General features: G+C 41.9%; 4 protein-coding genes across 8 annotated transcripts; 3 read left to right on the top strand and 1 right to left on the bottom strand.

Annotated features, from left to right (window-relative positions):
• Positions 1 to 7,170: 7,170 nt before the first annotated feature.
• sra1 (steroid receptor RNA activator 1) lies at positions 7,171 to 14,585 on the top strand. The gene is made up of 6 exons (XM_004076646.4): positions 7,171 to 7,315; positions 10,746 to 10,859; positions 10,938 to 11,066; positions 11,134 to 11,288; positions 13,557 to 13,665; positions 13,732 to 14,585. The coding sequence occupies exons 1-6, from the start codon at positions 7,291 to 7,293 to the stop codon at positions 13,944 to 13,946; spliced, it is 747 nt and encodes a 248-aa protein (XP_004076694.1). The 5' UTR covers positions 7,171 to 7,290; the 3' UTR covers positions 13,947 to 14,585.
• A 5,068-nt stretch (positions 14,586 to 19,653) lies between these two features.
• Positions 19,654 to 52,809, top strand: camk2a (calcium/calmodulin dependent protein kinase II alpha). The gene is made up of 18 exons (XM_011483824.3): positions 19,654 to 19,937; positions 21,195 to 21,289; positions 23,417 to 23,476; positions 32,826 to 32,880; positions 33,427 to 33,492; positions 33,592 to 33,664; positions 34,722 to 34,824; positions 35,410 to 35,493; positions 35,573 to 35,667; positions 37,040 to 37,162; positions 37,239 to 37,322; positions 46,358 to 46,400; positions 48,217 to 48,257; positions 49,431 to 49,479; positions 49,607 to 49,682; positions 49,803 to 49,897; positions 49,981 to 50,209; positions 50,376 to 52,809. Exons 1-18 carry the CDS (start codon positions 19,876 to 19,878, stop codon positions 50,377 to 50,379), a joined length of 1,437 nt encoding a protein of 478 aa, XP_011482126.1. The 5' UTR covers positions 19,654 to 19,875; the 3' UTR covers positions 50,380 to 52,809.
• Positions 52,810 to 58,175: 5,366 nt separating this feature from the next.
• Positions 58,176 to 81,435, bottom strand: LOC101156673 (arf-GAP with Rho-GAP domain, ANK repeat and PH domain-containing protein 1). 2 transcript variants are annotated; one of them, XM_011483822.3, is made up of 26 exons: positions 81,134 to 81,435; positions 77,753 to 77,835; positions 77,620 to 77,669; positions 73,643 to 74,074; positions 72,259 to 72,357; positions 72,006 to 72,135; positions 71,837 to 71,932; positions 70,170 to 70,274; positions 69,933 to 69,993; positions 69,738 to 69,858; positions 67,742 to 68,006; positions 67,449 to 67,648; positions 66,386 to 66,468; positions 66,127 to 66,309; positions 64,423 to 64,491; positions 64,247 to 64,346; positions 63,567 to 63,623; positions 63,101 to 63,227; positions 62,814 to 62,913; positions 62,537 to 62,738; positions 62,413 to 62,458; positions 62,146 to 62,330; positions 61,292 to 61,513; positions 61,033 to 61,138; positions 59,925 to 60,066; positions 58,176 to 58,725 (listed from the first exon to the last, which is right to left on the bottom strand). In XM_011483822.3, the coding sequence occupies exons 2-26, from the start codon at positions 77,833 to 77,835 to the stop codon at positions 58,666 to 58,668; spliced, it is 3,324 nt and encodes a 1,107-aa protein (XP_011482124.1). In that variant the 5' UTR covers positions 81,134 to 81,435; the 3' UTR covers positions 58,176 to 58,665. The 2 variants fall into 2 exon arrangements, with proteins under 2 accessions (XP_011482124.1, XP_011482125.1); XM_011483823.3 differs by having other exon boundaries at positions 61,304 to 61,513; positions 81,134 to 81,432.
• A 4,433-nt stretch (positions 81,436 to 85,868) lies between these two features.
• On the top strand, positions 85,869 to 109,969 carry LOC101156428 (platelet-derived growth factor receptor beta). Of its 4 annotated transcripts, XM_023962667.1 has the most exons (29): positions 85,869 to 86,113; positions 86,317 to 86,431; positions 89,269 to 89,338; positions 91,363 to 91,473; positions 91,573 to 91,670; positions 91,747 to 91,942; positions 92,016 to 92,276; positions 92,345 to 92,472; positions 92,692 to 92,773; positions 93,439 to 93,513; positions 93,599 to 93,782; positions 93,854 to 93,969; positions 94,053 to 94,164; positions 94,239 to 94,341; positions 94,418 to 94,526; positions 96,187 to 96,281; positions 96,621 to 96,753; positions 98,102 to 98,206; positions 98,281 to 98,382; positions 99,330 to 99,435; positions 103,129 to 103,220; positions 103,449 to 103,564; positions 103,637 to 103,759; positions 103,836 to 103,947; positions 104,018 to 104,117; positions 106,504 to 106,609; positions 106,713 to 106,809; positions 109,221 to 109,356; positions 109,631 to 109,951. In XM_023962667.1, exons 4-29 carry the CDS (start codon positions 91,416 to 91,418, stop codon positions 109,761 to 109,763), a joined length of 3,078 nt encoding a protein of 1,025 aa, XP_023818435.1. In that variant the 5' UTR covers positions 85,869 to 86,113; positions 86,317 to 86,431; positions 89,269 to 89,338; positions 91,363 to 91,415; the 3' UTR covers positions 109,764 to 109,951. The 4 variants fall into 4 exon arrangements, with proteins under 4 accessions (XP_023818435.1, XP_023818434.1, XP_023818437.1 ...); XM_023962666.1 differs by having other exon boundaries at positions 85,869 to 86,431; positions 109,631 to 109,969; XM_023962668.1 differs by lacking the exons at positions 85,869 to 86,113; positions 86,317 to 86,431 and adding an exon at positions 86,468 to 86,725.
• The last annotated feature ends 1,626 nt before the right edge of the window (positions 109,970 to 111,595 follow it).

Raw genomic sequence — 111,595 nt, 5'->3', positions numbered from 1 at the left:
AAGCTGAAATTGTTGAAAAAATGGCTGAACTTTTGAAAATTTGAAGATGTTGCTAAAATGGCCAAAAGTGCTAGCATTGGAATCAGCATCATCAACTGACTCCAAAAAACACATTGTTTGAGAGTATCATATTGGTCAAAGCTACATGTTCTAAGTTGATAGAAAATCCAGTCTTTTCAAAATGGCAGCTTTTCTATTGATTTTATCTCCATAGCAACCATTTTATGTTTGGGTCGCCTGGAGATGAGGAACAAATCAACGTCGGTTTCAGATGAATCGGAAAAAGTAAACTTTTGGACGTCCTTAGCAACGAACTTTGTTTGCTAACCACGCCCACATTCCTTATATGTCCAGATCCAGTGAATTTCAATATGTTCAGTTCCAGCCATGGATGAAGTTTATTGCAATATTTTCTTCAGATTTTGTCAAAAAATGCCCACCAAACAGTAGGTAGTGTTGCCATCCCATAATAATTTCAAAACGTATGTTGAAGTCCAAAGCCTTGTGAGCATTTCAATGTTTGAACGGTGCCTCTAGCTGAAAGCATGTTAAAGTTATAATGCTTGAAAGCAACAAAGGTTTTCAAGGATTCTCCATGTATTTAAATGAAGCAAAAATCTTGGAAAATCCTGGAAAATCTTGGAATATCTTGAAAAGTTCAAAGATTTGAAAGACTAAAAGTCGTAGCTGAATGGAATAAGCTGAAAGGGTTGAACATTGTAATAGTAGAATGGTAAAAATAGGTGAAAGTTTGAAGAAGTTTAAAATTGCCTCACATTTTGGCACAAAATGGCCGCCAAACTGTAGGTGGTGTTGCCATCCCATAATAATTTTGAGCCTTATGTTGAAGTCCAAAGCCTTGTGAATATTTCAATATTTGAACGGTGTCTCTAGCCAAAAGAATGTTAAAGTTACAATTGTTTAAAAAAGCAAAGGTGTGGTCAATGGAGCAAAATAATTGGAAAATCCGGGAATATCCGGGAATATCTGGAAAAGTCCAAGGATTTGAAGAACAAAATGTCATAGCTAGAATAAGATGAAAGAGCTGAACATTTCCATAGTCGAACGGTTAAAATAGGTGAAAAATTGTAGAAGGAGTTTAACTGTGAACTTCTGCACGAAAAATTCTCCATGTATTTCAATGGAGCAAAAATTCCCGGAAAACCGGGAATATCTTAAAAAGTAAAAGGATTTGAAAAACCAAAAGTCATAGCACAAATAAGCAGAAAGAGATGAACATTTTAAAAGTTGAATGGTTACAATCGGTTAAAAATTGTAGAAGGAGTTAAGCGGCGAAAAACGGCGGAAGATAGGCGTAAAGAATAACTAGAAGGAGCTGCATTTCCAGAAGAAAATGCAGGGTTGAATGCTGTACTGCTGAATGAAAGCTGAATTAGCTGAAGAAATGGCTGAACTGTACTGGAAGAACCATGAAAAGTTAAAGGTGCAAAAGTCCTAGCAGGAATAAGCTGAAAAAGTTGAACATTGTAATAGTAGAATGGCTGAAATAGGTCAAAATTTGTAGGACTTAAGCATGAAAGCTGAAATTGTTGAAGAAATGGCTGAATTGTTGAAAATTTGAAGATGTTGCTAAAATGGCTAAAAGTACTAGCATTGGAATCAGCATCATCAACTGACTCCAAAAAACACGTTGTTTGAGAGTATTATATTGGTAAAAGCTACATGTTCTAAGTTGATAGAAAATCCACTCTTTTCAAAATGGCGGCTTTTCTATTGATTTTATCTCCATAGCAACCATTTTATGTTTGGGTCGCCTGGAGATGAGGAACAAATCAACGTCGGTTTCAGATGAATCGGAAAAAGTAAACTTTTGGACGTCCTTAGCAACGAGCTTTGTTTGCTAACCACGCCCACATTCCTTATATGTCCAGATCCAGTGAATTTCAATATGTTCAGGTACAGCCATGGATGAAGTTTATTGCAACATTTGCTTCAGATTTTGTCAAAAAATGCCCACCAAACAGTAGGTTGTGTTGCCATCCCATAATAATTTCAAAACGTATGTTGAAGTCCAAAGCCTTGTGAGCATTTCAATGTTTGAACGGTGCCTCTAGCTGAAAGCTTATTAAAGTTATAATGCTTGAAAGCAACAAAGGTTTTCAAGGATTCTCCATGTATTTAAATGAAGCAAAAATCTTGGAAAATCCTGGAAAATCTTGGAATATCTTGAAAAGTTCAAAGATTATAAAGACTAAAAGTCGTAGCTGAAAGGAATAAGCTGAAAGGGTTGAACATTGTAATAGTAGAAGGATTAAAATACGTGAAAGTTTGAAGAAGTTTAAAATTGCCTCACATTTTGGCACAAAATGGCCGCCAAACTGTAGGTGGTGTTGCCATCCCATAATAATTTTGAACCTTATGTTGAAGTCCAAAACCTTGTGAACATTTCAATATTTGAACGGTGTCTCTAGCCAAAAGAATGTTAAAGTTACAATTGTTTAAAGAAGCAAAGGTGTGGCCAATGGAGCAAAAACATTGGAAAATCTGGGAATATCCGGGAATATCTGGAAAAGTTCAAAGATTTCAAGGACCAAAAGTCATAGCTGAAAGGAATAAGATGAAAGGGTTGAACATTGTAATAGTAGAATGGTAAAAATAGGTGAAAGTTTGAAGAAGTTTAAAATTGCCTCACATTTTGGCACAAAATGGCCGCCAAACTGTAGGTGGTGTTGCCATCCCATAATAATTTTGAGCCTTATGTTGAAGTCCAAAACCTTGTGAACATTTCAATATTTGAACGGTGTCTCTAGCCAAAAGAATGTTAAAGTTACAATTGTTTAAAGAAGCAAAGGTGTGGCCAATGGAGCAAAAAGATTGGAAAATCTGGGAATATCCGGGAATATCTGGAAAAGTTCAAAGATTTGAAGGACCAAAATGTCATAGCTAGAATAAGATGAAAGAGCTGAACATTTTCATAGTCGAACGGTTAAAATAGGTGAAAAATTGTAGAAGGAGTTTAACTGTGAACTTCTGCACGAAAAATTCTCCATGTATTTCAATGGAGCAAAAATTCCCGGAAAACCTGGAATATCTTAAAAAGTAAAAGGATTTGAAAAACCAAAAGTCATAGCACAAATAAGCAGAAAGAGCTGAACATTTTAAAAGTTGAATGGTTACAATCGGTTAAAAATTGTAGAAGGAGTTAAGCGGCGAAAAACGGCGGAAGATAGGCGTAAAGAATAATAAATAAAGAGAAACAGGAAAACAAAGGGTTGAATGCTTTACAGCATTCAACCAATAAACTAGAAGGAGCTGCATTTCCAAAAGAAAATGCAGGGTTGAATGCTGTATTGCTGAATGAAAGCAGAAATATGATGAAAAAGCTGAACATTGTAAGAGTAGAATGTCTAAAATAGGTCAAACATTGTAGAAGGAGTTAAGCATGAAAGCTAAAAAATTGTTGAAAAAATGGCTGAAATGTCCTGGAAAATCCTGGAATATTTTGAAAAATTAAAGGACCAAAAGTCAAAGGTGAACATTGTAAAAGTAAAATGACCAAAACAGGTCAAAATTTGTAGACGGAGTTAAGCATGAAAGCTGAAATTGTTGAAAAAATGGATGTACTGTTGAAAATTTGAAGATGATGCAAAAATGGCTAAAAGTGCTAGCATCAGCATCATCAACTGACTCAAAAAACCACATTGTTTAAGAGTATCATATTGGTAAAAGCTACATGTTCTAAGTTGACAGAAAATCCACTTTTTTCAAAATGGCGGCTTTCGTATTGATTTTATCTCCATAGCAACCATTTTATGTTTCGGTCGCCTGGGGATGTCAAAAAATGCCCACCAAACAGTAGGTTGTGTTGCCATCCCATAATACTTTCAAAATGTATGTTGAAGTCCAAAGCCTTGTGAGCATTTCAATGTTTGAACGGTGCCTCTAGCTGAAAGCTTGTTAAAGTTATAATGCTTGAAAGCAACAAAGGTTTTCAAGGATTCTCCATGTATTTAAATGAAGCAAAAATCTTGGAAAATCCTGGAAAATCTTGGAATATCTTGAAAAGTTCAAAGATTTGAAAGACTAAAAGTCGTAGCTGAAAGGAATAAGCTGAAAGGGTTGAACATTGTAATAGTAGAAGGATTAAAATACGTGAAAGTTTGAAGAAGTTTAAAATTGCTTCACATTTTGGCACAAAATGGCCGCCAAACTGTAGGCGGTGTTGCCATCCCATAATAATTTTGAACCTTATGTTGAAGTCCAAAACCTTGTGAACATTTCAATATTTGAACGGTGTCTCTAGCCAAAAGAATGTTAAAGTTACAATTGTTTAAAGAAGCAAAGGTGTGGCCAATGGAGCAAAAACATTGGAAAATCTGGGAATATCCGGGAATATCTGGAAAAGTTCAAAGATTTGAAGGACCAAAATGTCATAGCTAGAATAAGATGAAAGAGCTGAACATTTCCATAGTCGAACGGTTAAAATAGGTGAAAAATTGTAGAAGGAGTTTAACTGTGAACTTCTGCACGAAAAATTCTCCATGTATTTCAATGGAGCAAAAATTCCCGGAAAACCTGGAATATCTTAAAAAGTAAAAGGATTTGAAAAACCAAAAGTCATAGCACAAATAAGCAGAAAGAGCTGAACATTTTAAAAGTTGAATGGTTAAAATCGGTTAGAAATTGTAGAACGAGTTAAGCGGCGAAAAACGGCGGAAGATAGGCGTAAAGAATAAATAAAGAGAAACAGGAAAACAAAGGGTTGAATGCTTTATAGCATTCAACCAATAAAGAGAAACAGGAAAACAAAGGGTTGAATGCTTTACAGCATTCAACCAACTAGGCACACTCAATAAATATAAATTTACAAACAGATACATCAAACTTAGAATAATTAGTCATGACACTGACTGAAAAAATACATATACATACGTATACCCACTAGGCAAAAGATTAGATACCTGATTGTAGTGGGTCAAAAAGTATTTAGTTAGCTACCAATTTTGCAAGTTCTCCCACTTAAAAAGATGAGAGAGGCCTGTGATTTCCATAATAGTTATACCTCAACTACAAGAGACAACATGAGAAAAAAAATATCCAGAAAATCGCATTGTCTGATTTTTAAGTGCTTAAGTACTTGTTCACCTAAAAACAAGCCAGGTTTCTGGCTCTCACAGACCTGTAACTTCGTCTGTAAGAGGATCCTCTGTCCTCCACTCGTTACCTGTATTAATGGCACCTGTTTGAACTGGTTATCTGTAGAAAATACGCTTGTCCACAACCTCAAACAATCACACTCCAAACAGGTAAGCAGCTTGATGAAAAAAAAAAAAATTATTAGGAAATGGACGACATGCAAGACCTCTGATAATCTCCCTCCATCTGGGGCTCCCCACGAGATCTCACCCCGTGGGCTCAGAATGACCACAAGAACAGTGAGCAAAAATTCCAGAACCACACGGGGGACATAGTGAATGACCTGTAGAGAGCTGGGACCAAAGTAACAAAGGCTACCATCTGTAACACACTACACTGCCAGGGACTCAGATCCTACAGTGCCAGACGTGTCCCCCTGCAAAAGCCAGTACATGTGCAGGCCCGTCTAAAGTTTGCTAGAGAGCATTTGGATGATCCAGAAGAGGGTCAAGGAGGGAGAATGTCCTATGGTATTAGTTATCTAATAGACATCATGTGTCCGTTGGGAAGGGAACTACCCAAATGGCTTGCTGCTTTTAAACTAACAACGTGCAAAGCATGATGGGACCGCAACGCGATCAGTTGTTGAAAAGTCGTTTGAAAGATCTCTAAACAGCAATATCCATTAGACCTCAATGAATTGATGTATATCAGATGCATAATGCATATCAGTAGCTCTAAGCATTGAAATAGCAGTTGGTCTAAATATCTAATAGCTGTGTTCATGGCTAGTGGGTACATCCACATACACTTGAAAATAAAGCAACTGTTACTCTTAATCATGAATAGTAAAATACACTGTAGATAAAAACAGTGTAGCTAAATACACAGCAAAAAAGAAACTAATATCAAATGAACAGGAAAGAGGGCTGCATGATGGAGCAGTGGTTAGCCTCAAACAGGAGGTCCCTGGTGTGAATCCTGGGACGAGCAAACTTTCTGTGTGATGTTAGCATGCTCTCCTTGTGCATCTGTGGGTTTTCTCTGGGCAGTCTGGCTTTCTCCCACAGTCCAAAAGCATGCTGTGTGTGTGTAACAGACTGGTGACCCGACCAGAGTGTACCCTGCCTTCACCTAACAGTAGCTGGAACAGACTCCAGCAACTCCACAACTCCAAAAGGCGTATACACTATATTACCAAAAGAATTCACTCAGGTGCCTTGACTCACATATGAACTAAAGTGCCATCCCATTCCTAACCCATAGAGTTCAGTATGATGTTGGTCCACCTTTTGCAGCCATTACATCTTCAACTATTCTGGGAAGGCTGTCCAAAAGGTTGAAGAGTGTGTTTGTAGGAATGTGTCTGTAGTCACCTATCCAAATCTGCAGAACTTATACTTAAACCAGAGTATACTTAAAGACCTAAACTCTAATCAAAATTGTGCTTCTGGCGTTTTTAAGATGTTCTTGAGGAACTTTTCTCATGATTGAGAATTGTAGTTCATTTGTCACCTACTCTTTCTGTTTGTTTGTTTTTTGTATCACTAAAGAAGCTGCAAAGAGCAACACAATCAATATGCTTACGTTACTAGTGCACACGAACGTTTCACTGAAGACACTTCTGTTTCCGGACATTTAACCGGAACTAGCGCGGTAGCAAAGATGGAAAGCAAACACGGAAGTCCAGATGTCATTCTTCCAAAATAAAAGATACTTTCATTCAAAGATGTGCGATTCTCAGATGGAGCTGCAGCTCTATTGTGACTTTTCCTATTAGAACATTACACTTTTTGATCCTGCAGGACTATAATCGTCTATAGGCAATAAATATACGTTTTCTCTGTTATTCTTCTAGTTTCCTCTGAGGGAGAGGGTAGTAGTAATTTTTCCAGATGGCTACACTGCATTTTAAAACATCAATCTCTTCTACAATCACAAAACCGCATCCTTGTTTATCTGTCTGGTCTTAGGGAACAAGACCACGCGGAGATGCTCTAAGGCTTAAATTTTCAAGATTTTACATGCTAAAAGTCGGAAGAAGCTCTTTTATTTTGATAGTCTGGCCGGAAATGTTCGCCCCGTGGCAGTTATTCTTTGACCGGACACAAACACATCAGCCCAGCCGGTCTTTACCCAGAGTTACCGATCCAAAACGACACCTTATTCGGAATTTAGCCATTCTGACGCAACATGGAGGACACTTACGTTAAACCCGGTGAGTTAACCCGGGTTAACCGGCGGTAAATGTTCTCTGTTCGTCTTTGATGTGACTAAACACTGTAAGCTCCGCCTACAGACCGAAGCAGACACGTCAGAGCTTTATTCGACTTTATCCAGGGACACGGCACCATTATCAAACAATGACGTCAGAGGAAGACAGAACCAGGTCACAGTGTGAAAAACTCTGATCTCAGAGTTTCTGTTGAAAAAGCGCCTTTAGATTTGCAGCCTTTAGATTAAACAAACATGCCAAGAACAACAAGGAACCACAAATGAAAGTGTTTGTATTTAGGGGTGCAAATCCAAACCCACAACCCCAGTCTGTTTTTTTCAGTGATTCATTTTTACCTGTGGAGGGGCATCTGCTCTTCATCTCGGCAACAGTAAATTCCAGAATCAATGGGGTTTTCCTCTAGAACAGCATTTTCCAGGTTTTGTCTGGACGCTAACTAAGGAAACCTTTAAGGAAAGAGTGGTAGAGTGGCTAACCACTGATCCAGGTCTCCTTTCACACCTGTGCAAAAGGGCAAGACTCAGAACATCTTTGTACATTGTGTAGATAAACAATGGATGTACACATGTGTGTGAATGTGTTTTTATGTCATTCAACCATCTTCAGAATACTTTTCAGGGTATTCTGAGTTGCTGGAGCCAACCCAGCTGCTGTTGGGGTTCACCCTGAACAAGTTGCTTGTCTGTTTTAGGGCTACAGAATCACACACACACACATTTACAGCTAGAGACAATGTAGAATAATCAATTAACCTATGAAGCGTGTTTTTTGACTGTTTGAGGAAGCCGGAGCACATGGAGAAAGCCACACATGCACGAGGGGAACATGCAAACTCCACACTGGAAAGACCCAGCTGGGAATTGAACCAGAGCCGTAACCACTGCCCCAATGTGCAACCGTGTGTTTGAAGGTGTATCCAAAAATGTGTGTGTGATAGAGGACTTACTTATTCCATTGTTCCAAATACACACATCAAATTAAATATGAGGATACTAAAATGAAATTAAAAGTAACAATAACCATAAAAACACTATCGATTGTCAAATTAACTAAGAACAGAATAAAAAATGAGGAAAAGTAGTTGACTGTTTATTGTCCCCCCTTTTTGCTCTCAGTCGAAAGACTTCCTGAAACTTTCTGTAGATCAGGGGGCCCCAAATTCAGGCCTGGAGGGCCGGCCTCCTGCTGGTTTTCCAGAAATCCTGCCTTTTCTGCTGCTGATTTCCTGGATCAGGTGTGTTCAGCCAATAAGGAGCTTCAATGGCAGGTTGGTTGGGAAACACGCTGGACGTCGGCCCTGGAGGCCGGGATTTGGGGACCCCTGCTGTAGAGCAGAGGGTCAACGCTGTCACTGAAGTCACTCTTTTGGTCAGCCAAGACTCTGTGTAGGGGGGTGACCGGTGTCCAGTCTGTGAAAATGTGTGTCTGTGTGTGTAAAAAGGTATATTTGTACGTGTGTATGGTGATGTATGTGAAAGTGTGTGAATAAGACTGTGTCTACAAACCTCATAAAGAAGGTGGAAAAACCCCATTTACAGAGTTCCCTCACTATATCGCGATTCACCTTTTGCAGTCTTGCTGTTTCACAGATGTACTTCAGCGTAATTTTGCAGGCTTTCTTTGCTTTTCTTTACCTTGCACTGTGTTCTGCATTCTGATTGGCTGTTGATCTTGTCAAGCTATCAGCTCCGGTCGTGTCTGCGGTACAGAATTCAGCTTTCCACATTCACATAAATCTTTGATCACCATCAGATCTTTGTTTTTCATTCTATACTATCGACTCATTTGTCAATGAAGGTTTGAACTTTGAGAGTTTAAACAAGAGAGTTAAGTGTGAAAATGTTCATGTCTGTCTGAGAAACGTGTAGAAAGTATGTAGTGAGGATTTTACAGCCTTCAAACGTCTGTAATCCTACCCCAGAAATGTCACCTATGGTTTATTACTTTCAGAACGCAACCCCCACAATTAGCAAGGGAACACTTTTCACCATAATCTGAAAAATCTCTTTTCCAACCACTGCCCTCAGGAAACACGGTACTGCATGTTTTCCATGTTGCTCTTCTTAAGCACACCCGATTGAGCTCATCATCGAGCTCTGCAGAAACCTGATCATTTCCGTTAATGATGGCAGGGATCAAAGACTGGTGTGTTTCAGCTGGGGAGGGATGAAAAAATCCAGGACAGTGTTCCCTGAGGACCATGGTTGGGAAACACTGCTCTAACTGTCAGAAATCAGAGCTCTGCCTCCCCCTCTGGTCACCGCGGGAGCCGTCTCATTCATTCATTCAATCAACCACAGCATACTTAAGCACTGCACTGAGTCCCAGTGCAAAGTAATGCTTGTGTCATCCTGCCTTACTTACCAAGCGTCATATCTGGACCTGACCTTCTGTCTTCTGACTCTGACTATGAGTCTATTTGCCTGACGCCTGCCCCGACTCTTGTCTGGATCCTGACTACCCCGTCTCTCGCCTGATGATCTCATGCCCGCCTGCCTGACCCTGATTTAGCTTTGTGGACTCTTAGCTGAGCTAATAAACCTGCTGCATTGTAATTTCACTCCGCATCTTTATTGGTAGCAAAAGTAAAAACATTTTCTTCAGTAAATGCCTCACTGAGCCTCCTAACGGTTACATCACCTCATGGTAACGAGACGAGACAAAACAAGTCCATGACTTACAAACCTTTGCCTCATAGACACAACATGACCAGTGCTGTCATGTAATTCATTTATTTGTGTGATTAATTAATTATGACTTGTAATTAATTAGTCAATTTTTAACCACAATTATGTTTAACCTAATAATTTCTGTGAACTGACTTATTCTGAGGTATTTTCTTTTAAATTCATGGCATTGTGTCACAGTAAAATATATATTAAAAAAATGGCTTTATGAAGTTTTTCTAACGTAACAGACTTTAAACCTTTACTTTTACACCACCAAGGGGGGATTTTTCAACAATTAAGAAAAAATAAAACAAGAACAAATGAAAAACACATGAAAACAGCAGTAACAATTCTCTGAGCAATCCAAAAAATGCTGACCACAAATTTCTGATCAATAAATATATATGTTGATTAATATATGTTGACACACTTTATTCCACAGTTTATCGTCCCATACGATCAGCTCTCTATGCTCCCCATTCATTTATGATAAGGAACAGCTCGTCTGCAGCTCACCGGTCCCCCCAGGAGATGGGTTAAAGTGCAGAGAAGAATTTCCCCATTGTGGGATAAATAAAGTATCTATTATTATTATTATTTATGTATTGTAATCTATGGATATAAACCAGGCCCCACATTCAGCTCCAGCTACTGAAAGCTGATTTCAAAACAGCATTTTCTTATTGACTCCCATTTCAAATGTTTTGGTCCATGTTTCAAATTGAGCTGTCTCTGCTTTACAGGGAACCAGGAGCGTGGCTGGAACGACCCCCCCCAGTTCTCATACGCCCTTCAGATGGCCCGTGGGCCACCAAAGAACCACCTGAACAAGAGGGTAGCTGCTCCTGTGGATTCAGGTAGGCAGCTGCTGACACACCTGAGAGCAGCCAGGTTGCCTCTGAGCATCAAACTTCAACTCTCTGATTGGTCTGCAGGGGCTGGAGTCCTTCCCACAACCCCTCCCTCTGCTGATCCTTTAGGGCCACCGCCATGTGGTATAGCCCAGCCCCCAAGCAGCTTAGCTCCGCCTCCTCGTAGTATCGCACCACCCCCTTTATCATCAGGTAAGGAGTTAAGAAATCAGCACATAGTTGTTTTGTTAAGTCTTGATAGTTTTAATAACCTTCACAGTTGGATTCCCACCTGCCGGAGTGGCCACGCCTCTTCCTCAACATGAACCAATGAACCCTCAGAGAGACACTGGTGTCAGCCAATCAGAGCCCAACCTGGAGCTGGTGATGTCTGTACTGAACCGAGCGCTGCAGGCCTGCAGAGTATCTGTGACAGTGAGTCGTTAATACCTCCCCATTTAAATAGCTAGAAATAAGCTTGTAATGATAGATAAAATACAAACAAACATGGAAGTCACCTTTTTACTTTCTATATCTGCTTTGCTGAAGTCTGTCTTGGATATGACCTGGCTAGATTGGAGCGCTGGTTTTGGATTACACTATCTCATTCCAGTTGCAAATTAAAAAATCAACCATTTGCAACCTTCCCTTAATCCCCATTCCGCCCAAATTCTTATCCTTTCTCGCATTGATTATTGTAAGTCCCTCTATTACGGGATACCACTGAAATTTCTACATAAAGTCAAACGGGTCAAGATCGCTGCGGTGCATGTTTTCACTGATGCCCCGGTCTTAAATGATCTGCTCTGGTTCTCAGTAGTGATGCACGATAATGACTTTTTACAACCGATACCCGATATTTTCCTGCCTCTTGAAGCCGATACCGATACTCAACCGATATTTTTTACTTTACTTTTTACTTACTAAAATATTAGTAAGGACAAAGTAACAGCGAATGGCTCTTATGCATTCATCAAATTTGCAGAACTAGTTTTACCTGCAAATAAATTGAAAAACAAATTGTACAAACCCTTTATTAGCCTTTTCAGTCTGTCTTACATCTGTGAACAGAGAAAGTGCATTTCAAAGGTTAGAACAACTTTTACTTAAAAAGCAATGTAACAAGTACATTTTTCAATACAAATAATACCCGATATAATGAAATGCAAAAAAAATGATTAAATCTTAAAGTGCAAAAATTATTGCTTTGTTTGAAACAGAATTGCAAAATAATAACAATAAGGTTTTTCTCTCATGTGCAAAATAAATGGTTGCTCATAGAAATAAACTTTTCAAAAACATAGGCATTCAAGACATTTTGTTTTCTTATCGGAATTATCGGCATGACATCATACCGTCATTATCGGCCGGTACATATCGGCCGATAATTACCGGTATCCGATATTATCGTGCAACCCTAGCTCTCAGTCTCCTTCAGAACTAAGTTCAAAATCTTTTTGATGCTTTTCCTAACCTCTGTCTACTTTCCTTAACAGTTCCTAGCAGAGGTTAAACCATGGTCTGGGTGAATGCTCAATTCTGATTGGCTGCAGGCTGTCCATTAAAAAGTGATAATGGACAAGTAAAAAAAGAGTTTCAGGTCATATAGCCTAAATGATTAACGTTAATGCACTGGCCATAAACACACAAACTTGGATCATAGGTGAACAGATGTTATTCCACAATTGATCCCAAACACCAAGACAGTAGAAAATAAATCTGTCCTTCAAATGTTTCTATGATGGAGATGACAGGATAGTTATCAAGTTTGACCAGCAGCAGCAAAGTTTACTTTAATTTTAAATAATTCGTTCGTCGTGTTTCTGTCTTGCAGACCTTCTTGCTTGATATAGAGTAAATACATATTTATAAATAACTTTACTATAAAAATAATGAAAGGAATCATTTGTTTGTTAATCAGAGTTAATGGTGGATATGTCTTATATTAAAGTGATCTAGGAAACTATTGTGAACTTTGTATTTTCGAAACTTAAAGTCCCAATAGTGGCAGGTGAGCTGCAGACACAGCGCGCCCGGTAACCATTTGGTGGTTTTAACAAAGGTTTGCATCGTCATCTGAGGTGACCTTTCCCTCTGAAGTGATGCTTCGGATCACTTAACATGACGTCTAGCATGTAGGCCACTTTCCTCCACTGGTTTCTCGTCATACATCGGCAGCAGCAGAGCGAGTCCGGCTCTGGCTCTGTAGCCGTTACCATGACAACGTGTCACACCACGTATCAAATAGTTTCTTGTGAAAAACAATTTAAACCCCAAAAAATTAAAAGATCAACGTACTAATGTTTGGTTTAAAATTCATGTCTTTCATAAGGGACCATGGTATAAGCGGGATAATGCCCTTTGAGGTGTCCATTATCAGAATAAATGGACGATGCTTCATCTATTATCTTTGATAACAGACGCATTAGATCTCTTCCCTTCTATAAATCTAAACTTATAACTCTGTTATCTTGTCCAGTGTCCTTGAGTGTCCTTAGAGGCACTTTAGAACACGCAGACAGGTATTCTGCTGTTCTACTGTCAGAGATAGAGGATAAAATCATGACTCAGCAGGTGAGTCTTCAGTCGTCTTGGTGACATGTTGTGTGGACAGAATCCCCAATGCTGAGCTCAGGGTCCTCATCATGCTGACTCCACCCAGCTCTGCAGGTGTGTTTCTGACTCTGACTCACCTGTCTGTAGGATTATGTCTGTAATGAGGTGGAGAAGAGACTCCGCCTACTGGAAGACAGCTGGAGGTCAGGGAAGCTCAGTTTCCCTGTGAAGAGGCGCATGGAGGTCTTGGCACGGGGTAAGGTGTCCCACTGCATGTGTCTGTCCTACTGTCTCCCTGTCTGACCTCCTGTCTGTCTCTCAGAGTTGCAGACGGGGAACTGGAGTTCAGCAGATGAGGTTCATCGCTCTCTGATGGTCGATCACGTGACTGAGGTCAGCCAATGGATGGTTGGTGTCAAACGACTCATTGCTGAGGTCCAGAATCTTAGTCCTGAACTTCTTGAAACACTAAAGAACCCAACAGGACCAGACCAGGACTCTGGAGAACCAGCACCAGATCCATCTCCTCTCTCCTGACTTTCCTTCAGCAAACAATGACTTTGAGTTCAAACCCAAATCTGCAACCTGGTCTTAGGGAGATTCTGGTGCACTACAGTTTACTCTGGAGATCAGATTGTTGACACGAAGATGCCTTAGTTCTGTTTTGACTGAAGCTCTCTCTCTGGGCTCTGCCCTCCAGACTCTGGGGTCCTCCCCCCACATTCTGTTCTCCTTCCTACAGAGTCTGGCGTACACCTCTTTCCACATTCTAGTTTCCTCCTTCCAGGCTCCAGACTCCTCCCTCCAGAGTCCAGGCTCCCCCCACCAGAAATCTGTAACTGGGCCTGAGGAACCCTGGATGACAGCTGCTGTCCAGATCAGAGCTCACATTCGGATGTTGAGCTTTGCGGACTTTACAGCCTAAGGAATCCTTCATTAAGGTTCTGGATTCCAGAGCCTTAGTTGTGGAATGAATGACTGTTCTTAAAATAGAAGAACTATGGTAGTTTAAAACTGCTGAGGGGTTCATCATCTGAATGTTTGGCTGTTTCCATACTTGTGTTCAATAAAACAAACTGAAGCAGAACAACATGCTGTCTGACAACTCTGGGACCATCCTGGGACCTGCTGTACTGTACAGGCTGCTGGTTCCTGAAACTTCAGTTTCATTTCTTATTGTGGTGGTGGTGCGTCTGTGTATACACTTCAATTGAGAGTTTTGGATGATGTTTCTTCAGCTTGGCAATAATAAACCTGTTAGCTCAGAAGCAAAGTTACAGTTGTTCAGGAGGAATGCAGGTCCTCTCCATCTCATCCTTCTGGAGGTTGTGCCGATTGAAACATCAAAAGTAAATTTGTCTCAAATTCCTCACAGGCAGCATCTCCGTCCACATCTTCTGTACTGAAGGGAATCGTTCTTTTTGGATTCTCTAATGGATTAAGAACTGGGTTTCTGGGAGAGCAGTCTGCTTATCTTCACAAAGAGCTGGCTGAGCCGTCATGTATCGGATAAACTCGTTATCCTAACGTGGATCTAGTTCCTCATCCTCAGGATGTTCTAAAACTTCTCCAAAAAGCCTTCAGCTGGTCCTAAATGCTGCAGCCAGATTTTAAGGGAAGCCAGTTATTAAAATAATTGTTAATTTTGTGGACCGAGCACTAAATTTTGCATGGATGTACCGTAGGATCCTCTCTCTCAGAAAAGCATGTTAGCCACGAGAAAAATTCAAGATTTTAAAATATGTATAATGTTTATATAATATGAATAATGAAAGTATTCTGTAAGACTGCATTTTGTGCTTGGACAGCCCACATTGAATATTTTTGTAACAACTGAGTGTATGGCATCCATCTTTACAAATGGCCGCCATTTAGACTTTTCTTCATGGATATCATGCTTTTCTGAAAGAGGAGATTTTAAGGTACATCCCTGCCAAATTTGGGGCTTGTATCACAAACTGCACGGCTTGTCTGAAACATCAACCTAGTTAGTTGAAATGAAAAGTGGTAAAAGAAAAGTTTCTTTCCCTATTTTAGCTTCTCTTTGTTGCTGTCTGTAATATGAAGGATGCGTTTCTAAACATATAAAGCTTAAAATAGAAATGCTCCATCTTATTTATTTCTCTGGCTCCTCCCACAGTCCATAACACATGTTTCATAGGTTAACTGTCGACATTGAACCGACCCCAGGATGTGAATGTGAGTGAGGGGTTTGTCTTTGTGACCCTGTGATGGACTGGAGAAACCAACAGGTTGGACTCCTCCTTTGCCCATCAGCAGCTTGGTTGGCTCTAGCGACAGTTTTTGACTAGACCATCTATGATGAGGAGTTATTAACAAAGAGAATCCAAACAGCACCAGGCAAGCCCCCACCCTTTATTCCAGAATGAAACAAAATGTAGAAAGTACCAAATGTTTCAATTCCATCAAAGCCCATTGGAGGCTGCTCTGACCTTCAGCAGGGAGCGAATGTGTTGACTTTTATATTTCAAAAAGTCAACATTTAAAGTTACAGGAAATCTTTGGGTTCTGAAACTATTTTGATGGGGTTGAGATAAGTTTTTAAGATCTTAAAAATGTACTTTTTTAGGCTCATGATTTTTGATTGGCGGGTGAGTTGACGCAACAAAGGTTAAAAATGTACTTTGTCCTGGCCAATATGTTCCTGATACGAATGAATAAATTCTAATCAATTTACCCGTCCCCACTTCAGGCTTCCTTTTGACAGTCCAGTGAGTGGCATCATCTGTGTGGTGTCTATAGCAGCATCTTGATGCAGACTGACACTATAGTAAAGATATGTAGACATAAAAGAAAGAAAACAAGAACACACACAAAAATGGTACAGAAAGCATACGGTTCACAGCAACAAAGAAGCTACGACATCTCCATAAGAATATCAGAGCCCCAATCCACAGAGCTATGAAAAACCATTACATGAGCACACCAACCAACAGTAAAATCAGACAAGTATTTTACTGTACCCTCAGGAAAAGGAAAATAAATGCAAAGTATACTACAGTGTTAGTCTTGTCCAAAAGGTTACTTTGAAGAAACATAAAGAAATGTTTAACACAAGAAAAAAAGAGCAGAAGATGAAATCAAGAAACCTGAAACAACACCATAAACTGAGATAAAGAGTTAAACATGCTATCACTCAGTTGGAACGCAGCTCTTTAGGGGCAGTGGACAGACAACAGCTAATAGTGACTCACTCGTTAATGGTGGGCTTGAAACCCTACTTAAGGGAAATGCAGGCCAAACAAGTAAATATTAACAACTTCATTCTACATTTGTCTGAGAAAAAAAACACATTACTATAAAATAAGTTGTTTTATAAGATTGCAAACTTACGTTATAATTTTCCCAAGTATCCTAAATTTGCTGTAAAAAAAACAAATTTAAAATTTCCCCTTAAGAACTTCAAAACATCATGTTGAAATGTATAATAGTCTGTAATAAATTTTTAGACAACAAAAACATTTAATTTCTCATACAAACCAATATATATAAAGCATTAAATGAAAAAGAAACATACTGATTTTGCATTTGTTGGTTCAGATACTATTTTTGCCAAGTATGAAGGTCAACTCAAACACTAGTGTGAACCAAACATGCTAACCCTGGTTTCCTTAGAGTGAGAAAATAAACTGTCCGAAGTCTAAAGCTGCGTTTGCACCAAACATGATTTGCACCTAAACATCCAGTTTAGGTCAATGTAAGCAGGGTAAACTATGGACAGGTTGCCAGTCTGTCACAGGGCCACAAACAAACATCTAGAAACAACTGAGGGTCATCAATCAACCTATGAACATGATTTTGGACTGTGGGAGGAAGCTGGAGTCCCCAAAGAAAGCCCACACATGCCTGGAGAGAACATGTAAACTCCACACAGAAAGAACCCAACTGGGATTTGAACCAGGGTCTTCTTGCTGTGAGGCAATAACAACTGCACCACCACACAGCCCAGAAAATACAAACCCATTATCTCATCTACAAATTCTAAACTTTCTAGTACACCCTTTAAAGTATCTCATATTATATTAACTTTAAAATATCTTATGCAATCATATTGAAATTCACTGATTTTCTCCTGTCAGCCAGATGCAATAATAGTTTTTAAAAAAAGGATTTTATTATCCCATACACTCTTCGTCAGAAGTCAGAGCTCTGTCTCCCCCTCTTGTCATCGGCGGGAACCATCTCCAGAGTTCTAAACAAACTACGTCTTCCAGCAACCCCAGCACACAGTTTCTGATTGCCACACACCTGATGCTCATGTGCAATAATTCGCAGTTTACTTAACCTGCTATGTTTTGTCTTTGACTCTGTTTGTCTGCCGTCTGCCTCGAATCTCGCCTGGATCCTGACTGCCATCGTTTCAATTCAATTCAATTCAATTCAATTCAATTCAATTCAATTCAATTCAATTCAATTGTTTATTTCAAATCAAAACAAAAATTACATAAAATAAAATAAGTCAATACAAGACTTTGAAAATTTGATTTGAAAGGGGATTGGAAAAAGCTTATGCTTATAGGAATCCAATCCCCCACTCAACACCATCCTCTCTGATGCTCCCATGCTCGTTATTGACCTCTGCCTGCCTGTACCTGATGTAGCTTTTTGGACTTTTAGCTAAACTAATAAACTTGCTGCATTTGGATCCAGCCGTCTGCAAGTTTTTGGCACAAAATACTTCACCGAACATGGATCTAGCAAGAGGAGTTCCTAGCCCAACAAACCCTGCAAGGTTTGATTCTTTGTTGCTGGAGTAACAAAGTGAGGGACTCACCACAAACCTGCAGCGGGAACTGGCATGCCACGACAAGGCTTTATCCTTGGATGAACTAATCACCCTTACCATTAAACTTGATAACCTACTGAGGACCTGGCGGCCTCGCAACTCAGCCCCAGTGAACGTCATGTCGGTCTCACCGTTTTTCCCAGGGCTCTCTGGTTCTGATCACGAGCCCATGCGACTCCAGGGAATAGAGCAAGAAGTTTCTAGGAGAACCTCTGTCTCTACAAAGGCCAGCCAGGACACGTCTGCGACACCTGCCCCAATCGGCACCCACGGCACTCTGCAGAACCGGTAGGTGAACCCATGCTCATGTTACTGTTGCAATAAATCCATATTTTCAACAGGACTCCTGGTGGCCTACTTTTTGTCTGAAGTCAAAGACCGTTGTATGTGGAACGTTTCCTTGCCCTGATCCCTTATCCATTTGCAAGGAGACGTGTAGCACGCCGTCAAAGTACTTGCGCTCAAGTGACTGAAATGTAACCAACAGATTTCTGTCGATTTCAAAACCAAGTTTTTTCAGAATAAAAGATCATTCAAATGTAGTCATTTTTCCTCCCCTGGCCAAACCTTACAGCTCAAGTGATCCAAGGTGGAGCTTAGGGAATATATCCATCCATCCTAGACATTCCAGTGCCAGCTGAGAGACTTGGTCTCTCCGTCGTGTCCTGGAATCCGGTTAGTTTTCAAAATAAAAGATCTTTTAAAATAAAATGTCGAAACTTAAAAAAAAAAAAAAAGAACCAGGCATAATTGATTATTCCTCTCTGCCAATTGATCCACGGACTGGTACCGGTCCACGGCCCGGTGGTTGGAGACCACTGCTTTAAACTACAGAGTGCTTCTGACCAGTTCTAATTGACCTGTTAAAAATCTCTCACGTACCTTAAATATTTAATAACTGAAATACGTCTTGTTCTAACTCTGAAAGACCTCATAACTCTAAGATATCAGCTGTGGGACTATTGTAGTTTTTCCTCTGTTCCCTTTACAGTACTTTTTTGTTACTAAGAAAATGCTTGTTTTGTAGTACTTGTGTACCTGATTTAGCTCTGGTGTCTTTTTTGAACCCATTGTGCGGTAATGCCCTGATAATTCTGTTGTACATTTTGTACCTGCTGCAGTACTGTGTAACTTCTATGACCAACACAGTTTATTTGTAGTACTTTTTTACTTATTGTAGTGCTACCCTAGAAGTGCTATTTAGGGGATTCTTTTGTGCAACTGTAATACTTCTGTTGTACTTAGTGTTGTACTGCTGTAGTATTGCAATTGGTGGTACCCCTTGTTTCTCTGAGGATACAGTTTCCATAGTGACGCCTTTATGTAAGTGTGTGTGTGTGTGCTGTGTGTGTGTGCATGCGTGCGTGCCTGTGGAGAGCTGTGATTGGTCGGGTGGGCTGTGGGCGGGCAGGTTGAGCCTCTGAAAGCGTCTATCTCAGACTCAGAGCAGCAGATCGCCTCACAGAAGCAGAGAAACGACACTCTTTCTCACTGATCTCTCCACGTCCCCTATCCTCCACCCCTTCCTCTCCAGAGCCAAACTCCTTCCTTTCTCTGACTGGCACACAGCTCTTGGCCTTCGTCCTTATCTTCTTCACCATCATCCTTCTCAGTGGAAGAAGACAGGAAGCCCCTTGACCCTCACCCTGCCAGGTCGCCATGGCAACGGTTATCTGCACTCGCTTCACTGAGGAGTATCAACTGTACGAGGAGCTGGGAAAGTGAGTATGGCTTTGGAGGTCCTCCACATTCCCTCCCTTGCTCCAGAGCACTGCGTCAGACATCAGTTTCAGTTGGAGTAGGATTGATCCATAAACCTGATAGTGATGGGCTGAAAATGGCTTTGGAAGACAGAATTTTTCATCATCAAAGTTTATAGTTGAAGATGTGACATTTTCATGCTTGTTTCGGCATAAATGAAGCTTTTGTGGACTTTTTGGATGTTTGGTTTGAACAAATAACCAATAAAGAAACAGATATGCTGACAGCTTCTGTGATCCGTTTGTACAAAGATTATCTTGTCTTTATTGGTGTGTGTCTGTTTTGTCACATTTAAAACTTGTGATTCTGCAGTACATTCTTGTGGTGAATGTGCGCCTCTGCAGCTCAGAGTTCCACCTGTGTGGAGGACCAACGCTCCTCATAAACTCTTCATCCTTCATCCACACTCCTACGGCTCTGTGAGCATCCTCGAGCTCTGCCCCTGGCAGTTTGTCCTTTTGCCTGCCGAGGCTCGGACCTCCGGAACACTCTGCTGAGCTCACTGCCGTCTGTAGGTTATTGACAGCAGGTGATCGGTGATCAGGATGGATGGATGGAGGAGTGCAGTACCTCTCTGACCCCGGCCCACTCAACACCCACCCACACACAGACACACAATGGCAGGTCTCTTACATAATGTGAAGGTGGGTGGCAGAATGCAGCTTTCGGAAGAAACGGAATCTGCAGCGTCTCCTCAGCAGCAGCTCATTCTCATTTTTTTTTATCAGTCGCGGTTTCTGATCAGCTTATTGATTGGGTTAAGGAGGTTTCAGACTCAAACCTCAAATGTGCATGACTCAGTGTGATGAGCACGCTCTGTAGAAGAACATAAGCCACCTATCACAGTTGCTCCTTTTGTTCTGAAAGTTGTCCGTTGCCCCCTCCCGGTCCATGTCTTTGTGTCTTTTGGAGACTGTCTGGCTGTCTCTTGCCTCCCATCATGCACCTGCTCTGTTGCAGATCAACCTGTCCCCACCCTATGACCCAGCAACACTGACGATGACCTTGTTACTATCAGAAAAACTGTAAAGAAAAAGTCAGATTCTTGATCATCTATGGCGGGGAACATGTATGTGGTCTGCAGAGCTGAAATGGTTGGAAAAGAGAGATGTAAAGTTCAGCTGGAGCCTGCTGTCAGCTGGAAAACCTTCTGGCAAACCATGATGCAGAGGTTGTAAGAACAGAGTACTGAATAGTTCCTGCTTTTGTGTTTTCAGGGGAGCCTTTTCAGTGGTGCGCCGTTGCGTGAAGGTTGTGACGGGTCAGGAATACGCCGCCAAGATCATCAACACCAAGAAGTTGTCTGCCAGAGGTGATAACCAGACAACATGTTGTATCATCACACACCTGGTTTTTATTTCCACATTGAACTGAGATTTGTGTTTAATGCTCCCAAATACTACATCCAAAACTGCACTGTAGCCCCTTGCTCTTTCTGTAGCTGGAGCTGACGTAGCACGCTACCACTGAAGACTTTGGGATGAACCTATTTGTGTCCTGCTGGGATTTCTGAGCTCAGGAACATGAAACAGCAACACTGAGTTACTGAGGATCTCAGACACAACCGATAACCTTCACTAAACACAAAACAGTCCGACAGTAAACTGAAAGCTAGCCACTTAACTGCTGCCATCTGATCACAGCCGTGCTGCAGAAACCATTGAAATGTTGGGGGTAGTTTCCTTCTAATTTCTCTATATTGAAACAGTACCGAATTTAACATTAAACCAGACCCACTCCCATCATCTTTTGGTCTTTTATCAAAGCGCTCCCAGTGGTTTTTTAATTATGATTGTGCCGTATTTAGCAAAACAAAAAAAACTGTTTTCTAGGAGTTTCTGCAGAGGGACAGTAGTTCACTAGAAATTTGTCTTAAGGTGTCACCCCTGGTGAAGCGGTAGGGCAGCCAACCCACAATCATAAGATTGCAGGTTCAATTCCCACCTTGCACGCCCATGAGTCAAGGTGTCCTTGGGCAAGACACTGGTGGGAGGTTGGCGCCAGTGTGTGAATGTGTGTGTGACTGGGTGAATGTGACTGTAAAGCGCCTTGGGCTTTGTAGGTAGAAAAGCGCTATATAAGTATACACCATTTACCTTTGAGTTCTGGGTGGGACTATTGGCACAGAGCAACCACGACCCCCTTTTCCCTCCCCGATGCTGAGAGCTTGGAGGAGGGAACTTTTCTGTCACAAACATGATTTTTTTCTTCTGCTCTTGAATCACAGCGAGTTGAATAAAGATATATTCAGAAATGCTACTCTAAGCTAATAATTTTTCAAATTTCAAATCATGAGAAAAATGCCAGAAGAAAATTTTAAAACCACCAAAAACACATTTTTCCTCAGAGTGTGTCTTTAAAAATCTATAGATATAAATACCTGTATAATTTATTCAATGGCAAGGAGACTTAACAAGCCTAACAGGAATGGAAATCTTTAATATTTTCACCCAAAGAAAAAACTCAGTGCAGCTGAAAGTTTCAGGATGTTCTGGAAAAGGTGCCGGAACCTTGTTTGCTATAAACCTGACTAAACCCCTCCACCCTTCACCACCCCCAGCCAAAATACACACAGAGACTCACATACACACCCCTCCCACGCATTCGGACATGGAGAGGAAACTGAGAGAGAGGAATAGAGAAGCTGTAAATCTTTCTCTGTGAATTTTTGTCACATCACTATTCTGGTTTTCAGATTTTCTTTGGTTGCCGAGCAACAAACTGCAAAGTTTACAAAGAATGTGTGTGAGAGAGAGATTTAGAGTATCTGCGTGTGTTCATGAGTGTGCATGTCTTTGTGTGTATTCATACTTGTGTGTATTTATACATGAGTGTTTATGCGTATGTATGAGTGTGCACATCTGTATTCATCTGTGTGTTCATGCGTTTATGAGCGAATGTTGATGCATTTTTTTGTCACATGTCTGTGCAAGTGCGTTTGTGTGGGTGTTTATGTGTGTGAGTTTTCATGAGTGTGTTGGTATGTTTGACTGTGGTGTGTTTGTATGTTTTTCTGTGTTTCTGAGCGCCCCTGCTCAGTGAGACGGTCTGGCTATGGTGACCGATCTGAGTCACAGATCCAGATCAGGTTTCAGCTGAAGCAAAAGTCCCACCAACTCCTGCAGATGGATCTCCTGAGCTGAAAGACTGTTCTCCTCACAGCAGGGGTCCCCAAATCCAGGCCCACATGTTTTCAACCAACCTGCCATTGAAGCTCCTTATTGGCTAAACACATCTGATCCAGGTAATCAGCAGCAAATAATGCAGAGTTTCTGGAAAACCAGCAGGCCACCGGCCCTCAAGGCCTGGATTTGGGGACCCCTGCCTCACAGCATCTCTGCTGACATGTTCTGAAAGCAGGTGGACTGGATCACGTAGAGGTACCAGCACCTGATTGGTGAGACTGATCAGTAAAGGTTCTTTTTTTATGTGTTGTCAGATCATCAGAAGTTGGACCGGGAGGCCCGAATCTGTCGACTTCTGAAACACCCAAACATTGGTAAGAAATTGAATCAATCTGACGCACTGACGCAATCCTGATATTTTAATGGATTTACTGTATGTGAACCTGCATGAAGCTCATGTTCTGCCAGATGTTTTTTTCAGGTTGTTGATGCTCTGGACCAGCGTCATCATTAGGAATTCTACAGAGCGGTCAGGAGATTAAAGTTCCCTCATAAATGTGTGTAGAAATGTTCAAATATGCAGGAGATGAAGATGGCACAGAAACACGCAGGGATACCTGATTTGGGCATAATCATGTTCTGCCACATCACCTCAGGGCAAGACCGGCGGTGCCCTGGTGGTTTCAGTGAGCCCCTGCTAATGTAGTTAGGATATCTCTGGAATCTGCATTTGTACTAATGACAGAATCCAGGGCTCATGCAACATCTGAGCAGAGGGGCCCACATTCCTGAGAGTGTGGTTTTGGTTCTGCTCGTTCTTCTACAATGTATTTTCCACCTTTGGTGTCTAGAATCTGGGCGGTTTTGTTTTGGGATTCTTTACCCTAGTCCAGGGCCTCTGACCCGTGTCCTACCTCTGGTTTATGCCTTGGTTCTCCTGCTTGCTCTGACTCAGACTTCTCATGGGGCTGGTGACTTGGCTGCTCAGAGTGCCATCCAGACATCCGCAGGGTGGTCCTGGTCCACCTCTGGAGCTTGGTGGTGTACTCGGACTCTTGGTGAACAGTGGCCCTCTCTGATGCTCCTGGGGTTTTGTTAGCACAGCCTCAAACTGGTGAGGCTCCTGGTATCTTTTCAGGCTGGAACTCCTGCTCTACTCATTCATGAGTCCCTTCACTCCCAAGAGGTTGGGACACTTGTAGCATTCCCCCATGTGAGACTGCGGCTGGCATCTGGGTCTCCTGGAGATAGACGTTTCGGGCCACTCGGAATGTTTTGGCGATTGCTCGGGGCTTGGTGCAGTACAAAGCGACTCCCAACCTCCCCTTTTCAATTCAGTAGCACCATTGTTTAGTTTATAAAACACACACACTTGCTCACATTTTCTACATACACGTGCAGGAAGGCGTTACTGATGCACGAAATAGATGAGATATGTTGGTACATTTGTGTGTTTACTTATGTTTGTGTTACCAGGCAAAAAACGTATGGTTGTGTGTTTGCACTGAAATTTGATTGTTTGAATGCGCACCCAAAAAGATTTTGTGAGGGTATTAAAACTCATTTCATTTCTGTTTTTAAATTTTGTTGAGGCCTTTTCTACCATAAATAATCAGACTAGGCAGAATCTATTTTTAACAGACATGTCTCATTTCATTAACTGATTTTATGTACAATACCTAACCAAGAAGCTCCTTCTGCCCCCCTGTTAAGGGCAGATCCCCTGAATGCTCATTGTCAGCTCATCTGATGCTCCATTTCTGGTTGCCTCTTTTAAAGATGTCACCACTGCCCACTTAATTTTTGCAAAACTCATCGTGATGCTTGCTTCAGCCTACCCATGTTGGTCAAGTCACTGGAATGGTTCTTCTTACCTGCTTTGAGAATGTTGCTGAGACACTCCTCTTCGTCCCAACTGTTTTTCAGCAGAACAATGTGATGCTATTTTTCGGCCTGCCAGTGTTGGACAGGCCATTTACATGAATTTATTCTGCCCACCTGTTTGAAAGGAGGTCACAAGGACATTGTTCTGCTTGCCGGCCTTTTTACGGGTAACTAGGATGTTTCTCTTTGGCTCCTCTGTTTGAAGAGAATGGGACGGTCCACTTCTGAGTTCATATTTTGCGGCAGTCATCTGAATCCTTCTTTGTAGCCACCTGTTTCAGCGGGTTAGTGGGACATTTCATTCTCTGCCTCCCTACTTAAAGGAGTTGACGGTACACTCCACTTCTGCCCTACTTGATGTAAATCCTCCTCCACCTGCTTCCTTTTTTCTGAGATTTCAAAGATCTTCTCCACTATGTCTATGTTGTTGTGTCTTCAGCATCGTCCACCTGCTTCACTGCAGTGTCATCTACTGATTTTGCCCTGCATGTCCGAGCTAAACTTCAGAAAAATACACATGAAAAGAAAGTATTTGTGGTGTTACAATGTTTTCACAAATAAGTTTCATCTAAAGCTGCAGAAGACTTCACAACTTTGCTTTTGCTGTTTCTGTGTATCCATGCATGTAGATGACACCAGTTTTCTGTTGAGAGGAGCTCAATTGATTGGTTTAAATGACCACGATGAATGAACTCCTGCAAAGTTACCCATGATGAAGATTAGACTGGATGCAACAGGATATGACCTCTTTTATGAGGAAAGTAGTGATGTTTGTAACGACAGCAGCAGAAACCTGACCACTGTGACAGTTTAAGAGCAGGGTCGTGATACTGGCTGTGTCGTGTGAGTGTGTCGGTTTGTTGACGCTGCCTTTAAGGAAGACAGTAACGGAAAATAACCTCCAGCATGGGGAGCTGCTGTGATTCAGTGCTCATTGCTGATGAAAGCAGTGGAGGAAATGAACAGCAATAATCACTGATCCATCGGGACTTTTGGATCTTCCTAATGCCTCTTACCAGGTGCTGATTGGTGGATTGGATTTCCTGTTATGAAAAGAAGAAATACCAACAACCCTCAGATGAGCTCTGTTGAATTAGGCTTCATGGATGGTCATATCCATCCAAAGATCCCACCCCCCCAACTCACTAAAGTAATTCCCTACCTTTTCAGTTCTGTGCATCCCATGAGCCTTTGTGTCACTGTGATGTCTGACTCATCTTTGTAACAAAAAAGCCGGGAGCTGGGCCTCTTCATCACCGTTCATCATTTCATCAAGTCTTAAGCCAAACTGACTTGTCTGCTTCATTTTACAGTGGGGCAAAAAAAAGTATTTAGTCAGCCACCAATTGTGAAAGTTCTTCCAGTTAAAAAGGATGAGAGGCCTGTAGTTTTCATCATAGGTATACCTCAATTATGAGAGACAAAATGAGAAAAAAATCCAGAAAATCCCTGTCTGATTTTTAATGAATTTCTTTCTAAATTATGGTGGAAAATAAGTATTTGCTGAATAACAAAAGTTAAACTCAATACTTTACACTTAACACTAGGTCCCCCGTGTGGTTTTGGGATTTTTGCTCACTCTTCTTGTGATCATTTTGACCCCACGGGGTGAGATCTTGTGGGGAGCCCCAGATGGAGGGAGATCATCAGTGGTCTTGTGCGTCTTCCATTTCCTAATAAATGCTCCTACAATTGATTTCTTCACACCAAGCTGCTTAACTATTGCAGATTCAGTCTTCCCAGCCTGGTGCATGTCTACAACTTGGTTTCTGGTGTCTTTAGACAGCTCTTTGGTCTTGACCAAAGTAGAGTTTGGAATGTTGTGGACAGGTGTCTTTTCTATACATAACCAGTTCAAACAGGTGCCATTAATACAGGTAATGAGTGGAGGACAGAGGATCCTCTTACAGAAGAAGTTACAGGTCTGTGAGAGCCAGAAATCTGGCTGGTTTGTAGCCATTTTGTCTCTCATAGTTGAGGTTTACCTGTGATGAAAATTACAGGCCCCTCTCATCTTTTTAACTGGGAGAACTTGTGGTAACTTACTAAATATTTTTCAATTCAATTGAATTTAGTGTGTATAGCTCAAATTCAACAGTCGTCTCAATGGGCTTCGTACCGTTAATTGTAAAGTAAACTTACAATCACAATTTTTGCCTCACTGCATCCTTTGAAGTTAATGAACATATCACTAACAGACTTTTGTTTAACGTTGTAAGAGAGTTGCTTGCTTGCCTGTCAATCACGGTTTCTTCCACAACTATCGCTGCAGAAATAATCTGCTTTTTTGATGGAGTCAGACTTTTTAGATCAAGCTGCTACAAAGACACAATGATAGACGGCTCCGGCACTCTGCATGATACAGTTTAGGCTTTCCTCTACTGTGATACACCTGATTTCTACCAGCTTTCATTTGTAAACTTTGCACAGTCTATTGTTGGACTAATTTCATCAAATTAGTTTCTAGGTTTACTTCACACAAACAGATCTGAGCCTTTGGTGCGTCTGTCAAAAGTGCAAATGAATCCTTAGAAAAATGTAGTCACTACAGATCTGCCCATATTTAACTCTGCCCATTGGCTCCCCTGAACCCTCACTGAGTCTGAAGCAACAGAACACTTATGTTACTTATCCATCCTAAATCGTTCTGGGTAGTTATTGTTGAATGACAGATTCTGGCACAGCAGTTTATGAAAGAACAGAAAATCTGTTCACAGAGGTCACTGTAAAAAGCCCTGCATTGTTGTTCATCATTTCTTTTAAAGCCTGAAACAGTTGTTTTGGCTTTGGACCTGACAGTGAGAGTAAATGCTTACACAGCAAGTTTTAAGAAAAAACAGGCTATTTACCTGATAGAATTTTTTTTATTTGCTCAGTGCCAAATGTCAGGAAGATAAAGAACATTAAATCTTTAACTTTTTAGTTAAACCAGATATCTCTCCTACAAACACACACACCCACACACACACACACACACACACACACCCATAACCAAAAACACCCATACACTCAGTGGCACAGAAAGAGGTAAAAACATATATATTTTTTTCATCTTGGAAGAAATAGCCCCCAAAAAATTACTCCCCATAGCCAAAGAAAAAATATATCTTAAGAAAAAAAAAGAGAATCCAAAAAAATATCTGAAACACCATTTTCATGTATTTTACTCTTTAAAGTCACTCGTATTCAATCCTTGCATTTTTGTGACCCTTATGTCTTCAGCATGATCCAAACTTTCTGTAAAACGCCCTTCGCCCCTGCGGTTCATCATCATTCCACTAGGGGCAGTAAAAGGGCTTTTCCTGCTTATTTCAAAATGGCTGTTTCTGTGAAATCTCAAAAGTTGGAAAAGTTTAGCGACTTTTCCAAACTTATCATTGTTAATAATTATTTTGACAGACTGCTGCATTAAAAGAATAAAAAATGTTAATAATTAATTACTTATAATACAGTGTTGTAAACAAAAACTTACAAAGTCATCCAATGTATCATCATTGATACTAACTATAAGACATGATATTGTAAAATAGTTTTGTGAATTTCATTTCAGAGTTTTAAAAAATGTGACTTTTCTGTCAATGCTTTAATGTTGTGGTTTTTAAAGGGTTACCATATTTTCACGACCATAGGGTGCACTGGGTTATAGGGCGTGGTCTCAGCAATGGGGGATTTTGTGGTTTTTGACATATACAAAAGGTGCACCGGGTGTTAGGGCGCGGGCATGTTAAAACATACAGGTAAAACATGCATGCGAGTGTGTTTTAAAAAAAGGCAGCAGGAGCAAAACTGAGTTGGTTGTGATTTATTTTTTTATTTTTTCAGTCTTCAAACAGCATCCAAAAATCGTCCTCAAAAAAGTCCTCATCTTCTGTATCTGAAATGAACAGCTGGGCTAAATTTCTATCAAACACGCCAGGTTCCCTCTTACCATTGTCAGAGTCCGTCTTGTTGCTGTGCGGCGCCTCATGAAGAACAGAGCAAGCAGACTTGTTAGCCCAAGCTTCTACTATCCATTCACAAACTGGCTAAATTCGCCCGGTGCTGCCTCCCAGTCTTAGTAAAACGGTGTCTGCCATTCGACAGTGATGTCAAAAGTACCTCGTCCATGTTGGTGATGTGGCTGGCCTGGATGTGTTTGTTGGCAAACTTTTTCACTGCAGTAGGAGCGGAAGATGGACAGCTTTTCGTAGTAATCCACTGGAAGTTGCTGCGCCCCTGTAGTCCTTGCCCAGATGGAAAGATGGCAGCGTTACATTAAACGAAAGCACCAAAACGGACCACCATGAAAATGTTCAATTTTCATTTCCTCTGCAAGCGTTACTGCCTTCAGTTGAGTGGTGACTGTAGAGACGCTTCTCCCAGCTGTTCTCTGATCGTTATTCCATCGCTCCAGTCGGTCTTCCAACTTGGGCCACCTCGCTTTGTTTCCACAGAAACTTAGCGTACATTTTGGAGAAAATTTACAACTTACTTTACAATTTACAACTTAAAAAATACGGTAATACCATCCTGATTAATGTGTTGTTACTTTAGTGCAGCGGCAAGAACTGTTGCTGTGTATATTTCTTACATTTTCCCCAACATGACCAAAAGGAGATTAAGACAAGGCTTTTATCACTTTAAGTTATTTTCTAAGCAATATTTACTGTTAATAATTTGTATAAACTAATAAAATATCGGAAAAAAGGTAAAATAATAAATAAAATACAAAAATTAAAGTAAAATATGGTTTATATCTGGACTATTTCTACTCAAAGTATTAATAGTGACCCAGCTGGATCTACAAATTTAGAATGACTAATGCTTTCATGATTGCTTTGTTTTCCTCTATGTTGAACCGTTAGCTTGAAGCAGGATATAATTAAAACCCCATAACAACCAGGAACAAAGGCACTGGGATCAAAGGATGTACCAAAGACAGGTTTATACACAAAACTGCTTACAATTATCTGCAAGTGGCTTAGAAAAGGAGCTATTCAAGTCAGCACAAAACGAGGGAATCAGGCAACCATGCGCCCTCTGCCACGGGTCCTCAGCCTTTCATACTGATATGTCCTAATTGACTGCTAATCATTTGTGGTGGATCAGCTGGATGAAGATCACCAGATTTTCATCAATTGGCTCCAATCAGTGGAATTCAGATGGACAGCTCAGGAAAACCATGGACAAAGACCTTAGAGGTTGAAACCAAAGGCCAACGCAAAGGTGTCTGCAACTCCTCCTTAAGCTTTCCCTCTTGGACAAGGAAGAACATATCTTCAGGACTCTGAGTATGTCATTACATTGTCAGTCACACTGAAGTTTTTTTTTTTTATCAAAGCAGAGTTCTACCAACACTGTGAAACTCTCAGAACTGAAGGATCAGAACACTTGAAGTGTTGACACTCTTTCCATGAATGAAAATGGATGGGACATTTTATGGGGTCTGCTGCATGGGTTTCTGCTTTTCGGTCCATCCCCTCATGGGAGGCTTTTCGTCATATGGATCAAAGCTCTACCAGGTCCCGGTTCTTCTCAGAGGAACCAATGACCTCCATATCTTCATCAACTGCTTCTGCTGAAGAAGGAGCAGTCAATGTGACTCCCTTGGATGTCTGTCCACAGCTTCAGAGCCCCCAATTTTAAGACTGACAGCATGAAAAACCTTCAGAAAAATCTAAACAGAGGTTTCTTGAGGACATTTCACAATAAGAGCACTCCCACACGCCTGGGGGACATTGTCCTGTGCCCACGACTTGGGACCTACTCAAAACGCCATGGGGGGTTGCTCGCTTTTTGTCCCTGGCTCCACTCAAACTCGTTTTGTCGTCAGTACCCAGGTACTCGTATGCAGATACAGTAGGGGCGGTATTTCATCCTTCCACGGGCTCCGAAATTGCAGCGCATATTCACAGCAGTACTTTCCTTGACTCTGCAAGGCGGACCGATGCCCCTTGCCTGGGACAGAACCAGAACAATCACAGTTATCAAAAGAGCCGTACTTTGAAGCTGGACACACTGATATAGCTACGCTGCAGAGCTTTGATTATCTCCATAAAGTCATGTAGAAACATTAGAGGAGTACCGGTAACAGTAAGATGTTCAAACTCCATAGCATGTGATCCCGGCGGGCAAATTAGGAGACGGCAGCTGAGCTGAGCGTCCAATCAGAGCCCTGTGTGGGCTGTCAGTGCTTCACAGATAACACACTAAAACCCAGTCTTAGCCAACGCTGTGAGTGTGCATGTGTGATGTTGCTAGGCAACAGTACCCATAAGTGAAGGCATCACCCCCCCCCACACACACACACACACACCTGTGTGAAAGCACTCAAAATGAAATAATCAGGGTTTTCTCTTGAAACTCTCCTACACAGAACTACAGAGGGAATAAATGTGTGTGTACGTGCATGTGCATGTGCATGTGCATGTGCGTGTGTGTGGGCAGCAGCTCCTCTTCCTGGCTTCCTTCTCTTATGTAATGTATGCAGGATGCCTTCAGTGGAACATCAGGGAGAGCTCGCAGCTGTGACTGCAGTCGAAGCTCTGCATGAATGCTTGTGCTCGTCTCATCACTCCGGGCTTGAGTTGGTATCGTTTTCCTACCATAAGTTACAACGAGATGACGAGTGTTCTGAAGTACATATGCAGATCTGTGCTCTACATGAGAAAATCTAAAATGGAAGTAGCTCTATGTTTATTCTACAATCACTAAGAGCACACTTCACATGAGCATAAAAAATATGAAACTCCCGGGATTTTCTGTGTTTCATGCACAATTCGATAAATCAAATAAAACCAGATAATTCACACAGAAACTCAGGATAAGGACTGAGACGCAGAACAGCAAACACAATAGTTCTCTCTGAATTGGGGGCAGGCACTGTTTCAACAGGGGAGGGCGGGAGAACTACAACTCTACTTCCTGCTCTTCACCCTAGTTAGTCAAAGTACTGGAAGGTTACCAAAGGTAAAGCAGAATGGATGCTGTCTGACATGAGAAGACCAGACTTTCCCTAGATTACTGATGTCCCTCACGTCATTGCCTGAAACCACCAGGACAGACAGAGGTTGAAGGACATGCAGCTAAAGCCTTAGCCACAACCGCCCCTACGGGTACATACCCGTCTGTGGTTGAAAAAGGAGCAAACTTGTACGGGGCACTTAGTTGTATGAAATTTTAACATTGGACTCGATCCATAGAGCCCAAAGGGAAAAATGTTCATGCACATTTTATCACACGGGCATGTTGCGAGCGTCAGGTTGCCTGGTTGTTTGAAATTGAAAAATTAGACAGAGAATAGCTTGTGTGGGCATCCTACAGGCACTTCTGTGCGTGCAGCATTTGTGTGCCTTCAATAAGGACCCAGTACTCGCACCTTGCTAATGATTAGAATTTGCATAAAGGACACTGTACGACAGCATCACTTGTACGCCCTATACGTGGAACTTACATTATTCTTACGTCACAATATACTTACCACACGCACAATAATGGTACATTCCATCTTCATGACATCCGTTAAGGTAACGATATGAGCCACAAGGGAACTACAAGACACGCACACAGCCGCTCTTTTCTACAACCCTCTACAGGCCCAGATAACCCAAAGACCTGCAGGACTCGCATGGGTCAACCCAAACACGTCACCACCCGCATAAACACAGAAGACAAACAAGCTTATTTTTGTCTTCTGTGTTTATGCGGTTTTTATGGTCAGGGACCTCCTCTTCTTCATCCGTGACTTCAGCAGAACTGGGGTTTCTGAATCTTTCCTAAAAGTGCTTAGTCAGCAGTTGTGTTGTGAACGACAGAGTTTTGTGATTTGCTTTCATTGTGATGGTCCTCTCTGTCTTTCAGTTCGTCTTCATGACAGCATTTCAGAGGAGGCCCATCATTATCTGATCTTTGACCTGTGAGTTTTTTTGTGTTCTTCTGATTCTTTGATGCAGTGAACTCTGCAGTCATGTTTATTCAATTCAATTCAATTTTATTTGTATAGCCCAAAATCACAACAACAGTCGTCTCGATGGGCTTCGAAGTAAAATATGAAATCAAAAGGATCACGAATACAAAGAGTTCAATAGAAAAATACTAAAATGAACTAACAAACTGACTAAGCTATACTGGCATCCCTGCCCTTAGACCCCCCTTCGCGGTAAGGAAAAACTCCCAAAAAAACCGGATTCCGGAAAAAACGAAGAAACCTCAGGGGTGCCCACATGAAGGGGGCAGAAGATTACAGTTACAGAAGATTACCTTAGATCTTCTGTAACTTTTCCTCTTTCATGTCTCCTCTGACTTTTTCCTCACTTTCTCTGTTCCTGAATGAGCTGTAACTTGTTGCTGTGGATGCATGCTGTGGTGTTTCTGAATCAGAAGCTACATTTTCAATGAGACCTCAGTTGACTAAAAGTTTTCAGCTAGGGGTTGGTGTTGATGTGACCTGTGTGTGTCTCAGGGTCACAGGTGGAGAACTGTTTGAAGACATTGTCGCGAGGGAATACTACAGTGAAGCTGATGCCAGGTATGATCATGTCATCTTCATCAGCACACTTTGTTCTCTTTCACCCTTATCATCTGTGCATTGACATCATTGCATGACCTCTGTCCTTTGTCTCTGCAGCCACTGCATTCAACAGATTTTGGAGGCGGTGCTTCACTGTCATCAGATGGGCGTGGTTCACCGAGACTTGAAGGTATCCGCTTGCAGTGGTGTTCCGCTGAGCTCATTAAAGCTTCAGTGTCAAAGCAGTGTTAATTCTTAGATCTGTGAAATCAGTGGCAATGAGGTTCAAAACCTAAATAGAATACATTTATATTGTTTTGTTCTTTCAAGGACTGAAACATTTAAGAACTGTGTGAGGTAATTTTAGGATTTTTAGCATCTATTGTTCAGTTATCAATGTCTTATTAATATAGGAACTAAATGTCTCATGTTAGCAAAGTTACTTTTGATGGTATGCCTTGTAATATCACTTCAAATAATTATTTAAAATTCAACTTATTAGGAATTAAGATGTCGTTTTTAAACCCGTTGATTAGATCCACACAAAGGAAATTTGCCGTTTCATTTGTTGGAGGAGACAAATCGTTTTGCTCACATTAGTCTAAGAAGCAAAAATACTGGACAGGTGTTCAAGAAAAAACCCTCCTTATTAACCAAAATTTAATACAGACATTTTAAATAACTGTATTTTTTTAAAATAATCTGTATTTTAACTGTAATATAATTAATTCATTATCAACAAATTTTCACGTTCTTTTAACGCACCAAGTAGTGATAAAATAATTATGGCAAAAGAGGAATTATTCTCACCATGAAGTTTAAAAATGTACTTTTCCTGCCAAAAGTGCTTTTGAGATTTGATGGAAATGTATGTATCAAATGTCTGTGGCACAGCTGTCTTGTTAGCTTGTTTCATGTGAACAAATGGGCCCATTTTTGTATTAATGCCATGTATTAGTCAGTGAACACGGTTAGTCATGTAAACATGACTTTTGGTAATGAGAACAGTACACATCATCAGCATGTTTCATGTCACCGGTTGTCTCATTCTAAGGGTTAATGGCGTTTATCAGTGTGCACAGTTAGCACTGATGGTATGTCTCATGTAAATGGGTACAGTAAGCATTGTTTACATGTTTTGTGTTAATCAATGGGTACAGATCCTGTTTGTCTCGTGTAAATGGGTATCGTTGGCATCATCTTTTCTGAATAAGGGGACAGCATTGAGTGTTGTTCTGCATTTCCAGCCAGAGAATCTGCTGTTGGCGTCAAAATCAAAAGGAGCGGCGGTGAAGCTGGCTGACTTCGGCCTCGCCATTGAAGTGGAGGGGGACCAACAGGCCTGGTTTGGTAAGACCGTTTAAACAGGAATTCTCCTAAAGCCAAAAATTGGAGTGCTGTTCATGCTTAATAGAGATGAGCTGAACAATAAAGGCATTTAAAACAGAAGTTCTGCCCTGAAATTCACATGGAGAATGAGATGCTCTGGGTAGAAAGACGTTTGTTTGCAAAGCCACAAATGGAAAAACAAACTTCTTTTTTTTTTTTTAAACTTGTCTTGTCCAACAGCTAGGCAAAAACAAACTTCTGTTCTTCAGAGGGTTGTGTAGTCTCTTTGGGTCTCTGCCACGTTGTCACATTTCATCCTAAGAAATTTCTGATTATTTTTATTTTTACGTCATTGTGCTTAAATGTCTGTTGCATCACCTAAACATAAAATTTTGCCTAACTTTTTTATATATAATATTGACACACAATGCTCATTTTGTGCTTTTTCCATTCCTCTGCCATCTGGTAACACCTTAGCAACCATTCAGTTGCCATAGCAACAACTACTTGTTTCTAGGAGTGCAGAACATGTTCTGTTTTTTCTTTAGTCATGTTGTCTGTTTGTTTTTTGGCAGCTGGTTTGAAGTATATCTCTGTGCTCTGCAGGCTTTGCGGGGACTCCTGGTTACTTGTCTCCGGAGGTCCTGAGAAAAGATCCCTATGGAAAGGCGGTTGACCTCTGGGCCTGCGGTCAGATTTCACCCCTTGTATCTGATTTGATTTGATTTGTCCTCGTTGGACTCTTGTTTTTTTTCTCTTTGATTCTCAGGTGTGATTCTCTACATCCTATTGGTCGGCTATCCTCCATTCTGGGATGAAGATCAGCATCGTCTTTACCAGCAGATCAAAGCTGGAGCCTACGATGTAAGTCACATGACTACTTGGTCATGGCGACAAAAGGCAGACAACAGAGCTGGGGAACCCGAGTCATATGACTTGACTCAGTTTAAAAACTTGAGGACTTGAGACTCGTTGACCAACAGTTTTGAATGACTTGACTTTGACTTAGTTTTTATGACTTAGGACTCAACAATGTTAGGATTTAATCAATGTCAGCTTCAGCTACCATGACTGGTTTCACTTCTCTCCTAAACACAATGTGACAGACACAAACCTTAACCCTAGAAAACTTTCACTATAAACAGTTACACCATCCCTTTTGTCGCATAATTTTTACCCGATATAATATACCCCAAAAAAAGTACTTGTCGTAAAAAAATAGATCAAAACACGGCAACACGTAATAAATTAGTGGTTTTCTTTTGTTTTCAACTGTGGTATGTGTAACAAAATGAAAAAGGAAAAACATGGGAAGTTCCTAAAAACATGCTCAAAAATGACTGAAAATGTAGAAATTAGAGAACCAAAAATTCCTAAAAAATAATAAAATGATACTAGAAACTTTGGTCCACCCATTCCTGGGACATGTGAGACTTCTTTGGTGAAAGCACAGACTCAATGACACGCTTCATATTGAAATTCATGTAAATAGTTTTGCTCTGGTGAAACCACCTGGCGATTGTGCTCTAGGAATAAAAAAATGTGAGTTTTAGTAAGCAAACTGTCCCTGTCAGATCTCGACACACAAGAGGAATAATGAAGATAAGACTGCTTAGACTTGAAAAGCTATCCTAAACTGACATTTTCATTCAACGCCCTCAAAACTAAATGAATAAAATGAGGCTCAGTATTTTGAAATGTCATTAAATTTGACATTTCAGGCACTATTTCCATTATTTTTAAACACTTTGTTTAGACTAAAATTCTTTTATTTCATACACAAGCTATTGATGTAAGGTCATCTTTTTTTCTACAGTGGTGTTATGTAAAGCACTTAGGAAAACACATGACCTCCTGACCCCTTAAAAGTAAACAGCAGAAGTAAGAATTTCATTAGCATAGGTCATTTTGACCTTGTTGCAAATGTTTCAATCCTTGTTGATTTTAGAATAAAACAGGATTTATGACTTTCCAGTGTGAAAATTAGAGTCAGTCAATACATTTTTGAGACCATGACCAAGAACAAAGGACTTGATTCTCCTAATTCTCTTCACACTGACTTGATACTTGAATGTTAAGAACAGAGAATCTCCGATTAGTGACTTACTTGCGTCTCTGGAAGACCCTGATGGTTCTACATAGGTAGTAAGAATACTAAATGTCATGTCACCAACTTTTATCTGTTTTCTCTTTTCTTCTCATCTTGCCTCTCGGACTGCCCCCTCCTGGATGACAGTTTCCTTCCCCCGAGTGGGACACGGTCACCCCTGAAGCCAAGGACCTCATCAATAAGATGCTGACCATCAATCCGGCCAAAAGGATCACAGCAGCCGAGGCACTCAAGCACCCCTGGATCTCTGTGAGACCCACTACCTTCTTCGTCATCTTCTCAAGAGGCTTATCAGGTTGGTGATGACCTGTGCTCTTTCTCACAGCACCGCTCCACAGTTGCATCCTGTATGCACAGACAAGAAACAGTTGAATGCCTGAAAAAGTTCAACGCCAGGAGGAAGCTGAAGGTGAGACCTTTCTCTTTCTCAGTATCAATATATTTTACTAGCTTAGCACAGCTGCTAACTGTCTGTCCACAGCAGACCCAAACATATTATTCTATTTTAGTTTAGTCATTCCAAACCAATTAGAAAAACTACAATAGATAAATGTATAAACTCACTGTTAACAATATTAATTCAGTCATTCAAGAGTCTCTCTGTTGACAGAAGTTAAGAACGCTAAACATGTTTGAAAAGGAGATGGGCAGAAGCTGTAGCTTATTTAAGCCTACTTCATTATACTGATTCAACTTTGACAACAAAAAACAATCACCACACAATATATCACTATCATTATCAGTATGAGGATTTATTACTCGCCAGCATGTCATTGTCAAATCATAATAAATACTCAGGCATTCAGTACAATCATCATGGGGCACAGACGTCAACAGCAAAAGTGTCTATTATCTATTGCGGGATTTGATGTAACGATTGAAAATCCTTTCTTTGTATTTATTTTTAAACTGACTAATGTTTGGACATTGTTTTAGTTCTGAATGTATTTCATTCCACACTTTCACTCTGGTTGCTGTAATGCAAAATCTTTTTAATGCTGTTCAAATTTTAACTGTTTTGAAATTCAATGTTACCCTGAACCCGTATCCTCCTTGGCTTTCAAAAACACTTTTGGAAGTGATTTGGAAGCAAGTTATGGCTTATTTTGTACGGAAATGGAACTGTCTTGAGTGTTATGAAGTCAGATAATTTAGTATTTTAGATTTGACAAAAAGAAGATAGGTGTGTTCATGGTCATCAGTGCTGTGAATTGTTCTGACAGAGGAATGATGAGCCGTTTCTTTAACCATGTTAGTCTTGAAGTTAAGCCAGCCACTGTCATATTGAAAGCTCAGGGCTGTTGAGAGCCAAGCAGCAGATTGTCAGACCCCCATAAGTCAGTGCATTCTCTTCTAGCATGACTGGTCCTGCTAGCAGACCCCCACAAACTCCCACGCAGCTAGGAGATTAGGCCGGGTGGGTGGCTGTCTGGAAGCAGCCGAAGCCGTGGATGCATCACGTAAAAGTGTTATTCGGACCATATGTCACAGATAGATATGACTACACTACCCACAATGCATGCCAAGAGGCAGGTGATTGGTTCGAGGGGTTGATGGGGAGTTTTTTTTTTTTTAGTGAACTGTGTTGTTCTTCATTTCTTGTATCTGCAATAATTAGCTCTAGTCTTTTAAGTCAAACTTAATTCACAATAACTCAACATTGCTCATTTGTAACACCAAAAATACAAACAGTACTCTTATTTTTCAGTTTATTATGTTGAAGTACAGCACATATCACCCTGACAGGTTACTGACTACAGTACCCATAATGCTTCGACAAGCCATCAAGCGGTGTAGCTTTGTAGTTTACTAAAGTTGTACTGAAACATTTTGACTGATTTTGTGCATTGAGTACCACAGAAAATTGGTTCCAGGTCAGTAAACACAACCAGAATTCATACATAGGGAACAAACACTTTTGATTTCTTTTTAGAAAACTACAGGATTTAAAATGTTCCTTATGGTCCAAAAACCTTGCAATAATTATTATGATGCACAGATAAGCATTTTGGTTTCAATTTTTTGATAGAGACAGTGCATATTATTGGATGCATATTAGCACAACAAGAAATGTAAATTTTCCAAATTATATCAAAACTGCTGAATCTTATTGCCAATTTCGTAGCAGATAAAACTTAGTTATAATTATTCCTGGAAACATATTTCAATAAAAATTATAGAAAACTGTTAATTGTTTGCAGATTTAAAAGCTTAGTGGTCAGTGATTGTAACACTGATTTGCTTTGAGTTGTTGTTTGAGGGAGGTTTGAAAGTTTGTAAAGTGGGATAATCCTTGACGGATACATGAAAACTGTTGCAGACATTAATTCCCCTTGTGAGAACATTTTTCAAAAGGCACTTATTTAAGAGGAACCTCAATGGCCCTGGAGTTACTGTCATCTATTTAAAATGAAAGTCAATGGGGTTGCTATGAAGGTCTGAGCTTCTCGCACATGACCGATCACAATGGAAAGAAAACCCTGGTTTTCCTGGCCGGCTCTACGCACCAGAAAGGGGCATTGCCTCTACTTCAGGAGCCTTGATGATGATGATCATGATGTTGTCTAATGTTGTCAACTTCCAGCTCTGGTAATTCTTAAAGGAAAATACCAAGCTGTTCAGGATTAAAAGGTCTGGTGGATAGAGTGGGTGGTGGGAATGTTTCAGTTCTCTCTCTGATTTACAAAGAAGGTGTTAAATCTGAAAAAGAAATACACCTAAAACACCTCACGCAGGACACACAGGACCATTAAAAGCAAAAACAGCTCCTGGCTGAATCTTTTTTTCTTTATTGACATCCTTGAATTTTGCATTTTCAAACAACACATTGTGTTGTGCCAGACTTCACCTCCATCAGCTCAGACTGTGAGAATAGTTACCTGTAACCTGGTTAATTCTCAGCTCAATTAATTGCATCAATCTTTTCAATTCTTACTCAGTTAATTTTTTAAGCGTTTGGCAAAGTTTCTTCATTCTTTTTGGCTTAAATGTTTCTTCTGAACTGCTTAACATGAAATATGGCCTTGTGTGAGTCTTAAAGATGTTTCTTGGAGGATTCTTGAGAAGAAAATAGAATTGCAATCTGATAGCAGTTGTCATCGTGCAGTGAAACACCTGCCACTGTCATGTCACTAAATAATGTATTAATGTATTTTACGTCCAGTAATATTAAGCAGTGATGGATCTGAGTCAACGTTTTTGTGGTGACGTTTTTCGCCAGTCAGGAGTGAGCTTGTTGTAAGTCCACACCCCTACCAATTAAAAGATCAGAAGAATCTGTCAATCAAACCTTTTCAAACATTCAATGCAAGACCACATACTTTTAATGTAAATCTGATTTTTCAGTCTATAACTTCAATAACTTACACTTTAGAAAAGAAAGGTAGCTGGTTTTTGTGACAAATAAAATGACTAACAGCTGTTTATTTCTCTATACAAGTGTTTGGGATTTTGGCTTCTTGGAGCCAGCAGGTACTTCCTGTTCAAACGAGGGGTCACTCAGTCCAGTTCTCATATATAGTTGACAATTCATACTCTTCATTTTTCTTGTTGTTAGTACTACAAGATCTACTTTGAGCTGCTTAAAGTAGTATCCATGTAATAGATTTCAGTTTGTTCATGTAAAGTCGGGAATGTCAAACTCATTTTCACTGAGGGCCACATCAGCATAGTGACTGTCCTCAAAGGGCCAGATATAAATTAAACATGTAACAAAAGGAAATGAAAAATAAATATAACTACTCCTTAATGTTAAATAACTCATTTTTTATTTTTTATAACTTTTTAAAGTGACAATTACAGTTGCATAGAAAACAAATATTCGCTTGTTATTCTAGCATAAATCCTTTTCAATTTGATTCTGTCAGGTTAGGTTGTAATGACAGTGTTTGAGTCCTAATGTATAGTTGCCCAATCTGATTTTATTTTAAGAAATTAAAAACTTTTATGCCCTCACGGGCCACATAAAATGACGTGGCGGGCCACATTTGGCTCGCGGGCCTTGAGTTTGACACATGTGCTGTAAAGGATAAGTCTTCCTGACTTGACAGACAGTCATGGTGTTCCACAGGGCTCTGTGCTTGCTCCAGTCTTGTTCAGTTGAAACTTGCTTCCATTGTTGCCTTTGTCACAACTGCCCTTACAGGTGGATACACAAAGTCTGAGGGCCGAGAAATGGGCAAACCTCAGGAGGGCACGCAGGTGTCCCCGCACGAAATTTTAGGATCATTGCTTCCTTGTTAAAAATGCTCATGCAAATTTTTGTGCAGGCAGCTCATTAGTGTTATTCAAGTCTTAAGTGTGTGCTCTTTGCGTGTCCCTTGCATGCTTGATGCATGCCCTTTGCCTGTCCCTTGCTTGCAACCTAGCTTTGTTAGAAATAAGAAAATTAGACAATCACAGCATGGGTTTGTGGACATCCTACGAGCATCATGCTGACATTTATGTATCACGTGTACAACACTATGTGTGCTTTATACAGTCGTGTAAGGGTGGCGAATGACAGCCTCGCCTGTACGGCGTAAGTGTTTTCTAGCTTCCATTATTTTTAAAAATACTTCACGATACAATAAACTCACGCATGACAATTGTACGTTCCATTTTTCATGATGTCGCTTAAGGCGAGACATGCCTGCGCTCCTCTTAAGAGATGAACAACACAAAATCCTGCAGCATGTCTTCAGGTGAATGTCTATACCGGTGCATGTGACAAAGTAGCAATATTGGGCAATATAGCATACATTTCTATTGTTTTCCTGATGAAACTAAAATTTACACATGAACCAGGAGATGTCTATCAGTTTACAAGACTTGCACTTCTTGCAGGTTTAAAGGCTTGGGTGAATTCTATTTTTCTTTTTCTAAATACAAAAAAGCAGAGTTTGTTGTTCTTGGACCCGAGCTCTTCAAGGATTCACTTGGTAACATTACCATCACATTGGATGGGAGTAATTTGGAGCCGTTGTTGTTCTTCTATCATCTCTGTAATATTTATTCGTTCAGGAACATACTGTCTCAGAATAGCACAGAGAAAATAGTTCATTCATGTGTTTCTTGAAAAGTAAACTGCTGTAACTCTCTACTATTAGGGTGTTCTTAAACCTCTCTAAAAAGCCACCAACTGGTCTAAAATCCTGCACCCAAAGTTTGAATAAAATTTGGTAGAAGATAAAATTTGTTAAAGCTTTTCTGCATCAAAATTATTCTTTTTTCATTAAGTTTAGGTTAACACAGGTGACCCGGAGCCATGCTGCTAGTTATGTTACTATAGACACAGAGCGAGGGGGTTGATTTAGGATGAACCGCGTGTTTTTTCTCACCTTTCACCTGGTGTTGTTACAGTAATTGTCTCTTTGACCTAAAATACCTATTCCAATGTTTGTGTTTTAGGGTTTTTTCCTGTCAGATGGAATTTTAATTAATTTGTTTCTTTTTTTTTTTTTTTTTTTTTTTTTTTTCTTTTAACTTGTCCTGTCCAACAGCTGGGCAGACAGATGAGAGCTGAGGGCCTCTTGTGTTGGACAGATTTTACTTTAACAAGAGGGGTTATTAATCTTCAGACAAACCAAAGGTATGTCTGGATAAACCCCTTTTGTAATTGAGGCCAGACTTTATTAATTTCAATCATGTCTGAAAATCTTTGGTGTTGGACCGGACGGAAAAGGAAAGAGGGGAAGAAGAGAGAGGGACGATAGAGAGAGGGGGGGTAGGGGGTGATAAGAGGAGGGGAAGGGGGATAAGACCATGAAGCAGCATAAAGCAACAAGTTTACTGGTTGTTAATCATTATGGTAACGTTCAAATGTAGTACAATAAGGGCGGAGCCTGTCCACACACACACTCAAATGTTATAAACACACCTGCTAGCTGCAAAAAATGTCCACCTGTCGACATATATACAAAACAGATAGTGTTCACACGCATACTTATGCCTTAAAACCAACTAGTGTGAAATATTTCAGTCATTCAGTCATGCAAACTGTAAGTGCAAAGGTGAGCTAACACCTGTGCTCAGGTGAGTGTTTATGTTCTTCTAAAATGGATGGTGGAACGTGGAAAGAAGGAGGGAGAGTGCCCAGCCATCCCCACCCCAAGACCCCCACCGCAGCAGCAGCGGCAGCCGGAATCCCCCCAACGCCACACGGGAACCGGCAGGGAACAACCGCCGCCCGGGCGACCAAGCCCGCCACCCAGGCCAGGGCCAGCAGGACCGCCGCAAGGCCCCCAGAGCCAGAGAGCAGGGAAGCACGGAGGGAGAGAGAGCGCCGCCCCAGCCCAACCAGGAGAGCAGCCCCCCCGCCGCGCCGGGAGAACCCAACGCAGGGCCCCACCGGAGACGGACGCCCACAGCCCCAGACGGGCACCCCACCACCACCCAGGAGTTCCGGGCATCCCCCCGCCCCAACCCCAGGTACGAGCCAGGACCCCCCAAGGGAGACCCGCTCCGCGCTCCAGGCAGCCATCCGCCCGGCCCGCGGCCGGTCCAGGGAGGAGCAGGGCAGGGGCCCGCCGCCCCCGCCCAAGAGGGGGGGAACCCCGGGGAAAAAAAAGAGGGCCCACAAGGGGTGTTGTAAATATGGCCCGACCAGGCTCGGCCACAGTTGGAAATATGGCGGGGCCCAGCGCCCAGGAGCAAGGACCAGAACCCACCCCCCAGGGACACGAACACTCCCGGCTCAGATGTAATGTGAACCCCCCCGCCGCGCGGAGAGAGCACCGCCGGGCACAGGAAGCCGGCACCCCGGGGACACGGCCGCCGTTGCAAAGGGGCCCGTACCCCCCACCAGGGAAGAGGCAGGGGACAGATGGTCCTAGGTCCCACCTTCCTTGCAAAATGTGTGTGCGTGTATGTGTGTTTGAGAGGGTGTGTGTGTGCATGTGTGTGTGTTTATGTTGGAATGTATATATTGAGGGGGGAGGGGTGTGTGTGCTAAGGGGGGTGCAGTTAAAATTGGCGGGTAGGGCACTGAGGGGACATCTCCTGATTACTCACAGTGACGTCCCCTCACCCTCCCCACCAAGGGACCCTAAATGTCTAAGGTGTGGTTAAAATTGGCGGGTAGGGTGCCAGGAGGACATCCGCTGCTTGCTGGCAGTGATGTCCAAGCACCCCCCCTACCAAGGGCCCTACATGTCTAAGGTGCAAATAAAACCGAAAGAGGGGGGGCCCACTCCATACGGCAACCATGGGAGGGGGGCCACTGCCTAGTAAACCCCCCCCCCAAGGCTCATCGCAGGCTAAGCCCCCCACCCCCTCACCCTATTATGAGGTTATATGAGGAAGGGGGTAAGTTGGGGACAGCTGGTAGACTGTCCCCCGGTGGTCAGACAGCTGCCCCCCCCCCCCCCCCCCCAGCAAGGGGGCCAGGCCCACCCAGCCCAGGGGCCCCACCCCCGGAGGCGCCGACACCCCAGGCCCAGCACCACCCCCCCCCACACAGAGAGAGAGGAGCCAGAAAGCGTCGGCCCCCCCCAGGAGCAAGCCCAGGCCCCCACCCCCAAACGCCGGCCCTGGAAGAGCTCTGGTCAGGCCTCGACGGGACCGAGGCAGCCGACCGGCCGGGGAAACCGCCGATGGCCTCAGCGGAGACCCCGACCCGTCAACCCCCCCTGCCCCGTACCAATAGAGCCCCCCCCCCCCTCCCCCAGAATGCCCCCCCACAAGGCAGGGCCGACAAGACCCCCCACCCCACCACCCCCCAGACCCCGCAGCCAAAGCGGATGACACCCAGAGCGACCGGGGGCCCCAAGAGGGCTGTCCCGTCCCGCCCCAGAGCCAGGGAAGGGCCGATCCCAGCCCCAGGTGTAGGTGGGAAGCCCATCCAGCGCCGCTGGGCCCCCCCCCGAGCAGCGCCCCCTGCCAACCCCCCCCAGCACAGGCAAAGGGACCACCCCCCCAAGCCAAGCCAGACCACCACCCCACCCCCCCACCACGCACCCCCACACCCAAGCCCAGAGGACCACGCAGCGCCCCAGCCCGCCCAACCCAGGCGCCGGACCCGACCCCCCGACCAACGGAGCCCCCACCACCCCCCGCCAGGCACCGGAGGCCCCGACCCCCACCCCAGCCCACGGCAGAAGGGCAAGGAGCGGCGACGACCAGGCCCCCCCCACCCCCTAAGTCACGGAGTTAGCTATGGGAGACCAGAGAGACTGAGTTCTTTCAAAGTTACTTGAACCTTGGGCTGACATTTTTTCCAAGCTGATATGATCAAGCAGCAGATTTCTGTGTTGACTTATATTTATATTTTTCTTGCTTTTCCAATTTATTAAAATAGTTTTTTTAGCAATGCAAAGAGTTATGAAAATGATAGAGCCTAATCCTCCTTCTACATCGATGGCACTCATGTCACCAAGCACACAAAGTGACGGTGAAGCTGTGATTGAAACCTTAAGCCAGACTGATAGATCGGCACATACCTGCTGCCAGAGAGCCTGGACAGGCGTGCAGAACCACAGTGCATGCATGTAATTGTCGGGTAGATTACTGTCACAGTGCTGACAAATGTCTGAGTTACTGAGACCCATCTTGAACATCCTCTGTCCAGTGTAGTAAATTCTGTGAAGAGTTTTGAAATGGATTAGCTGCAGATTTGGACTTTTTGTCAGTTTAAAGGTGTTTAGACAAAGTTCTGACCAAAAGCTTTCATCTGTGCTGATGCTCAAATCCGCATCCCATTTTGTTGTCGGAAGTGAAATATTATTATCTAAGTTACATAAAAGTTTGTATATTTTGGAGAGAGTTTTATTCATTGTGAAATTGATCAGAGTGGTAACTACATCTGGTAGCTTTAAATCGTTGTCTCTGTATTTAAACTTTTTAGTAATAATTGATTTAAGTTGCTGATATTCCAAGAAGTTATATATTCCATGTTTGTCTTGAAGTTCCTGGGGAGTTATGAATCTTCTATCAATAATTATGTGCTCTAGTTGTTTTATGCCCCCTGCTTGCCAAGCTGGGAAGTGGATAATCTTTTTGTTTATGAGGATGTCTGGGTTGTTCCAGATGGGTGTCATTTTGCACGGTTGAATTGATGAATGGTTGAATTAATTTGTTTCTGAATGCAAGGGATTACACAGAAATTTTCCATTTAGATTGGTCACTTATGCAGGCCATAATAAAACCTTTTTCCTTGTTGTATGGATTTGGACTGAATGGACGTCCTGTTTTTCTGCTGGAAATCCTGCACTGATCAGGTTGAGGATAGTACCTGTTCAGTGCAAGAAGCATGAATCGACTTTCCGTCATGGCAGCACTTTAGTGTCTCAGGTGTTTGAAGATACAGTATGATATGAACATGATAAAGATTCATCTCCCAGTTTTTTTTTGTTTTCTTTGCAACTCATTTTCAATTCTCTCCATTCTCACTGCTTCTTTCCTTCCTCCCCTTCTTCCTTTTTTCTTTGTTTCCTTTGTCCCCCTTTCTCTTCTTCCTTCATCTCTAAGGGGGCCATCTTGACCACCATGCTGGCAACCAGAAATTTCTCTGGTAAGTTGTTGGTCTCAGCCTGTCAACATATGTGATCCAGTTGAAAGACCACAAGTCACCGGTTTCTGACCAGGTTGGGTTAAAGTCAGACAGTTCCTAAGGCCTTCATCACAACTGCCCTTATGAGTGGATATGAACATAGGCAAACCTGTACAGGGCATGATGCGAGTGACAGGTTGTAGCTTAATGCTAATGGATAATGGAGTTTCTCATAGGAAGGCTAATGCTAACGCTCATTCGACCTAGACGCACATTGTTGAATTTTCCAAACTCTTTTAAGAAAACATTTTTTTTTAAATAACCATTTGTGATCTAAAGCACTGCTTTTTGCTCAGTCTTCTGGAATAAAGTTTAATGCTATAGCGCGAGCTCCACCTAGTGGCCAAACTCAAACTTCTTCCAGGAGAGGCAGAACATACTGATCTGCACTTTTTGTTGGCGTGTCTCCAATTGAGAAACCGTGTAACACTGTATGGTGCTAACAATCTCATTGGTTTATTATTTCACTAATACATTTTACAGTCTGTGAACTGTATCAGATTAACATGAATATCTTCAAAACATATGTAGATTATTAACGTATTTCAATACAAATAAATCTGCCCTTACAGATGGATAAAATGGGCAAACCACAGCAGGGGACATGCAGGTGTCCCCATACAAAATTTTTAAGATCACGGCACTCGTGAAGCTCATGGGCCTCCACAAACCACAAAGAACTTCAACAGCACATGTACGGCTCAACTCCCACACAGAAGCATGTGACCAAGGCTTAAGACTACTTTTTGAACTAAAAAACAACAACAACAGAACAAACCAAGAACTTTAGCATCTGAAGTAAAGCTGGTCACGTAACCTAAGAGAGTCAGGTGATTTGAGAGAGTTGGTGCTCAATTGACATGAGAGTGTGGTGACATAGCTTAAGAGAGTCAGTGGATCAAATGACCTGAGGGGATCAGGGGCTGGTTATATAACCTGAGGAAATCAATGGTCATATTACCTGAGAGAGTTGGGCGGGGTGGGGGGCATGATCTAGAATAATAAGGGAGTTAGTGACTTGAGGGAATTGAGGATGACATGACCTGAGCTATGTGACATCTGCCCTTTGACTTACTGTTTCAGTAGCATAAATTTAGGGAAATAAATCAACCAATCAGCTGGCAGCTTACACTTGATTAACAGGTCAGGGCTCTTTGTGTGTGTGTGTGTGTTTGGTATGCAGCTGCTGCATCCCCAATCCAAAAATAACAGGGAAACCCTCCCACACTGACTGTTTGTGTGTCCACTGAGAAACCCTATCTGGCCCCTGCACATGCTCAGTGGCATCCCCTTTGGTCCTACACCCAGACACCTGAGTACATTGTCTTCATGCCATCTAGAAATACCTGCAGGAGTCTGAATGCACAGGTCCAGAACTGGACTGAGAATCAAGATTAGATCCGAATTGGTTTAAACTTGGCCATAATCAAAGGAAGATTGCTGCAGAACTCAACACTACACAGCTCATCAGAGGGGACGACGTGTGTCGCAGCCATGCCCGCTCAGGAATGTGCTCCTCAGCCCCGGAGTCAATCCTAAATTTGGCCGTCAGTCTCATAGACCCACATGCTGCTCTGGGAACTCCCCTTGTCCATCTGCAGCCAAAGCTGAAACTGTTGCTTGTGCGCTACCTGCTGCTGGTTCTATTCTCTGAGGTTTGCTGGATGCTCAAAGGCAGCAGCTGTCAGTGTGATGCCGTCGCTCTTCTTCTCTGCATTTGTTCCTTTCTTTCTGACTCTAGTGCTTCTCTGTCTTTTAATCCTTATCCCTCGTTCAGGGGGAAAAAGTGGAAGCAACAAGAAGGCTGATGGAGTGAAGGTAAGTGCTGGATCAACATTGTGTGTCAGAGTGTTTGTACCTATGTCTGTGCACACAGTAACACAACAATACAACTTAACTTCACTGAAATTATTCTAAACAAACATCAAGACTTCTGGGAAAATGTCTTCTTTGATCTCATTTCCAAAAAGGAAAAATTAGATAAATATCCTCCAGAGCCAACAGACAGAGCGATAACTCTACCTTCTTTTTTTATTTTATTTATTTTACTTTCATTTATTCAACAATGAGGAAATTTTTCTCCGCATTTTAACCCATCCCCTGGGGGGAGTGGTGAGCTGCAGACAGCTCGAATTGATCCGCCAACCCTTCGGCTGTTAGACGACCCGCTCTACCGCCTGAGCTAAACTGCCACCCGCCCTTTATCAGAGCGGATGCAAGATAGCAGCTGTTTTTAGTCTCAACAGAGGATCTATTACTTACCATCAGTTGTGTTTTTCTATTTTTGCCTTTCCATATGAGAGCATTAGGACTCACTCATACTTCCGGATTAACACATTTAAAATCAGGCTTATCAATCCTCATTGTTTAATTGGATTATAAACACTAACAACACTGCAATAAAATACATACAATGATGTTTTTATATGCTTTAGAGTCATAGTCCTATTCACCCATTCACACACACATTCACACACTCTAGGCTCTGTTGCCTAGCGCTGGTACCAACCTATGACTACCAGGACCAATGTGGGGTTCACTATCTTGCCAAAGGCACGTGCACTGTTGGATCGTACATGATGGGTTGTAAATTGATGGAATTGATCATAGATTCCAGATCATGCAGTTTGGACCAGATCATGAATTATGGATAACTGATACTGGAGCATGATATAGATTTATAGATCATGCATGATGGATTATGGACAGACCTGTGGATGGTCGATCATAGATTACTGAGTTATGGATTGTTGACAGTGGATAATGGACTGAACAACAGTCTACACACAATATGTCTGCAGTTTGAGTCCCTGTTAAAGCTTCCACACATTTTAGTGCTTGAACTCAAACCCACCCATCAGTAACCCATAAGATGAATACTGCACCTTTAGAGAAGACACACAGCTGGCTGAATGTTTCAGTGTTGTCATTGTTGTGTCTTTGCTGCCATTGTTGTGCTGTTTCATCAAAGGTTTTTCATTGTTTTTACAGGAGTCTTCTGAGAGCACCAACACTACAATTGAAGATGAAGACACTAGAGGTGAGTTCACCAAGACCTGAGGGGCATCAAATGACGCAGCTGATGATGCATCCACAGTGATCTTAACATATGTTTGTGTGTGTGCGTGCGTGCATGTCTTTCACATCTTTGTTTGTGCACGTCTCAGTGAAAAAGCAGGACATCATCAAAGTGACTGAGCAGCTCATTGAGGCCATCAGCAACGGAGACTTTGAGAGCTATACGTATGTGATGAGTACATTCTGATGCTTACTCTAAACATCTCTGACAGCTTGTTTAAGGTGTATTTTCTCTCTTCCATTCAGTTCAATCTTTATTTGATTTTTTTGTCCTCATTGCTACAGTAAAATGTGTGACCCAGCAGTGACTGCGTTTGAGCCGGAAGCGTTGGGGAATCTTGTTGAAGGCCTGGACTTCCACCGCTTTTACTTTGAAAACTGTGAGCTGATTCAGACTTTCTGCCTGGCTGTGAGTTGCAAGATTCTGATTGTTCACCTAAGTAGCTGTATGTTTCTGTCATAGTGTGGTCAAAGAACAGCAAGCCAGTGCACACCACCATTCTGAACCCCCACATCCATCTGGTGGGCGACGAGGCCGCCTGCATTGCCTACATCAGGGTGACGCAGTATATCGACAACAATGGCACGCCTCGCACCGCCCAGTCAGAGGAGACCAGGGTGTGGCATCGCCGGGATGGCAAGTGGCAGATTGTCCACTTCCATCGCTCTGGCTCCGCCTCCACACTCAACAAGTAAATCACAGTCCAGTTGTGTCCGACGAGTATCTTGTTTCCATCCTAACGGTGCTGACCCGCCACAAAGCAGGGGGCACTGCAGCTCCCCACATTACATTTCTGTGTTCAAAATGGATAAGTATCTTTCATGGTTTTTAGTTTGATATCTCTTTTATCCTTCCAGCTAACTCCAGTCCAAAGTGGGCGGGTCTTTGATGGGCCGCCGTTGCTTTGGCAACAGGCCAGACATCTGATACCAACAGTTAAGGATTTTGTTTGAGCAGTTGGAGGAGGAGATTACTGGGCTGGAAAATCAGACTCTTCCTGCAATGAACCACATCACATCCAATTAACCAATCCGCTTTCTCCTCTCAACAATAACCCTCTACACACAGCCAATCAGCTCCCTTGGTGTAGTTTAGCTGCACAGCACAGGTCATGTTTATGTTGGAAACCTCGTACCTCGTACAGGACTGGTGCTACACTGCAGCCCTCCTGTGGTCCGAACCTCTTTGTCCCCAGCATGTTGTGGAGGTCACACTACTTTAAGGAGTTCACTACTACAAGGAGTTTACCTTCATGTTCTCTCATCTTCATCATTAACAGTGCTCCTAAGCTCACCTCCAAGATTTGCATCAATAACATCCTGATCGAGGTGATTCCAGGTTTCCTGCAGCTGAAGCTCATCACCAACCAATCATGTCTATCTATGTCATTATGCTCTAACAACAGTTGCCATGGTAACCCAACATATTTTAGATCAGGGGTGGGCAGCACAAGTCCTCGAGGGCCACTGACCTGCTTTTTATCCCTTTTCCCTGCCCCGTTTGCTGCTGATTACCTGGATCACGTGTTTCCAGCCAATCAGAGGCTGCAATACCACAATTGTTTGTAAAAGAACTGGGAGGTGTGGAGCTGCCCACTCCTGGATGGACCATAAGCATCCATTTCTTCCACAAAGGTCAGCTGAGGGTTGAAGATTTGATGTTCTTCAGAGGAACAGCCAAAAACAAAAAACGTGTTTGACCTTTGAGCTGCAGATCTCCAGGCTTTCAGGAACCTGAACCTGCTCATTCTGTAGATGTTCATGTTCACAATCAGACAGACCTTCACAGAGCTCAAAGAACTGATGATCAGTGGAAGAGAGTCTGGATGTTTGGAGGAGAGATATTCACTTACAGAACTTTTGGTTGGTTAAATGATCTGAACATTGCTTTTGGGAGAATCCAAAGCTGCAAAACCTGTCCCGAGCTTTGATTGGAGCCTCTGAAAGGGTTCATACGAAACATTCATCTTCTAGAACAGCCGTTTGATGTCTCTGGGTGATGCAGGAACATCTACAGTGATCCTGAGATCATACAGTCTAAAGGTGGATAGGTGATCCGTGACATCACCCAGACATCCCTGCGTGACAGAACTCGTCTCTTCCATCAGAAGCTCCAGAAGCTTCCACCTCTCTCTTGCTTGCGATCTTCCATGAACAGTTTATACTTTAGCTGACCCCTCCCACCCCACCAAGGTGTCATGACAACAAAGCCAGCTAACGAACTGAAATGTTTTTTTCTTTATAACTGAGGGGGATGAGAAAATGGCTCCCAAATCCACTGCTGGCTGTCTGGACAGCTCCAGAACCAACAGACTCCCTTCCTGTTTCAAATCAGCGACACAAAGAAAATCCCTGCAACATATCTCCTTGTCACCTGTGACTGGCATCATCATGGAAATGGACAAAATTTCAGAGGGACCAAAGTTGACCAAGAAAACGGCTTGTGCAAAAGCACATGTTAGATATCTGCAGGTCAGCAGGACCTTAAACAAACACACAAGAAGAAATGCGGACTAAAATCCATCACAAGAGCTCCATCATTCAAGCACAACTGAGTACAGGGGTGTAACACTGAGCTTTAGGAGTCAAATATGATCTACATAAAGGTTTTGGGTAGGGGGAAACCCAAACAATCTGTGGCATGATACGAAGGAATCCATGGTTCTTCTGACAACATACTCTGCAGGTCTGTTTGTGTCAAGAGGACGACTCTGGTGAAACTCTTGCTGTCAGTTGGGTCCAATGCTTCTGTATCGAGGAGACACCTGCAGTTCTGGAATCCTGAGCTCTGCGGTCCCCCATCAACAGAGACGGGCAAACTTATCTATTATTTTCTTCCTTAGCAGGGTAGCTCCTTCATGTCAGCATGCCTGTGTGTGAGCGGGATGGGGGGTGTTGCTTTTCAGGAGTTTTAAATGAACGTTAGCGGCGCGTCTCCAAGCGGCGTGGATTCGGGTGGGCGTGGTTGGTCTTCAACAGCTAGGCTCTCCTTTGGGTTTTCCTGGAGAGTCCGTTCTTCCTCTTCAGCGCCGTCTTTTGTATATACCGTAGGATTTGCTGCATGCTGACTTTGTGTGTTGTGTTTGGGTTTGCGCTCACCATATTTCGGGCCTTCGCTATGATTCTTCAGTTTTTGTTAGCAATCCCTCTTGGGGACATTGGGGTGTGTTTAGCCACCAGCTAACAAAATATGGGCTCCACCCCTTTGACCAGCTGTGTTTGTCTCAGAACCTTTAACAGGCTTTTTACTGTCTGCAGAAACTTTGTACTCTGATAAAGATATTAGTCTCTATATTCTGCGTTTGTACCTTCAGAGCTTTTGAATGTTGGGCTTTATGCAGTGTGATTGTAAGCTTTTTACTTCCTGCTGAATGTGTCTGCTAGTGCTGCCCCCTGCTGGTTTGGACGAGTCTGGAGCCCCCGCTCAGGAGCAAGCTGATGAAGAAGCTCAGACACAGACCAAGTTTGGGCTCCTGTCCCTATAAGGGCTGCAGCGTGTCTATAATCAAGGCAGGTGCCAAATCTAGCTTCTTGTGGTGGAGCGAGATGCTTTGATCCCTTCAGGACAATCATCCCAAACACTGGGTTTCCTGATCGGGTTGGATGAAACGTCTCTTACGAACAAACAAACCTGAGCCGGGTCTCGCACGACACCTCCAGACCAAACGGCTCTTTTTTACAGTACTCGGATTTTTACTGCAGAAACTCAGACTTTATCGACATTTGAAAGTATTTGTTGGAGAGATGTTTAGACGCTCTGCTGGAGAGATAACAGATGTCAGTTTTTTTTTACAATATTTTAGTGTTTTGCTTGAAACTACAGAACTACTGCTAGATTCACATTTCAACAGTAAGAAGAAGCTATGTATTAACAGAACCAGCCCACAGCTTGACAGACATCCGTCACCTAATGGTCAATGGTTCTGATGCTGCCCACCTATCTGTGAACAGCAGATGGGTGGGACTTCCTGTTTTTACAGATCTGAAGTCAGCTCCACATCAGCAGGATGGACAGGAGGGCAGGTCGAACTTCATCTGTAGTATGAGGAACAGAGGGACTGAGTCAGCAGCTAGTTTAAGAAGCTGATGAGGTAGTACCGTTTGGTCGTTTACCGGCCCTAAACCAAACCCTTACTGATGAGTCAGCCAGGGAGGCACTGGGTCCCATTTTTGAGTAATCAGTATGACTCAGCCGTGGATTAGAACTCACAACCTTCCATTCTCAGGGCGAACACTCTTCCTCAAGGCCACTGAGCTGGTCAATTTACGTTCAGTTACAGTTCTGCTTCAGCTATTTTTCAGCTTCATTTTAGCCTATTCAGTTGAAATTCCTTTAAGCTTTAGGGTTAATCAGCTTCATTAAGGCTTTAGTATCTATTCAGCTTCATTTCCTTTATTATTTCAGCTAAATTCTCATTTCTACTGGCATATCCATGTGAGTCTGAGTTATTCTTAAACTGGCAAAATCATAGTGAGGTTACTGAAGATGTTGATACCGTTTACCATTGTACATTGATCAGCTAAAAATGCTGACTATGGAAGAATAATTGCATGCCTTATGGGAAACTTTAACCTGCATCATCGGCTTTTGTCCACTTTGTCTGGAGCTGGGTGACTTATAAAATAATTTACTGTCTTGCAAAAGATGTAACCCTTGTGCTATCCCTGACACTTTAACATTGGGATTTGGGTCATCTAGACCCACTAGACAGTGCTCTGAACCTTTTTTCTTCAATGATTTGTGGTCTTCACTGTTGTCCATGGATTACATGAAATCTTTCCACCTTTATCCACCTTTGTCATGGTAGGAAGAACACGTCAATGTAAGGGTGGGGTCATCTAAAATAGCACAAGGGTTAAACAAATCAGTTGACGAAGGATGTTGAGAGCTTTGTGGTAAAGCCAAAGCCCTGCCCATATTTCTTATCACATGCGTCTCAACCAAGACAATATAATATCCAGATAAACACCCAGGGCTCTAATATGTCCCCTTAGGTGTTTCTTCCAATAGAATTGCCCACAATTATCTTCTACTCTTTTTTTAAACAGCAATAAAATAAACCCAAAGACTGAGGAGCAGCAATACCATTTCCACAATCTTCGCCATTGTTGTGATGAAATAAAACTAAAATAGTTGACACACACAGGCAGACGTTCACTAAGTTTTGGCTTGTGTTACCAAAACAAACCTGTCCTCTTCCAGGCTGGACTCTTAACAGCAATGAAAGTGCACTAAAACAAAGGTTTTGTGGCATGGGGAGGATTTTTAGTTCCAGTTGACCTTTATTTCAGATTCAGTTCCTTTCAGCCCAATTTCAGCTTTTATAGACTAAGTGAAGCTTCAGCAGATCTTACTTTTCCTTTCGGCTTCAGTTTGTCCATCCATCCATCCATCTTCCTCCGCTTATCCGGGACCGGGTCGTGGGGGCAGCAGTCTAAGCAAAGATGCCCAGACTTCCCTCGTCCCGGCCATTTCCTCCAGCTCCTCTGGGGGGACCCCGAGGTGTTCCCAGGCCAGCCGAGAGATGTAGTCTCTCCAGCGTGTCCTGGGTCTTCCCCGGGCCTGTGGCTAGTGGGACATGTCTGGGTCGCCTCCCCAGGGAGGCGTCCAGGAGGCATCCGGACTAGATGCCTGAGCCACCTCAACTGGCTCCTTTGGATGTGGAGGAAAAGCGGTTCTACTTCGAGCTCTCTGTGGGTGACTGAGCTTCTTACTCTATCTCTAAGGGAGCACCCAGCCACCCTACAGAGGAAGCTCATTTCAGCCGCTTGTGTTCGGTACCTCGTTCTTTCAGTTTTTATTTGTTTAAAATGCATTTTTTGGCTGCAGTGGAGCTCCAGTACAGTCTTATTTCAGCTTCGGGTTAGCTCGCTCTGTGAGTGATCAAGTGTTGGTGACTGTTGGTCACCTTCATTGCAGGTTGCCAGGTTGGAGTCTAGATTGTTGTGGTTTGTCTGATCCTCCCACCATTTTTCTCATCAGCATTTGAACTTGGAATTTAGACACAGCATCAAATACGTTGGTTGACCTCCTGACAGGTGACAGTCAGACTTTGCTGCTCCTGTTTCATCCTGCTGATCAGCTGCTCTCTGGTGAATGTCCTTCTGTATTAACTGGACTTATGCTGCATGCTTAGTGTGTAACTGTGTGAGTTTGTACGTATGTGAGGGTGTGAGAGTGTTTTTAATCTCTTTTGTAGTTTTTGAAGTAACTTCTTGTTCTGCATTGTGCTCAAAGTGTTCCTGTTAATAAACTAAGGTGATCAAATGCTGTTATCTCTTTTTTTTCATGACAGAAAGAAGCTGGGGTCACACACAAAACCCATGAATGTTTGATTTTTCAACACAAAGGTCTAAACTTGAGTACGACTTTTAAACTTCCAGTTTCACCCAATGTCCCCATCATGTACGTTTAAGTGCATCCTCATGAACGTGTGGTCCGGTCAGCAGAAAGCAGTAGTAACAGATATAAACACAGTATGTTGTTAAAAAACTGGAACGATGTGGCATCAGGGGAACAGGATATAACTGGATTAAAAAAATTTTTAGGCAACAGAAAGCAGTTTGTGAAAGTATGTACTGCTTGTTCCCAATTTTTTGACGACATTGGTGTCCCATAAGGGTCAATACTGTGACTTTATTTATTTTATATGTATATTTTTTTTAAGGTATCTAACATACTAAAATATCTTCCGTTTGCTGATGACACAAATGTTTTTTGTAATGGGTACGACTCACATCAACTCAGAAACGGTCACAAGAAGAATTGACAAACTTAAAAAAATCCTTAATTCTTCTAATCAGTTTGTTCCTTTTTCGGGGTCACGGGGCTGCTGGAGCCTATCCCCACTTTTGGGCAAAGGCTGGGGACACCCTGGACCTCTCGACCCTCACCCGAACACGACGCACCAGGTCAAGCCGCGCAGTGTGGCAGATGCGCCGCAGAGTGCACCAGTCCGCCAAGACCGTCCAGTTCAGGAGGAGCAGGGCTAGATGCCATCCCCAAGTCCCAGAGCAGAGCCCCAGCCCCCATTGGGAGCTCTGGTCCCCAATCACCTGAACCCCAGACCCATCAGACGACCCCCACTGACCACAAGCGCCCCACCCCCTCCAGGTGGCTGAGTGTTCCACCCCCAGCCCCCATCAACTTCGGCCGAGCCAACAGGAGGTACCTGGGACCCTGGCAGGCCAATCACGATGGCCCAAACCCAACCCCGGACGCAGGCAAGTCCTCCTCCCAGGGCACGTGCTGACCCCAGCCACACCCGGTTTTTATATTTGAGAACTTGACAACAGCTTTAGATTAAAAATTAGGGCAATTTGTCTGTAATTAATTGTGATTAACGTGACCCCTACTTTTAACGCCACTTTAATGCAATAACCTTTCTGCACCTGAATAAAGGTTATTGTATTTGTAGTGCACCATCTATTGGGTGACACTGGAATTCCAGGGAAATCAAAATATTGGTTAGTATTATCAAAATATTTTATTCCAGTTTGGCGGGCCAGATTATATAGTTTACCACTCCTGCTCTAGTCGTTGGTAAGGTGCATGTGTATGGATGACCTCATACATGTGCAGGCTCCTTAAATGCTGCAGAAATGGGGTGAGCACGTCATACATAAAATGTCCACACAAACTACCCTCTGTATCATTTTCTAATTTTTAACTATAAGGCTGAACACAAGGAGCACACAGCTCCTATTTGAACAGAACTAACGGTGCAGGATTTGGAAGTGGCTGAAGAAAAGGAAAATCTGTACAACACACCTGTGTCACCTACCTTACCTTTACTTACCCTTATGTGCTGCATAAGCGTTCGCTACGACTTGACGCCTGCATCATGCCCATAGAAAAATTGTGCCTGAACTTTTTCTCTCTGCAGGTTCACCCAACGGTCTACAACTTTTAATTTTTGTGGGCGTCACCTGCTCGCCCCATACAGGTTTGCCGATTTTTTTGCTAGCAGACTGCCTGAATCCAGCCATAAAAGCAATTGTGACAAAGATTTAAAATGAGGGGGTAACCAAAGTGGAATGAGATTGATCAAGGGAACAACAGAGGAGTAATAAAGAGGATTAGAGGCAGAATGAGAGGTATCAAAACAGGAAGGTAATTAGTGCATGCTGGTATAGCACTTTTCTACTGTGCTGCAGCAGGGCTCAAAGTGCTTGACAGTCACATTCATCCACACACACTTAAGGCGGTTCCACTGCAAAACAGTGGCACAAACCTATGACCACGTGTAATGTGGGGTTCAGTGTCTTGCCCAAGGACACTTCAACACATGGGAGGGCACGACCGGAAGTGAACCTGCGATCTTACCTCAGCAACACGAGTGAAGAAAAAGAAATTAAATGAAGAGCAACAGAGATGGAATGAGGAAAAACAGAGGAAGATTAGAGATGGAATGAAGAAAAACATAGCCAGAGGAAAAAGTAGAATAAAGAGGAGATGATGATGATGAAATGAGGAACAGAGGTGGATCCAGGGTTAATGAAGATAGGATGACCAGGAACAGAGGAGTAACACTTAAATGACTGGTGACCGGTCCAGGGTGTAATTCACCTATCAGCTGGTACAGACTCCAGCATCTTCATGAACAACCATGTACAGGACAAACCACGCGTAGAAGGTGGACAGAGAAAAGTTTGATGTGATGGGAAAAAGCTATTCTCAACTGGAATAGGTTTTTATTAGGACTTACTGGGTTACAACAAATATAAAACTTCATATTCTTAAACTGAAGGAACCCAAATTAATTAAAGTGGGTTCTTGATTAAAGAATTATTGTAGGTTCTGATAAAAGGTTAGAGTTAAGCGATCATGAAGGACCTTCTTTAGTTCTGAGCTTCAGTTCTGTGCAAGTGCTGATAATAAACTGAAAGCTGTAAAGAGGTCCCAGGTTGGTTCAGATAAAACAGAATCAGTTCTGCTGATCCAAAACCAGAATACACAAAAACTACAACGATCCTGTGTCTGTCCTATAAAACAAACCCCCTAGAATAAAAGCAGACACACCAGGGTCAGCAGGAGGCACCACATGGCAGAGAGAGCTTCAACGATCAATGTCCGGGTCAGAACAAATCCAGAGAACCGAAACCTCCCCTGCGGTTTGGTCTGAAAAGTCAAACTCCTTCAGATTCATCAGAGGATGGTGATCTCCACTTCCACCTCCTCCTCCACAGGCTTCTGCTTCTCTGGAGTCTGTGGAAACAGATTAAACGTGAGCTTCATCCTCCTCCTCTACCTCTCATAATATTATAAGGCACACTGACAGCTGGCGGACCTCAAAGTTCCCTCCTTCAGTATTGGGCAGTCCGGTTCAGTGGACTGACTAGACCGCCTGCAGCTAGGTGGTGCTCAGAGGCAGTTAACCCTTGTGATGACATCATGGAATTTCTCGCATTGTTTAACCTGAATTTATTTATTAGAGTATGCTGTGACGAAGCAAACTGTCCTTTAAACACTGATGATCATGAAAACGGATCAAGACTTAATTATTAAATATTATTAATTATAGAAGTTAGGAAATATTGCATTTTCACACACAGACAGAGTCAAAAACAAGATGGAAAATAGAGCAAGTTACTGGAAAGATGTATCTTATATCTCATATCTAGCAGCACTAGGGAAGGCTATTTGCCTACAGATTTTGAATTTTAGGTTTTTTATTCTTTTTTTCACCTCTGTATTGCCTGCCTCTGTTTAGTGGACCAACACACCACTTCCTCCTCTGCCTTTCATGTGCCTCTGCGTTTGCAGACGCAACAAGTGTCTGATCAAGATGTCCTTCACTTTAAAAATAAACTACAAATTACCCCTCAGCAGATTGTCAGACTGTGGAAGCTCCAGCAAAAACTCCTTAACCCTTGTGCTATCCTAGGCACTTTAACGTTGGGAGTTGGGTCATCTAGACCCACTAGACAGTGCTCTGAACCTTTTTTCTTCAATGATTTGTGAATTTCACTGGTGTCCATGGATTACATGAAATCTTTCCACCTTTATCCACCTTTGTCATGGTAGGAATAACACGTTAATGTAAGGGTGGGGTCACCTAAGATAGCACAAGGGTTAAACCCTAAAACTGATGCAGGAAGAATGTTTTTCTTTACCATGTCTTATCTTTCCTTTTAACCTCTTCAGACGTGGTGTCCACATGCATGGACATCACATTTTGGGTTACCATAGTAGTGATTCTGCTTAAATGGGGCCTTGTGACTACATGTATAGAGGATCAGCTCAAATATTAGCTTGGTTTTTAAGAGGTTAAAGTATACGTTTGAAATACAATATCATCATCATGATTTACAAACAACCAAAAACTGGTGAACCGTTGCAGTCCAACCCCTGGTGTGGTGAGGCAGATGAAGAGTAGATGAACGAGAGGAGCATCAGGTACTGACCAGGAAGAGCAGCGTGTGGTGGATGATGAACTCTTTGGTGAGCTGAATCATGTCCTGATTCATCACCTGAAACAGAGATGGAGCCAGAACCACGGCCAGGTTGTAAGCAGACATCTTGTTCTCCTGAGAGAAGACCTGAACCCTGGAACAGAAGTTGAAAGACAATAAAACAGTTTACCTTAACTTCAATGAACAATATTTCAAACTGTTGAAACAGACTGTTTAATGTTTGCTTTGTGTTAAATTTTCAGTAGTTATTGTGGTGCAGTCACATGGTGCTGCACTAACACATTAACCCACGGGAGATGTAGAGAGTTGTGAAAAAAAGGTTAGCGCTGATGCTCAATAGAAACAAATCTCAGACACCAGAACCCGCAGGAAGCTGACTACACTGTTGAACGCGAGGTTTAGCTGTGATTTGAATGGAACTGGAAAAGTTGATCAGCCATGTTAAGCATGTTCGATTGATTATTAGACTGATGACACATGTTTGATCCTCTACACTTGGTTGGAGGAGACAGTTTGATGGACAAAATTGTTTCAAAGAGCAACTGGCCAAAGTTGTGGTTGTTGGACAAACTTTCATTAGCTGTGTTTCTATTGACATTGAAATTGCGCAAATTGGATTTGCAATAATAAGCTTGTCTAATGGAAAAAATGACGATTTTGAAGAAAAACTCACATTTATCAAAAAAAAAGTTTTTGTGCTTTGAGGAGGTGGTTTTTAAGGCGTATAAAACTAACACATTTTGCAAAAATGCAATGGAAACTCTTTTCTCTAATTAAATGAGTCAGATAGCGATGGCAATGCGCTTCTTGGTAGGAAATGGCTGCCCTGGGCACTGTGCAGCGGGCGCCACAAGAAGTCCCACAGCATCACAGACCATTAAAAATTGAGCGTGACATGTAGAATTGCTGGATCCACAGCTCCTCTGTAAAATCACCAACCACTATTTCTATTTCTCCTTAACATGTTTACTCCATATTGTGAATCCTGCACTCCATGTATGTGCTTACAATTGTGTACATGTGTTTGTGATTGTCTCTGCATGTGTTCGTGTGTTTGTGTCTACGTTTGTTTCTGTGTGTGCGTGTTTCAGGGTTTTACATGTAGAAGTGTCCAAACAGTGCATTCAGTGTAGCTTTGTTGTTGTCAGGCAGTTGTCGTAGTAACCGTCTATACTCCTTGAACCGGCAGCTTTCATCTGGATTTGCTGGAATACAAATAGCAGTTTCAGGTCAGTTTAGAGCATCTGCAGGCCTCGGAAGTTGGTGTCCTGCAGACGTGTGATCAGTTTTTGATCATCAGTTACTGATCTTGGAGTGAACAGCTGCCTGCACTCTCACTGCAAAATGTCAGGACATACCCAGCTGCATACCTGCGGCTTGCAGCCATCTCTGCCGCTGTGTGGTGGGGACAATACTATCCTGGTCACGAATGTACTTCTTAAGGGCGGAGCAAGCGTCCAGCACGCCCTGCTCATCACCTTCAAGTGGGGCAGAGTTTGGTGATGTCTTCAGTGCCTCAACCAACTTGTTAACCTTGGTGGCTAGGCCACAGCGGCGGTACACACCCTCCACTTTTAGACCTGCAGGTAAAAAAACAAAACACTCTTACAGCTACTGCTTCACTTCCTGTTGTTTTGTAGCAACACCTCTACATTTATCTTCTTCCCCTTATCTGGAGATGGTTTGGCGTGGTGGCAATGGTCATGCTCAGACTTCCCTCTCCAAAGAAACTTCTTCTAGTTCTGCCATGGGGACCTCAAAGCACTCTAAAGCCATCCTAGAAACTTTGTGGGTCATACCTGGACACCCACTTGCACCCACATTCCCTAGGGAGGCGTCAAGACATTTGGAAAAGATACCTGAGCCACCTCTACTGGTCTCAAAGTTGTGTAGCAAGAGCTCTGCACCAAGCTACACGTGTGTGTCCACTCACTCTATCTCTGAAGGAGTGCCCAGCCGTCCCAGAGAGAAAATTCATTTCAGCCACTTGGATCTTTCGGCCATGCCTCAAAGCTCATGACCATAAGTGGGGTTAGGAGTATAGATTATCCAGTAAATAAAGGGCTTTGCCGTTTGGTTCAAGCTGCATCTTAAAAACAACAGATAGATCCAGCAATTGTCTGTTGTTGGTTTTAGTAACAGCAACAATCAGTCAGAACTCTGCTGAACCAGTGCCTTTCCTTTAGACGGGCCACCCATTTCATGAACTCACCATAGGTCGTGATGTGGGAGATGCAGCGCTCAATGGCCGGGGACACAGAACTTTGGAAACCTGTATTTATCCCCTGATTGGTTTGGGGTTGCTGCTGGATGGCATTTCTATTTGCTAGAGCTTTCTGCATGTAGCTGAACCATGTCTGACAGCTGTAGGACTCCTCAAAGCGCAGTGACACACTCCTGAAAACAGAAAATCACAGTTCACATACCCCTGTGCAGGCTTGGCCAAACAAAAACCACCAAAACAGACCTTAAGGCTCACCTTTCGGAGATTTTCATTGTTATAATGTTGTCAGATGGATCCCACCCTGAAGGATAAAACAAAATGTAGTCCTCCAGTGATCAAAAGTTCAAAAACACTGAATGCTGAAAAATCACAGCATTACCTGAGACATTTAGCATGCTTAGTTCCATCATCACAGCTTGCTGTGTCTGCTTGTTGATGGGGTGAATGCTGACCCCATCCTCCCACAGCAACAACCAGGCATCTGAGGGGTTTGAACTGCCGCCCACTCCAACCACACAGACTTTACAAACAGCAATAGCGGTGCCCACCTCAGCATAAGACACACCTGCTGGCAGAATCACCTGGAATGGAAAATAGATCAGACAATGTAGAGAACATGGGCTTTTTGGACCAGGCCCCTCAAAGCTTTTTCTGACCTTCAGAATGTAAATCAGGTGTTCCAGCATCTCCTCTCTGCTGTTTGCCTCGCAGGTCAGCTGATCATCCAGTGTCACCAGGTCAAACCCGTGTTTGGACCTAAAATCAAGAGGATATCCTGTGAAGATCTGGTTCAAAGAGCTTCCTTAGATTTTATTGCGGCAGTGATAGTTGCATCTGAAATCACACCCCTTCGAGGGCACAAGAACTTGCAGAAGTGTGCTGCTCCGGGCAGCTCTAGTCCGGACAATGGACCCTTACCAGAACAACAATGCTGCATATTTACCCATTATTGAGGAAGACAGACAGAACCTCCCGCAGGTCCAGAACATCACAGGCTGCAGAATTGTTCTCCAATGAGAAGAGGAAACGATCTTCTTCCAGTTTACCATGAAGCTCCTCCTCTTCTTCACCTTGATGAACAGTAACATGCAGGTGACACACACATAAACGTGAACACACACACAAAGGTGGGAGTTTGTGGCGTTGACTGTTGCTTCGTTAAAAACTGAATTTTGGCTCTAAGATGAGCGTTTGGGGTTTTGTTGGTGAGGTGTCCGCCGCTTGCTGCTTTCAGCACCAGAGGAGGATCTCCTCTTTCAAAACCTGAATTTAGAAAAGCTGGGTGGAGTTTGCGTCTCTTTCACTCATGCTCAGACTTTGATCCACATGTTGTGAGACAGGCTAATATAGAATTATTCAACATTCCACCAACTACACATTCATTCACTATCTGTGCAAGCTGAGCTCACCTGTTGGGGTGGAGTCTAGTCTTCTGTGGGCTGCTTGGGGCCTGTGTTGTGGGACCTCTGAGAACAAAAGCACATCATATTTACCATCACCTGTGTGATAAAGTTTGATTCCCCTGAAGTTATTTTCAGATCCCCCTCTGCAACGCACATTCAAGTGACCACTTTCAACGAAAAGTCTATGTAAAAGCACATAAATGCACGTTTTGAGCTTCTGCGTTCAGAACTTTCACGTTCAAACACAGTTACGTAAATTTCTACAACGGTTTTCCGGCTCTACATACAAAATGCACCTCATTGAATGAGCGTTGACAGTTAAACCAGATCAAACTTTGACTAGTCAGGGACTTGATTTGGTAGTGACGTATGAATGTGTCCCTTTTAATTCATGAAAGTGCCAACAACCTTTTGAATATAGATCATGAGGGAGAAATGAAAAATTACGTTTTTTACCCAACCGGAAATATACAACACCAAGTCTTTCATCAAAGGGTTACAGCTGTGAAAGAAAAAGCCTGTAGCAAGATTTAAGAGAATTTTACCGCTTCAACACTTCCAACTGCAGGTGGTGGACAAATGTTAGTATCGGGTACCGACGGTCCAGAGTGGTTAACATGCTCTGAATGGGCCTTACATGCTGGGTGTTGACTTACAGTACCATCAGTGTCTCTTGCTGGTGTTACCTGTGTATTCGTTCAGACGCAGAAACTGCATCTGTAATGCCTGATTGGCTTTTTCAGCCAGACTGATGGGAGAGGGGCTTTGTGGGTCAGATGGACACACCTGCAAAGAAGTAACACATCCGGTAAAGACTACTGGCTTTCATAACTGAAGAACGTATCAGCAGAGAAAGTCAGACCTTTGCTCCTGAGCAGATCAGAGACATGGTCTCCTCCAGGTCACTGGTGCAGACCACCTGACACAGCCGCTAGAATAAACCAGGATCATCATTATCATCAATAATATTTTTTTGTTATTATCACGATAATCATCACCATAATCTTCTTTCTTTTTTAAATCCCCATCATGGTAACCTTTATCCTCATGATCGCTTTATCATCAATGCCTTTAAGAGGAAACAACTCCACCTTCTGGATTTCACCCATTAGGTCTGACTTGTTTGTTTTCCATTTTTTTAGAAGAACTTGGTTAAAAGGGTTGCACAGTGACGCAGTGGTTAGCGCTGTGGCCTCACAGCGAGATGCAGCAGTGCTTGAATTTGGTGTTTGTGATGGACAAATTGTGACTGAGAGAATAACAATGCACTGCTCTGGTTCAGACCAGGGAAGTAATTCCTCATGATCATCATACGATCATACGTGGCATCTTTCTGAGTGAAGTTTGGATGTTCTCCTTGTGCATATAATCCAAAATCATGCTTCATGGGTTAATTAATGAGTCTAGGTAGTCCCCAGGTTTGAATATGAGCATGGTTGTGTTGCCGCGTGACAGACTGACTACCTCTCCAGGGTGTACCCTTTCCCCTATGGGGATAGGCTCTAGCAACCCTGTGACCCCGAAAGGGATTCAGTGGCTTCAAAAAACGTATGAATGGATGAAACTTTGGTAAAAGCTGTTAAAAAGCTCTAATTCATCTTCCTGCTGCATTCTTCATCAGTTCACTAGAATCATATTTGTGTTCTGCTCTGTACCTGACCGAGTACCTCGCCTCTGCTCCTGCTCCTACACCTGGCTGTGGTTCTTGTCTCCGGCTCGACTCGCGCCTTTGACTGTCCCCACAACCACGGCTGGATGAAGCTCGTCTGCTGGACTTTTATATATGTAGTTGTAGATTTAGATAAGTTAATTCTTCTCTAAGAGTTCTGGTAAATCGCCTGTCCGTCCTGGGGGAGGATCCCTCCTTCATGTGGGCACCCCTGAGGTTTCTTCGTTTTTTCCGGAATCCGGTTTTTTGGGAGTTTTTCCTTACCGCGAAGGGGGGTCTAAGGGCAGGGATGCCAGTATAGCTTAGTCAGTTTGTTAGTTCATTTTAGTATTATTCTATTGAACTCTTTGTATTCCTGATCCTTTTGATTTCATGTTTTACTTCGAAGCCCATCGAGACGACTGTTGTTGTGATTTTGGGCTATACAAATAAAATTGAATTGAATTGAATTGAATTCATAATTTCAAAACAAAAAAACTTATTTCACGTTTATTTTCAGTTAACTGATCAATTGTCATACCTGTTATTTTAGTCATCAACCTTGGACACCAACCTCAACACTGATCAATGTTAAATTGTATATAGCACCCTTCAACCTTGCTGTGAGACCCAAAGCATTGTACAGTTAGAGTACCCTTCATCCATGCGCACACACACTGATGCCCAAGGGCACTTCAGTACATGAGCAGATGAGGTGGGAACTAAACCTGGGATCTCTGATCAGAGGTTGACCGCTCTACCTCTGCACAACATCCGCCACACAATCTCAGGGTGGAAAATTAGGAACTATTTTAATATTCCCAATGATGTCTGTTCTTTAATGTCTGCCTCCGTCATCTGCTCTTAAAAAAACGTGATCATGGTGAGAAGCTGACACTAGATGTCGTAGTTTCAGACCTGTTCCATCATGGCACGACTGGATGATAGAGGGTGGACTCGTCTGTAGCGCCCCCTGCTGTACTTGTCCTGTATGAATTTTGACCTCTCTTCATCTGTAGACTTGGGGTGCAGCTGCTCGGCGGCAGGCACAGCTGGAGCCCACACCTGATTAGCCAACTTGTTCCCATAGGTAACAAACAGCTGAGAAGATCAGAGGGCTAAAGATTAAAACACAGAAAACTGTTTTTTTCCCGGCTTTAGGGGCACACATCCTTACCTGTATGATTGGTTCAGTCCAGATCTTGGTGTCTAACATACTACGCACCTTGGACAGGTTGCTACTCAGATTTCGATGGTGATCTAACAGCAGAAAAGAGGCAGAAAAATTCAGACCTGGATCACCTGAGATTTCATCAGACTAGTGCCCTTCACCACCAACTAACTTCCGCTCTGCTCCTTCTACCTGAGAATTCCTGGAGTCAGGAAGGCAGAGCATAAAGATATGATACGCTAAGTTGTGTTTCACAATTATTGTTGTCATGAAGCTGAGCAGACAGACAGGAATAAGACTATAGTGACTGATGAAGAACCTTCTTTTGAGGGGTGTCTCTCCAAACCAGGGTTGTTCAGTTCAGATCCTTGAGGGCCCGTGTCCACCTACCCCTGCCCTCCCTGCTTCTCATAAGTGAACACACCTGTTCCAGGTAACCAACAGCAGATAAAGCAGGGATGTTTGAAAGATAAGCAGGACACCATTCCTGAAGGACTGAGATTAAACCTACCAGACCTAAACTGAGGCTGTGCCCTTTCTTCTGGTTTTCACTGTTTTAATGTGAGAAGCTGCTCAAAGCATCAACGTGTCTCAATGAGAGCATTAAGAATGACATTACGGAGCAATGACCGAGTGTTTGTCCCAGGTTACTTCAAATCTTCCTTTCCTAAACTCAGATAAAACAGGTTGTTGTTGATAGAGCTGAGTGCTTCAAGGATTCACTTGCAATACCACCACACTTGATGTCATTAGTTTGGTCTCCAGCCTTTTAGAAACCTTGAAGTCTTCTTGATGAAGACATAACTTTCAACCCTCAGATAAATCAAGTTTCTAGAATTCCCTTCTTATTTCAGCAGAATTTTTTCACCCCTGATGAACAGCTGGTCCAATCCCGCTGTCAATTTTGCAATAATTTTAAAATCAGGAACATTGCGTATTCTTATTTAGTGCTGTTCTACCCTGTTAGAAGACCCAAAGGACTTTACATGTATTTGTGTCTCCTCTCAGAGGCTGCTGGTTTTGGGGCTGTCACGATTCACACCCGAGTCCAGATGACTGAAGTTTGTACCTGCACAGCTCTTACAGATGCTCAGCAGCAGGTTAACCGATGCCCAGTCTGGATTGGCTTCACCACAGTCAGCACACACCTTGTTGTGGGGGTTTTCTCTTAGACGCAGTGCTACCTGGCTGCAAGACAGGGCACTGCAGATGGCTGCTTCCAGGCAGTTCAGCCAGGTGGTCAGGTCCTTGTTCGACTCAACCGTCAAGCTTGTCAGAGTAAAACAGAAAGCTTGTGTTAATACCTTATCATGTTGCATATATGAACATTAGACACACAGGTAGTGGCAAGTGGAGATTTACTTTAATGTCTTTTGTGGAACGGTGAGAATGAAGGATTGTTTTCCTGTGGGCTTGACACATGCTACAGTCAGGGGGACAATGAAGGAGGCAATGCCCAGCTGGAAGTTGTCCTTGTTGGTATAAATCCACATGTCATATCCAAAGACTGCAGCATATGCACGACTCCGTGTTTCCTTGATGGTGATTTGTCCATGCACCTCCGGAGGGGTGGGGCTTGGCTGCCCTCGAGTTGCCAGCAGAGATGTGACCCATCCTTCCTGAACATCTATAGAACAAAAAGAAGACAGAGACATCAATAGGACCTCCTTCATGAATGCAATGCCAACCTCTCAGCTGAAATCAGAGCTGACCTTTCAATCTGGAGTTATTGTTCTCACCCTCTTAACCTCACCCATCCATTCCAGCAGAGACAGCTTTTAATTGTATAAATAACTGATCAATGCACTGACAGGAACTGGTGTAGCATTTAGGTGAATGTGTAGCACAACCATATGAAAATATTCAAACAAAGTGAAGCCATAAATGTAAAATCACATTAGTAAATAAGTTTTTTTTTTTCTTAAATACAAATGCAGTTTTTATAATTGTTAGTAAAAATTGCTGGTTGACTTCCCCCTCTTGTCTTGATTCTTTTGAAATCCACGACCAGAGGCTTGTGAGTTTAAGGGTCAGTATCATTGGTGTTCCTATACTGCACTCTTCAAAACAGAGATCTTGGGTATCATTTCTGGAATCTTCTAGAACCATTCTCCACCCTCCCCGCTGGTGGTGGTGGTGGTGGTGGGGGTCACAGCCTAGAGTGTTTCCATTACCAGTGGGGATCACTGTTGCCTTCACCCCCCCCATTTTTCCCTGCTCGTCCTATTCTGATGGCCGACAGGGTATAGATGTTGATACCTGGACTTTGTTCTTGCCGCTCAGGTCACTTCTCAGGACTGACCTTCCTTTGTTTGGCATTTGCTTCTCTCCTTGTTGCATCTTTGTGGTTCCCAGTCACATGCAGGTTTCCAAGCTACTTGTAGCTGTACTCCACATTTGCAGTGCTGCCTTTTGGTAAAACAACCCCCTCTGTTCTGATGATATTTCCGGTCTTTGTTGCTATGTGGGCACATTTGTCCAGTCTCAATGACATTTTGGTATCATTGTTTTGAATTCTGGAGGTATGGATAAATGAATGTCTTGTTACAGTCATCTCTTGTTTTTCCTGGGGATTTAATATTTAAAAAAGCCCGTGATGGAAAACACTTCTCTTTGGTGGACGCTGCTATTCATGTCTAGTTGTGAAATTGCTTTGCTTTATCCACCAGTAGCTGGTGCTTTGCTTCTCTTTTAAAGTTACTTAATCTTTTTCCAGGAGCTTCTTATATTCTTGTGTTGTTATGTGATGTTTCCTTTCTCTCAGATGCCTCTTTTGTATTTTTTAGTCATCAGCCTTAATGGGTTTGTTGGGATGGTGCTACACTGTCTTTGAGAGAACACACTCAATGATTCAGTGGAGAACATCCTTTTCCTACACTTCTTTTCTCTAAAGTATCACTTCTGATAGCCAGCCAAGGCTCATGTATGGACCGTTGGTGTGTCATCACACATTTCTGCAGATCCTATAGTTGAATACCTTTAGCTGGCTGCTGTCTCTGCATGCCATCTTGATCATTTTCGCCATTCTCTGTTGCAAAAATACTACGTCTTCTCTGATATGTTTATCATATAGTCACGCATCTTAAAGATCAAAGATGCTCTTACATAGATAAGCTCATTGGTCTCAGTGAGGGTTGTGATAGGGGTTGTACGTAATTCTGCATTAAATTCTCAAAGAACTTCATAGGTAATTCCCTTAATGTCGCATACAGGGGCACATGTTGGTTGTGAACCCTCAATCTGAAGTCAGATGTACACTTAACACCACTCATGTTGCATGTCATGAACTAAACCCCAGAATGTTTGAGCTACTGTGGTTTATTTAGCTTCAAGAACTGTACAAAATGAGTTTTCTTACCATCGTTGTGAGCCAAGAAGTCGTAACGTTTCTTCTTGAAGTACACAGAGAATCTACCTTTGTCCAGCTTTTTCACATTAGTGATACTGGAGACATGGAACAGGATCTCACTGAAACGGTCCTGATCCACAAAAAAACATTGAATAGTCAACAGGAAGTCACTGAGGGTTAACAACGAGAGACAGGAGAGCTTACAGAGCGCTTCTTCCACATTGACATGAGCTGTCCATCCATGGTAACCCAGTAGACGTTATGCCTGTGAACAGAGAGGAGATCCATCACCATCATAATCTCTAAATATTTTGTTTGTTTGGCTTCCTAAAGAAATTTCTGTTGTCCAATTTAAGACAGTACTACAGATCTGCTGTTCCTCTTTTTGTTCTTGATCAGTCTTGTATGTGCTCGGCAGCTCATTCTGAAGTTTTTTTTTACCTGAAACCTTTCCAGACATCCAACCAGCTGTTCCGGACCACAGTGCTTTGAGGAGCTGGAGGACTGCGTCCTCCCTTTTTCCTAGAAACACGTATGGTGGCTTTCCTGCAAAACACACACCATGTCATCTTGAGGGTTGAGAATTCCCTCAGAGATTCGAAGGGTGTCAAACTACAGGTCCATAGTTTGACACCCTACAGGCCTCAAGGGCCAGATTTCTGGTTTTCCAGAAATTCCAGAATATTTTGTCCAGTCTTCCTAAATGCACCAATAACATAAAAAACAAAAATATGTTCTACATTTATTTTTATAATATTCCAGCAAAACTCCCCAGACACATACACTATAGCTATTATTCTTCTTTCAGTTTTTCCCTTCAGGGGTTGTCACAACGAGTAAGCTTCCTTCCTTCCATCTTCATCTCTGCTCTGTTTCCTGTCTTTTCCTCAGTGCCCCTCTCTCTCTAGGCCAAACAACATGGCTGGTCTCTCCACAGATTTGTACACCTTTCCTTTCATTTGAGCACAAACTCCTCTATCACACATCGCATTTGACACTTTTCTCCACCCATTCCAACCTGCCTGCACTCGCTTCTTTACTTCTTTTCCACACTCACCATTCCTCTGGACTGTTGACCCAAGAATCTTCAAATAGCGTTCGATCATACCAGTGATCGCTTAGTGTCTGTTATCAATGGTTTTTCATCAAACACCCTAAAATCCTGCTCCAGTGAACCTCGTGTACACAGTTCCCAGTACATTTGAAGATAAAAGAAAATTTACCAGGACAATATATTTATAATTATTAATTAGGAGTGCAACTATTAATGGATGAATTAATGAATCAATTTCTGTCTGAGGCAGAAATGGAAGCGAATCGACTTCATCACTTCATAACATCCAAAAATTATTTCAAAATGACATAAATCGATAACTTTTATTGGAAAATACCATTTGGATTGAGACATGGTAGATTCATTTTACTATAAGGTAAAAATGACATAGTGCATCACAGCAGACATTACAGGGAACACTTTGAACTTAGAAAGTCATGTGACCGTACAGTGTACTAGAATATTCTAAGAATGTTCCCTTTGGATTCTTTGGATGTGGGAAAACAACAGTGGACTGAAATTTAGGAAACTAAAATGTGAATGGATTTGACTTTCATTCTTGTTTACTTGTTTGTTTGGATACATATTTCATTTACACCTGATTATCTTGAAGAAATCCAAGGAATCTGGAAAACTTCACCTGCACTGTCCAGCACCAGGTATTTCTCTCTGAGTCACACTGGATGAAGTTTTAGCTACAAATTTCCTGGATCCATTTTTGAACAGTGAATCGGTTTGTTTAAAATGAACTAAAATTGACCATGAATCACATCAGCAACCACAAATTGTGTTTTTAAAAGCCTTTATAAATAGGATCAATAGTGTTTTTAGTGCTAGGGAGGACATAGATGCTAACACCACCATTGTTCATCTTCAAACCCCCAGCAGAACAAAGACTAAACTTGATGCATTTGGACTGAACCAAACCAAACAGCTGAGCTACACTGACCCGCCTCTTGAAGTTTCTCACATGCTCTTTCCTCATCTCTCTTAGCATTATGTGTTAATCCAGATAGTTCTGCTGGCTCATAGATGACAACAGAAAACTGTTCACCTCGGGATCTGCTGCTTTGCAGCCTGTGGCTTTTTGTCTGCAGGTCGAGGCGGTGCTGGTCGGGCCGGGATCAAAGGCACATGGTTTGATGACGCTCTGTAGAACAAAGGGGATCGTTTCAGCAGTGGAACGATGGAACCTGCTTTCTCAGACCGTCTCAGTACCACACCTGTTATCTGCTGGTTGGTCAGAACTGGCTGTTGCAACTGGAAGCTCCTCTTCAATGGACGACTCTGTGTCTCCATCCTCCTGATTGGTCCAGCTGGACAGCACGGTGACGTATGGATTTTCTTCTTTAGCTGTTGAGAACATGGAGATGAAACTGGACTATGCTCAGATAAACCAGTATTCCAAGGAAAAAAGAGACCCAAAAGGATTATGGAACTAAAACTACACCAAACCAGATCTTTGAGGTTGTGTACCTGCATCCCTGGTTTCAGGAGGGCTCTCTATAGGTGGTAACTTAACTCCGTTGATTGGATCAAGAGATGAGATCACTAGCTGTGACAGCGCTTCGACATCTGGAAAAATGTTTAGAATAACATTAGGACCCTGAGCACGGAGATCTTATAAAGAAACTTTACTCTTAAGTGCTCCTCTTGTTTTGAATACAAGGGGGTCGTATGCACATAACTTTGTAAGTCAACTGAACCAAAAACACTCACACAAATCCTCAGACTTTGTTAAAAAACAAACAAACTCATCCATGAGGAACAGAACCATCCCCAGATGTGTGGGTTGGTTGTAATGTAATGGATAAATCAGATCCATTTCATGAGTACTGCACAAGTAATGAAAACTCATGTTTTCTTGCACATAGCAAAAACATCTTAAGAAAGTAAAAAGGCCCCTAATGCAAGACAAAAAGTTTTATTTTTTGTTTTGCAAGAAAAATAATTCATTCATTCATTCATTCATTTTCTATTTCGTTTTATCCCTTTCAGGGTCACGGGGCTGCCGGAGCCTATCCCGGCCACTTGTGGGCGAAGGCAGGGGGCAAGAAAAATAATTTTATCAACAAAGTTTTTTAATAGCAAAATATTTTGTTTGAAAAAACATGTATTGGCGACTGGAATTTTTTTCCACCTAAAATATTATTTCATTACATTTTTGCTTATTTAAAGAAAATGTTTAAAAGTTTAAGATTTTTAGACTTCGATTTCTAAGGGTCCTGCTTTTGCAGTAACAAACAGACCAGTAAAAACTATGGAGAAATGGTGGAGTAGTAGAAATTCACCTCTGTGATTATCAAAACACCAATCCACCATCTTTGTGGTGTTAAACTCCATAGTTTTTTTTTATTTTTTTATTTAGGATTTAAACTCCTAAAAATGTAGCTTGTGTGATTCCTGTGTGTGTTACAGCTGCATCAAGAAAGTCTCCAGAATGTTCTTTAATAGGAAGGAAACCCTCCAGTTTTGCATTTTGATTGAGTCTATAAAAAACCTTTCCAGGAACTGTGTTCTTGATCAACAAAAGAAATGTAATAAACTGTTTTTGTGAGTCTAAACAACTACTGTAATTCACTACTAGCTGATAAAATAACCCAAAAATGGCAAAATAAGTATTTTCACAGTATTTTAAAAGCCGTTTCAATCCCAACCAATACACAGCTTCCTGCTGACTCTCTGTTGTCTCATTCTGCTGTTGTCGTGTTCATGTCATGTATTCGACATAATGTTGACATGAGCATGTTTTTAGTCAAAGAGAGGCACCCCCACCTCTCTATTTTTACCTTTATGACTTAGCGATAAAAGATGCTGCTTCTAGAATTGACTTCATCAGTGGACTGATTGGGTGTTTTACCTGTGTGGTTGTTGCTGGGTTCATTCAGAGGTGATCCACATCCATTGGAAACAAGGGGTGGGGCTGATGGTGAGGAGTTATTCACTGGATTAGCAACACTACTAACAATCCCTGAAAAACCAGGAATGTTAGCGAACGAAGTGAAAATGCTTTCCAGATTCATGGCAGGTGCAGATGTAGAAGGGGCGGAGCAAAATGCAGCTGCAGAGGGATTTGCCACTGCATTGGCATCACTTGATAATACAGGTATCTGCGTGGAGATGATGTTAGCCAAGAAGTCAATGGGTGGGGGGGCTGAAGGAGTTGGGATGGGATCGGCAACCGCTGGTTGAGATGGGACGCTGTTGACAGAGATGTCAGCTGTGCCTTTCAAAGAGGGTAAGACTCCATGGTTCAGTCCAGACGAGACAGGAAGAGAAGGGGCATCATTACCTAAAAGGAAGGGGCACAGTGAAGTAATTAGTCAGCTGCTGGGATGAAAAACACTTAAATCAGAAAGGCATCATTATCTTTCTGCAGTTCTTTAAGAGACCATCAGGAACCCTTATGTCTGAATAAGGACTCTTTAAACATCTATCCATTTTTCCAAGTCCTCTAAACCCCTTTGCTACTGTTGGGGAAAGTGGGGTACCATATATCCTAAACAGGTTGACAGTCTGTTGCAGGGCTGCACACTCATATAACACCTAGGGACTATTTAGATTCATCAGTTACCCTATGAAGCATGTTTTGGACTGTGGGAGGAAACCAGCGAAAATACACACATGCAGGAGGAGAACATGCAAACTCCACATGGACAGCTGGGGTTTGAACCAGGGCTTTTGAGAACGCTAACCACTGCACCACAGCACAGCTCCAACTTTTTAAACATTTTAACGAATTTCCTACTGTCTAAAACATTGCAGCCATAAAAAAAACTTTTTATCAAACAAAAAAATAAACAGACACATTCTACCTTTGTTAAATTTCAGTTTCACTTTTTTAAGGTTACCACAGAAGGCGCTGATCCTTAACTCATTTGCATTAGTTTTAATGAGTTTAGACAATTAAGTGCAAGTTCACAACAAAGGTTGTCTCAAAATCATTATTAGGGTTTCTTAATTATTATTTTCGAGAATACATTAGTTCCAACATTATCTTAAGGTGTATAAAATTGCCCTCAAGAAGCAATCAAACGACTGAGTGCATGAATTGTTGAGTAAGTACCAAACTGATTAAGCAAAAGGCGAGAAGAAAATGCCCTTTAAGCAGACTCTGCTATGATCAGATGGAGTCTGACAGGACATGAAAGTTGAAAAAAACTGGAATGTATGTGAACATGTAGGTTAGCACCTGCAGTAATGAGAGAAGAGGATGCAAATGGACAAACTCTAAATCTGTTAGACATTTGTTACAGAACAAAAAAATGTTTGTCATTGCAAGGGCAAAGAAGCAGATGAGTAAAAAGACCTTTGAAAAGATCTTCTGAAATAAAACAAACTACATTTGCTTGTGACGGCGGCGATGACAATATATTCAGAAATATGATGGAGGACAAGATGTCCTGGTGTGGAAAAACCCTCGTGACGTCCTAAAAGCATGACTCAGCCTTTGGTATAATCAAAAAAGACAGTTCAACCTTAAAGACAAAGATGGCGTTTGTCTCCATAACTGTAACAGGGAGTGGATTCTACAAAAGAGCAGCCTTATAGCTGAAGACTCTGACCTCCATTCTAGTTTAGAACAGACTGAGAACAATGTGTTCTGTTTGACATGGAACTATGAGCTCTTTGAGAGATGTTGGAGCATTCCTCTAAGAAGCCTTGTATTTTAGTAAAAGTATTTTAAATCTATTCTGTTTTCAACAGGTAGACAGGGAAGATAAGATGAAATAGGTGACCTACACTTTCACTCAACCAGTGGCTGCAGCATTTTGAACCAGCTGAAAGTTTTTTAGAGAAGCTTTAGAACAGCCTCAGAGTAAAGAATTGCAGATGTTTAATCTTGAAAAACAAATGGATGAACTAATTTCTCTGCATCATTTGGGATGTTTTTAATTTTTTTGGAAATATTACAAAAGGCATTATAGAAACTTAATTAATGAGGGAGTTAAAAGTCCAGCCTTCATCAAAAACAACATTTCAACATGTCTTGGTGGGTTTGATGGTTCCCCTTGAAGATCTGACTCTGTATCTTGAACCTGACTGCAGTTCCACCAGACTTGTTTGTGTATTTGCATAAGGTCTTAAGTGTTTTTGTCTTCCGTGACTGACAGAATCAGTAAAAGTTCCAGATAAACAGAATTCTTTTGTGCAGAATGTTCTTCCTGTTGGACAGTTTTCAGTTTCTCTGAGCACTTAGTCTTGTTTAAAGATGAAAAAACACTGGAGATCATTGTATACAGTAGTGAAGACAGCTTTGCCTGCAGGCACACAATCATTTCCATCTGAGCTTTCAGGTGAGGCAGATCACTTTAGGTGAGACGTCACGCTGGTTTATGACAATGTCGTGCAGCAAAAAAGACCAGAACAACCGGTTCAAGAAAGAAACCTTTAGATCCAGATTGTTTTAGCTACTGGTTGAAGACGATCTGGATTGACAACTTTTACTGTACAAGTCTACGCTGCTCCAGACACGAATACTGTGGAGCAGATCGGGACAGAGGAGGAAGACCTTTACCAGGAGTCTGCAACCTGCGGATCTATAGAGACAAATGTGGCACTTTTATCCTTCCATTGTGGCTATCTGAATAAAAAACAACGTTTTTAATTTTACTAAGTAACTGTAAAGTCAAAAGTAAGCAGTAAAATAAAAAGAAAGTAAAGTATTGTAACTCAAACTTCATTCAAATAATTCACAAACAGTTGGCGGACAAGACTGCAGAAGTCAAACAAAAACATTTTGACAGATTTTTCTGCTCAGTGTCCCACAGAAATTCAGTTGGAGGTCAGGAAGGATTACTAGAATTAAGTTTCACCAGATCAAAAGGCAGATTTTCTATTTTTGAACAAATTTAAGGATTTTAAGGGCACCTTATGGTTGAAAAATACAGCAAGAGTCACTTAATTAGCTCTGATTGAATTTTGATTAGTTGGATTTACACATTTCTGAAGATGGACCAAAAACAGTACTTTTTTTTAAAATCACAGCTGACATCACCCTTTCTACTACGGACCATAACACTTCATTGAGATGATCCTCTATGGTACAGGGTGTCTTTTAATTTGAAAGTAAGTCATGTGAACCTCTGTCAAAAGCTATTTTGAAAAAATACTTTTCTCTTTATTGTCAAGTGCCCATCATTATAGTAATAATAATATAAATGCAAATGAGTTTTCTTTTTCTAAAGGGTGATGTAAGACAATGTGGCTCCCAGGGGGTAGCGGTCAGTGAGAAATCAACTCAAATGGTTTTTTAACTGTTGAAGGTTGCAGACCCCTTACCCACACTGCACCCTCAGTCGCTCCCACCAGCGGCTTGTGGATCAAATGCATATTTAAAGAGTCTACTAAAAAGTGAATGAGCTCATCAGTGAAATGTTGCTGAGTCATCCTGAAGGCCCCACACCACCCAATGCAGCTGCTAATGAGGGACATAGCTTCTTGTCCAGAAAGTCCTCAGAAGCTGGCGGGGCAGGTTGGCGCACGGCAGTTTCTGGTGACGCAACTGGAAAGAGCTGATCTTACTGGTCCAACAGCTCTTTCTTCTACTGGAACAATCCATGGTCTGTTTCCATGGCAACCAGTTGCTTCAAATAGATATAGCTCAGAGGAAGACTTCAGCTAGTCTTCCCCTCTAGGGAAGACCACATAACTGCCCCATGTCATGAACTTTACGAGTCTTCTTCAGTCCCAAACAGAGAACCGTGTTTGTGATGAGTCTCTCTGGACCCATCGACAGCTGATGATGTCATCTTCAACTGAGGGCATGACCTGCTGTCAGGTGAGCTGCAGCAGCTAGATCATTGTGTGAAAGTGTGGGAAGACAAAGGAGTGTACCTGTGTTCAGCTGAAGTGCGTCTGGAGCCATGTTTTCAAAGCCGTTGCATCTGAAACACACAGCTCTGTTGGATCTCACATCTCCAGAGTTTTGACTCAAAGAGGTAGTATAGAGATTTATGGGCGAGGTTACCTTTCCAGAGAGGTGATGGAGCTCTGACTGCCCCTCGTCAAGCGAGCTCGAGGCTTTGGAACCGGGGAAAATGGAGAAGTCATCTGCAGAGTACAGATCAGTGTCAAAGGTCAATACATCTGACTGTGCATCAGGAGGTACTGTCTGAGACACAGATTAACCCAAAAACCCTATACCTGATGTCTGCCCTGATCCTGAACAATCCCAGTGGGGTCCTGATTGTGATCCAGACCATTATTCTGATTCACACTGACACCTTGATCCTGACACTGGTTCTTATTTAGAGCCAGATTTTAACTTAACCAAACAGATCCTACTTCATACCCAAATTCTGATCCAGACCCTAATATGTATCCAGACTACAACGCTCATCCAGACCACAATTCTGATCCAGGCCCAGATCTGTCCCGAAATTCTGATCTAGACCTTTATTAAGTTTATTTCTCTAATTTAAACCCAGAATCTGACTCTGATTAACCCTCATTCTAATACCCAGGGGCCAGTTGTTCAAAGGTAAACTGATCGGATTTTGGTGATCGGATTGGATCAAATCTTGAAAATGGGTTGTTCAAAAGGAAAAGAAGGAATCTGAAATCAGATTAGATCACAGAATCCAATCCTAGTTCTAATCTGGATCAAACCTTCAGTTTGTGTTGTTCAAAACTTGTCAGTAGGATTTGGATAACTTTGATCCAAAAAAACTGGATTATCCTGATCCCAACAGGGGGTAGGATTTAAAGGTGGATTCCAGGAGGGAAATGTAGAAAAACTTTAAAATTGGTCAAATAATACATTTGTTTCATTTATACTTTTATTCATATTTTGCACTTGACTTGTGTAACCGTTGTAACAGTGATAAAGTAGATATAGTAGACATAGGCTACCAATTAAGCTATTCAGTAAAGTAAAAACAATGAAATATGAAATAATCCCCGAAACAGATTTCAATAACAAACAAAAATAATATATTCAATTCATCACCGTATATTAATTTCAAAGAAACAATCATCAAAGATGAGCCTTTCAAAAATAATGTTGGAAATGCTGGTCTCTCCTCCTCAGATAAAAAAACTCCCTGAACATTCTTTATTTTGTTAACTATTGGACATTTAGCCATTTTATTTAAGACGTTTTCAAAATATCCACAATGTATTTGTTAGTGCATATTTGTTTTTTTATTTTTTGTGACTCAGATGAGGGGTCATAAAAGAAATTATGAATGGAAGTGGATGTTTGTTATTTTTGTGTTTTGTCTCAAAATAACAAACTCTTACAGTGACCCCATGTTGGCTCTTCTACCTGTTCTTCACATAGCTGGTAGCCCGTGTTGTGATATGTTGTCCCATTTAGAGCACAGGTAATCTGGATTTGGTAATATTGAAAACCGTGTATCTGGATCAGGGTGATCCAGTCCAATGTTGCTTTGAAAAACCGGCATAAAAGTAAGACGGATAACCTGATCCTGCATAGGAAAACATGTGATTTCCAAATCCGGATCATTTTGATACAGATTAAACTTTTTGAACAACTGGCCCCAGATTCTGATCCTGACCATGATTCTGATCCAGATTCGTCTTCTCCTTATAGGGGTCAACCCAGCACATCAACATCCTTCATCTAACTCTGACTTCCGCATCCTCTACTCAAGTGTTTCCCAACCCTGGTCCTCGGGGAACATTGTCATGCATGCTTTTTAATCCAACCCTGCTCAAACATACCTGTTGTTGATGACTGTCAACACCCACTGCCTTCATGTCTTCGTTCAGTGCTTCCTATATCACCTTTGTCAGATTCCAATTCTGATATAAACCCAGATTCTGATCCAGACCATGATTTTATTCAAGAAACATAAATCTGAAGCAGATCCAAATCTGATTGAAACTCAGATTCTGATCAAAACCAAGACTTTGATCCAGGTCCTGTTATAGACCATAATTCTGATGCAGACCGTGATCTAAAACCAGGATTTCCAAACAGACCCAAATTCAAATTCTGATCCAGAACCTGACACTGCAGCCGTGGTGCAGTGGACGGAAGATCGAAAGATTGCAGATTCAATTCCCGCCTTGGTAAAATAATGTTATAAACGTATACGCCATTTATCATTTACCAAACTGATCCAGACCTCTGACTTAAAACCTTATTTTAGATGCAAAAACTTAATTCTATTTCAGACCACAATGGTATAGCCTAAATATTTCGCTAATTTCTTGTCAGATTGTTTTGTAAACACCATCTAAATAACAACAACATTTTACCAAGAAAAAACATTTGTTTCTTAACATTTTACATAATAGAATATTTTTATTTTTACAAACCAAAATCCTCCTGGAGAATGAATAGAAATGGACGTGTTTGTCACCCTTTTTCTAAAAGAATTTCTACACAAGTCATTTTATGTTTTTGTTATGTTTCTGTCTTTTATGTTGGCATTAAAGAAAGAAAGTGTGTTTTTACTGATTAACTTTATTCCTGCAAAAATGATTTAATGTAGATACTAAATCACGAGCCTGATCCCTCAAACCCTTAACTTGAACCTGATCCAGATGATAATATCATCAAACTATGAGCTGTATGAGATGTGATGGAGATTTTCTGTTTAAGAATTTAAACGACAGTAAAAGACATTTAAAATCTATTTTGCTTTTAACAGGCAGCTGAAGAGAAGATAAAATTGCTGAAAAAAAAGAAGTTTCTCCCTGTTTTTACTCAGAATCTGGCTGCAGCATTTTGGACCATCTGAGAGTTTTCAGTGATATTTAAGAAAAGTCTAAGAGGAAAATATTATAACAAAACTAACCTTCAAATAAGTCATTTCTCTGCGTCATTCTAAAACAGGACGTTCCTGATTTTAGATATATTAGAGATGAAAGAAGGTCAAGATTGAAACTTGATTTACCGGTATGTGAAAACTTAAAGTTAATTCTTCATTTACAATGATTCCAAGGTTCCTCCCAGCAGGACGAGACATCAAATTAATGCCATCCAGTCAGATTATATTGTTACAGAGTGAATCTCCAAAGAGTTCCGACCCTGAAATGTATTTTGTGCTGCCTGAGAACGTCAACTAATGGAAGCATGTTTGGACCAAGCAGAGAGCCCTGTAGTCTGAATGTTCAACCTCATCAAGATTGTGTTGATAGTTTTGCGCATGATTTCTAGTCCAGTTTTATTTTCTGGTCCTGATATGTGGGTTCTGTCCCTGATCCAAATTCTGATTCAGACAAGTCTTGATTCAAGGCTTAACTGATAGAAACCAACCACTCAGTCATTGAGTTTCTCTGATATTGTTTTTCAGCAGGTTTTAGTTTTCAGATGAATGGAACAACACCCACAGGCCCAGCAGAACCAGGAGAAGAAACAGAAGAACTGCAGTCTTACCTCTGCTGATGTCCTCTGGGCCAGAACCAGCACCTGAGAAAGTCACCTGTCTGCCTTCCGGTGTTTTTCCTGTACTACAGAGCGGTTGATTAATCCTGTTTACCTCGTCATGTCAGCTCCCCTGTGTGTCTCCTGTCACTTTGTATCCACCTGTGTTTGCTCTCCTCAGGTGGGGTGTTGCTGTAGCACTGCACTCATAAAAAAACGGTTGTTGGAGCGGATCTTGGTTTCTCTTTGTTTGTGACGAGCCCAGACCAGGAATCCTGATCTAGACCTGGAATTTGTGGCCCAATAAAGTTCTGAGTTTTCTTAAAAGCCACTGTCTACAAATTTAAAGAGATAACTTAGCTTACTTACAAAATATTTATAGAGCAGTCAGCTCTAAATGTTTAACCAACAACAGTCATTACTCTCTTTAGGTCCTCGATAGTACACTGAAGTTCATGGTGGGAAAATAGTTGCTACTTTAAACTGTTGAACTAAAAGAGAAACGTGTTAAACTGTAAAAATTAAAACAAGCTTAATTTTTTTTACAGTGAACATGAGTGGTTTGACCAGATTGGGAATGTGGGTGTGGCCTCTCTGTGCATGTGAATGAGTGACACTGCTGTATTTGTCGTTGTTTTTTGTCTGTGTGTGTGCATTTTGAGTTTCTGTTTTTGTGATTTTATCTGTGTATTTTTCATTTGGTTTTTCTGTATGCAATTGTTTCTGTTTATGTTGTTCATATTTGTGTACATTTTAGTTTCATTTTTTTCTGCATGTCTGTGTGACTGTTGTGTAGCTGTTCACCACAGAGACTCCCCCCACAATTTACACACACACACATGACCGGGCTTAGATTTTACAGTAGATGCCCCTCCTGACCTTGAGGAAGTGGCACATGGAAACACTGGAGAGTGCTCTGAAGTACCTGGTAGTTCAATGTTGTATTCTACCTGGCAACTAACTAAGCTCAACCCTGCTGAGCTTCTGAGGCCAGACATAGACTGCATGACTATGAGTGTCTCTGTTTACTAAGACTCTTTTTTTTTTTTTCATCCTTTTGTGAAACTACAAATCCCCAAATGGTCACTGACAGCTCTTTCCCAATAGATGGCAGTGTTTCACTGTCAGATTTAATAGCAAAGGTCCCTCGTGGTAACCCTTGTGCTATCGTAGGCACTGTAACCCTTATGCTATCCTAGGCACTTTAACGTTGAGAGTTGGGTCATCTAGACCCACTAGACAGTGCTCTGAACCTTTTTTCTTCAATGATTTGTGATCTTCACTGGTGTCCATGGATTACATGAAATCTTTCCACCTTTATCATGGTAGGGAGAACACGTCAATGTAAGGGTGGGGTCATCTAAGTGAGTGAAGATCACAATCATTGAAGAAAAAAGGTTCAGCCCACTGTCTAGTGGGTCTAGACGACCCAACTCCCAATGTTAAAGTGCCAAGAATAGCACAAGGTTCACAGAATAGACGTTTACAGAGATAGCTGCTGCAGGGAACAGTCCTGGGCCCTGTTCCAGAAAGCAGGTTATGTGAGTTTCCTCAGTAAGTTTGAGGGTAAGGAAGCTGATAACCTCAGCTTTCGGGTCCAAAAACGGAGGTATGTTTCAGGGTATGTCAAGTTGCCATGGCAACTTCTGCTCTAAACATAACCTGGTCTGGAGCAGGTTTAGTTGTAGGTTAGTTTGGTTTCAGAGAGGTGAAGCAGCATGGCGTGTCCATTTGAAGATGATTTAGTGGATGAAGAAGCTCAGATAATACTTTGTCCACTGTGAGAGGGTGATAAGACCACGTATCGATGTTTTTTTATCCGAATGAATATTTACCGGAGCGTTATCATTTTTCAAAAGACTCGTTAATTTATTTAAGGAATCTTTTGAAGCTGTTCCTATCGAACGTGACACATCGAGGAGCAACGCTGAGCGTAGGGCAGCTCGGACAGAATGTCTGGCACTCAAACGCTTCCTAGAAACCTTTGTGCAATTCCCTGTCCATAAACCACTGAGGGTCATTAAAGAGGAATTATGTGAAGCCACCCACCTCCTCACAAACATTGAAGCCATGTGGCCAGGATCAGTTCATGATGCCTGAATTTTTAGGGAGTCATCATTGTGGCCCAAATTTCTCCATGGTATAATTTACCTTACTTCCCTTTTTATCCAATGTCATGCATTAAATGTTATGCAAGTTATACACTGTAACTGCCATTTTAGGAAATTTCAATGGTTACTTGCTGGGGCACAGGGTGTTTCCTTGTCTGTCATATCCGATGACCCCCTACCCTGAACCCCAGTCTGGACCACAGGCACAATTCAACCTGGCCCACAGCAGAACCCGGGTCAGGGTGGAGATGACTACAGGCATCCTGAAAGCACCATTTCAGTGCCTACGTGGGCTCAGGGTCAGGCCAGAGAGGGCATGTGACATCACAACAGCATGTGCTGTTCTTCACAGCATCGCCACAATGAGAGGTGAGAGGACCCTGTCTCCTCTTGATGAAGACGGCCAAGTGGACGCCCAATACAGCCAGCTGACCAAAGAGATGGCAGGGTGGTAAAAAATGATGTCAAATAATGTCAAGATTCAAGGGCTGACGGTTCTTTCCTTATTTCTTCATTTGCTGTAATAAAATAAGGCTAATTCTGGCGCATTTCAGCCATGCTTTTAATGTGCACTGTCCCTGTTAAATAAACGAATATATAAGTAAAAATAAATCAAATTTATTGCTTTATACTTCACTTAACAAATAACAGATTAAATGTTCACCTACTGTTTCTCCCCTAAAACTGGTGCTCCAGCAATTCAACTTTAAGGCTGGTGTGTTTGCATGAAGTTCTATAAGGTCCATCTCGAGGTCAAATGTTTTAATTTGTCTTAGAAGATGGATTTTATACAGCTCTCTGGCAGGCAGCTACAAAAACAAAGTAACTCCACATAATTGGAATTTGAAGTTTGCAACACAAACCAAATATTAACATGAGAAATTGTAGCTGAAGAAATGTTCCTGGTATTTATATAGTCCAATATTACAACAGTAGTTAATCTCAATGTGCTCTAAACCAGTAGTGGGAATAAACATGGATCATAAAGAACATACATTCATGGAATTCAATAGGTAATGGCTAAACTAAACTAAACTGGGAATTCCAGCTGTAAGGAAAAACTCCTAAAAAAACGGATTCCTGAAATAAAGAAGACACCTCAGGGGTGCCCACATGAATGAGGGATCCTCCCCCAGAACGGACAGGCGATGGACCAGAACTCTTAGGGAATAATTAGCTTAACTGTCTCCATCTGAGCTTCATCCAGATGGAGTGGGGGGTGGGGGTGGGGGCGGCTGGGGGCGCGAGACGAGCCAGAGGTAGGGTCCACAGCCATTTACAGGAGCACGGAATGTGAATCACTCCCACTCCCACCAGAGGGGAGTAGGAAAGAGGGACAATACATGACTAGCACTGCACCAAACAGAGGCATGGAGAACTAAATGATAAATAAATAATCAGGAATAGAGGAGAGGAGGAGGAGAGAAGAGTAGAGGACAGAACCCCAGGGCACCATTCTCACCCACAGGCATCAGTCTGTGGGTGAGAAGAAGCTCATCTTCCTCTGAGGAAGGACTTTATTTCTGTTTATTCTCCGGAATCAGCAGCTGAAGCAGCATCTCATCATCAGACTTAAAAGTCCTGAAAGAGATGTGACCACTGTATACCACCTGAACACCTGAACAATGCATTTGTACGTTTTTCAAAATAAAACAACAATGAAGTGAGCCCCCCAAACACAGGGAAGTGTTTTCTTTGGCACCGCCTTCAGGCCAAACTTCCTTTTATTTTGAAATTCCTTTCGGGATCTTTTCAGTAGAGCTCCGGCCATGACCCACAAAAAAAATAATAATATTAAACTGGTTTTCAAATTAATGATTTACAAGGCAGAGATTTTTGGAGGGGTGAATTGTAGATTTTATTGGTAAATATCCATCTTTTTAATTAAGTCACTAACCTAATGCTTAATGACAGATGTTTCTTAAAGTTTTTATCTTTGTCCGTCTCTCTCCTATTCCTATTCTTAGTCTTTTTCCAATTCTCCCATTCTGAGTCTGGCTCTGCTGCAGGGTTCCTTCATTTCAACTTTCATTTAGAGGAAGGTTTCCTTTTCCCCGTCATCTTTTGCTGCTTAAGTAGGAATACACCAAAAACCCTGCCATGGTTTTTGTTGTCACTTTATGGGCCAATTATCATGTGAATAAAAAAAGTCTGGTTTACTAAAAATATCTGAACTGATTTGTTTTAAACACATCAGATTACAGGAATCACGATTTGTTTTCTTCTTCTTTATGTGCCGTCTGGCAACACTCTTGGGTGCAAATTGTTAATTTTTATTAAGAAGAATAAAAACAGAGAATCGGAAAAGATTGAGATTAAATAAATAAACAGCAGAAAATGGGCTCAAAGCAGATGTTGGCTTCCATGCACCACATTTGATTTCTTCCACTCATGCCACCTCATTCCTGTTGGCATTCAGATCACTTTGTTTAAGGATTCAGTGGTTTGGTTTTGTTCTTGGTCACGTTTTTGGGGTTTTTTTGTCAGTCACTCCACTTTCAGGTTCATGATCCACAGCTGTCTTCAGTTCAGTTAATTGTCCTCAGCCTATTTAAGTGTCTTGGTTTCTGTTCATCCTTGTCAGGTCATCTGCTCTGTTGTGTAACAGTTTTGGTTCTCCCCATATAGTTTTGTCATGTTTCAGTTTGGTTATTGAATATTTTCTTTTCTGGTCTCCTGCATTTTGGGTCCTCCACCACCAGTTCCTGACACTTTGTTGGTTTTTACCCAGCTGTGAATTGGTTTTTAAGTCTGTAGTCTGTTCTGGTCCTGAAACACTCAAGGAAGCTCTCTAAAGAAGAACGGCCCTAACGAGGAGACTCGTCAACTCAACCTCCAGATCCGGATGGAGGTTCAGTCTGGAGGAAAACCAAGGACAGAGGTCCTCAAAAGAAAAGCTATGTCTGGGTTTGAGTTCACTTCCTGTCAGGAGAAAGAGGAGGGGCCAAGGAGGCAGATTGAAAACTCCCCTCCCCCGCCTTTTTCTTTGAGTCTGTGTTTTCTTCCCTCAGAGTTGTGGCCTCTCTCTCTCTCTCTCTCTCAATGGCATGCACAGGTCTCTTGCTCTCTCTCTCTCTCTGCCAGCTTTCCATTCGTCGTCACTCTGGAATGAAGTCAGGCTGCAGACTGGCGAGGAACTGAAGACTGAAAACAGACAGCAGAGGATGTGAAGAACAGAGGAACAGAGCGGCATGAGAAGGTGTGAAACAGCTAAAGGTCTTTTTTTTTTTTTTTTCTCTGATCCTGGATTTAGCAGAACCCCACTGAGAAGAGATTTGATCCAAAGGGGAAACCATAATCTTCTGGAGAACTTGGAGCAGGAAAGTTTTTGAGAAACTAGTGAAGGATAGTGGGGCAGCTTAGAGCAAGAACTTCCAGATCTGAGGGTTGCTCACTGATTCCCTCAGACTTTTGGGATGGAAGGCTTCAAAACTCTAAAGCTCTTCATCCATCTAAATCTGGGTCTGCAGGAGCATCGGAGGTCATGGCGTTGGTGGGTAGGGCGGCGTCTTGAAGAGGTTGTTAGGGGTTGTTTATTTTATGATTGACGTTCTTGAGCAACTATGTCCAGGGTTTGGCCTGAACCTCAGGATTGTTCCCGTAAATTTCTAAGGAGAGCTGGATCTGGAGTTTATGAAAGGCTACTCTCTCTTTTATCCCTGCATTATGGCTCTTTGGTTTTAAAGGAAAATGCTAGTAATTTCAATAAATTATGATTTTTTTTTTTTTTAATTGGTTTTAATTGAGCTTTGGTATTTGTTGAGTAAAATGATGGTAAAAGGTTTATCTACTGTCAGATGGGTTTATTATTTGAAAAACTTTAAAGCATGTTCTTCTCTTTCACAAGAGTGCAGCAGAGGCAATGTTTTTAAAATACAATAGCATATACATGCAAAAAAATTCATAAATTGGATTCTTCATTGATGTTATGTTTATATTCAGTAGTAAAAGGAGGATGACGGTGCATCAAATTTATTCATATTTGATTTATAATGATAAAAATGATCATGTTTGACTCTGTTGCATTTTTAATCCAAGTGAATCTGCTGCAGAAGGAGGATCTTAATTTGTCACATGGTGTATTTTATTTTGAAAGGAACTTGTTTGTGTGAAATTGAAATTGTTACATGTTGAAAAAATATACTTATTACTGTTATATAATTCAATAATTGTAAATATTTAAAGGCCACATTTTAAAATGAATTTCCTAATTTTGCTCAAAAGTAAGTTGAGGTGGAAATTTGCAGCTCTTGCTGGGTTTTGTTTGTAAGAACTTGACCCAAATGGCTCTGTGTTAAAGATTGCAGACCTGTGGATTAGTCTTTTCACTGGGTTAGTGTCTTTGAAACCCCACAACATGGTCAAAAGGAGATCCATGTGCAGTAATTGATCAATGTACCATGAGGAAGAAAACTGAAACATTACAGAACAAACCAAACATTTTCTTTTTTTTAACCTAAAAAAAAGACAATGCTGAGAAACAGCTGGTGAGTCTTTTATGGCTTTAACTTTCAGATGGAATCAAATGCATAAGAAAAGTTTGCTTGATGAACTTTCATTTTTGTACTAATGTGTATCTTTTTCAATTCTTACTTTCCCTCGGTGCTCGGTATAGAAACTAGAGCACAACAGCACAAGGCTTTAATGTTAAGTGTATTTATTTTACTGATTATTCTTGCAGAATTATGTCTCATACTGACCCTTAATTACTCTACAAGTAAAGAGCTTAAACAACAATTTGCAACTAATTCTGTTAAACCAGGTGCTGGTGGTCAGTCCTTTATACCCACAGACTCCTCATTTATGGCATTGGCCACAAAACACAACAAACGCACAAGGGTAACTGAAGTAATTGAACATAAACAGCAAAAATCCTCACCATCAGGTTTAAATAAAAAAAAAAAGAGAAACACTAACTCCCATAAACCACATCCCCTGTTTGTCTTGCAGTGGGGATGGGGTTTTCTATGTGAACAGAGAGCTGGGCTGTTAACTCTTTGCACACTGGTAAAAACATTGACTGTATATGAGAACTGGACTGAGTGATCACTCCCACCCTGGCGTTCCAAACAGGAAGTATCTGCTGGTTCCAAGAACCCAAAATCTCAAAGACTTCTATGGAGAAATAAACAGCTGTTACTCAGCCATTCTATTGGTCAGAATAATTGTTCTTGCTCTGAACATGTTCTTGGTAATTTTCATTTCTTTTCATTTTCTGTGGTTCAAGTTATTCATATATAAGGTGGACAATAAGATGCGTCAATAAAAGTTGGTGGTGCCTGCTGTCAAACGTTCTAAACGTTTGACAGATTTTGTGTAGCCAGCTTTCAGGTGGTAGGGGTGTGGCCTTCCTACTGTTTGGTGAGAGTGGTTGCCATAGAAACAGTGAGTCAGACCGACTCTGACCAATCACGGCTTACTGACTGGCTCCAACATGGTCGTGCCCGTGTGGTGAAAAAAGGGAGACTAAATTAACTTCTCTTCATTGGTGGAAGTAAACCATTTGCTATGAGTGACACTAACTCGGTCCAGATCACTTAATGTTTGAAACACACAATGCAGCTGTGATGGACGACCGTCTTCCGGCCATGACTGCTGCTTTGTCTGGATTGATCATCGAGTTGAATGAAAGTACATCAGCAGACGTTGTTCCCTGCAACACTTTGTCAATTAAAGAAATACACCGGGAATGAGCAGCTGCAGCAAAGACTGTTTTCAAGGTTAGGGACCCATCACACGTCTGTACCACAAGGCAAATGCCCCGTTTCCATTAAGTTAGTCCACTTTTGACAAAGACATTTCTGTTAATGAATTAAGAAATTCATTAACAGAAAGTTAATAACTTAATTAATAAAGAAAAACTGTTTTTTCAAATGTGTTACTGCCACCCACTGGTCTGGGGAGGAAGAGCCTCCATGAGGATTCCTAAGAGAATTGCTGCAGGAGAACATCTCAAGTTTTAAAACATCTTTACACATCTTATGTTTTTTTTTTTTTAATTTTAATGCCATTTGTGTTTCTGCTTGAAATTCAAAGGCTGCTGATGACTGTCAATCACTTGATCTGAACCAATCAGGAGATAGAAGAATGGAGGGCTGATTGACAGGTGGGTGGGACATCCAGCCTCTAATGACTGTGAAGGTAGGAAATGGCTAATCGACACTGTGCTGTAAAAAGCCATACCTGTTACTGAAGCACAGTGACGTTTGTGTGAAGCATCTGTGGAAGAGCAGATGCGGTGCTTGGTTTACCTGCAGGTGGCTGTGGCCAAACTGAGTCAAAATATGAAAGTCAGTTGAGAGAAACCAGACCTCAAAAACCAGTTTCTCCGACAAAAGTCGGAGCAAGCACAAGGATGTCTGCAGCTTCATGCTGATTCTCTGGAAAGTAATCAAATCTTTGGGTTCAGACCATGAGGAAGAAATTTATAATAATAATAACTCAGTATTAGAGCTATTCTGGCACTCAGATGACAAGCTTACAGGAAGTAAGAGTGAATTAGTGAACTGGTGACTGTAAACTACTGACTGGGTAAATAAAGCTCATCTGTTTTTCATTCCTCTGAGTTTTGTTGCTTTCTTTGATCTCTTTTTCTGAAACTTAACAAGCGTAGCTTCTCTTAGAACAGCGGTGGATCCCGTAGGCATGCGGATGTGTTTTCCATGAAGGTCCAGTCTGCATGGCCTCATGAACATCTGCAGTGCTTTCAGATCTGCTGTCCTTGTCTTGTCTATCTGTAACCCTGTGAGAATAGTTGCTGTCATGAAAGGGGTGAACTGGAAGATGATGTTTGAACCCCTGGACCAACAGACATAAAGATTCCTGTATAATGAACAGTTTAGTACAGAGTGAACAATGCACTGACAGTGACACGAGTCGTTCATTGCTCACTGTCTCAGGCTCCACTCAGAAACAGATTTTACTGTCAGATCTCGTTAAGGCTGGTGCATACACAAATACAGCACTGTTTATCGGCTTTGGGATCTGCCATTGCTCATGCTCACCGCACATCTTTCCTGTACTGGAGTCAAGGGGCCGGAGCTTTTGGCACACTTTGGCAAGACGGGACATAGGCCAGAGTCTGGGAAGGGAATTAGAGCGGTCGCCGCCACTGAGAGTTTTACTTTACGGACAGATAGACGTCAATACCCAACTTCTGTACTGTCAGTAAATTGTACTGAAAGATAACCATTTTTCATCTTCTGTGTGTGGCCCACTATGATTATCCTTTAAATCTATTGTAAGGGTTCCCAGTGGTCTTTTACTGATGATTATGCTGCTTTTTGCCAAAAAAAAACATTCATTTTCTAGAACATAGTTTCTGCAGAGCGGGCAGAGTTTATTATTCACCTTTGACTTGACTGTTGGCGCAGAGAAAGACCCTCTCTACTTTCTGTCACCCATCTGCTTACACTCTCTTCCTCTAGCTTACAGCCTCTCACACCCCCAACCCAACCTTACCGGTGCAACAAAAATGGTGAGCAAGATTGTAGCTATCCAGCCGTACAGTTTTGATCCAGATTCCAGCTCAGGCGAGTAATATAAAGACATACATGGATCTATTTGTCTGTAAGTGGATGCATCAGAATGGAGCCTGTGGCCACAACTACAATCTTTTTCCAACAGCATTTAATCACCTGCTCCTGAACTCCACAACTTAAGTAAAGAAATGCTCAGAAATGCAATTTTGAGCTTAAGTGCTTTATGCATGTCCTCCATCATGAGAGATATTACACAAGAAAATCTGGGAAAAAACACTGAAAACACAATTTTTATCTTAGTAGGTCTTAAACCCCCCCCCGCCCCCTCCAACCCCCCGGGAAAAAAATGCAAACACCCAGATGATCAGAGGACTCTCTGATTGCACACTAGTCCTGCCGCACAAACACAGAAATGCATTCAGGTCTGAAGCTTCAGCCTCGGTTTGACCGTTAGTTTGTGTTGGAGCAGGTCAGAGCTCAGTCCAGCATCAGAGGACAGAGCATCAGTGTGTGAGGCACTTTCAGGCTGGCGGGGTAAGATGCTGAATGTGTTCAAGAAGGTGGAGGTTCTTCTGAGTGTGGTTTGACATGTTACAAAAAACACTATGCAGCCCTATTTCCTCACCCAAAAACATTCTGATCCACCTAGGAAGCCTGCGCTTCGACTTAAAGAAATCCATCGCTTGGTCAGGAGAGGCAGCCATGCTGGCATCTGTAAAAGGACACACAGGAAGCCAGAATCTACTGCACTTCCTGTTGGGTTAGTAACAAAACAAAAGCAGTACTATAGGTTTAATCCCAGATCTACAGTATCTGTGTAGTGTTTGGTCTGAATGTCTGCCTGTTTGTCTGACTGCAGGGATGCTCCTGGTGTGGCCTGAAGGGGGTGTTGTTACCCTGGAGCTGCTTCCTTCTGCCTCACAAGTTCTGCTCAAATCAAACTCCAATTTTTCTGTGGTCAGAAACACATGTCTGTCTCAACTTGTGCTACTGTCTTAAGTTAAGTCTCATTCATTCTTGTTTTCTGTTCTAGGTATGCTCAGGGTGGAGTCCGGTGTCATGGCTACTGCCTCAGCACTCTGACAACAGCAGTGTGCTGCTGGAGACCCGGGACTCCAGCAGCACACTGCATCTTTTCAAAGTCACCTGGAAGGATTCTGGCCGATACACCTGTAAGGAGGAGTCAGCTGATCAGAGCCGTCATGTCAACATCTTCATCCCTGGGGAAGGTAAGTCCACTCTTGTGTCATTGTTCCTCCATTATTATTTTCTGATTCCTAAAGTGTCTTGCGCTCCACCCAGGTACTGATGAGTGGTTTATTCCAATGAGTTCAGGGGTAGTAATGAAGGAGGAAGAGGATGCAACCATTCCCTGTGTGGTGTCTGACCCCCAGCTAAACGTGTCACTGTTTGAGCGCCCCAGCAGGACGCTGGTCCACGGGATGGTTTACCATCCAGCTCTGGGCTTCACAGGAAACCTAAATGACTCATCATACATGTGCTTGGCCTCCCGTGGTGCTGAAGAAAGAGACTCTCGGGTGTATTATGTTTTCACTATCGTAGGTAAGTTCACAGATACTCTCAGTAACTCTCAGTCCAGTGTACCCTTCTACTTCTAACGTTCTTGTCAGCTCCTAAGAGGATGCAAGTTGAGCTTTGGGCATCCAGCAGAGTGCTGAAGCAGGGGGAGGTTCTCACCGTCAACTGCACAACCAACTATGATATAGTATTCTTCACTTGGACTTTCCCCCGCAAACAGGTATCTGTCAACCCAACTAAGTCGCAGCTTCAAATGGTCACTCTTGTAACCTGATGTTGGTGAAGGTTCTCATAAATTCATGTGACGCCTTGAAGTTGAGTCATGGCAACTAGACTTAAAAATATCATCCTTGAAACATTGGCATAAAGGCTTCAAGGACAACATTTTTAAGTCCATGACTCAACCTAAAGGCTTGTCAGCTGATGTTTTTCTCCACAGGAGGTGGAACCTCTGATGGAGTTTTTACCCAACCATTCCCGCACCTTCATCAATATCACTGCAGCAACAGCAGCAGATTCTGGCAAGTAGTTTAAGTACTGCTCCCCTAGAGGCAGCACTGAGGGATTGTTGATCACTGAGATACTGGCTGTATCTGAATTCCTTCACTACTCACTACATAGTGCACTATATAGTGAGTTCGCCATTTTACAGAACTGTCCGAATCTACAATTCCAAAATCGAGTGCCCTAAAAATTTCCCAAAAGTCTTTGCGAAAAAACCAGTGTGCATCGATACTCACTAGATTGGTGAATATAGACCACAATGCATTGCATTTGAACAATTTTTGTTAAAAAAATGTATTTAAATGTATTTTTTCATAAACCATCAAAAAGTTCATCTTCAGAACACAGTATATTCATTAATAGACATCGGCAAACTCTCATTTTACTTAGATTTTCACTTCGTGAAATTGATGACGTCACGTTCGCCATTTAAAAAAAAATAAAAGTAAAATAAAGGAGTGAGAATGGTGTCCGAATTGCTTTTAAAATCCAGGGCATTACCTTGTCATTACATTGTCCCGCACTATATAGTTTCTTTGTAGTTAGAGATTAGGGTTGGAATTCGGACAGAGCAACTGATCACTGTTGTTTTTCAGCAAGTGACTGGCCTGTTACCATAGAAACAGTCCAGATGCTGTTGGGAATTCAGTGATTTCCGTGCTGATGAGCTCTTGCTTTGCAGGTGTGTATGTGTGCACAGTGGAGGAACCAAAACATGGGAAAAAGGTGGAAAAAAACATCAGTATACAAGTGCTGGGTCAGTGCAAAAAACACACCAAACACACATGCACAGTTCAGTACGCACATGCAAGTACCCGTGCCAAATCTGTCTGTCTCTCCAGAGCGAGGTTATGTCTATCTATGGCCAGTGAGTGGCGCTAACGTGTCAGCTCCGCTACATCAAATGGTAGAGCTCAAAGTGGAAGTTGATGCCGTCCCCACCCCCACCATCACCTGGACGAGAGACAACCTGTCAGTCACCGAGGAAACAGCCTCCATTTTTACCAGTCACATGACAGAAAGCAGGTAAGTCAGAGATGGATGAAACTTAAGCTTGACTGATTGATTGATTAAGTGGTTGGTTGATTGATTGACAGGTATCTGAGCACGATGACTGTGCGGCAAGTTCTGATGAATCACACTGGGAGTTACATGGTGACTGCTTCCAGTGACAATGATCTGGCAACTTTCATCTTCAATCTGCAGGTCACAGGTGAGGCAGATAACATTCACTAACCATGACAGGTCACCCGGGTTCTGCCTGTTCTGCTCACCTCTGTGTGTCTGTCCAATCAGTGCCTCCAAAGATACTGTCTCTGCTGAGTTCTGGAGGTAACGCCATGCTGTGTGTAAGTGAAGGGGCTCCACCACCCTTTATAACCTGGTACACCTGCCACAGCACAAACAGGTACACACACATGCACATGCATGGTGTAAAATCCACCCTATTTCTATAGTAACTTACCTCTGCTCCTGCTGCAGGTGTAATAATGGAAGTGGCAATTGGAGGAATGTGTCAGCAGCCTCAGAGACTGTGAGACTGCAGGAAAACATCACACAGGTGACAGAGAAGGGCATCCCCCAGGTAACCTGAGGCTTCAGTGCTGTTACGTGATCAGGCAGAAGTCCCAGGACCACACCTGTGTGCATGATCTCTGCAGGTACGCAGCATGCTCATGCTGAACACGATCAGCTCTTTGTCAGCGGTTCGCTGCGAAGCCACAAACTCTGCAGGAGGACGCGCACGAGACCTACGAGTGGTGTCCACATGTATGTGACGATGCAACCGAAAAACTGTAACTACTGCCATTACTGTTCCACTGCTGTCTGTCCCACCAACACACCCTAATACCAAACTGCATCAACCAAACAGCTCAGGAATGATCTGAATTTTGATTTTGTTGTCACTGCTTCCATCCATCCATCCATCCATCCATCCATCCATCTGTCAATCTGCAGAAAAAGGAAGATGGAGGGTCTGGAAGACATACATACTTGATTTTAATGAAAGTCTTAATGGATTCAAAGGGTCTTATTTTTAAAGATCCTTAAAAAGAGATCAAAACTGTGTGTACACACTGTTATGCTTTACCATGAAAAGCATAGAAGGAGGGCAGGAAAGTTAAATTGATCAAATTTGACATGAAAGAAAAAAGAATTTTAGGGTGAGAGCTAAATAAAGGCAGTATCAGCATTTGCAGAAGTTTAATCTCAGTTGGCAGTACAAGAAAAACATCAGATAAGGTCATTAAACTATCATGATATAAGACAAACTCAAAAGATTCTTTAAATAAAAAATAAAACCAGCAGATATTACTAGTTGGCGGGGTACATGGCACACCTGTGAAAACTGCCCAAGCAACAGCAGATGTATAGAAAAATGCAGTTGTGGATGCATCTTGCAGTTGTGCAATTCCCAACAATCAAACGACCGACCAAGATGGAAAAAAAAAAAAAAAAAGACCGACCAAGAGACAGAAATCGTTTCTCTAATGCTTTTAGCATTTTAACGTTGCTGGTGCAACAAAATGGAAATCAATATTGGAGCTATCCAGCTGTACAGTTTAGATCCAGATTCCAGCTCAGACGAGGAAAACAACAACGCACAAAGATCTATTTGTCTGCAAGTGGATGCATGAGAATGGAGCAGGGCAGCTTGTGGTTTGCTGATTGTAGCTTTTACATCACAGCTATAAGCTTTTTCAAACAGCAATTTTTTGTCTGCTCTGATTCACAATGAGCTTGAATTAAGAAATACTCAGAAATGAAATTCTGAGCTTAATTTTCTTCATTTTATTTCCTCCGTCATGATAAAAAAAGACACATTAACAATAAAAACACATTTTCTATTGGAGTGGTTCTTTAACTGCAACGCGCTAAGGTGTGAATCCTTCATATGTTCCACAGAAGTAATGAGTCTTTTGAACCCTTCAGTAGACGCCAGCTTGGAGCTTCACACTTACTGTAATGCTCCAATGAAGTTAGCCAGAAAAGTGCCCAAAGTTATGACAATCACTGTGGAACCATTTCTATTTAAAATGTAAAACGGCACATTGGTTAACACATTGTTTCCCAATCCTGGTCCTCGAGGCGCACTGTCCTGAATTTTTCAAACCAACCCCGCTCAAAAACACCTCCCTTTCATGACAGTCACTGTCAGGCTTGTGCAGAACCTGATTAAGAGCTGAATCAGGTGTGCATAAGGAGAGCAATAGGGAAAACATGCAGGACAGTGTGCCTCAAGGACCGTGCTTGGGAAACATGGGGTTAAAAGAACCCCACTGTTTCTCTCTAGAGAGCATCTTATTATTGAAACCTCTGGACTCTACTTCAGTTTGGGTAATTTACAATGGAGACTCGTGGTTTCAGTATCATAAAGGTGTGTGAACTCACCTAATATGGACTCAGATGTTTATCTTTCTACTCCCAGCTCTCTTCTCTCAGGTCATCATCTTGGCAGCCGTTTTGGTACTGGTCATTGTGGCTGCGGTCTGCCTCATCATCCTCATTGTCCTCTGTAGGAAGGTCAGCATTAGACTTTCATTACAGAACCAGAACTTCCTTTTTTCTGTGGCTTTCTTTTTTAATATTTCCTACTTCAATTTAAGACTCTCTTTGCATTTTCAGTCAGACTTGCAACCTGTTCCTGTTCACACTGTTTCTTCTGCTTCTGGTTGATCTTTGAGAACTGATCGCTTTTTCAAATTAGTTTTGATACTTTACTCTCATCGCATCCTTTCCTATGCTGAACCCTTTTTAAGATGAGTGCTTGGTCTCTAGACTGTCTACCATGTAGCTCATCAACCTACTGTTCTTCATTCTACTTTGCTTCATTCTATTCTTATCGGCTTTTCCTGCCCATAGAGACCTTGTTATGCATTTTCCTGGAGGCTGATCGAGTCTGTGAGTCCTGATGGACGGCGAGTTACTTACCTGGACCCTGATGACCTGCCCTACAACTCAGCCTGGGAAATATCTCGAGACCAAGTCAGTCTAGGTAAAAGTCCTTTCAGACAGCAGGTGCAGCAGCCAAATAAAAAAAAAAGCCCAACTGCAGGTCAGATGCTGCAGAAAATGTTTTGATGTAACTTTGTTTTTAGATGTTACGTCACAGTTTAGCAGCAACATTTCATATATTTGAGAAAAACCCACTTTAAATGATTCAACAAGACCGGTTTGGATTAAGGAATTGCTTCATTTCAAGCAATAAAAGCAAAAATAAACAACAGAAATATACCTATACAGAGATATATCAAACATAAAATAATTGGTCATAAAACTTTGATCTTCCTTCATTCATCTTCCAAACGCCTTTTGTCCCTTTCGGGGTCAAAGGGGTTCCGGAGCCTGTCCCAGCCACAGAAATTCAATATTGAATAATTAAATCTATTAAATGATTTACCTCTGAAGTATTTTCTTTGTAGATTAAAATAATTTTAAATCAGCAAAATGTAGTACACTCTTTTTTTTTTTATCAGGTATGCTTCAGTATAAGTAACTGGGGGGCTCAGTTGGCTTTTGGTGCATGGGAAATCGGGGTTCGCTTCCCCAGGGGACGCGATGAGCTTCATCCAGTGGGTCTTTGGCAATGATCTTTAACACTGCTGCCTAACTGTGTAGCCAGAGGGTGTACCTAAGTCTGGGTCTCCTCAGTCCCGGTTTAACTGTTTTGCAGACCTTCCCAAACATTTTAGATTTATAGAAAGTAGTTCACCTGAGACTGTTTTTCTGCTCAGTCAAATCTTTGAGGGTTTTTGGGGCTGGCAATGTTCTAAGTAGCATCATCAACTTTCCTCAATGAAGGAAAGGGGCTGCCCAGTGGGTCAGAGGTCATGGGCTTCCAGTTAGTTTCACCATGACACACAAACTCACACAAAATCTTGGTAATGGAACAATAACGATCTGCAATATAAGCAGTCTATTATCCAAATTTGTTTCTAACGAGTTTAGAAATGTTGCAGTTTATTTATTATGAAAATTTATGAGTTCGGTTTAGGCACATTTATGAATTTACTGGATTTCCTGGTTTTCTCTTTGCCGTTCTTCAACTAAGAAGGTCACAGATCCTCATTTTAAAGAATGGTCTCTAATATACATTTAGGAAACAGCTGGTTTTTACATCAGTCAACATGGAGTCAGAACAAAGATGATAACATTTTTGCTTATATCAAATGTCCAGAATCTGTTACATCACTATCTCCCTGTCTAACTTGGGCTGTATTTCTGTCTCTCTGTCCATCTAACTTTATGCCTCCATATCCATCTGTCCATCTGTCTTTCTGCCTGTCCTGTCTGTCTTTGGTCCGTCTGCCTCCCTGCCTGTCTGTCCCTCTGTCTTTTTCCAGGTCAGGTTTTGGGTTCTGGTGCATTCGGCCATGTTGTTGAGGCCACAGTCTCTAACTTGCTTCCGACTCTTTCTACGGCCAAAGTAGCTGTGAAGATGCTCAAAGGTTTGTGCCTGTCTTTCTTCCTGTCTGTCCTACAGTTTTGCAACCACTAAAAACTCTTCTTTTCTACCCAAAAGGAGGAGAAAAGGTTCAGTCTCTGATATCCGAGCTGAAGATTTTGGTCCATCTGGGTCCTCACCTGAATGTTGTCAACATGCTGGGAGCTTGTACAAAAGGAGGTACTCTCTTTAATCTGGATTATATCCTTATTTGATGTTGGATCAGTATCAATATAATGAGCATAATGGATCCTTACCTTTTTCTGGATCAGCACCGCATTAATAATTAATGAGACCTGGTCTTATTCTAGATCTGATGTGATCAGATTGATTTGATCCATATCCAATTCCAGATCAAATCCAGATAAATCCCAGTCTGATGGCACATTAATCCAGATTTAACATGCTATGTCTTTAAACCCATTCAAACCATTCTTTGATGCATCCAGTTCATCACCTGTTCTTCTGTTTAGCCAGAAGTTGGCAGCTTCTTCTGTTGAGAGTTCCTGACCTTTGTAAGTGTGCATCTGTGAACCCAACAGGATGAGGAATCAGGATTAGGCAACTCGCTACTTTTAGGAATAATTAAGCTCCGTTCACACCGAACGCGATTCGCAAGTCAGGGGCGTCCAATTTTTATGTTGAGTCAACGTGCAGTTGAGCGTGGCGCATCAGCCTGGCACCAGCGTGTTTTAGGTTTCGCGGTGCGGATCGGGTGTCTTGACGCAACATGTCAAGAGTTAAAAAATGTGAACTTTGGTGAGAAAGATGCATCTCGTCCAGTCAGTGACTCAGCATTGGGCTCTGCTTTGATGTATTGGTGATTTGATCAGCGGGAAATCAGCAAGTCCAAAACCAATGTGGAGGAGAAGCTGGTCGTTTTCCTCCTGAACTCTAAGATATTTTTTTATTTTTCTATTGAGATGATAATAAAAAGTTCCACCAATTTTATTATTATTTTTATTCGTAATGATGAGGCTCAAAACCTTTGACAGTTGTGCTCCAGGGCAACCCATTATGAACAAATCTTTTTATTTTTATGTCTATACTAAAGACAACAGGATTTTATAAGTTTGAACCCCGTCTTGTGAACCAGAACATTTTAACTCAAAAATCCTTCTATCCAGCTCCAGTCTACCTGATCACCGAGTTCTGTCGTCATGGTGACCTGGCGAGCTACCTGCTGAGGAATAAGCACATCTTTGTGCAGGGAGATGACCCCACCAGGAGGAGGTGAACACACAGGCACATTGACACATGCTCACAAACACTTGTTTTTACTACTTCATGGGTTCCCTTGACTGGCAAAGAGATGCTGGGATCCATATTTTCTATGAGGTTTTATACAATCAATTTGGCTGCTAAAGTTTTGTTTTTTTTTGTATACAAGAGAATCACTTAATGAATTAAATGTACTTAGAAAATAAAATTTAGTTTTTTGCATGGGAGGCGCTCATCGAAATATGTAATTTCACTTCTTGCCACATGTTGTTTTCACTTCTTTTGTCATTTTAATCAAAACAGTTATATTAACAGAGTAGTAAGTTGAATAATGTAGCGCCTGCATACTGACTTTCTTCTGAATCCCTCAGAGAGGGAGGGAAGTCAAAAGAAATTCTTGAGCCACCTCTCTTCATTTGGTGGAGCTCCACTCAGAGTAACGGAGCTCCTCCCTCTATCTCCAAGGAAGCACCCAGCCACCCTGCAGAACAATCTCATGTCAACCACTTGGATCTGGGAGCTTTTCCTTTCGTTTGTGACCTACAGCTTATAACTAAGGGTGAGAGTTGGAAAATACACTCACCGGCCATTTTATTAGGTCCACCTTGCCAGTACCGTGTTAGACCTCTTTTGCCTTCAGAACTGCCTCAATCCTCAGTGGCATAGATCCAACAAGGTACTGGAAACATTCCTCCGAGTTTGGTCCATATTGACATGACAGCATCACTCAGTTGCTGCAGATTTGTCAGCTGAACATCCATGATGCCAATCTCCCATTCCACCACATCCCAAAGGTGATCTATTGGGTTGAGATCTGGTGACTGTGGAGGTCATCTGAGTCCAGTGAACTCATTGTCATGTTCAAGAAACCAGTCTGAGATTATTCCAGCTTTATGACATGGAGCCTTATCCTGCTTGAAGTAGCCATCAGAAGATGGCACACTGTGGTCATAAAGGGATGGACATGGTCAGCAACAATACTCAAGTAGGCCGTGGTGATGGAACCATTGATCATGTGGTATCAATGGGTCCAAAGAGTTCCAGGAAAATATCCCCCACACCATTACACCACCAGCCCTCTGAACTGTTGAATTCTGACCCTACCATCTGAATGGTTCAGCAGAAATGGAGACTCATCAGACCAGACAACGTTTTTCCAATCTTCTATTGTCTAGTTTTGGTGAGTCTGTGTGAATTGTAGCCTCAGTTTCCTGTTCTTAGCTGACAGGAGTGACACCATGTGTGGTCTTTTGCTGCTCCATCTGCATCAAGGTTGGACATGTTGTGTGTTCAGAGATGTTCTTCTGCAAGCCTCGGTTGGAACCAGTGGTTCTTTTGAGTTCCTGTAGTCCGGTTTGGACTGCAGCAGATCATCTTGACCATGTCTACATGACTAAATGCATTGACCTGCTGGCAAGTGATTGGCTGATAAGAAATTTGCATTAACGACTAGTTGGACCGGTGTGCCTTGAGTGTAGATTAACCAGAATTTTGCCTTTTGGCTCAGCTCCTTCTTCAGTACAAATGATCAATACAGCAACTGCGTATTGCAGCTGCTGCACCTCTTTACCTAAAGTATTAACCTTACGCTCTATCCTTCCTTCACTCATGAACAAGATCCTAAGAGCTCTTCAACTACTCAGAGAGGCCAAGCCACCTTTTTCCAGTAATGAACCATGGATTATGATTCAGAAGTGCTTAGTCTCATACCGGCTGCTTCACACTCAACTGCAAACCGCCTCAGTATACACCAAAGGTTCTGGATTAATGAAGCTGACAGAACAGCATCCTCTGCAAATAATAGAGAGGAAATCCTGTCACACTAAAGTGCACAGTTTAAAAATACATTTGTTATATTTAAGCACATTTGAATATATGCAAAGTTTTCTGTCATTTCTTGTAAAAAATAAACAAACTGCAAATAAGAGAGTTTTACAATTTTTTAAAATGGTCCTGTTGTGCACCTCAACATTTCTCTGAACTTTATGGCTCGAAAAGTAAAATAAAGATTCTCTACACTAATGGAAAATAAATACATAAACTTTGTACTCACTGAGCCAGCTGTGTATAAAAATGTAACATGAGCCTTATTACAAATATGAATAATCGGAACCCAGTCTCCCCCGTGCCCCGTCTGCTCTACAGAATAAAATCCGTTTGACACGTTAACATGATTCAATTGCATTCAGATCTTTGTTTTCATTCTATAACCCTGGACTTATTTTTCTATGCAGGTTTGAACTTTGAGAGTTTAAATAAGAGAGATACGTGGGAAAATGGTCATGTCTGTCTGAGAAAAGTATGTAGTGAGGGATTTTACAGCTTTAAAACATCTATAATATAAGAAATGACGATGATTTTGTGGATTTCACCTATTGTGGGTTATTTTTAGACCTGTGATAAATGAGGGACCACTGTACCCACTTTTGTTTAACCCTTGTGCTATCCTAAGCACTTTAACATTGGGAGTTGGGTCATCTAGACCCACTAGACAGTGCGCTGAACCTTTTTTCTTCAATGATTTGTGATCTTCACTGGTGTCCATGGATTACATGAAATCTTTCCACTTTTATCCACCTTTGTAGTGGTAGGAATAATATGTCAATGTAAGGGTGGGGTCATAGGATAGCACAAGGGTTACCAGCCCCCAATAGAGCTGGGAGACAAGAAATAAGATGGCTTGAATAAGATTTGTGAATAAATAAGGATGATTGGTTTTTACTGACCTCCTGAGAAAATCAAAAAAACGGTTAAGAACAGACACCAATTTTAACTTTAATAGATTTCTGAAATGAATGAAATGATAATTTAAGTGCTGTAAATCATCATTACTTCACCGCTGGATTCGTAATGATGAGGCAGGTGTGATCAAGATAACTGATCGCACCTGGCAGGTGAGCAGAATGGCAGGGGATGCAGCAAAGCAGCAGCAGCAAGATGTAGCCACAACATAAAGATAAAAGTGTACAGGAAACCTGCTCACAAAGACCAGTATTTATTATCGACGTCAGAACACCCTACCACACACAACATTTCTGTAATAAAGAACCCTATTTGACCGCTCAGAACTGGTAATGGATGAGGAGGACAAAAAAGAAGAGAAACACAAAATGTGTTAATCAGGTGTCAATATCCTCAATGGGCCATAAAAAAGGACAAAAACAGGTGGATCAGAGAGAATACAAGGATACGGAGAAGAAGAAACAGACAAACAAGACAGAAAACAAAGGAATGGTCACATTGCCATACATTAGAACGCATCTAAAGGGCCAAAAAACATCACATCAGCACCCCAGTCAAACCGCATAAAAAACTCAGACAACTCCTGGTACACCCAAAAGACAAAATCGAGCAAACTAAAAATGCAGCGTCATTTACAAAATACTATGTTACACCTGCAACAAAACATACATCGGTCTGTCAAAACATGTCAGGTATGTTTAAACATAACCTGTGTCTGAAAAGAATAGAACCAAGAAGTCAGTCCATAACTACAGTAGTTATATCAGGCTGCTCACTTTTGTTGATTACAATGCTCTGTCCTTCCTTTGGGGACCAGGGTTTGGTCCCCACTGGTAAATGACTCTTGATTAGGTGAATCAGTTGTGAAGTTGTGGTTCCCACAAGGTGATCGAAACAAGAACACACAGTCATCCCCACAGACATGTTTCTATCATTTTAGTGCTCTGTGTCTCCCACCCACAGCATCACTGACCAAGACTACATGGACATGGTCACAGAGAGGGGGGATCCGTTTGTCATCAAACCCATTCAGGAACTGCTGCTTGCTTCAGCAGGTGAGCTGTGAGGTGAAACCTATGGAATGTTCTCTTTGAAGGCTGGTTAAGGTATTCAGTATGATCGGCTGGTTCAAGGCTGCCTCCTTCTGCGTCTGTTCTCCTTCCTCCTTTGGGTCTTCATTTTTCCTCATGCTGAAGATGAATGAAGGTTTCATAATGTCCTTTAGGGTTAGTCATCCATCAGGGGGTCTGTCTGACCAAAAGTGTAATGTTGTTCTCCTTCAGACCAGCAGGAGGCTTCATCACCCCTTCTGAATGACTCCCATCTTCTCACCATCCATGATCTCATCAGCTTCTCCTTCCAGGTGTGCCAGGCCATGAACTTCCTGTCCTCCAAAAAGGTGTGGATCATTCATCAGCGGATGACTACTGAGCGCCTGATTTATCTTCTGACACGTCCACTTGTCTCTCAGTGTGTCCACAGAGACCTGGCAGCGAGGAACGTCTTGGTCTGTGACAACAAGCTGGTGAAGATTTGTGACTTCAGTCTGGCCCGAGACCTCCAGAAGCACCAGGACTATGTCCAGAGAGGAAATGTCAGTTTAATCTGATTTTTGAGCCTCTAAAATAGTTGTATTGGTTCATTAATTTTTTTACTTGTGGTGATTCCAGACCTTCATGCCTCTGAAGTGGATGTCTCCAGAGAGTATCTTCCAAAACATCTACAGCTCCCAGAGTGACGTCTGGTCCTACGGGGTCTTACTCTGGGAGATCTTCTCTCTTGGTATCTCCAGTCTTTTTAATACAAACCATTGTGTTTGATATGAACCCTTAAGCACTTGTGCTCTATCCAGGCAGATGTCCGTACCCTGACCTGCAAAAGACCCAAGAGATCTGTTCTGCTCTGAAAAGAGGATACAGAATGACCCAGCCAGAACACGCCCTTCCTCATATGTAAGCCAGTTGATGTCACGAACAGTGATTTGTTCGTTGACACCTAGCTTCAGCACATGTTGTGCCTGATTAACACTAATCCATCTGCAGTAGAGTTCATCAGAGTGGGGGTCTAAGAGCGAACTAGTGTAATTGAAAGATGAACAACTGAATTGAATTGTTTGGGACACAAATTTGTATTTTGGGGGAAAGACTTTGGCTGTTGGTACCATCAGAGCACAACAGCTAGGTGTTAATGTGGACTAATTCTACTCCACACAAGGGTGGACTTACCATTAGGCAAAGGTAGGCGATTACTTGGTGCACTCAACACCTATGAGGCCACAAGCTTAAAAAACGTGTCTAAAATAATTTCCATAGCCACTGTTATTTAACTCTTTCATATTAAACCCAAATCATGACATAAGACTGATTTTGTGTAAGTGTTTCGTCTTCCCTTATCTATGAATTCTGTCAACAGCAAGTTAGCGCGCAGACAAAGACTCTTCGACAAGATTTAAAAAAAAAGTGGTAATGTAAAGTGTAGTTAGCAGTGGTGAAAATGATCAAAAAACCATTTCACACAAAATTCTAACAATGTAAGTTAATTATTGTGCAGGAAGAAAGACAAAACAGACAAAAAAAACAGAATCAAAGGAACTCAACCAGTTACAAAAATTTAGAGGCCAAAACCCAATAAGCTTTAAAAATCTGTTTGGTTGTTTTTTGAATGCGCACAAAGTTTACCAAAAGACATAAGTAAAATATCAAAAAACACAATCACTTCAGAAGGCTTAACAAGTTTGAAACTTCAAAGGGAGACCTAAAGAGAGGAACCAAAATAAAAACTGACTGAAATGGAAAACTGACAACTTTGGTTTTCAGCCATTCCACAGAGAGCGCACAGACTCAAAGGCTACATCAGAGTCTAGTTTCTAGGAGAACTAGTAAATGTTTCAGTTACGTATCCTCATTGCTCCAAATGTAAGATAAGTGCACACTCACACCTCAGTCTCTGGACGCAGCATTGAGGTTGTTAGCTCTTGTTTGCATGCTGCTGTTCAGCATTGTTTGTTCTATGTCAGGAACGTCATGGTAGTTAACACAGCAAGGATGAGTCCTAAAACCACAGAGAAATTCCTGAAATGAGTTTCATTTGTTGACAGCATAGTTTGTGTGGGAGAAATATCACACAGCTGCTGCACTTGATTTGATATAAAAGTAAGTTGTATGGACAGATGGTCCCTTTAATCCTACTCTTCAATATTTCTAATTTCCTCTTAACAAATTAAAAATGAAAATACATTTAAAAAAAAAATTGTATTTGCAAAACTCGAGCATTTTTTCAATCCTGTCATAGTATTTACTGAAAATAGAAACTTGATTATTTTTTAACATTTCCTTTGTGATTTAAAGTAAAAACAAAAATTTTCTTTGTATTTAATTCAATTTTTCAATTCAATTTTATTTGTATAGCCCAAATTCACAACAACAATTGTCTCAATGGGCTTCGTACCAGTAATTGTAAAGTGAACATACAATCAAAAGGATCATAAATGCATAGAATTCAACAGGGGAATACTAAACTTTAACTAAACATACTAAACTAAACTGGCCATCCCGGCCCTTAGACCCTCCTTCACAGTAAAGAAAAACTCCTGAAAAAAAGGATTCCGGATTCATGTTTGTTTTTGTTGTAAAAGGAAACTTGAAATATTAAAAAGTACATGAAGCACATGTGTCCTTTAACATTTTACATTTTTAAATCATGAAAGAGTTTTTTGTTGTAACAAAATTTTGATTTGCGAACCTTATTCAGAATTTTGTCATCAAAATTTTTTTTTTAAACACAAAATGTGCTTATACTTTTTCTGAAGTTTCTTTTGTCTTCCTGGCATTTAAACATAAAAAGCAGAGTTCCATTGGCCAGAGTCTTGTCTCTTATAGTTAAATGAATAAATATTGTTCATTTGTAATAATTTTAATTATTTAAAAATGTTAATTATGATGGTTCAACAATGTCAGGTTAGAAAGCTGGTCTTCTTTCATAAACCACAACAGCTCCTTAATAATAAAAGTTTGTACATGAAAAAACAGGACCAACAACTCAGGTCTCGAGACTTTTTGAATGACTATCAAAGTTTTGTAAATCTACTTTTGTCTGGTCATTTTTAAAGGACCTTTTGAGTCCTACCAATTTACGATCAGTGGTTTGTTTACAGACAAAAAGAGCTGCATTCAAACTCTGCCTTCAGACCCACTGATTTCAGGATTCTTTCACTGCAATATACTGTTTCCAAGTTGCTGATGCCAACCACCAACACCTAAACGCCTCACCCCCACTGATGCAGTGCGGAGCATCACAGCACTGATGTGTGCAGTTTGTGACACAGATTTCTATCTTCAGATTCGAGCTGATGCAGCAATGCTGGGAGGAAGATCCTCTGTCCAGACCGTCTTTCTCCTCTTTGGTCATTTCTTTGGAAAAGATAATGAGTGATGGCTCCCGACAGGTGACTATCATCCTGCCCCTCATTTATCACGACTGACACCTGCCAACCCCACTGTGGGTAACGTTTTGGATGTTGTGTGTGTGTGTGTGTGTGTGTGTGTCAGCACTATCTGCAGCTGACCAAGGCCTTCCTGGAAGAACAAAACCCAGTAACTGCACGATTAGGAGAAGCTCAGCAGCACGATGACTCACACACACGCGGTAACATTCACAAAGAAACACACTCACAAAGTCATACACATATAAAAACACGCACACACGCATGGTAATATACACACAGAAACACACACACACACAATATTTTACAAATAGTAACACACACGTGGTATTATACACATGGCAACGCACACACAGTCATATGCACACAGAAACACACACACATGGTATTATTCACACAGTAACACAAACAGAGTAATATACACACAGAAACACACACTCAGTAAGTTTCTTTTAGTAGTAACCTTTCTAAGTATTCATTGCAGGTGTGGGGTCATGGGTCATAAGTGTTAATGGAGGGGTGAAGGGTGGGTTGGGTTTTTATTGTAATGTAGTGTGTGGTTTGTTTTTTTAATGTTAAAGTGCTTTGAGTTGTACAAGGAATGAGAAGCGCTTTTTTATTAAGTTTGATTTGATTTGATTTAATGTACAGTACAGACCAAAAGTTTGGACACACCTTCTCATTCAAAGAGTTTTCTTTATTTTCATGACTATGAACATTTTAGATTCACACTGATAGCATCAAAACTGTGAATTAACACATGGGGAATTATATACATAACAAAAAAGTGTTAGACAACTGAAACCATGTCAAATTGTAGGTTCTTCAAAGTAGCCACCTTTTGCTTTGATTACTGCTTTGCATCAAGTGCTACAAAGAAACTGGCTCACATGTGAACCGCCCCAGGAAAGGAAGACCAAGAGTCACTCCTGCTGCCGAGGATAAGTTCATCTGAGTCACCAGCCTCAGAAATCACAGGTTAACAGCAGCTCAGATTAGAGAGCAGGTCAATGGCACACAGAGTTCTAGCAGCAGACACATCTCTGCAACAACTGTTACAAGGAGACTGTGTGAATCAGGCCTTCATGGTAGAATATCTCCTAGGAAACCACTGCTAAAGAAAGGCAACAAGCAGAAGAGAACACAAGGAATGGACATTAGACCAGTGGAAATCTGTGCTTTGGCCTGATGAGTCCACATTTTAAATTTTTGGTTCCAATCACCGTGTCTTGTGCGGCGCAGAAAAGGTGAACGGATGGACTCTTCATGCCTGGTTCCCACCGTGAAGCATGGAGGAGGAGGTGTGATGGTGTGGGGGTGCTTTGCTGGTGACACTGTTGGGGATTTATTCCAAATTGAAGGCATACTGAACCAGCATGGCTACCACAGCATTTTGCAGCGGCATGCTATTCCATCCGGTTTGCGTTTAGTTGGACCATCATTTATTTTTCAACAGGACAATGACCCCAAACACACATCCAGGCTGTGTAAGGGCTATTTGACCTACAAGGAGAGTGATGGGGGGCTGCACCACATGACCTGGCTTCCACAGTCACCGGACCTGAACCCAATCCAGATGGTTTGGGGTGAGCTGGACCACAGGCAAAACGGCCAACAAGTGCTAAGCATCTCTGGGAACTCCTTCAAGACTGTTGGAAGACCATTTCAGGTGACTACCTCTTGAAGCTCATCAAGAGAATGCCAAGAGTGTGCAAAGCAGTAATCAAACCAAAAGGTGGCTATTTGAAGAACCTACAATATGACATATTCTCAGTTGTTTAACACTTTTTTATGTCATGTATAGAATTTCACATGTTTTAATTCATAGTTTTGATGCCTTCAGTGTGAATCTACAATTTTAATAGTCATGAAAATATTGAAAACTCTTTGAATGAGGTGTGTCCAAACTTTGGTCTTTACTGTATACACAGAAACACACACACTCACATATTAATATACACACAGTAACATACGTACACACAAAAAAATGACTACACACAGAGCAAAACACACATCATGACACACACAGTTACACGTTCACACAAAGCGACACACACAGTGACCAACACACACAATATGACATACACTTAAGGCAACAGTGAACCAAGGGTATCTAAACACTAGTTATTACAAACAACAACAAAACGCCTTGACAAAAAAATAACAGATCTATATAAGGCAAAATATAGCAAGGTATCACATAAACAGAGTAATAACACCCACATAGTAAGTAATAAGTAACAAACTCACATACAAAGTATGACACGCACACTCTTTAAATCACACATGCATGTAATACACATGCAAGCTAACACACACACAATGTATCACACATGAATACACAAGTAAAAGCACACAAGCACAAGGAACATAAAACAAAAAGTAAAGGGCAACACTCATACAGGCTCACAAACATAGCAATTTACAAATTCAACAACTACAGCTCGCACGCTGACAAACATTAACACATTTAAATGAACACAGAATAAAACACACAGGAAGTAACCCACATTCACTTAAGGTTAGAAGAAGATGTAAAAATACACACAAAATATAACAACGACTGTTATTGTTCCAGGAAGCTGAACAGAGAGCTACCCCGCTTTTTTTTCAGGAAGTTCTGCTGTTGAGGTGAACCTTCATCGGTTGGAGGTGAAGGAAGTGGAGGCAGGCTCCTCCCACAGCGCTTCTACCAATCCTGCTGCTGACATCACTGCAGAAAGCAGCAACGCTGCCCTGGACACAGACCGGTATGATGCCACTGGGACCAATAACGTGCATATTTTCTGCTCAGGTGTAAAGTTCAGGTACACGTCCGTCACGTTTGACAGCAAACTGCTGGTCCTCATCTTTTTCTCTGTTCTCCTCCTCCCAACATTCAGAATTGAAAGTGCTTTTTTTCTTTTGTGAAAGATTTGAGTGATGAAAAAAAGCAATATGGCACAGCAATGCTAACCTCACTATGTTAGTCCCACTTATAGTTGTTACCATGACGACAGTTACACCTCTGTGTTTTCTCCTCAGCCCTCAGCTGTCAGCCCCTCCCGGCATCCCTCAGCAAAAACCTGGGGCTTTGGATGTGACATTACCAGAGAAGGGGTTACAGCTTCCAACGCTGTCCTGCAGCTCTGACAAAGAGGAGGAGAGCTGCCTGTGAAGGTGGTTTCTGCCGGTCAGATAGCAGAAGGGCATTAAAAAAATCCACCTACATCTGGACAGTAAGGCTGCTCACCTGTACCTCTGCAGCGGTCTGAGTTTAGATTGATGTTCTGCATTGTCTTCATGTACTCTGCTTTGGTCTAAAGTGTATATCTGGGCTCTATAACAAATCATTTGCCTCATTAAAGTGTATTCAGCAGCTTCCCCGTGTGTCAGTTGCCTTCATCATCTTAGTTATGGCTTTTTTCATCCATCTTTAAAGACACACTCCGGTGGAAATTGTGTTTTGGGTGTTTTTAACATATTCTTGAAGCTTCGTTCTTATTATGGAGAACATACAGTTGGGCAAAAAAGTATTTAGTCAGCCACCAATTGTGCAAGTTCTCCCAATAGACAAGATGAGAGAGCCTGTAACTTTTTCTGTAAGAGGATCCTCTGTCCTCCACTTGTTACCTGTAATAATGGCAGCTGTTTGAACTGATTATCTACAGAATAGACACCTGTCCGGGGACTCGAACCCTGCAGTACCAGACGCGTGTTGGTCCACCTTTTGCAGCTATTACAGCTTCAACTCCTCTAGGAAGCCTGTCCACAAGGTTGAGGAGTGTATTAACAAGGACAGGTTAAAAATAAGGTATTAGAGCAAGAATGATTATTTTGACAAATACATGACTGTTTATTTCTCTTGTGAAGTCTATTGGATTATGGCCTCTTGGAGCCAGAAGAACTTCCTGTTTGGAATGCCAGGGGGACGGGTCACTCAGTTCAGTTCCTGTGTACACTCCATGATCATGGAAGTGCGGGTCAATCGAGGGCCAAGTAAAAGACCCCCCCAAAAAAAACAAAAAAAAAACATTCCTTGTAAAAATTTCTGTCAACCAATCGTCATCTTTGCTGCGAAGTACATCATTTGATTGACATGCAAAATGACCAATCGAACATCCTCTGACCATAACTAAACGTTTGTTCAACTACACAGAGCGCCACACCCCGCTACAGAATGTCTGTTCCTCCTAAACTTCTGAAAGGTGTGCGTTTTCACCATCCAAACTGTAGATGTAGGTGCACATGTGTTTTATTTTTTCTTCTTTCTTTTTCTCGACTGGTCAAAGATCAGTACAAAAGAAAACCTCAAAGGCACAGGGAACGTTTCTGTTGTCAGAACACCGTGCACTGTGGCTCCAATGACATGACCACTACGAACACACGGGTCAACAGCCTTTGTACCTGTTGTTGACACCAGAAATGTTATCATGTTGTATTCTCACATATTTATCTAGACTTATCAATTTAATTCAGAATAATTGTCAGATTATAAAGTCAGTGTATACAACTACATAAAATTTAAAATTATTATTCTACAATGTATTGTTTTATTGCATATATATATGTGTATAGATATTTATATATTTTCCACATTCTCTGCATGTAATCCCTCTGGGTGGGATTGCTTGAGTAGTAGCATTCTAACAGAACCTTGTTCTCACATCTAGTCCATTTCCGTCTTGTTCCATTAGCCCACTTTCCATCAGGGTGCTCTGGTCCCTCAGCACCTGACGCAGACCTTGTTTGGCCGGGGCGACGTCTGAGCCGGCATGACATGTGGTTCATTGTCTCTCATGTTGTGAGGTAGGCATTAACGTTAAGGGTCTTGCCCAAGGACTCTCACTGGGTGATGTAATTGCCCGTCTTTGTTATGGTAATTGCCCCGTTTCTATTGTTATGGTAATTGCCCCATTTCCATTACCATTAATTGTTCGTTCCGCCCTGGGAATCGAACCCGGGTTTCCTGCATGACAGTCCTGAAGTGGCTGGAATAATATACAGGAA

This window comes from Oryzias latipes, chromosome 14 (assembly GCF_002234675.1).
Source record: "Oryzias latipes chromosome 14, ASM223467v1".
NCBI classification, from domain to species: Eukaryota; Metazoa; Chordata; class Actinopteri; order Beloniformes; family Adrianichthyidae; genus Oryzias; species Oryzias latipes.
The sequence above is the reverse complement of the archived record's forward strand: the minus strand, read 5'-3'. Positions and strand labels throughout refer to the sequence as shown.

Excerpts from the sequence above, each read along its gene's own strand:
- sra1 (XM_004076646.4), top strand. The coding sequence starts at position 7,291 with ATGGAGGACACTTACGTTAAACCCG. Across the intron at positions 7,316-10,745 it reads GGACACTTACGTTAAACCCG|GGAACCAGGAGCGTGGCTGG; the intron begins GTGAGTTAACCC and ends TCTGCTTTACAG. Across the intron at positions 13,666-13,731 it reads CATGGAGGTCTTGGCACGGG|AGTTGCAGACGGGGAACTGG; the intron begins GTAAGGTGTCCC and ends TCTGTCTCTCAG.
- camk2a (XM_011483824.3), top strand. The coding sequence starts at position 19,876 with ATGGCAACGGTTATCTGCACTCGCTTCACTGAGGAGTATCAACTGTAC. Across the intron at positions 19,938-21,194 it reads CTGTACGAGGAGCTGGGAAA|GGGAGCCTTTTCAGTGGTGC; the intron begins GTGAGTATGGCT and ends TTGTGTTTTCAG. Across the intron at positions 23,477-32,825 it reads TCTGAAACACCCAAACATTG|TTCGTCTTCATGACAGCATT; the intron begins GTAAGAAATTGA and ends TCTGTCTTTCAG.
- LOC101156673 (XM_011483822.3), bottom strand. The coding sequence starts at position 77,835 with ATGACTTCTCCATTTTCCCCGGTTCCAAAGCCTCGAGCTCGCTTGACG. Across the intron at positions 74,075-77,619 it reads CGCACTTCAGCTGAACACAG|GTAATGATGCCCCTTCTCTT; the intron begins GTACACTCCTTT and ends CCTTCCTTTTAG. Across the intron at positions 64,347-64,422 it reads TGATCTGCTCAGGAGCAAAG|GTGTGTCCATCTGACCCACA; the intron begins GTCTGACTTTCT and ends ACTTCTTTGCAG.
- LOC101156428 (XM_023962666.1), top strand. The coding sequence starts at position 91,416 with ATGCTGGCATCTGTAAAAGGACACACAGGAAGCCAGAATCTACTGCAC. Across the intron at positions 94,165-94,238 it reads ACCTGCCACAGCACAAACAG|GTGTAATAATGGAAGTGGCA; the intron begins GTACACACACAT and ends CTCCTGCTGCAG. Across the intron at positions 109,357-109,630 it reads GCTGCCCTGGACACAGACCG|CCCTCAGCTGTCAGCCCCTC; the intron begins GTATGATGCCAC and ends TTTTCTCCTCAG.